The following is a 104,750-nucleotide window of genomic DNA, read 5'->3' on the forward strand; positions in this document are numbered from 1 at the left end:
AGAGAGAGAGAGACAGAGAGGCAGAGAGAGAGAGAGAGAGGCAGAGAGAGAGAGGCAGAGCGAGAAAGGGAGGAAGAGAGAGAGGAAAAGAGAGAGAGAGAGAGAGAGAGAGAGAGAGAGAGAGAGAGAGAGAGAGAGAGAGAGAGAGAGAGAGACAGAGAGAGAGAGAGAGAGATAGAGAGAGAGAGACAGAGAGAGAGAGAGAGACAGAGAGAGAGGCAGAGAGAGAGAGAGAGAGAGAGAGAGAGAGGCAGAGAGAGAGAGGCAGAGAGAGAGGGAGAGAGAGAGGCAGAGAGAGGCAGAGAGAGGCAGAGAGAGAGAGAGAGAGAGACAGAGAGAGAGAGAGAGAGGCAGAGAGAGAGAGGCAGAGAGAGAGAGAGAGGCAGAGAGAGAGAGAGAGGCAGAGAGAGAGAGAGGCAGAGAGAGAGAGAGGCAGAGAGAGAGAGAGGCAGAGAGAGAGAGAGGCAGAGAGAGAGAGGCAGAGAGAGAGAGAGGCAGAGAGAGAGAGAGGCAGAGAGAGAGGCAGAGAGAGAGGCAGAGAGAGAGAGGCAGAGAGAGAGAGAGGCAGAGAGAGAGGCAGAGGCAGATGAATATATATATATATATATATATATATATATATATATATATATATATATAAATATATATATATATATAATGAACTATGCAAGCTTCATTGCCTATTCTTACGAGATGTATGAAGTTAGAAGTTCCTCAAATAATTTAAGGGTTTCATATTGAAGTACAAAATAATTCCTTACATTGTCCGATGCTTCAATTACGGTAAATAGTATCTTTTCTACACAAAATCGAGGCTCATACAAGAGTGATATGACAGAGAGTACAGTAATGTTGATAGGTAAAGTTGACCTCATCCTTCCGGAGAGACATTGATAACACATATTGATGAGGGTGATAACACGAGAATGTTCTGGATCGAATAACTTGCTCCAAGTGTTAGACTCGTGTCTAATTCTTTTGAAGTCAGTGTTGATGGAAACTGCAGCTGTCGGCCTGTCAGTGGGATTTGGTGGTTTACTGTATATTGTCGATTCATCTGTAAAGAGAATAGGATGGTTTTCCAGACGATCAGAGCGGTCATTAATGTAAATGAGGAGCAGCACTGGGCCCACCACCTTGCTTGGAGGCACTTATCAATGAATGGGAATACCATTCAGAGGTACGTGTTGACAGTGTTAATGAAGTTCCATCCAACTGCTGCTCAACGCCAGCAAATGAGAAGGTATTGCTTATCCACAGCAAGAATGTTATTGGAGAAAACTCTTCATCGAGCACTAACTTTACATCTTGCAGGCCAAGGCAATATCTGGACCAACGACTGTCAGAAGAGCCAAATCCATAGTTGGGCTGCTCACTAATTTATTGCATCAAATATAAAGGCAATGAAATGACTAAAGCTCACTAAATAGTTTTAAATGACTCAGATAAAATAAATTATTCTGGAAAAAAAATGAAACTTGCATTACTTTTGTTTGTTTTAACATATTTTAAATGTCATTGATTACTACAAAGCATGATATTTTGGATAACATTCTTCAATCGACAGATCGCAAAAGTAGCATTTCATTTTTATAATGATATTCTACTTCATCTATCATCATGAAGAAATGCCAGAATATAATTTGACACATTGGATTATGTGTGGTGCCTTCACAATTTGGATGGTCATGCTGCTTCTTCTTCTTTAACATGCAACACAAGGCTGCTGGGTAGTATCATTGATTGAGGGTGTGGCTGTGCTGCTGATGCAGTGCCCTCCAGAGGTCATGGCAGGAATTTACAATTTGTTCATGGTGTCAGCAACAGGTCACCGACTCTTCATGAAGGACACTGTTGGATCTTTAATGTACACTTACGAATGCTGGCAGAAGGGATGCTTTAACATCCATCCGAGGGATAGCACACACATTGATGAACCACGCTCCCTGTGAAATACTGAGAGGACAGTTTATAGCTGGGTTGGGATTCGAACCCAAGCTAGACAGCTAAGAGGAAAGTGTGCGTACATCCAGACCATCCTGCCAGCCCAGTATCCTGTAAATATCCCTCACCGTGAGGTTGTACCCTGGGCTAACAGGCAATAAAGGCCACGGGACAATGATTATTTTTCTTCCTTTGTTTTTAAGTGCATCAACAAACAAGGACACATTGGGAACTCAAACTAACCCCATACATGCACCTTAACCCTATTTTAAACAATGTATCTCATGCGAACCATGGTATTCCAAAATAAACCATTTCAGAACCAGTCTACAGAGGTTCAAATGTTTTTTTCACTCATTGATCTTTTGCACCCAAACAGTTGTATTTTGTGACAAAAGTTTTGCAACTGTGGTGTAACAACACTTTTTCTCCACCTGGCCCTTCAAATCAAGTAGTTTGCTTGATGTGTCTACAGATACATATATATATATATATATATATATATATATATATATATATATATATATATATATATATATATATATATGTAACACCTTGGTTCATGCCTTTTTGTAACATCTTTATCTTGTTTCAGACCTTCAACCCTTGAAAGAGTCAAGGTAGTGCAAATAATTTTGATATTTTTTCAGATATTCCATGAATTGCCATTTTTCTAAGCCCTGGCCCCCGAGATTAGTAATGTCGGAATGAGATTCCTCTTTTTCATTAGTATGCAGCACAAGGCTGCAGGGTAGCATCATTGCCTGAGAGCATGGCTGTGCTGCTGATGAGACCCCTCTGCTGATTCAGGCAGGAATTTGGAATTTGTCCATGGTGCCGGTGATGGCTCGCCTACTTTTCAGAAAGGACACCATGGGATATTTAACATCCACCAATGAATGCCAGTAGATGTGATGCTCAGTTTAACGCCCTCCAAGGGATGGCACACACATTGAAGAAATATAATGGCACTCGGTGGACTGAATACCTCTGCCAGGATGAACAGTTTACGTTTTGTATTCCACTGAAAGGCTGGATCTGCATCCGGACCTCAACCAAACTCTAATCAGCTTGTGCTTGTCACTGAACCAACTCATCCACCAAGTTTTGTCCGAATCCATCTGTAACTTTTTGAGATATTGTGCTATATATCGTTTTTGGCTTATCTCTCAATGGTGAAGAATCACTTTAAAAATTATAGTATCTGGATCAGCATCTGGAACTTCACCAAAATCTAATCAATTCATCATTGTCAAACACCCAACCTGTCAAGCATGTTTTGTCTGAATCCATCTCAAACTTTTTGAGATATCCTGTTCACAAACAAACAAACAAGAAAGATGTCGTGTACCACACGAAACTTGCAAAATCAATCAAACAAATTTGAAGTTAAAACGAATTGGTAGTTGAATGCAATGACCAAATAGGCAAATCCTCTTCAAATTTCAAGTCAATTGGCTGAAAATTGAGGATTTTAGGGATTTGGCCGAGTTTGACCTTTAGACTTCAAGAACAAAAAATGGATGGATGGATTTCAGTGACATGATTTGCAAATCTTCTTCAAATTTCAAGTCCATTGGAAAAAAAATTGAGTATTTTATAAATAGACCAAAGATGTTTATTTTTGGCCTATGGTGACCTTTTGACCTCAAAATCAATGGGCTTTTTGACTATGCCAAACTCTACCAAATGTGGTGAAGTTTTCGGTTTAAAATTGTGACCTGTAGGCGATTGACATACAGACAAACAAACAAGAACGACGTCATGCAGAATCTAAAACAAATTTGACCTTTAAAAATAATTGGTTGTTGAATTCAGTGATCAAATGTGCAAATCTTCAAATTGCTTCTAAAGTCAATCAGATGAAAACTGATGATTTTAGAAATTAGACACACTTGCTGACCTTTTGACCTCAAAATCAATAGGCTTCTTGCTTATAATAACAATTTGGTGAAGGTTCGTTAAGACCGGTTTGAAATTTTTACCTGTAGATGATTAATATACAAACAAACAAACAAAATAATTCAGTGATCAAATGTGTGAATCTTCAAATTCCTTCTAAAGTCAATCAGATGAAAATTGATGATTTTAGAAATTAGACACACTTGTTGACCTTTTGACCTCAAAATCAATAGGCTTCTTGCTTATTATAACAATCTGGTGAAGGTTCGTTAAGACCGGTTTGAAATTGTTACCTGGAGATGATTAATATACAAACAAACAAACAAAAGAATTCAGTGATCAAATGTGCAAATCTTTAAATTCCTTCTAAAGTCAATCAGATGAAAATTGATGATTTTAGAAATTAGACACACTTGTTGACCTTTTGACCTCAAAATTAATAGGCTTCTTGCTTATTATAACAATTCGGTGAAGGTTCGTTAAGACCGGTTTAAAATTGTTACCTGTAGACGATTAATATACAAACAAACAAGAAAGACAAACGGGCAGAATCACAGAGCAGACGAACCAATCTCCGAATCTTCGATTTCGCAAGTAACAAACAGACAGAGGGGTGAAAACAACCTCCATCCACCTTTGATGGCGGAAGTAACATTACATGTATGAAATACATGTTTTAATAGTACAGTGGCAGAAATAATCAGCGATCGTTTTTAATCTGATTGCCGCGGTCGATTTGTTAACACAAGTGGGCGCGTTCCGTTACCAAGCGGCTTGCTTACCGCTTGACAAGCACCTCCGCTTGCAAAGCGGTTGATACGGAACAGCTGGCTTGTCAAGCGGTAGCAAGTTGTTCTGATATCACAAGGATACACTTGAGCAACTCAGGTCACATCGCCCATCCTTGGATTGCCCAAATGAATGAGAACGAATATAGAGATAACTAGCGGGGGAGCACTCGCTCGAGTGCAAAACCTCCGCCGCCAATACTGCTCGGTCACTCAAGTGAACCTGATGTCCTATTCATTCAATTTGACGTCAACAGTGCTCACAGAGTTATAGTTTGCAACTTTCCCTTTTACTTTTAACTTTTACAAACTCAATTCATTCGTCATAACTAGATTCCTTGAGACAGAAATTGATTTTACGTGGGTATATCCACCTGAAGTTCCAAAATCAGCCGCAATTATAATTTTGGCATGTTTTTGTTGGAAAGCACTTATAACATGTAGAAATGCAAAAAAAAAAATCGAAATTTTGTTGAAAAAAAAAAGTTGCAAATTTTTTTTGTTTTCTCTAACAATTTTTTTTTTGGGGGGGGGGGGTGGGGGGTTGGAAATCACTTAAAACATGTAGAAATGCAAAAAAAAAAATTCAAATATTTTTTTCAAAAGGGCCGCCATAGCGGCCATATTGGATTTTGGACCAAGTCCAAAATCTAATGGCATGATCCTTGGACCATACCTAATCCCCCCACCAAGTTTCGTCGAAATCCGTTGAGGAGGTTTTCCGTAATACTGTTCACAAACAAACAAATAAACAAACAAACCAACAAACAAACAGAAAGGGGTGAAAACAGTAACCTCCGATCTTTGATGGCGGAGGTTAACAACTCTGAAGACGACAATGGTTCTCGAGCGGTATTTGACGATGTAGATTGTTTCAGAAGTCAAGGATGAGACAATGTGATATTGTTTGACCAGGTTATAAAAATGATCAACATGATGTGGTTCGAGTGACAGGTTATTAGCTGCAAAATGTCGAAAACCCGGTTTCGTTCAACAACTTAAAAAATTATACCTTTGCATAACCTTTAAAGGTCACAAAACAATGTTGTGGATATTAAAATAAGGAAACAGGATATGTGCTATAACTTATTAGAGTTAGTTCGTCGAAGAATGTTGAAAACCCGGTTCGATTCCCACAACTTTGAAAATTTGACCTTTGTGAACTTTAAAGGTCAAGGGTCAAGGATTATGACCTTTGGTGCAAAACTTCCTCTGGAAATTCCAGGAACAATATAACATCATGTAGGCTATATGGCATTTCGCACTCCTCGGATTATTCATACTTGAAATCAGCGTAAAAATAAAACTTGAAGGGGGCGCCACGGGCAAGGTGTTCGAGATACAGCAAAATGATTTCAAGACTTAAGGTGGGGAATGATCTCAAGATTATGCATAAAAAATATTGTCATCCTAGCTCTCAAAGTTTGGGCGGTCATATGGTTTTTATGTCAAAATTCGCAATTTTCTAAGTTCGTGACATTGTGACCTTGCCTTTGGGACGAAAATGAAAAATCGAGCTCCGTGGGGCTATGTAGGTGCCATTGGGCTAACCAAATACCAAAACCCCTGTCAGATTCGACAAACCCCCTCGGAGAAGATCGATTTTTTTATGTCAAAAGTCACAATTTCTAAGTTCGTTCGTGACCTTGTGACCTTGACCTTGGGACGAAAATGAAAAATCGAGCTCCGTGGGGCTATGCAGGTGCCATTGGGCTAACCAAATCCCGAAACCCGTTGCCAGATTCGACAAACCCCCTTGGAGAAGATGCAAATTGAAATTGGCTACCCCCTAAAAACACAATTCACAATTTTCGAAGTTCGTGACCTTGTGATCTTGACCTTGGGACGAAAATGAAAAATCGAGCTCCGTGGGGCTATGCAGGTGCCATTGGGCTAACCAACTACCGAAACCCCTGTCAGATTCGACAAATCCCCTCGGAGAAGATGCAAATTGAAACGGCTACCCCCTAAAAACACATGTTTTGGGCGTGGCTCCGCCCATAATGGGCACACCATGCCCATTCTCAGGAAAACACAACTAGATCATGATATAAACCTCCCACCAAAATTTTATCAGGATCCGATCAAAACCCATGGAGCTATGCTCGGGACAGACAGACAGACAAGCCGGTAGGCGGACATGGGTATTCGACTACCCAATAGACCTGGCGCGATGGGCCCGTTTGATGGGGAATGCCCTGAGGATTAATCACAAGAAAATTCATGATTCCAACTTCAAGGGTTAATGCTGCAGATTGTTTTTTCGTTAAAATACCCCCACATTTAGAGGTTTTTCGGCCGTTGCTAGGCAACGGAGGGGTCCATAGCAACTGTTCTTTCTCACACATAACTAGGACATACCATGAACCTACCATACCAGTTTCATGTACATCTGACTCATAGTCTCTGAGATATAACGAACTTCGTTTTTTTAATTGTTTTCGACCAGGGTTCATTCAAAGTCCATCTTCTCTGACAGTTTTCATAGGATCCGGCTGGAAATATTTGACAATATGGCTGAATGTACTGCCCACAGTCGCTCGTGGCCTGATTTTTGATTTTCGAAAAAATAATTTTTTATGATTTTTCAAAAATTTAAAAGTCCCGTTGCTTGGCAACGGTGGTGTCCATAGCAACGGTTCTCATTTGCACACAACTCGGTTATGGTATGAACCTACCAACCAAGTTTCATCGAAATCGCCATTGTATTAACTGAAATCGCCATTTTAAATACTGATAATAAGGGAAGAACAAATTTCAAAAAAAATTTTTTGAAATTTTTTTTTTTCGACTGGATCGACTCCCCAACAAACATATCGACGGAAATACTGATTGATAATAAGGGTCGATCAAAAAATATATATATTTTTTTCGACTGGATCGACTCCCCAACAAACATATCGACGGAAATACTGATTGATAATGTGGTGAATTGAGGGACATGACGCGGGATCACATGTTGTGCGTCTCGCGTATAAGGGGAGGTCTCCGCGGCACGGGGTGATTGTCCCCGGGGCATTGCCATTTACATCGGCTGTTCACTTGATGCTCGTTGACTGAAGGTGCTCATTGACTGGTGAGAATGGAGATTATATCGAACTCCGTGCTTACGCGGATTTAGTCTGCAATGATTAATCGCACATGTATACGTTACTGCTTATGTACTCCTAGCTGAACCTGTATTCCCCGGTGTGCCCACTGAAGCGGCTCCAATCAAATGGAATAAAGCCTAAACTCTGAAGGTTCTTCTCTCGCTCTCATTTCAATTTATTCCATTTTGGTTTTCTCGGCTCTCTCAACCAACGATGGACAAGATCTACAAACCAGAGAGGTTCGACGCAGACCCAAACGCGACTGACGCAGAAATGAAATGGTCGCATTGGTTCTGTTCCTTCTCACACTATCTGACCATCATCGAGGAGGGAGCCGACAAATTTGCCGCTCTCGTGAATCATGTCTCGCCCAGCGTGTACAGGCTCTTCTCGGAGTGCGACACTTACGAAGCAGCGATCGACGTGCTGCAAGCGCTCTACGTGAAGCCCAAGAACGAGGTATACATACGACATCTTCTCAACACACGCAAGCAAGCAGCCGGGGAGACAATCGATCAGTTCCTGCAAGCTCTGAATCAGCTGGGAAAAGACTGCAGCTTCCGGGCCGTAAGCGCCGAGGAACACCGAAAGGAAGCCACACGGGAGGCATTCATCCAAGGACTCAGATCAGCCCACATACGGCAACGCTTACTAGAGAAAGCGCAACCCACTCTTGACAAGGTAGTCGATCAGGCACGAGCGATGGATACGGCTCAGCAGCAATCTGAGTCATTTGGGACACCGATGCTGCTAATGAACGCTGCTACGATGGGAACCCAAGGAACCCCACTGGCACAGACACAGCCAGACATAGGGGATGGAGAAACACCCGAGGAGCCGGATACCCAGGCCACGTCAAACTCCTCAGCAACTGCTCCGGTTGGTAAATGCTTCTTTTGTGGGTACAAAAGGCACCCTCGTCAAAAATGTCCCGCCAGAGATGCCACATGCATGAATTGCGACAAGAAAGGGCATTATGCCAGGGTATGTAAATCTACTCTAAGGAGAAATAAACCCACTTCTGCGGCTCTCTACTCGCAAAATAAATTAACTGCAGCCTCCCCGGGGAATCTATCCAAGGCTATCATCAACGTACGAATTAACGGGCATATGGCTGAGGCACTGATTGATACCGGTAGCTCTGAAAGTTTCGTCAACAGCTCGCTAGTGAAGGGCAGGAAATGGATAATCCACCTGACTGACAATACGGTATGCATGGCCGCCACCTCACTACAATCCCGCGTACGAGGGTACTGCAATGTTGAATTGGACGTAAAAGGGTACACGCATCGGGATGTAAGGGTACTGGTGCATCGGGATGTAAGGGTACTGGTGCTTCGTGATTTGTGCGCAGACGTAATTCTGGGTCATAATGTCCTCAAGCAGCACACGAGCGTCGAAATACCCTTTGGAGGAAGCAAGCCTCGTCTAATTTTAAATGCGTTGACCACCGCGGAGGTGACGTCCCCCCAGCTGTTCGCTAACTTGTCGCCGGTCTGCAAACCGATAGCGATTAAATCGCGGCGATATACCACTGCTGACATGAATTTCATCACTTCAGAAACCAAGCGATTACTGGAAGAAGGAATTATAGAACCGAGCGATTCGCCATGGTGCGCACAGGTGTTAGTAACCAGCAGTCAGAACCATAAGAAACGAATGGTTGTCGATTATTCCCAAACGGTCAATCGCTTTACCCAACTCGATGCCTACCCCCTGCCGCGCATAGACGAGATGGTCGAACGCGTGGCCAATTATAAGGTATTCAGCACCATCGATTGCGAAGCGCCTATCATCAAATTCCCATCCGAGAGGAAGACAAACCTTACACCGCATTCCAGGCAGGGAGGCGCCTCTACCAATTCAGGAGAATACCTTTCGGTGTCACGAATGGGGTAGCTTGCTTCCAACGGGTTATGGACGACATCATCTCAGATGAAAACCTCAAAGACACTTTTGTTTACGTGGATAATGTCACAGTGTGCGGTAGGGATCAGGGGGAACATGATAGGAATCTAGACAGATTCTTGAGCATAGCTAGAAAATATAATCTGACTCTCAACTACGAGAAATGCGTATTCTCGGCAAGGTCAATTGACCTTCTCGGCTACACGATAGCCGACGGCACAATTAAGCCTGATCCTGAACGATTGCGCCCACTTTGTGAGCTACCCCCACCTCAGGACCTGCAGGCAATGCGCCGGGTGATCGGCATGTTCGCTTACTATGCAAGATGGATTTCGCAATACTCCGAGAAAATACATCCCCTAGTGCATTGCAAAAACTTTCCACCAGATGCCGCTGTTGTAAGAGCTTTCCACAACCTCAAGGATGATATCAGTAAGTCCGTGGTTTTATCGATCGACAGCTCGGTGCCCTTCGTGGTGGAAACCGACGCTTCAGATCACGCCATAGCTGCTACACTTAATCAGTCTGGGCGGCCGGTCGCGTTCTTCTCGAGAACTCTCTCTAGAAGCGAGCAGAGACACTCAGCGATAGAGAAGGAAGCGTACGCCATCGTCGAAGCGCTGCGGAAATGGAGACATTATTTACTGGGAAACCACTTCACGCTCGTTACGGACCAACGATCCGTGGCATTCATGTTTGATGGGAAAAATAACGGGAAAATTAAGAATGAAAAAATTATGAGATGGCGGATAGACCTAGCTTGCTACAGTTACGACATTGTTTACCGGCCCGGGAAGGAAAACCCTGCTGCAGATACCTTCTCTCGGGTCTACAGTTCGGCAACAATCAGTCAGGCTTTGCAAGACCTACACGTGTCTCTCTGCCACCCAGGGGTAACCAGAATGGCACATTTCGTGCGCAGACAAAATCTTCCCTATTCTGTTGAAGATATTAAACAAATGAATGCTTCATGCCCTGTTTGTGCTGAACTAAAACCCAGATTCTTTGGCGCGGCATCTGGCAGACTGATCAAGGCCACTTCCCCCTTCGAGAGACTAAACATCGACTTCAAAGGGCCCCTGCCGACCGAGACAGACAACAGATACTTATTCACCGTTGTTGATGAATATTCAAGGTTCCTTTTCGCGTTTCCGTGCTCGGATATGACCTCGGGCACTGTCGTAGATGTCTCTCTGACCTCTTCGCTATGTTTGGGAAACCTTCGTACATACATTCAGACAGAGGGCCGTGTTTCATGTCGGCCGGGCTAAAACAATTCCTACTAGAGCTCGGCATAGCAACTAGTCGAACGACGGGTTACAACCCACAGGGAAACGGGCAGGTGGAAAGGTATAATGGAGTTATTTGGAAAGCCGTAACTCTGGCGCTGAAATCGAGAGGACTGGGCCCCGAGCGGTGGGAGGTTACTCTTCTCGACGCTCTGAATTCCATACGCTCTTTGCTCTGCACGTCCACCAATGCAACTCCTCACGAACGAATGTTTACTCACCAGCGACGTTATGTTGACGGTCAAACGGTGCCCAACTGGCTAACCCATCCCGGTACAGTGTTCATGAAATGCCCGGTCCGACAAAGCAAGTATGAACCCCTGGTGGAGGGGGTCGAACTCATTGACACTAATCCAGAGTATGCTCATGTCAGGCTCCCGGATGGCAGGGAGACCACTGTGTCGGTTCGCCATCTGGCTCCCTCAGGTACTCCTCCCGGAGGTACACCACCTTCTGGCACTCCTCCTTCTGACATTCCCCCCCCAGGAACTCCACCGGGCGACGGGGCTGCCGCGTTCCACCCGAGAGCGATCGAGGAGTCATCCCCGGCACAAGTCGAGGCTCACCAAGAGGATCGGGAGTCTCCCTCAAGTGAAACTGCCATTTACTCCCGGAGAGGTCGACGAATAAGGCCCCCTCGACGACTCAATCTGTAAAGGGGATTATCGGCATTCTCGCTGCTCATGCTCCTATATGCCCATTATATCATATATCGATGCTCATTTCCATGCTCCTACAACTCAAAATAATCACTGCTTGGCATGTATGCTTCTGTAGACCTATTAGTCCGCGTTGCTTGAAATGTATACTCCTATAGAGCTAAAGCAATCATGGTGTGTAAGATGGGCCCCTAGTTACATTTTAAAGGTGGGGAGAATGTGGTGAATTGAGGTGAATTGAGGGACATGACGCGGGATCACATGTTGTGCGTCTCGCGTATAAGGGGAGGTCTCCGCGGCACGGGTGGTTGTCCCCGGGGCATTGCCATTTACATCGGCTGTTCACTTGGTGCTCGTTGACTGAAGGTGCTCATTGACTGGTGAGAATGGAGATTATATCGAACTCCGTGCTTACGAGGATTTAGTCTGCAATGATTAATTGCACATGTATACGTTACTGCTTATGTACTCCTAGCTGAACCAGTATTCCCCGGTGTGCCCACTGAAGCGGCTCCAATCAAATGGAATAAAGCCTAAACTCTGAAGGTTCTTCTCTCGCTCTCATTTCAGATAATAAGGGTCGATCAAAAAATATATATTTTTTTCGACTGGATCGACTACCCAACAAACAGACAGACACACACACACCAATAACGAATATCGTGGTCACTTATTTTTTCGTGAAAATATATTTTCGTGAACCAATATGAGTCCCCTCACAAGGAATCTCAACGCACGAAGAAGAAGAAGAAGCTTGATTAATGGTTGACAACCTATGTTTTTTTTGTCCGTGTTCTATATTTTTAAATGTTGAGCATCAAGCAACGAAGCAGCATGTTCCGTTTTAAACTCTTCGGTGTGACTCGTCCAGGGTTCGTCCAGCCAACCTCCCAGACTCGGAATGGACGCTCTCACCAGAACACCACCGAGTCTGGTATTACACCATGGCAGTCGGATTGCAATTTCCCTTTTTTGTTGTTGAGATGCGTTAATCGTTGAAACAAAGTGAAGGTTTGAAAATAATTTTTACGGTAATGAGTGGCCTAAAACGATCCAAGTAGATCTGCGTTGAGCCGTTTATGCTGACATCACATAGTTGAAGACAGTTGAAAAATATGAAGAAGAAGAAGCTGTATACAGTATTGGATGATGATGAAGAAGAGGAGGAAGCGCTCCACAAGCTGATTGGAAATGGAACACACCCCGGAATTTGCTGATTTGAGATGTACGGAAGATATTGTAGTTTAACGAGATTTCACGTCAACACTACATGTATATATATATATATTTTTTTGAAGAAAACGTCGTCGCGTTCCCTATTATACACGTCCTCGTCCTGGCGAACGTGTGACGTCACTTGCGTGTGGAGCATTGGCGCCATGTTGTGATAACTTACAAACGCGCTTTAAATGTAGTAGAATTTGTGGAGCGTTGCTGCTGCACACTGCGATGGAGGGACATGGGAGCAAAAGGAAATTTAAAATTCCGAACGTGGACGAACTGGTGCTTAGTCCCTCACAGGTACTCGGCGTTTATATTGAGAAACGAAGCAGTTTACAACGTTTTTATGTGATGCATTGCGTCAAGATTTCGATTCCATCCCCAGAAACACTCCTTTGATTTGGCCGAGCTCATGCTTATGTACAAAGTACGTACAAATGATGGAAATTTCCATCGTCCATTCCTTCCAACCTTTCTCCTTTCTGACCAATATTTATCATGGGCCATATACTAATGATGCAGCTCTGGCGGTTGTTGTTGTTGTTGTAGTTGTAGTTGTAGTAGTAGTAGTAGTAGTAGTAGAAGCCTGGTGGTGGCTTGGGATCCTAGGGTACTGAGTTCAAGCCCTGTTAGCCGCTGAATTAAAATACACCAGGAGGTTGACTCAGCCTGTCATCCTTCCAAGGTCGGCAAAATGAGCACCAGTGCACTGGTAAGGGGGACACTGCATCAGCGGCACAACCACGTCCCAACCAATGATGCAACCAGCGGCCACAGGCTGCACCCGAGAGAGAGATGATTATATTTTTAAACTCTCCACCTTCACTTCAGCATCCCCGCACTCCGTTTGCTCGATATAGCATTATCCCTTTTTCTCGACAAGTGGTTTAAGTTTTCTTGATTATCTTACTTTCTACCTTCCTGCCTATTCTCAGTTTACCCTCTGGTGTGTACGTAATAAATAGACGGCCCGTTGTGTCCCAAACACTTCCCGTCTCGCAATCTTTGCCAACCGGTGTATCACATCCCTTTCTCAAAGTCACTTCTCTCTGACTGACCATCCTTGATTGCGTATGTAATTTACCCTCTGGTTTTGCTTTTCCCTTGCGCATTCTGTTAGGGGGTGCGTGTGCGGCATGTACATACATCATGGAACACTCACTTTGGTTGGGTGAGGTGTGGCATGTACAGTTCCGAAAGACAGTCTACACCCCCTTTCAAATTTATCACCTTTTGTTGCCTTATAGCTGGGAATTAAATTGCATTAAATCAGACTTTTTTTTTCCACCTTTATTTACACATCATAACCCACAACTTCCAAGTGAAAAACAAATTCCACAAATTTCAGAGAATTAATAAAAAAATACAAAACAAGAACATCTTGGTTGGATAAGTGTTCACGCCCCCTAAGTTAATACTTGGTGGCAGCATCTTTGACAGGAATTACAGCTGTGAGTCTGTTTCGATAGGTCTCTACCAACTTTACATGCCTTGATTGGACAATATTTGCCCATTCTTATACACAAAACTGTTCAAGTTCAGTCAAGTTGTGTATTTGGGTTCAGTTTGCTCCAAGGGATATTCAAGGCCGTTGAAATTTTTTTATACCCATCCCCCGATCTGTGCTTTCCACAACTTTATTCTGGGGGTCTTTTGAAAGCTCCTTGGTGCTCATGGTTGACTCAGCAGTGAAATGCACTACCCAGTAGAGGAAACCCACAGGAACAGCTGATTTTATTCTGAAACAAGAAGGGCACTTGGTAGAGCGCATACCTCCGCCCCGCAATGCCTGATCCATGAGAACATATCATGCTGGATATCGTTTTTGAGCCCTATCTCTCAATGGTGAAGAATCACTTTTAAATTTCTAGTAGTCGGATCTGGATCCAGATCTTCACCAAAATCGACTCAATTTGTCATGGTCACACACCCAAAGTGTCCACCAAGTTTCACTCGTCCACAACTTTTTGAGATATTGTGCTATATATCCTTTTATGCTATATATCCTATATATCCTATCTCTGAATGGTGAAGAATCACTTTAAAAATTCTAGTAGTCGGATCCGGATCCGGATCTTCACGTCAATAACTAATCAGTTCGTCATTGTCACGCACCGAACCTGCCCACAAAATTTCATCCAGATCCATCCACAACTTTTTGAGATATCCTGTACACAGATAAACAGACAGAAAGGTGTGAAAACATTACCTCCTTCACCTTCGGTGGCCGAGGTAATAACCAGAGTCACTACAATTTAACACAGATGGAGGTCCATTAACTTGGTGTGAGATTTTCAATGTGATTGGTGACTCTCGAGTAAATTTACAATTGCTATTATAAGGGGGGAAGACACTTATCCAATCAAGATATTCTAGTTTTGTATTTTTAATTAATTTTCTGAAATTTGTAGAATTTGTTTTTCATTTGGAAGTTGTGGATTATGATGTGTAAATAAAGGTGGGAAAAGTCTGATTTAATACAATTTAATTCCAGGCTCCAGCACAAGAAAATGTGAAAATTTTGAATGAGGGTTTAGACTTTCTCGAGGCACTGTACATCATGGAACCCTCACTTTGGGAGTGATTGTGCGGCTGGTACATACATCATTGAACACTCACTTGAAAGAAATGGCATCAACTCAACGTCCATTCATATAGATGTGAAAGGTATCTTGATGTGCAGGGTGGTCACAATGTCTTGTCACCCATTGTAAAAATTGTGACATTGCCTTTAATCAAACTAGCTGACAACACTGAAAGGTTCTACAAGTTATTCCAAATACATGTCCAAGACTCTTTTACTTTATTACACATTTTTTACAGCATATGACACAAGCCTTATGTCCAGTGGATTTGTTTGTGCTCTGTCATTGTTATTACAGAGAATAATTTTGCGTCACGTTCTGTGGGACATTTTCCAGGCCATTTGTGGGCTGATACTATTAAAAGGAAGTCTCCCTGCTTGTTTCAGCTCATAAGTGGTTTTGTAGCGCTGCTGTGCAACAATCTCTTTTTTGAAGCCCCAAAGGGAATTATCGCATGTCCGACAGGTCTGGGCTTCGAGGGGGCCAGTCAAGTGGCAATCTAGACACTGACAACAATTAATTGTTCAGTGCTGTAATTGCTTGTATCAACCATGGTTATATTCACTCAATCTGAAAAAAGGTAAAAAGGAAACAAATTACCATTCTGCACATACAGGCAATGTCACAATTTTTACAAGAGGTGATAACGCATTGTGGCTACCCTGTAGAGCCAACACCTTGAGGCCATGACCATAATGCCCATAATTGAACAATTTGTGCTGTGTGGTTTTGTTTTTTTTTTGTATTATTTTTAATGTCATTGTACTTTGGTTGATGAATTGAGTAGAAATTGATTACGAATGATTGCTCTGTTTTGAGTATCAAAAGAAGTGCTATTTTAAAAAAATATATTCTTCCCCAATTTGCAGCCAAAACGATTGTTTAAACCTACAAGACGCAGAAGTGAATCTGGTGAGCATCAAACAGAGTCGGTGACTGGAAAGGCCTATGCTGATTACATAGTCCAGCAATGCTCCAGAACAGAGGGACCGGCCGTAGCACCCCCACTCCCGAACGCGAGAGTCGGCGGCGGAGGTTCTCTTGATGACTGTGCTGTCACCAAGCCTGAGATAAAGGATGTACCGATGGATGGTTCTACATGTCGGGGGACTGACCTCTTAAGTGAGCTTCCTGGAACCAGTGAGGTACCCGCAACTCGTGGCTTGGGTCAGAATGCCTCAGATGGTCCAAGTGGTGTCATTCCAAGGGCTGTAGGCAAGACAAACAGCTTGCTGGTGAATCCAAGGCAGGTGAGTGACTTGCTTTGCAAATGTAATCTTGGGTCTTGAAAGTTGATGTGGGATAACGTGCGACCCTTGTTTCATAAAATAAATTAATCGGAAACATAATGAGTCCTTATCGATTGTCAATCATTCTGAAAAGCTTTTGAAATGTTTTTGATCCATCGCTCATTAATTATTACTAGCTGAAACCCCATCACGGATGGATGCTTCAGAGTTGAAGGTTGACTATTGGCACGATGTGCGATGCACTCTTACAGGTACGGTTTCTTTCAGTCCAGGTCACAGTACCGAGAAAAGCATGACGCGACCGCTAGGAGGAGCACAAAATTGGTCTTTCAGGATTAATATATAGATTATTGTTTTTGGGTGCGTTTTCTTTATGCCATGGGAGCCTATATTGATCAATACATTATCATCTGATGCTAACAATAAATTTGATGAGCAACTAGAAATACCCACTCCTTACAGGAGCGACCAGAGGAGTGGTGAGAACGGAGATAGCACTGGCAGTTGGTCATGCTGATGGCGGTGAATTTATATTGTTATTGTTATTCTTCTTTCATTGCCACAATTATTCCCATGTTCTTGTCGGGTTGGCTGTGTGAAGCTGCCCAGGCTCACGTTCAACGAAGGCTAGAGCAGGAATTTGAAATTTGTTCCTAGCTTGCCTACTCTTCTCAAAGGAGTTTGTGGGACCTTTAACGTTCACTAACTTATGCTGGCAGATGGTACTCTAGTCTAGCATCCATCCGCAGGCTGGCACACATTGATGAATCACCCTACCTGTGAAACATGGGGATGACAGTTTATAGGTGATTCGAGATTCAAACCCAGGCTGGACAGCTTAGAGGCGAATGTGTTACAAATGGGGTTATGCATCGAGTAAAGATCACAATTGGGTCACGAGGGTGTCGGGGGCAATACTGCACGACACATTTGAAGCCATGGTTGGTAAAAATGACTTATGAGGCCCCTAGATACAAGTTTTAAACAATCCATGTACAGTTCACAAAATCTTACAGCGAGAAACATCGAATAGGCAATTGGATATGTTATTCATGCAGAAAAACTCATTTGAGCACCTTACCTAGAGGCCGAGCAGGTTTAGACTGCTCGGATCTGTTAGTCTGTGGGGAATGTGATGAGTATAGAATGCCTTGAGGACGTCGGGGTTGTGTTCCATTACCAATCAGCTTGTAGAGCGCTTGCCAAGTGGCTTAAGCACTCAAGCAAGGAATCCATTGAAACGGTCAATGAGGAATGGCTAAATTGGCAAGCGATAGCAAGCTTCTTGGTCATGGAACACAATCCCTGGTTTGCTCCAAATTTCTGTCAGTTGTGACTGTTTGAAAAACTAAGAGTAGCGACTGTTCAAAAAGGTAATCATACGTTGGAAAGGATTGTTTGTAGTAATAATAATTTTTACTTCCAGTTGGTACTGTGCCCCACTAAATGCCACACTGAGCTATTTATCCACCTTAACAAAGGTTCTGTCCAAGATGGAAATCCCCCTTGAGTAGGAGAGCAAGTTGAGTGGCTGCAACCCTCTGTCATGTGACTCTTAGTCCCTCTGGAAAGTTTGGTTGCGATTGGACAAGTAACAACTAAATGTATCATGGTCAGACAGACAGATAGACATGCAGATACCAAATTGCGTATTTTAGTATGATGATGACGTGTAATATGGCCACCTCTATTTGCGTACCTATCCCTGGTTCGGCAGCGTGGAAATCCTGTTCTGAAGCACTTCCGTAATGTTCCATGGGAGTTTTCTGACATTGTTCCAGACTACGTGATGGGCCAGACTTCCTGCACACTGTTTCTCAGGTATGGCTGTCTTTGCATGGTAATTGGCGTTGTCCTGTTTACAGTGTCCATTGGTGTGCAGGTATTCCAAAGAGGCCTGATTGTATATATAGTGACCCTCGCATACAACGGTGTGTTCGTGTAATGTCCTGGATAGGTGAGCTATGGGTTTGGTTTGGTTTGGTTGTGGGGAATGGGAGGGCTGGGCGAGAAATAGAAATTAAATGTCTTGGTGGCCATATGACGGTCATTCAAGGATAATATATGTGCATCTTTATTGTAGAGCATGCAGAAGTAATATTGTTGTGGGGCCGGGTGTCGGCGGCGAGCACGACTGCTAGGTGGAACAGTAGAGTCGGCTCCACCGAACACCCGGAATCTAGATCGTGCTTCTCGGAGAACTCCGAAAGGCACGGGTCCCTTACAGGACCGTGAATTGCCAATAATTCGGCCGCGTGGAATAGGGTTAATTGCCAACTTCAATATACCTAAGTATCCACACGGCAAAGCGACCTGGGAATTCACACCTTCGGCAGGCCTCGAGCAGAACGAGCCGTTATCGTGCTCGAACCGTGCATAACCCAAGCGGATGGTTACCAAGACCCGTCGGACCAAATGCATAATTTGCCGCTTCCCAATTTCCCAACACGCACCGTGCTAAGCCAATGAAAGAAGCACAGAAACGAGCTGATGCATTCAACAAGGGATTTATTTATATTGAGGGGAAGGGAACACAGAAGAGCAGAGTTATCCGACTATAAGAAATGCAGTCAATGTACAAGCAAAAGCACTAAACAATTCTACTTGACAAGACAGGCCCGCACACATACACGCACACCCAAAAGAAATGGACCTCAATGGTCTTTATTCGGCCCTTCGGCTCGAGAGGGAAGGCGAGCTGAGGGTCAAGGTCTGGTTGGTACCTCTCCGCCTCGTGCGGTCTTCACCGACCCGTTCTTGTGGATCTCGGATTCCGTGGAAGGAAACGGGATCCTCAACTCGCTCGCTCCCACACAACCCGTCTCGGTGGGACTCGAACCCACGCCTCCAGAATCCAAGGAGCGACTTGGCCAGCCGCGAACGCCAATCGGCGACCCGAGAACCATGAACACGAACACCAACCAGGACGAACGCCAACTCCAACCAGCACGATCATCAACCAGGAGCCACGAACTCAACCAGCAGGAACCAACCAACTTCTTCTTCTCATGAGCAGCTCGCGACCTTTCTTATCCCTCCCCCTCGCGGGGGTGGAGCATCTACTCTGAGGTAACTCGCCTCCTGATTGGACGGTTGCATCGCGCGATTTGCTGGCCGTCCTTCATTGGACAGACCCATGGTAGGCGGGGCAACTCCCACCCTTCTGGGCGGAGTCCTGATCAGAGGCGTTTGTACCTCCGTCCACCTCCTCACCTCAGGCCACGTGCGTAATGGCGATGGTGTTGAGTTGGAAACGGGGCGGGTGAGACGCCCGCTCCTTGCCGATTGGCCAAGGAGGGATGCCATGCCTATGTTAGACTCCGCCCACGCGTGCGCTTGCTGGCGAGTGCACGAAGAATGCCGCGAGCAGAGTGTTGTTTTGTGAAAGTGAAGAAGTAAAAAAAATCCTATCTATAAAATAACCCACAGCGCGCATACACTTAATTCCCATTAGACACAGGGATGGATTCTAACTAGAAACACATGCTTACCGATATAACTGATCTATAGGGACTCTGGCTGTTGTGTGCAGTAAGCTTCCAAATTCGTAACAATATTATTATTTAGTTAAATGCTGAAAATATTTCCTTTGAGCAAGTTATGAAGGAAGTGACATGAAAGCTGCTCAAAACATTCTGATCATAATAAAACTATGTTAGTGGCCAACATGGTCACATGTGCTGTGGAACAGAGGTGTATCAATACATTCCTTGTGAAGAATATCTTACCTGCTCAAATTTACAAGACCGTCTGTCCAATTTGGTGATTCATATCTTTCACATTTAGTTTTGAATGGTGGAGTTGGTTCAAAAATGGTTGTGAATTAATGAGCGATCTTGAGAATTTCCATTCTCAGCCACAATCACTCAAATCAAGCAAAACATGCATGTTAAACAGTTTTTTTTAAATTGAGAAAACTTGGATTTCAAAATGATGTACGAAATGCTAACGAGGCCTTTTGCGCATGCTCTGTGTGTCTCTTGGTGGTTTACTAACGAGATATGAATGCCACTTTACGAACGAGGAACTGTATGATTGCTGCAAAAGAATGTATGATGCTAACGAGGCTTTTTTGCGCAAGCTCTCTGTGTGCGATTTTAGTGACTGCGTTCTGCTCATCGGGTACTTTTAACTCTCCATTGCTGGCATAAGTGAGTGAGTCTTTTTTGCAATCTGTGTCTTTTTTTGCATAGTTTTCAGCATTGAAACGAAAGGGTGGCAATTTCATAATGGTTAACCTTGTGTTTCTGGATGCAAATTAGACTCACAGAAATGTATGGAATATGAGCAGTCCGTTGTTACGGATCCAGGGTTGGAGGCTTGCCACGAGGGGAAGCACTTGGGTCCCTCCTGAACGCCTAGTCCTGAGGCCACCGAGCACAGATAACTCTGCACACCGGCAGGTTGCTAAGCAACCATAAACGTCGATTGGCACGGCGAATCCGGACAGGATTACACTACTTCCTTACCTGTGGACATTTGGCTAATTGGGGTCACGTGCCCTCAGCGCACATTCGGATTACTGCCGAGCATTACAGTGAGTGTGCACTGGCTAATGAAGCAAATTATTGGGGTAGAACGTCCCATCTAAGCTTACTTGTGCACTACATCGGACCAAGAAAGGAAAACACAACCGAGACAGATTGGTAATAAAAAGAAACAATTATTTATTACAAACACACAAGCAAGCAATTATTTAAAAGCAAGTAGTTATAAGGAAGAAAGAAAAAGACACATAAGAGCAGATTTAACCACAACACGTATTTTTATTCAATCTTAATGACACAAAAGACTGCCTTTATTCACTCAGGGGCAAACAATAAAACAAGGACGTGAAAATATTATAAAAATAATGAATGGAGAAAAGGAAAGCAGTCTTTCCTTCTCTCCCTCACCTCACACAAATATACAGGAGAATGCGGTGGAAAATCGACGGGAAAGATGGGCAGTGGCGATGTGACGCAACGGAGACATGCAGTCGCATCCGTGAGGTGCCCAGACCGAGGAGGTGAGTCCTCTCCGGCATCCCAGATATGTGAGCTAGATGTGCGGCGACTCCTCTGCCTCAGATTCTTCCTCCTCAGCCCCCATCGATGATGTACCGCCGTTCACCCTCCTTGTCCTTTGTGGCTGACAGGATCGAGAGGGCAGGTTCTTTTTCCACAGAAGCTTGAGGGTAAATATATATGAGGGTAAATATGTCGATATATATATATATATATATATATATATATATATATATATATATATATATATATATATATATATATATATATATATATACTTAAATAGAAGAATGTAGGTAATTTCATCACAGGAAATTTGGTCACGGGAAACTTGGTCACGGTAAAACGGTCACAAGGTAATTTGGTCACGGTAAAACGGTCACAATGTAATTTGGTCACGGTAAAACGGTCACAATGTAATTTGGTCACGGTAAAACGGTCACGAGGTAATTCGGTCACAGTATTATAATTATTATTAATTATTCACTGCATTTAAGGACAGTAAGGCCCAAGAGCAGTAATAAACAAGGCCCAAGAGCAGTAATATAAACAAGGCCCAAGAGCAGTAATAAACATTTTCATTTCATGGCCGGCGAATCTTGTTGGCATAATAACGTATTGACCAAGTTTACTGACTACTATAATGGAATCGGAATTTAAAAGTTGAGAGAGACAGAATCGATTCCATTATAGTAGTCAGTAAACTTGGTTAATACGTCATTATGCCAACAAGATTCGCCGGCCATGAAATGAAAATGTTTATTACTGCTCTTGGGCCTTACTTGCCATAAATGCAGTGAATAATAAATAATAATAATAATACCGTGTCCGAATTACCTTAACCAAATTACCTGGTGACCGAATTACTGTGACCAAATTACCTCGTGACCGAATTACTGTGACCAAATTAACTTGTGACCGTTTTCCCGTGACCAAATTTCCTGTGACCAAATTACCAAGCCCTATATATATATATATATATATATATATATATATATATATATATATATATATATATATATATATATATATATATATATATATATATATATATATATATATATATATATATACATGTTGTTGCGAATTCGCACCCGCCGGCGTACGATCGGCCACGTAACTCGAATCGTGAATTCGCGCCCGCCGGCGTACGATCGGCCACGTAACTCGAATCGCGACCGCGTCATCCACCGGACGGACAATTCAGTCGTGACCCTCCTGGGACTACCGGCAGAAACCAGTCACGGGTGGGGGTTTAACCCCACCACCACCCAGTCCGCAGTCTACCCGCGCAAAATAGGGTGAATCGCTGAATGTCGATATCCCTAAGTACCCGCGCGGGTAATCTGCCGAGTGATGGGACCAACGCCACAGGCCGACTCCGGACACGAACCACTTAAGCGGTTCGTTCCGTATTACAGGGATAGCCAAGCGGAATTATCGTCGGCCTTGACGGTTCCGATTAATTACCGGGTGTTTTAAAATCCACTATTAATCCCTTACGTGATGCAAGATGGAGGTTCAACAAAGGAAAGGACGCAGCAAAACGGGGAAACAGTTCAACAAGCAAGCACTTTATGACACACACACACAAGAACGTATATACAGCCATACAGTCAAAGGAAGCAGGGAAAGAGTTAAAACCAAATATAAGTATTACAACACTAAAACAGTCTACTTTTCAAGACTGGCGCCACCCACAGACATTTACACAAACCCCCAAAAGAAAAGGAAGTCGTGACTTCCCTGAGCGCGTTGATTCCTTGGCGACTGTAACTCCGAGTCCCTCCGGCGTGGTCCGTGAGCTTGTGCCGCGCGTCGCTTGTGTGGTCCGCTCGACAGCTCGGACGAACGAACAGAACCTCCGACCAGGAACGATCACCGCAACTCTCCACAATTCCCCTTCAGGGAACAGGAAAAGGAACGACGTTCTCGTCAACCTTCACGTACACGCCTTTTTGTCAATCGCTTGCACGAACCAAGAGCCTTCAGCCTCCAACTGGGACAAGGGAACAACCAACCAACCACGACTCTTCACGCCCACCCTTTTGTAGGGGCCGGCTCCGCCCTTCGCTCCGCCCCACGCCCCACCCCGTTCTTGGCTCCTCCTTCCTTCGAGACGCTTCCAGAAAGCTCTCGAAGGGGGCCATGCCCCCACTCCGACCGCCTCACGCCGTGCATCCACCAATCGGGAGTGAGCTGCCGCACCCCTCCCCTTCACACCAAGTGTGGTGGGGGGGGATTCAGGCGGAAGCATCAGGTGGGGAAATTAGGCGGGAAAACCCCACAAGCGTTGTTGGTTTTTGTTCTTGCACGCGCCCGCACGGTGCTCGTTGAATGGCGAGTGGCGAAGATGTGGTAGCGTAGTTGTGGAAGGTGGCATCGCGTAGTGAATGGCGTGATCGTGAGATGTTGGTTGTGGCGATGTTCGTTGTTGCTCTTGCACCAAATTAACAATAGCCAAAAAAAACGGCTAACTGAAGCGTCGCAGCCCGAATGGATCACATATATTCCCTCTATACAACTGGTTTGGGCTAACTACACATGAACTTACCGATATATCTCACCTGAGGACTCTTTATGGTGTAATGCGAATTTCCACAACCGTAACATTATATATAACACTATATAAAAAATTAAGAGACAACTGCAAAATTATCAGTTTTTCTGGTTTTACTATCTATATTTTACTATTTATCGGGTATGTGTTTGAGTAAAATGAACATTTTTGTTTTATTCTATAAACTACTGACAACATTTCTCCCAAATTCCGAATAAAAATATTGTCATTTAGAGCATTTATTTGCAGAAAATGACAACTGGTCAAAATAACAACAAAGATTCAGTGTTTTCAGACCTCAAACTAGAAGGGGAGCACTCGGGAGAGTGCAAAACCTCCGCTGCCAATACTGCTGGGTCACTCAAGTGAACCTTATATCTTATTCATTAAATATGATGTCAATAGTGCGAACAGAGTTATAGTTCTTTTCTCCAACATCTTTTTTTTTGGGGGGGGGGGGGTTGGAAATCACTTAAAACATGTAGAAATGCAAAAAAAAAAATTTCTCAATTTTTTGGGGGTGGTTGGAAATCACTTAAAACATGTAGAAATGTAAAAAAAAAAAGCCTTTTCTTTTTCTCAAACCATTTTTTTTGTGGGGAGGGGGACCAAGTCCAAAATTTAATAGCATGATCCTTGGACCATACCTCACCCCCCCCGCCAAGTTTCGTCGAAATCCGTCGAGGAGTTTTTTCCGTAATACTGTTCACAAACAAACAAACAAACAGAAAGGGGTGAAAACAGTAACCTCCATCCATCTTCGAAGATGGCAGAGGTTAATAATACAAACAAAACAAGTTCATATTCATTTTTAAACAGCAAAATACTAATATTTTAACTTCGGAAGAGTTTAGAAATCAATATTTTGTGGAATAACCCTGATTTTCAATCACAGCTTTCATGAGTCTTGGCATGCTCTCCACCAGTCTTTCACATTGCTGTTGGGTGACTTTATGCCACTCCTGGCGCAAAAATTCAAGCAGCTCAGCTTTGTTTGATGGCTTGTGACCATCCATCTTCCTCTTGATCACATTCCAGAGGTTTTCAATGGGGTTCAGGTCTGGAGATTGGGCTGGGCATGACAGGGTCTTCGTCTGATGGTCCTCCATCCACACCTTGATTGACCTGGCTGTGTGGCATGGAGCATTGTCCTGCTGGAAAAACCAATCCTCAGAGTTGGGGAACATTGTCAGAGCAGAAGGAAGCAAGTGTTCTTCCAGGACAACCTTGTACGTGGCTTGATTCATGAGTCCTTCACAAAGACAAATCTGCTCGATTCCAGCCTTGCTGAGGCACCCCCAGATCATCACCGATCCTCCCCCAAATTTCACAGTGGGTGCGAGACACTGTGGCTTGTAGGCCTCTCCAGGTCTCCGTCTAACCATTAGACGACCAAGTGTTTGGCAAAGCTGAAAATTGGACTCATCAGAGAAGATGACCTTACTCCAGTCCTCTACGGTCCAATCCTTATGGTCTTTTGCAAACCTCGTCCTGGCTCTTCTTTGCTTCTCATTGATGATGGGCTTTTTTCTGGCTTTGCATGACTTCAGCCCTGCCCCTCTTAGCCTGTTTCGAACCGTCCTCGCAGTGTACTTCACCCCAGCTGCCGTTTGCCATTCTTTTTGTCGGTCACTTGATGTCATCCTACGGTTGTTGAGTGACATTCGAATGAGTTGGCGGTCATCCCGGTCAGTGAAAAGTCATTTTCGCCCTCTGCCAGTCTGTAGCTTTGTTGTCCCCAATGTCTGCTGCTTGACCTTGTTCTTGTGAACCGCCGTCTTTGAAATTTTAAGGATGGAAGCAACGTGACGCTCACTGTATCCCTCTGCCAGGAAAGCCAGAATTGAACCCTTCTTTTCCTCACTCAAAACTTTTCTTTTCAACTCTTTTGGCATGATTATTAGTTATTTTTTTGATTCCAATTACTTTTGAGGTACTACTCGCACTGTTTTTGCCATCCAGCTGGTCCTATTGCAAGAGGATAGTGATGACCACAGCAGTGGTTTTGAAACTTTTCCTTGTTAAATAAGATTTGGTTCAGGTGATCACCGAATCAGTACCTCACTAAGTAGAATGAGGTGTGCCTGTGTTGGAATTCAACAGATACTGGAATGGAATGGCTGCCATACATGTAGAGATGCAGATTTTTATTTTTTTTTGGAGTGGTCTCTTATTTTTTCCAGAGCTGTATATATATATATATATATACATATATATAAATACATATGTATATATATATATATATATATATATATATATATATATATATATATATATATATATATATATATATATATATATATATATATATATATATATATATATATATATATATATATATATATATATATATATATATATATATATATATATATATATATATATATATATACATATGTTTATATATATATACATATGTTTATATATATATACATATGTTTATATATATATATATATATATATATATATATATGTATATATACATATGTTTATATATATATATATATATACATATGTTTATATATATATATATATATATATATATATATATATATATATATATATATATATATATATATATATATATATATATATATACATATGTTTATATATATATATATATATATATTTATATATATATATATATATATATATATATATATATATATATATATATATATATACATATGTTTATATATATATATATATATATATATATATATATATATATATATATATATATATACATATGTTTATATATATATATACATATGTTTATATATATATATACATATGTTTATATATATATACATATGTTTATATATATATATATATATATATATATATATATATATATATATGTATATATACATATGTTTATATATATATATATATATACATATGTTTATATATATATATATATATATATATATATATATATATATATATATATATATATATATATATATATATATATATATATATATATATATATATATACATATGTTTATATATATATATATATATATATATATATATATATATATATATATATATATATATATATATATATACATATATATATATATATATATATATATATATATATATATATATATATATATATATATACATATGTTTATATATATATATATATATATATATATATATATATATATATATATATATATACATATGTATATATATATATATATATATATATATATATATATATATATATATATACATATGTATACATATGTTTATATATATATATATATATATATATATATATATATATATATATATATATATATATATACATATGTTTATATATATATATATATATATATTGTTACGGTTGTGGAAATTCGCATTACACCATAAAGAGTCCTCAGGTGAGATATATCGGTAAGTTCATGTGTAGTTAGCCCAAACCCGTTGTATAGAGGGAATATGTGTGATTCATCCAGGCTGCGACGCTTTGAGTTCGCCATTTTTCTTTCTCTATTGTTATTTTTGACCATTAAGCCGCCAACAACGCAAACAGCCACTACCTTTACCTTCACAACTCCATCCCGCGAACATCGCTTCACCGCCATTCCCAAACGACGCCCGCCAACCACCAAATCACCACAGCAAACCCCCCACCACCTTCGCCTATCTCCTTCTACAACCATCGACCACGCCACCAGTCAACACCAAAAGTCGTGCTGTCCAGGGCCCGTTCGGCGATTGATGCCGAACGCGTCGAGCCGCGAGTACGAATGCGTTCCTCTCACAGAGAAATTCGGATCAGGAAGGCTTCACGCCCCCTTTTTCTCCGTCCTATGGGTGAGCGTCGGGTGGTATGGCCCACCTCCAAGCGCGATGAATGTGGATTCTTTACGAGAGGAATTCGGCTCAAAAAAGGCTCACGCCCCTTTTTGCCACACCAATGGCTGAACAGAGGGTGGCGTGGCCCCGCCTCCACTCGCGTTTTGATCCTGAAATTTGCATATAGGCTCCTCCTGCGGCCGATAAAGACGCGAGCACAAGGCGACTCGCGGAGTTGAGTTGCAGGCGGCTGGTCGGGGCGAGTGAAGAGTTCGAGTTTGAGTCAAGTGAATACGGCGGTCGGCATCAAGATTGCGGTGTGGGGGTCGCTCGACTCGTCGCGGGGTCCATGCTAGCCAGTCATTCCCCTCTCCCTGAGCATCAGCAATTCCCCCCCCCCATCCGCGCTGAGATAGTGCCGGGGGGCCCCGTTCTTCCCCCATCCTAAACGTGGTGCCAACCAAACTGCTTGCGCGTAGCATGCCGGAGAGAGCTCGCCGACCACGCCAGGGGCACGGAGTCGGGGCGCAGCGACGCGGACATTGCAGCTTGCTCGCCATCACGTCACAACCTTCTCGGTCTCGACCTGGCCGCTCCTCCAGGTGCTACGCACATTTGGTCCACGGACCTGTCTGCCTCCTTGCCTGTGAGGGTGGCTTTCTTTCCTTTGATTTTTGGAATGAGAGATGTGGCGCCGAGTACCGACAAGTAGAACTGTATAAGTGTTGTAAATAATTGCCCTTTTATTTGGTCGTATTGCATTTGCTTTTGTCTTGACTGTTATTTGTTGCATTTTGTCTTGACTGTAATATACGTGCCTTCCGTGTTTCCATAATAAATGTGCATTGCTTGTTTAACTGTTTCCCGCTTTGCTTCGTCTCCTTCCTACTATTGAATCTCCATCTTGCATCACGTCAGGGATTGATAGTGGGTTTAAAACGCCCGGTAAATAATTGGAACCGTCAAGCTCGACGATAACTCCGCTCGGTTATCCCTGTAGTACGGAACGAGCCGCTTAAGCGGTTCGTGTCCGGAGTCGACCTGTGGTGTGGTACAACTCCTTGGTACGCTACTCGCGCGAGTACTTAGGTAAATCGACCATTCGGTGATCGGACCCTATTTCGCGCAGGTAGAATGCGAACTGAGTTGTGGCGAGGTTAAACCCCCACCCGTGACTGGCTCCGGGCGGTAGTTCCCGGAGGGTCACGACTGAATTGTCCGTTCCGGTGGGTGAGGCGGCCGCTTTTGGCTACACACGGTCGTTCGCACGCCGGAGTGGCGAGAACCACAATATATATGTATATGTATATATATATATATATATATATATATATATATATATATATATATATATATATACATACATACATACATACATACATACATACATACATATATATTGTTGTGGTTCTCGCCACTCCGGCGTGTGGGCGACTGCTTTTAGCTAATTGCGGCCGCGCGCCACTGACCGTGGCAATCCTAGTCGCAGCTTTCGGATATACCTCGAAATCCAGCTACGGGTGTGTTTTAACCACACCATAAATCAGCCAACTCTTCTGTCCACGCGCGACATGGTTGATCGCCGAATTGTCGATTTACCTAATTATTCGTGCAGACAAATGCTGGGGATTTATACCTCGATGGGACCTGTCCGGACACGAGCCGCTTTAAGCAGCTCGCGCCGTTTGCGATTGCCGAGCGGTTTATTATCGTCAAACCCCGTCGGACTCGATTATCTTATTGGCGATTAAAAACCAGCTATTATTCCGAATGCAATTACGGCAGCTCAATGGAGGAAGGGACGCAACGAGCAGGTGAATATTCAAACAATGACATTTATTCAATGCAGGCACGTATGTAATGAATTGGGGGGGATGGGTACAAGACACGAGCGAAAACACCTACAGCCGTTGTCTATTTATTATGTGCATGCACTTAACAACAATTCTACTTATCAGACAAGGCGCTACAGACTTCCATGAAAAACCCTAGAAAGAAAAGACCCGGGCTCGTAAGCCTTTAATATTCGTTCGGAGTCGGGGTGACCGGAAGGCTCTGAGAGATCGAGCAGGCTACCTGCCACCCTCTTGGTGACTCGCTAGGCGACCCTCGATGTCTCTTCCCGAACTCGTCTCGACTCCATCAACGCCTTCAAGCGGTTCCTCCAACGGCGAACCGGCTGGCGACTCCTCTCCGGCTCCGACTCGACCAACTCCAACCAACTGCTCCCGCTCTCCACAACGATTCCACCGATGTCCTCCCCAATTCTCTCACAACTGCCGACAACAACTCACTTGGCGTCGACACGTGCCTTTTTATCGCTCTGGGCGTTTACCCCGCCCTTCCCGGCACGCGGGGGGTGGGGAGGGGTGAAATTCCAGGAGAGTCCGGCTTGGCTCTGTTGTTGTTGCCCAACCGTCATTTCTGTTTATCCGTTCTGAGGGATATTGGGTGGGAGTTGCTGAGTTGCTGTTGTGGTGGTGGAGGTGGCGCTGTGGTGGGGATGGCGTGGTTGTTGAGGTGTCGTTGTTTGTTTGAAAGAGATGTTGGCGGTTGTGGAGAAGGTGGTGAGGTTCTGTTAGTAGGGTGAGTATACTGATTCTGGCTCACTTTTCCCCATGTAAGTGAATGGGGGATTTTCAGCGATTCATATTTTTTTTCCCTAAAAAGTAAACCCCTTTTTATCCCAAGGTATATTTATTTTTCTCCCCTTTTAACCTTGAGGCACTCTTTTCAAATAACCAATGCAATAAGATAAAGATTTGTTCAAGTAGTCAAGTAGAAGGGTGAATATACTGTGATTTAGTTAAAGGTGATTCTAAAGAAATATCTGAAACATGTAAGCCAAGGGGCACTCTTTTTCAAATAACCAATGCATATTGTTTCGCTCACTCATTGAACCTATAAACATTTGTTCATTCTCAAATTCCTTCAATAGTTTAATTTTCTTTGCACAATAATCCACATCTAAAATATTTAAAAATAAAACATTTGAATCTTTATATTTTTCAAGATACCCCTTTTGTGTCATTATGAAATGATATACTTCTCTTAATGATCTCCTCTGACCACCTCCTGAGTTGCATATAATTTTGAGATTGTAGTAAATTATTTTTCCATTGTTCAATTGATAACCATAAAATTTTTCAGTCCATTCAAGGATATTTATTATTTTCTTTACATCCTCTAACCTACTAGTTTGTAAATTGATTCGCTTATTTGTTTTATTTACCTTTGTTTTAGTTATTTTTTCAATAAGACTTATTTGATATTTTTCACATTCATTATGTTTTCCATTTATATACCAAGACTGAGATTTTCTCCACTCTTTAGTTTGATTAATACTTGGTTCCACCATTTATATATTGTGAAAAAGATGGTGGTAGCCCTTAAAAACCCTAACCCATATTGTATTCTATATACTTTATGATTAAATATTCACTCTATCATACAATATCCATATGGAACACAATCTATTCCATTATCAAAAATAAATCTCTTTTCATCAAAGGCTCCTAATGCCTTTTTATTTACTTCTTCACTATATATCTTATGTTTATAACTTCTTATTGTATTCATTTTCCTATATTCTTCTTTCTTATTCATCAAACAATTGTAATGATTTCTAAAAGTTATTGATTTCTTTATTACATATATCTTTATTCCCTTTAACCTTTTATCAATCTGATCACCATACTTATAAGCATATGCCTTTGCTCTCAATCCAATAAACTCACTCATTACTTTTCCACCCAACACATCCTTAAACTTACCAATAACCTTTTCATTCTTTTTTGAAAATAACTCGCTCTTCTTACTAAAATTATTTGTATCATATACTCCAATATTTTTCTTCATATCGTTATAGACATCATCAGTTTTTATATGTAGGATAAAACTATCAGTGTCCATATACAACAATGAAACATTTTCACCATACTCTTTCTTTAAACCATTATACAAATAATCATACATCAATATCTTTGATAAATCAAGAACTGCTGTTCCAATATAAATTGGTTTATCCATTACAATACTTTCCTTTTCCATATGAATAGCAGAAAAGTTCTCTGAAAAAACCTCTTCTCTCTCTCAAAACTTGGTTTATTTATCAATCTAGAAGCTTCTTTCCAAGATGTTGCGAATATAATGTTTTGTCTGTTTCTAACATTTTCCATAGTCTTTCCAAATACAGCATTATTCATTAATTTTTCAAAGTCCCCTTCAAATTTTACTTTTGTATTTGTTCTCATATCTGTATTGAATTTAATATACTTTTTCATCCAAGGACTTTGTTTAAATGTTAAAACTCTATGAATTTTAGCTACTCTCAATCCTTCTCTCAAAAACTGTTTCAAGCTTCTCTGTTGCAAAACATATCCCTCTTTATCAAAGAATGTTGTTAATAACTTTTTTTGTTGATTTGCCTTTAATATTAAAACTTTTATGATATTCACTTAACCATTCTTTCTTTGGGGTTTCTTTCTCACATGCAAAAGGAAGGTCTTTATGCTTATTATGAAGATCACTCGGGTACCAAAAATCGACTTCAAAATAATAACCTTCTTCTTCCTCATTCAATTCCGCTTGAGAAGAAATAACAATATTCATCAAAGCCTTTTCATAATTCTTTTCTTCCACCCACTCTAATTTACCATAAGGCAGAGATTGAGACATTGCCCATCCATACAAATTATTAGCATGAAAATACATCAAATAATTACTATCTTTTTCACTATCATAATTTGGAAGATATTTATTATTTGCTTTAGCATATCTTTTTGAACATACTTGTGATATTCCACCTCTCTTAGACTTCTCAATCATCAAAAGCATATCTACATCACTGATTAAATCTATATCTTGTTTTGTAATTTTCAACATTGCACTCCAAGCTAAACCAGGAGCTGTGAAATAGTGGGCAGGATCTAATCCATAACAATTTTTATTATGACAGAGTGATCAAAAAGCTTCAAACACATCAGCTAACAATAAAACATCTGTTTTTAGATACAAATCATGATATTCTCCAAGGTTCTTTGTCTTAATTATTTTCCAAATTTCTTGTGCATGTTTATATTCCTTATCACTTAGCTCTTCTTCATAAAGGTTATTATAGAAACTTTCTTTTGAAGGAGGTTGTGTTTCTTTAAATCTCATAAATGAATCCATATAATCATGAGGATAAATTCCCTTACTTGTAAGAATTTTCTCTTTACTTTGAATTTCATTCCTTGTTTGAATTTCCTCTGTGGTTAGAATTCCCTCTTTAAGCAGAATTTCATCTATAATCAGAATTTCCTCTTTAGTTAGAATTTCATTCATTGTTCAAATTTTCTTTATAATTAGAATTTCATCTTCAGTTTGAATTTCTTCATTAATTTCCTCATTAATTAGAATTTCCTCTTTACTTTGAATTATCTCTTTAATCTGAATTTTCTTTTTAGTTAGAATTTCCTCTTTTGGAAAGAATGAATTATGATTTGCAAAAGAGCCTGTGGAGCTTAGATTTGATGCGAGGTTGGCCAGTGTTGTTCCCATAAACTTGTAAGAATCTAGAAACCTAATACGAGTTTAAAGTTTTGTGAATATCATTTTTGGAGATGAAATATACTTTTGACTTGTGTTTGTTATGGCAGAAATATTCCCTGGTGTTTTTGAAAGTTCATTTATAAATAGATGTGTATCATAGTTGGCGCTGTTCTGAAGAAAGACTGGAATAAAAGAAGGTAATTTATAATTAAGATTACAACAGGAATGAGCGGGACCTCTATATTTACCAGTAAGATGACAATGATCCCTAACTTTAGACTCCTCAATTTCCTCCTCCCAAATATGACAGATATTGTTCTTTCTAAATTCTAATTTTTCTTCTTCGGTAAATTCCATCGGTTCATTTGTTTCTTTCATTAATTTAGTTAGTCTTTTACAATCCTTTTCTAATCGTTTTACCAACTCTTGTGCGGCTTTTTTCCACTATAATGTTCAAGTTTATTATATTAATTAAGACATCGCTTACAAGGATATATTTTGTTTGCTGTTCTGAATACCTGAGAAGAGATTAATCTTGATAAATCATTGATGTATGTATAATGTGAATTCTTTCCAACACTAAAATATAAAAGATCAATTTGTGTTTCTTCATTTTTATTGGTGTTTGAAATTTTTAATACCTGAACTTTATCTCTCTAGTTAATCCATATACATTAATAGAAAGATTATTCTTTTTCTCAAATTTAGGAATATCTGTTAGTGGCATTGGGAATTTAAAATCTTTAATGTCCAAGGTATTCTCATATTTCATATATTGTTTTACTCTTTCTGAATTACATTTTGGTGGATGAAAGTGAGCAAGAACAGACCAGAGAAAACATTTATTATCATTGTTCTTAATATTAACAACTGCCTTCTTTAGTTTTATTTCTTTTGGTAATTCAATATAAGAAGAAGCTTTAAGAGGGTCTGATTTTAGAATGTGTATATCTAAAAAGATGATTTTTAAAATATTAAATCGACTTCCTACCACTGTATTATCAACATCCTCCTCTTGTCTTGATAGTTCTTCATAAACCCCACTATTCAGAAAATCTTGAAATGATGTTATAAAATGAAGATCTGTTCTCACATAAGGAGTTTGTTCTTCATCTTGTCTTTTCATATTCATTTTCACTCCCATATAAAACTTTAAAGTTTTCATTTATTTTAATGTCTTTTTAATAACTTTTTCAACATCGGGTTTCACTATTTCAATTGATTCAGCTATTGATGATGGACCAGGTTCTCCAAATTGAAAAATCCTTATTTTAATATGATTCTTAAAAGCTCCATCAGTGTTTTCAATATAATAGTCTCTCTTTACTTTAAACTCATTCTTCTTGTGTTTTTGTGATTGAAGGTGATTCTTATAACTCCTCTTCAAAACATCCTTTGAGCAGATATCACAATGTTTTCTTTCCAACTCAAGAGGAGATATTTGTTTGAAAAGATTGAATGTGTGTTTGTTGGTTTGCAGGTGTTTTTTTATAATATTTATATCCGTGATTACAAACATCGCAGTACGTTGTATTCACCATATTTATATAATATAACTTTGCTTGAACTAAAATTTTCTTGATGAAAATTTTGTTTAATTTATAGGCGAATCTGTGCTTAAAACCATTTTATCCTCCAACTTTTTCACTTAATAAATACAATGTTTCAAGACACAAAAGACAAGTTTCAATCAATCTCTTCATTTGTTAAAGATACTGAGAAATATGTCAAGGATGTAAAATTGAACAAAGATAAATATAACAACTATTGGATAAAAACAATTATGGCGAATAATATGAGTTCTTCAATTTCCTTCAGTGGAAGGGCTTTTAGTATACCTGGAAGAACATCAATTAAGGTATCTCTAACAAAAGTTTCTCCTCTCCTTCTGGCAATATATTCAAAACTAGAAAAAGCAATGAAACAAGAAAAAGTATCAAAAAATAAAAACCTTATGGATGAAGCTTTAGAAAGAAAAAGATAAGACCATCTGTAATATGCAAGGAGAAATTTGTATTTTTTTCAACAACCCTAAAGATATAAATCCTGATGAAATAAAGGATGTTAATATATCATGTGAAATGACATTTCGTTCAATTGCAGTTAAGGATCATTTTAAAATTACCTTTAATATAAAAAATGTAGCAGTTGAATCTGTTAATGAAAAAAAGTATCTAGATATCGATGGTAATGTTTTTTTCTACTAATTAAATATGAGTCAATATTCAACTGAAGATTTTGAAGATTATGAGAGTGATTATGATACCGAGAGTTTGCATTCAAACGATAGTTATGATACCGAGAGTTTGTGTTCAAACGATAGTTATGAAAGTATTTTTATAGATGATTCTGAAAGTATCGAAGATGATATCGAAGATGAATTTCAGTTTAAGTAAAGTTTTACTTTATAAATATGATAGATTTCCCTGATTCTCCATATGACTAATTTGAGAATTGTCCTGCGTGTGAAAGACGGGGTTTAAACACAGAGTCAAAAGCCGAAAACAATGTATATTTTGTGATTATCTTCTAATTTATGATAATAAAAAATTTAAACAGGAAAATAATTCTTTAAGATTTACACCAAAAATGAATTAATTTACAAGATTTATTTGAGAAATGAATGTAAAGTATGAGGGGGATAACACACCTTTCCTTACAAGGGAAGAAACAACGCATTCGAGAAATGTTTAAAGGATTGTTGTTATATATTATTCATGGATGTGATTTTCAGGGAAATATCAACACAAGATATTGCATAAATAAAATAATGGATTATCTTGAAATTAAACCTGAACTGAGGATAAAATATAGAGTTTCTAAAAAAGCCAACAATAAATTAAATAACCTGTTTTCCAAATATATAAATGAATGATTTTTTACCCATTTGGGAAAATAAGATAAAATTTAACAATCATAAAAATCTTCCAAATTCATAAAGATGTCTCATAGTTGGTTCAAGCGGATGTGGAAAATCCTGCTTACTTTTAAAGATGCTCCTGACTCCCAACTTTTTAGATTATGATAATTTAATAATTTTCACAAAGTCGAGTTTTCAACCAGAGTATCAATTACTCTCACAAGGTTTTAATGCTTGTCTTCAAAAAGAAGATATAATTTGTTTATTTAAACTTCAAAAAAACCTAAATGATTACAACATTGAAGATATAATTCAACTATTTTGTGATACACAGAGATGAAAAAGAAATCAAAACCGATAACTTGTATTCTTCGTGATAATACCGATGATATTCCGTCTCCCCAAGATTTGGATAAATCTAAAAAGAACCTCATTATCTTTGAGGATTGTGTTAATGAGAAAACCAAACGGTTAATGGACAGCGACTACACAAGAGGGAGACATTCTTCTTGTAATTGTATTTATCTTAGTCAATCATACTTTCAACTTCCTCGTCGTTCCATCAGAAACAATGCTAATACTTTTATTTTATTCAAGTTAAATTCAATAGATATAAACAATTTTTGGAGAGACAATTGTTCTATATTATGTAGTAAAAAGGAATTTGGGGATTGCATGAAACACACGACTGAAAAATATAAATATATTGTTGTGAAACAAGATGAGATATTCAATGATATTTTTCAATAAATAAATGGATGCGAAAGAAAGAGTAAGAAGATTTAGGGAGCATCAAGAGTTGGTTTCAAAAGTTGTAAAACAAACGGAAGACATAAAGAAGAAACGCAGACAAAAACTTACGGGTGAAGAAGCATTTGAAAGAAAACAAGAGAAATTTTTTTAACCACTTTTAAAAACTTCCCAAGAAAAAATTATAGATGTTTCCACAGTTCCCACAATAAAATATACTCCGAGAAAGCTCCAAATGTTAAAAGATTTCAGTCAAATGACTGAGGAAGAATTAGCGCATATAGGAGAATTAGAATATGATGATGAAGGATTATTTCAACAACTGGAAGAGATGAATCGACCCCCTGATTATATTGTGAATGCTCTTCAAAACAATGACTATTCAGCGGATTCAAAAACCAAAGCAGGGTTCATTCCAACAGAACAATCAGCAATATTTCATCTTGTTCAAGAAAAGGTATTTTTTTTTTTTTTTTTTTTGTATACCTTGGTCGAGGCTCGTATGAGAGCTAACACACAACTCACAGCAAGGAGGCATGAGACAAGAGGGGCGGGAGTGGAAGGGACAAAACATTGGGGAACAGACACAGGTGAACTGTGGAAGGGAGAGGGATGGGGATGGGACGGGGAACATGGCGAGGGGAAGATGGACATTAAAGTGACTTTCAGGAAGGAAAATTCAAGAATTTGGAAAGAATACAACATCAAATTTACAACTTGTAAAATATTGTAAGAAATTAAAAATTCATAATGTGGTTATTTGTATGAGAGATGAATTAACAAACGTGCCTAAACATACAAAGAATATTATTATGAACTTAGAAGATAATAATGGGAACGGTTCTCATCGGGTTTGTATTTTTAATAATCAAGACAAATGTTATTTTGATAGTTTTGGTCTTCCACCACCTGTTGAACTCATAAAATTCTTACAGAATGGTGTTTATCAAACATTTCAAGTCCAATAATTAAATTACAAGTGTTGTGGTCAATTATGTCTATATGTGTTATTTCAACTCAACAAAAATAAATTTTTGTATGACATTATTTTTAATCTAATATAAATGACTTATGTTGGTAAAGATGGTTCTATCTTTGGTGTGTCCCAAGAACTGGATATTGATTTATCAAATTATTACACAAAGGCACAGGCTGAACGACATAAATATAATATAACCAAAAATATTAATATGAAAAATGCTTATAAATTAAAAAATTATCCAACCCCGACTGACGCGAATGACTTGGTGAGATTAAGTGATTTATCACAATATATATCCTTAAATAAAATGGCCGTGTATTCCAAAGATACAGAAGTGTTGATTTTATCTCCAGGTCATACAGAATTCACAGTTCGAATTGAAATAAATTTTTATAAAGAAGGGCGTATCGTTTGATTGAGAATAGAACAATGGGGGTATGATATGAATGATTTAGGGTATAATTGGTCATTTAAAATTGACCTAAAAGACCTGGAGCAATTAAATCAGTCTCGTAAGGAAGAATATTATCCACTTGGTATGGAGAATGAGTTTTGTGGAGCCATGATTAGTAAACAACAAATAAAAGAATTTAAGAAGGGTAAATATAATAATGGTTTTGCCCTTGTTTATATCATGAAAACAAAAAACAGGATTATATATAATAAGTAGGGAAATACAAAATGATTTTACTATGGGAAGATGGGGAGGTGTTTCGTGTCATAATATTATTCTAACATATATTTCTAATACATAAATGACAGCAAGAAGGCTTCAAGAAAATTATCATTTCTGTGTCCAAGTATACCTTCAAGAAAAGGGTATTCGGTATTTTAATAAATATGTTCTACAACATAAGAATGAGGTATTTTCAATAAAAGATTGGCATTATGCTGATGTTGATAAACCGACAACTTTAGATTTAATTAGAATGTTAAATAATGAAAAAATTATGAAGTTAAGAAAACGTAAGGCTCTTTTAGAAATGCAAAATAAATTTTATTGGTTTCCTGTTGTAAAAAAAATTAATTTGGATACAGGAATAACAAGAAACCCTGATGAATATATGTATGATATTGTATGGGGTGTAAGTGATTCAAGGATAGTAAGGGATGAGGAAGGAGTTGAAGAGAGAGAAGAGGAGGAAAAGGAGAGGGAGGAAAGAGAAGAAAGAGAAGGAGGAGAGAGAGAGAGAAGAGAGAGAAGGAGGAAAGAGAGGAGAGGGAGGAAAGAGCGAGAATAAATAAATATCAAAATATGGAAACCAGTGAGATTAAAAGAAGATTGGTGGTACTACAGAAAATGACTCAACCCACCGAGGAGGAAAACAAAGAATTGACAACTCCATTAGCAGTATTTTCGACAAGACCGTTGACATCGTTTTCATGGAGAGGATATTGATGTTAATTAAATTTTTTTTTTTTTTTTTTTTTTTTTTTTTTTTTCTTAAATAAATGGAGGAGAGAGTGAAGGCATTTCTAATGATTCTTTATGTTTTAAAAATGAAGATTCAAATGTGCATGTTGGAAACTAAAAAGGTTTTTGCACACTGTCGGAATTTTTCTCATAAATAATTGAGTTATTGTCTCAAATGTAAAAAGAAAACAAATACTAAAAATATCTTATATTTTAAAAGTAAAAATAACAGGGTTATACAAAAAGGTATATGTTCGGTGTCTTCTTCTTTCAGCTGCTCCCGTTCGAGGTCGCCACAGCGGATCATCTGTATGATCCGCATAGTGATTTGGCACATGTTTTACGCCCGATGCCCTTCCTGACGCAACCCTGGTCGCCTCTTACGACACAGGGATATGGTACACCTATTTTAACCGGGGTATACACTGGCCCAGTACACTGGTACTCATTTCGCCAAGCTGTTAGGGTTAGGGTTGGTTAGGCCAACCTTGTTAGGGTTAGGATGACAGGCTGAGTCAACCCCCTGGTGTATTAATTCAGTGGCCCAACAGGGCTTGAACTCAGGACCTTTTGGATCCCAAGCCGCTGCCCTAACCACTGCGCCAACACCAGGCTAGATGTTCACCAGGCCAACACCAGGCTGCGCCAACATGTTCGGTGTGTGGTTCAAAAAAAAATCAATTTATCTCCAAACACAAACTCGGAGGAGATATACAAAAGTTTTTTTTATCAGGAACTAAATTTACAACTACTGGAATACGGGGGAATTACATCTACCAGGGTATTCTTTCTGTGTTCCAGGCACAAACTTGGATAAAAGATTAGATGAGGCAGACAATCCTTAACCATGGAGCAAACCCATCAATAGGGTTGATGAAGTGTGCATGAGACACGATATTGATTATGGGAATACCACAACATTGGAAGAAAAACATGAAGCCGATAGAGAAATGTTGTATAATTTGTCCCTGATACAAAATCCAACCTTGAGAGAAAAAGTTGATAGGTTCATCGTGAAGAAGATGATCAGTGCTAAATTGAAACTTGGACTTGGAAATTCAAAAAACTTATGGGCTCTAATGATGTCATTAAGACTGAAGAGCAATTAGCTGATGAATTACATAAACCAATATTCACAAAGTTTCAGAGAAGGAAAGTTTATTCCAAGGACGTTGATTATATCTGGTCCGCTGATTTGATTGAACTCAATAATGATAAGGGGTACAAGTATGCTTTAACCGTTATTGATTTGAGGAGGAGATATGCATGGGTTGTCCCATTAAAAAACAAAACAGGTAATACTCTTATGTTAGCCTTTCAACAGATATTTAATAAAACTAAAAGTTTATATAAATATAAATAAGAAAATATTTAATAAAACATAAAAGAGAAAACCTAAAAAATTGTGGACTGATGAGGGTAGAGAGTTTTACAACAAGACATTTATGAATTTTCTAAAAAATAACAGTATTACATTATACAGTACCTTTAATGAAGGAAAAGCCATTGTTGTTGAACGTTTTAATCTTACCTAAAAAAAGAGAGACTATGTAAAAAAATTCACACAACTCGGTTCTCAACAATGGTCATCTTTTATTCAGGATATTGTGGATAAGTATAATGACACGATTCACACGTCAACGAATACGAAACCATCAGAAACATTTGCAAAATTAAAATATGAAAAAGAGATTAATGTCAAAAAGCCTCAGTTCAAAGTTGGTGATATCGTAAGAATATATAAATGGAAATCTCATTTTTAAAAAAGGTTATACAAAGAGATGGACGAATGAGCTTTTTAAAATTGTTGATGTAATAGATACGGTTCCTTGGACTTGTAAGGTATATGATTTCGAAGTGGAAGAGATTTTAGGTTCATTTTATTCACAGGAATTACAAAAGAGAAAGGGAAATTGAAATTTTTTGACTCCGCTCCTTTTTGACTCCGCCGACACAAACCCTACCCACATAAACCCCACCCCACACAAGCTCCACACAAACCCCACCCAACACAAACCCCACGCAAGCTCCAGACAGAAGCTCCACCCACATAAACCCTGCCCACACAAACCCCACCCACATAAACCCCACCCCACACAAACCTCCACCCCACACAAACCTCCACACAAACCCCACACAAACCCCACACAAACCCCCCACAAGCTCCACACACACTCAAACCCCACACAAGCTGCACACACACACAAACCCCACACAAGCTGCACACACACAAACCCCACACAAGCTCCACACACACAAACCCCACACAAGCTCCACCCACATTCATCATATTCACATAATTAGTGATTAGTTAATTAGTTCCCCACACACAACATGTTTATTTAATTAAAAAATTCTCCACCCATCCACACAAGCTCCACCCATCCACCCATCCACCCATCTCTCCACCCATCCATTTATCCACACAAACCTCATCCACATAAACCCCTCCCACATAAACCCTGCCCACACAAGCCCCACCGACATAAACCCTGCTCACACAAACCCCACCGAAGCCCCCACCCACATAAACCCTGCCCACACAAACCCCACCGAAGCCCCCACCCACATAAACCCCTCCCACACAAGCCCCACCCACATAAATCCTGCCCACACAAACCCCACCGAAGTCCCCACCCACATAAACCCCTCCCACCAAAGCCCCGCCCACATAAGCCCCACCAAAGCCCCGCCCACATAAACCCCACCCACACAAGCCCCTCCCACACAAGCCCCACCCCCCTCATCCCCCCTGGTCGCCCCCCCCTTTGACCCACCACCTCCCTCATCCCACCCCACCCCCACACACATGGGGAGGGGAAGGGTAGGATGAGGGGGTGATGGGTCGTTGTGGGAGCGCACCTACCCCCCCCTCCCTCTCCTCTTCATGTCTTGATTCTTTTTTTGTAATTCAAAATTAAGTAATTGTAAACAAAACAAATATAATTAATCAAAATTGAAAATATTAAATCTTCATTTGTGAGAATGTATAATCTTTCCCAGCAATCTTCTTCAGATGTCTTGTGATTTCGAAACTCAGACACCATATTCTGTTTCGAAACAAAAAGTGGATAATAATTAGGTTTTATAAAGATAATTACATGGTAATATTAATAAGCCTGGTGTTGGTTCTAAGTTCAAGCCTCGTTGACCACTGAATTATCACACCAGGAGGCCGACTCAGCCTGTCCTTCCGAGGCCAATAACATGAATTCCAGTGTACTGGCATAACCACGTCCAAACTAATGATGCAACCAACATAAGGCTACTTTCCAAAGAGAGAGTGATATTAATAAAAGAAAAAATAAACAAATAACTAAATAATAATTCAGAAACATTTACCTCCAGAAAATCATGTGTTGTACCAGATTGCTTCAACAGCTTATGTTGTGTGATCGAGCTGAAAAAAAATAAAATAATGAGTCAAGGGTATAGATGGAGAGACAGACAGAGAGACAAACAGAGAGAGAGAGAGATACAATGAGACAGACAGGGAGAGATAGAGAGAGAGAGACAAACAGACAGACACACACACACACACACACACACACACACACACACACACACACACACACACACACACACACACACACACACACACACACACACGTCTCACCGTTGGTTTAATTCATTCGAGATTAGAGGCCGTGATAAGACTTCGTACCAGTCATTAAAAATGTTTTTCAATTATCTTCTAAGATCATTGACCTCTTCAATAAGAGCATTAATTTCATGCACCTCTTCATATGTAAACTCCTCTTCTTCCAAGGACCTGCCAGGAAAAAAAATATATATCAGGATTATCACGATTTAATTTATAATCAATTGCTTCATCGTTCAAAGAGGAACCCATACACAAGCTTACCAACTTTGTGGTGAGCTGTTTTCTTCGTCGGAAGAAAGATAGTCCATGTCTCAGTTTTTTTTACCATTGGTACAAGGTGGCAAAAAGATCAGAGGCCGTGATAAGACTTCCTCTTCAATAAGAGCATTAATTTCATGCACCTCGTCGTGATATGTAAAACTGCTCTTCTTCCAAGGACCTGCCAGGAAAAAAAATATCAGGATTATCATGATTTAATTTATAATCAATTTCGTCATCGTTCAAAGAGGAACCCATACACAAGCTTACCAACTTTGTGGTGAGCTGTTTTGTTCGTCGGAATAAAGATCGTTCATGTCTCAGTTGTAAAAATGAAAATCCCGTCTGGCAGAAACTTTGTCTGGCGAATCACTTATAAGGCAACAATGAGGAAATTGCCTAATCATCGGGTGTGGCCACAGGAAATGACGCTTCGGGCGAGACAGCTTGGAAAATAATTGGACGATACATTCTCAAATAGTATGAATAATTTTCAAAACATAATTAAAATGCCCTTAAATGATTTTGATTAAACTTATGTTAAAAAGCCTGTTAGTGTTCTGATTTAAAATATAAACACGAGGCCTTGTCTCTCACAGAATCATTCCTATTTTTTCACAGCATGACTGTCCAAAAACACTTCCTCATTTTCACAGCACGAACTGAAAACATTTGAAACAAAACTTGTTTATGGCGTGGTTTATGCAAAAAAATGATATGCAACTCAGGAGGTGGTCAGATGAGATCAATGAGAGAAGCTTATCATTTCATAATGACACAAAAGGGGTATCTTGAAAAATATAAAGATTCAAATGTTTTATTTTTTAAAATTTTAAATGGGGATTATTGTGCAAAGAAAATTAAACTATTGAAGGAATTTGAGAATGAACAAATCTTTATCGGTTCAATGAGTGAGCAAAACAATATCCATTGGTTATTTGAAAAAGAGTGCCCCATCGGCTTACATGTTTCAGATATTTCTTTAGAATCACCTTTAACTAAATCACAGTATATTCACCCTTCTACTTGACTACTTGAACAAATCTTTATCTTATTGCATTGGTTATTTGAAAAGAGTGCCCCAAGGTTAAAAGGGGAGACAAATAAATATACCTTGGGATAAAAAGGGGGTTTACTTTTTAGGGAAAAAAAAATGAATCACTGAAAATCCACCATTCACTTACATGGGGAAAAGTGAGCCAGAATCAGTATACTCACCCTACTTATGTTGTTCAAAATAAAGATAGAAAATAATAATACTACCTCAAGATTCACAGCCCGGCTCACGAATAATTTCCGTAAGACATCGGTGGGGAAATCTATTCTGGACACACTTATCGACATAACTGATCTTCGGGGAACCTGAATGGTGTTCTGTGAATTTCCACAACCATAACCATATACATATATATATATATATATATATATATATATATATATATATATACATATATATATATATATATATATACATATATATATATATATATATATATATATATATATATATATATATATATACATATATATATATATATATATATATATACATATATATATATATATATATATATATATATATATATATATATATATATATATATACATATATATATATATATATATATATATACATATATATATATATATATATATATATATATATATATATATATATATATATATATATATATATATATATATATATATATATATATATATATATACATATATATATATATATATATATATATATATATATATATATATATATATATATATATATATATATATATATATATATATATATATATATATATATATATATATATATATATATATATATATATATATATATATATATATATATATATATATATATATATATAGCCTGGTGTGTTGGCGCAGTGGTTAGGGCAGTGGCTTGGGATCCAAAAGGTCCTGAGTTCAAACCCCGTTGGGCCACTGAATTAATACACCAGGGGGTTGACTCAGCCTGTCATCCTTCCGAGGTCGGCGAAATGAGTACCAGTGTACTGGGCCGGTGTATACCCCGGTTAAAATAGGTGTACCATATCCCTGTGTTGTAAGAGGCGACCAGGGTTGCGTCAGGAAGGGCATCCGGCGTAAAACATGTGCCAAATCACCATGCGGATCATACGGCTGATCCGCTGTGGCGACCCCTAACGGGAGCAGCCGAAAGAAGAAGAAGAAGAAGATATATATATATATATATATATATATATATATATATATATATATATATATATATATATATATATATATATATATATATATATATATATGTACACACACACACACACACACACACACATATATACAATTGGTTCATGTCCGTCTGTCTGTGTTATCATTTTATGATCATCAGTTTACGATTGAGGAACAACTTATTCAAATTGAATGTTGTATTTTGAACATGAATGGGAATATTAATAGTAAGAGACGTTTTGCCGTTTTACTGTACTTTGGCTCTGAATTTGGCCTGACCGCACATGCACAGAGAGGAGGAGATAATCTTTTTTTTTATGTCTCTGGCAGTCATACAATTGAAAATCATTCCAAACAGGAAACCTGCTGTTTTTAAGGACATAATAAAGGACACGAACAATAGGCACGAAGAACTAATATAACGTGATCGATCGGGTGATGTAATAGTCACTTGGTAAAATCGTGGTAAATTCTGGAATTTATTTATTCATATGACTTTTACAATCTTTATTTTATTTCAATTCTATTTTACACTTGAACCCTGTAGAACACACATTGCCTTCCTGTCACTTCCAAGAACCATGCTATATTTCAATACATAGCATGAAAGGGCATGACATGTGAGAGGGTACTGCATCTGGGGTGATGAAGAGGCCGCAGTGTGGCTCTGTGCAATGCTGATTGACGCTGCATTCTATGCTGATCAATAATGCCTCCATCTCCTAAACTGTGACTCAACATCTTATTACAATGTATCAAGGTGATTTACAAGACCACTTCACTCATGCTAAATTTCAGGATTTATTTTTAACGATATTTAAAACTATTACTTTCTTAAAATAGAAATATATACTTGAATACTGTGCAGGGTATCGTGTTCCATGAACCCTTGTTGTACATCATGTGATGCTCACTTGATTATGTCAAAGGCATTCCCCTGCATCACTTTTGTTTCAGTACATACAGTTGAAGGAAATTTAAGCCTTTCTGCTCCCCCTCCCCTGCTCCCCCTCCCCCTTTTTCTTTTTTTGATGCTACGTTTTAATACTCTAGAAAGAAATACAGCTTTTAGCAAAAATGCATTACTTCAACGTTCCTCCAATTTGGGCAGAAAATGAGATGAAGATTGCATTTTGTCAGGCCACAAATATAAACGTCACCTCTGAAGAAAAGATATGACGCCAGAGATTTCTTGCCTGCAGTTTTTATTGTTTATCTCATTATTTCACATAAGTATTGAACCTGTTTTGATGGTGCAGAGGTCGAGCAGAAAAATAGGTTTTATAAATGGCCATATAGCCTCGAGGAATCTTACAAAACTCCCACACCTGTTATCTTGGCTGCTGTAACAAGGTAGAAAGAGTTTATTCTGAAACCTCCAATGCCTACACAAAGCTTTAATCTCGAGTGATGATGTGAGTGACTTGACAAGGATGTTTCAAGGGTTTATTATGATCAGTTTCGGTTTGTGTACACATTTGGATATTCATGCCTTTCAGGTTGCCTTTCCTTTGCAGAAGGATGTTTGTTTCCCTAGTTTAAAAAAAAAAAATCTCTCAGTGATGTCCTTTATGCAGAGCTCGATTGATCTCCACTCGTTTTCTTTGTGGAATGAGTGAGCTTTATTGGCTCCCACAGTGATGCATTGAATGTTTTGTTTTTCAGTGATCTAAGGCTTGGAGAGTAAGATTGTACATGTTTAACATTTAAGGCAAAGACCCTGTTGTTGTTGTTTAGCCCTGGACATTTCTCCCGAACAGGCCTACGGCATGGAGACAGCCAAGCGATCTCCCAGGAGCGACCCAGAGATCCCCCACATCCAGGATGGTGTATCTTCGCCATCAATAAGTCAGGGACAAAATAGGAGAGAGAGAGAGAGAGAGAGAGAGAGAGAGAGAGAGAGAGAGAGAGAGAGAGAGAGAGAGAGAGAGAGACAGAGAGAGAGAGAGAGAGAGAGAGAGAGAGAGAGAGAGAGATAGAGATAGAGATAGAGATAGAGATAGAGATAGAGATAGAGATAGAGATAGAGATAGAGATAGAGATAGAGATAGAGATAGAGATAGAGATAGAGATAGAGATAGATATAGATATAGATATAGATATAGATATAGATATAGATATATAGACACAGACACGGTCTCTGTCTGAGTCACAGACATATACGGAGACAGAGTTACAGACACAGACACAGAGAGACACAGACACAGAGGGCTGGTCCATAGAGACCGATAGGCATTCTGACCATGATCACACTGCCCTGATGAATCCAGGCAGCAGTGAAGGATGGGGAAGATTTGACCCCCCGACTTGCGCTGGGGGGTAAAACCACTGCGAAGAGGCATCCCTGATAGTTGTAGGCAAAGATGTTTGGAGACATCGGTGTACTTTTACATAAATTATATGGACATTTGTAGATTGGACATGTGTAGATTTTGGACGAATGTATTGTTACGGCTGTGGAAATTTGCAATACACCATAAAGGGTCCTTAGATCAGTTATGACGATAAGTAATTGTGTAGTTACCCCACACCCGTTGTTTAGAGGGAATATGTGTGATTCATTCGGGCTGCGACGCTTTAGTTAGCCGTTTTTCTTTTGCTGTCGTTATTTTGGTGCAACCACAACGCCAACCATCGCCACCAACCTCTCCACAACCAACATCTCAACAACCACGCCATTCACACCACGACGCCACCTTCAAAACATTCCACACCACCATCTTCGCCACTACGCCCGCTTACGAACACCATCCTCCGCGGACCACGGTAAGACGGTTTCCTCACCACGGAAACCGTCAGAAAAGGATTGGCAGAACAAAAGCACTTGTGAAGCCTGTGGGGTTTTTTTCCCGCCATTTTCCCCGCGCTTGGTGTGAAGGGGAGGGGTGGGGCAGCTCGCTCCCGATTGGTGGATGTGCGGTGTGACGCGATCAGGGAGGAGGAACGCCCCCTGTCGAGACCTTTCTCGAAATGCCTCGAAGAGGGGTGGAGCGAAGAACGGGGCAGAGCGACAGGGCAGAGCCCCGCGGTACAAAAGGGGGCGGACGAGGAGAGGTTTTTTTTTTTTTTTTTTTTTTTTTTTTTTTGTATACCTTGGTCAAGGCTCGTATGAGAGCTAACACACAACTCACAGCAAGGAGGCATGAGACAAGAGGGGCGGGAGTGGAAGGGACAAAACAGTGGGGAACAGACACATTAGGTGAACTGTGGAAGGGAGAGGGATGGGGATGGGACGGGGAACATGGCGAAGAGAAGATGGACATTTCAGGGACTTTCAGGAAGGAAAGTAGGAGAAATGAAGGAAGTGGGCTTGGGTGGATTATCGGCGGTAGAAAAGATCGAGGATTTGGATGGGGGAAGATAAGAGGTGGTGGTGAACAGCTGTTTTGAAAGCCTGGAGGGAAGAATGGGAAAGAATAGAGTGAGGAAGTTTATTCCAAAGGCGGGAAAAAAGAGGAATGAAAGAGTGAAGATGAGCAGTGATTCGTGATTTTGGTAGTTTTACCAGAAGGGGGTTGTTGGCGGACCTTGAGCGCCCTGTGGAAATGTGGTGGGGACAAATAGCAGAGAGAGCAGGGGGGGCAAGGCTGGAGAGGAGTCGGTAGAAGACAGAAAGACCACCGACCAACCTGCGGTGATTGAGTGAGAGGCCCAAAGACTCAGCTTCATTGCGGGAGATGCCGATGATCTTAAATGCCCTGGTTTCGACAGCGTGGAGCCGAGAAAGGTGGGAGGCAGGAGCACCAGCCCAGAGGGGAGAGCAGTACTCCATCAGGCTACGGACAAAAGCTTTGTAAGTGGTCAGGAGCTCAAGAGGGCCGAGGAAGGACTTTGCACGACGGAGGATTCCCAGTCGGCGACTGGCTTTGGCGGCGAGGTTGGAAATGTGACTTTCCCAGGAAAGGTCATGGCAGATAGTGAGACCTAGAAGCTTGAAAGAAAAGACTTCTTCCAGAGGATTGTTGAGAAAGTGGATGGGGGGGTTTTGTAAACGGTCCTTTCGAAGAGACATAGTGAGAATGTGAGATTTGTCTGGATTGAAAGACATGTTCCACGTGTTGGACCATTTTGTGATTTTATCCAGATCTGCAGTGAGTGAAGAAGCTGCTGCTTGCCGGTCTGAGGGATGACAGATGGTACGGCAGAGGGTGGAGTCGTCGGCAAAGAGAAATAGAGGATTTTCCAGAGAGTCCGAGAGATCATTGATGAAAACCAGAAAAAGAACAGGGCCCAGAACGCTACCTTGAGGAACTCCAGCCTGCACAGGAAGAGGGGATGAAAGAACTCCATTTAGGGCCACACGTTGACTGCGACAGGAGAGGAAGTCTGCGAGCCATGAGTGGAGATGGCCTTGAATACCATGGGAGTTCAGCGCCCTTGATCCCTTTGTACATGACAGTGTGGTGAGAGAGGAAGCTCCTGCTCGAGAGTTCCTGGTCGGAGGGTCAGTCGGAGTCGGTGCGGTCCCGAGACACCGCTGGTGGAACGGAGCGCGCTTGATCCCTTTGTACATGACGGTGTGGTGAGAGAGAGAGGAAGCTCCTGCTCGAGAGTTCCTGGTCGGAGGGTCAGTCGGAGTCGGTGCGGGCCCGAGACCCCGCTGGTGGGACGGAGCGTCTACCATTCCCCTCTCTCGGCCCCAAGTATCGACGGTTTCTTCCCCTCCACCCCGTCCGCACTGAGATAGCGCCGGAAAACCCCGTTCGTTCCCCAAAGCCCCGTCCGTGGCGTCGAGCAGCCAACACGTGCCGGCGCGAAGCACGAGCTCACCGACCACGCCGGAGGACCTGAAAGCTGAGGGCACGGGAGAAGGACTCGGTGCACAAAAAGGTGAAGTGAAGTGAAGTGAAGTGCACAAAAAGGTGAAGTGAAGTGAAGTGAAGTGCACAAAAAGGGAAGTCACTCGGTGAAGTGCACAAAAAGGGAAGTCGCCACTTTTGTTTCTTTGGGGTTTGTGTGAATGTGTGTGTGTGGCGCCAGTCCGTCAAGTTTAGACCTGCATAAGTGCCAGTGTAATTATTATATTCGGTTGTAGCTCTGCGTTTCGTTTTTGCTTTTGTCCTTGCCTCTGTATACGTGCATGATTAATTGTTGCTGACTGGAAATACGTGCTTCCGTGTGTCGCGCATTAAATGTGCTTGTCCAATGGTTCCCCCGTTTCGCTTCGTCCTTTCCTTTGTTGAATCTCCATCTTGCATCACGTAAAGGATTGATAGTGGGTTTAAAACACCCGGTAACGAATTTGAACCATCAAGGTCGACGATAACTCTGCTCGGTTATCCCTGTAGCACGGAACGAGCCGCTTAAGCGGTTGGTGTCCGGAGTCGACCTGTGGCGTGGTACAACCCCTCAGTAGGTTACCCGTGCGAGTACTTAGGTATATCGACTTTCGGCGATTCACCCTATTTCGCGCGGGTAGAATGCGGACTGGGTTGTGGTGAGGTTAAACCCCCACTCGTGACTATCTTCTTGGCGATAGTTCCAAGAGGGTCACGACAGAATTGTTCGTTCCGGTGGGCGACGCGGTCGCCATTCGAGTCAAGCGGCCGACCGCATGCCGGACGGGCCAGAATTCGCAACAGTATGATATATGGAACTTGAGTTACCTGTATCATGAGCCATGGAAATTGAAATGTTTGTAGGCCAATCTACTCAGAATGGAATCATCAATGCTATTTATAATCTCCACCACCGAAGGTGGATTGAGGTTGTTTTCACCTTTGCCTGTCTGGTTGTCTGTCTGTCTGTCTGTCTGTAAGCAGGATATCTCAAAAAGTTATGGAGGGATTCGGCCAAAATTTGGTGAACAGGTTGATGTGTGACAGAGATGAATTGATTCGATTTCGGTGAAGATCTGGATCTGGATCCGATAATTTTTTTAAGTGATTTTTCACCATTGAGTAATTTGGCCAAAATGATAATTAGTATGATATTTCAAAAAGTTGTGGAGGGATTACGACAAAATTAGGTGTATGAGTTGGGTAGTTGACAAGAACAAGCCGATTAGATTTTTGTTAAGGTCTGGATTCAGATGTGGCCTCTCATTGGGATACAAAACGTTAACTGTTCAGCCTGGCAGAGATATGCGCTCTAACGAGTGCCATCTCGCTGATCGTTATGTTATGTTTCGTACTATTGATAGATAGTCCCACTGCTAATTGTTGTTCGCACTTGTTATGCCTGTGTGTTGATGTGCTTTGCTTCCCTCATTACAGCCTTCGTTACCACCACCTAAATCCCGATTACATACACGAACGTCTGCACAAGCTAGGCCCAGCCTACGACCTGCGTGTGCTGCTTGTTCAGGTCGATGTTGTAAGTGATTAACTTTATCATGTAACGTTCGCTCAAAGCATGCTTTTATGAATTAGATGTCGCTAAATTGCTTCCACTTTGAGTTTCTTGCAGCTTGCTTCATCGTTGGTGATCATGCACCCCATCCCCTGTTATTCAGAAAGATCCTCACCGCACATTAAAGGAGCTGGCCAAGATGTGTGTCCTGGCTGACTGCACACTAATCCTCGCTTGGAGGTGATCTTCTATGTAGAATTGTAAGGTTTCTGTCGAACAAGCTACGGAAGCTCACCCTTTCCCATCCCCCCCCCCCATCTCCGATTGGGATCTAACATCGCAGTGTCGCCACAGGCTGTGATGTTTGTGTCATTCCCATTCTCTCTCGTGATGGATTATTTGTTGTTTTTTTTGTCGGATAAATACAATGACATTGTTAGATCTGTGTACTGTACTGTTACACAACTGACAGGACCAAAGTGAGATGACTGAACCCGCAGCCAGCCTGATGTGCCCACGACTGTCCAATTGGAACATTGTTATCATGACTACCAGTGTTAGCTTTAAGAACTCCCATAAAGAAGATTGAATGAAGTTTTAATGCATGTGAAACAAAACGATGAACGTTCATTAAAATACCTTCCCTGCTTGGTTTTATTGACCTAAAGTCCTAAATGATCTTACACCTTTATGAAAAAAGGGAATTAAATATTTAAACAAAATGTCTGGCAATTTTCTCATACCACAGGGTGTGTTGCAACGTTCAGTTATAAGTGTTTGATGGAGGCCATGCTTCCTGCAGGGATTTGTTTAATCATTAAGGATGATTAAAAAGTGAAAATAGCTCCTGCTGGAACGCAAATAAAGAAGCGAACAAATGAAGACGAATGTAATTTGTTGAAGTGTGCAGAGGTTTTTTTTTTTTAACCTCATCTTTTGTCGATTTGTCAGGGGCAGGCTGTGCACAAGTCCGAGTCATTGTAAATTGGATAATTGGTCCCAATACATTGGAATACTCGTCACCATGAAGGAGTCAGCGTCTGTCCGTGTAGACACGCCAAAGTGAAAGATGGGTTTCATCAATCAATGGTGCGGTTGACATTTTGATCGCTCGGCTTTTGTCAGGCCAAAAGAGCAGACTTTATTTATTTTTGCAACATGCACTTGAAACCATCAACCGCACCTCGTCCCCCACGGCGGCAACGTGCTTTTATCGGCTCTTGGTTCCTCAAATCGGCGAAAAGGTTGCGTTTTCTCATGCAGAGGTTATATATGTGGCCGAAATTGGTGAGAATATGTACGTTACGAATCGGCCATTCATCTTTTGTACAAAGCTCGAGTGATTGGACCACTTCCCAGGTGGCACGTTCGGCTGACGTGGTGGTATTTGAAGTACAAAGTTTTGTCGTGGCACTTTATTGAATGACCGTTGAGTTGGATAGCGACATGTTACGCAAGACATAACCGAAGTTGGCTTGTGCTTGTGGCCACACAATGACCTACTGTTTTTGAGTAATAAGGGATCTTAAACGGCTACTGGGTAGCCTTGATGCCTCCCTGTGAAGGATTATGGGCCCTAAAACGTGCAGCACTCTGGCCTGGCATTGCTTCAGAATGGACATTTTACAAATGTTTAATTTTTAGGCCTCTGCTGACAAAGTCGCCATGATAGGTTCTCTATACCTGATAACTTAAGAATGGCTGAAGGGATCTAAGTCAAACTTGGTACAAGTATGTATAATGATGTAATAATGTGGGCAGAGGCGTATCAGTCAACATTGCAATGTCGGAGAGTGCTGTTATTGTTTCATTTTAATTTGATGCTGGTGTTTGACCAGGACCTCACTGGTGAGATATCTACCAACTGAATTCTCCTTCTGCTTCATTTCTCCTCATAGCCTCTTTTTTTATCCCGGCTATCCTGCCTGCTCTGTGGCAAACCTCCCATACCACTCCTACAAATTAAAATGTTACTTGCACTGAAAAGTAAAACATAATAATAAAATCCTCATGTGCTTTGTTACACATTCACTTGTAGGAAGGGCTATTGACAAACATGAAAACTGGTAGGCTTTAGGACAAGCTGTGCGTGCTACCTCTAGTTACCTGTCTGTTTTGTTTATATCCACCGGACACCTGTGCCTCTTACGCATTTTGAATCACACAACAAACTTCTGTTTATTTTGCTTTAGCCCGACTATCATCCTCCTCAAATCGTTTTTGCATTCGGCGGTTTGATTGACAATTCCTTCTGGTTAGTCCACCTTTAACTGAGTGATTGACCTTCGTCACAACCACTTTGTGGGTTCCTGGATTGTAAAACTAGAAATAGAAATACTCTGAGATATTGTAGTTCCCTTTTGTTTATTTATTTTCGACCGTGTTTGCCTTTGTTGTTCATCTTTCACTTTACTTGTGTGCTTTCCACAGCTAAAACAAATTTGTGATTTGCTATATTTGGCAAGCTTTTCCAGAACACTTCCCAATGGCGATGCAATACGGCAGGCAATCTCGTGTAATTACAGCACGCCATTGGAGGCAGAATTACATTCTTGGTCCTGAGTGCTTCTAAAAGTGCTTGTTACCTTACCCTCAAGAGATTCGTCGTTGTACCTTTTTTTTGTTTGTTTATATGTACTCTGAGGAAATGCAAGTTTAACATGCCGCAATACAACTCGCCTCGTTTGCTGGTGCGGAGTAAACTCATAATGTGTCGCTATCTGCCTTTGTCAGTTCCTGGAAAATTTTATTGCTCAAACTGAACACGGATTTTTGTTGCTAAATTCAAAATCTTCAACAAAATGTTCTCAAAACATTTGACATAAATTCCAAACATGAACACTTGTTAAATTCTATACCTTTCACAAATAACTTGTATTAAAATGCACTATTGGTACATTGCATGGGCTTCTTGTGCCGTCAGATGCTGTGTTGCTCCAGAATACTCTGTTAAAAAGATTGTTTGTTTTAAACCTTGTTTGTTTCAAATGTTTTTGTCTATTGTCTGCATAAATAAGTGTGTGTTAGTGTGTTAGTGTGTCTCCTCCATAGCTCCAAAACCATGAAACCGAGCAGCCCAAAACTTTGCCTGCATACTTAGGGAACTCCAAGGGAGTGCATGAATCAAAATTACATATTTGATTAAATTTAAAGACCCCCTTTGAAGATAACTAACAGAGTGCTCATCATGAAAAAACAAAAGCAGGCTTACCCTCTGTCAGCATGCTTTCCCTTGCAGGGGTCTAAAGCTGCCATTTTGTTTCAGCCTGCTCAAAGATCCCTTGCCTTGGAACCACAATGTACTTTCACAAACTATTTAAAGTATATAATCGAAATCTGTCTTCGGATTTGAGGATCGGAGCATGTGGACTAATTAAGTGTTGAGATCTGGAGTGAAATCTGAAAATTTAAAGAAATTAACTATTCTTACAACTAAATGTATTTACTTTAAGCAAACAAGGCTGTGATCCCTCCTTCTCCATATTTACACACAAAAAAAGTGAAATTGCCAAAGTATTGAACTTAAATTTTTCTCCTGTCTGGAGAATTATATTGAGCGATGAAAAGATTAAGGAATGTTCGGAAAGTGTAACTTCATTGAGTGCAATGAACATAATTAACCAGCGTCTCCCGCAGTTAGGAAAGCAATATTGTGTGGGGTATCGTGTTCTATGAACCCGAGTTGTATATAATGTGATGCTAACTTGATAATGTCAAAAGCATTACCCCGCATCACTTTTGGTTCAGTACATATTTTGGATTGGAATAGTTATTTCAAAAATAATTAATCAGCCGCAGCTGGATTCTCCGTGGGGAAATCTCTGGAGTTAGGAAGGCAAAATAAATTAAATTAAAGATCAAATTAAAAGAACGATTAACATAATGGGAGGATTTGAATGAGTAAAGCAACGGGGCAAGTGAATGACAAGTTCAAGAGAGAATTGGAATGAATAATATATTAATTCATTAACCTTTTGAAAAATTCCCACTTTTTGGGGAGAGGGAATGGGAAGGCGATGCGAGGGGAGGGGAGGGAATGGGAAGGTGACACGACACGAGGGGAGGTAATGGGAAGGCGATGCGAGTGGAGGGAATGGGATGGCGATGCGAGTGGAGGGAATGGGATGGCGACGCGAGTGGAGGTAATGGGAAGGTGACGCGAGTGGAGGGAATGGAACGGGAAGGCGACCTGATGCGAGGGGGAGGGAATGGGAAGGTGACGGGAGGAGAGGGAATGGGAAGGCGATGCGAGGGGAGGGAATGGGAAGGCGACGTGAGGGGAGGGAATGGGAAGGCGACGTGAGGGGAGGGAATGGGAAGGCGACGCCAGGGGAGGGAATGGGAAGGTGACGCCACGCGAGGGGTCGGAATGGGAAGGCGACGCGACTCGAGGGGAGGGAATGGGAAGGTGAGGGGAGGGAATGGGAAGGCGAGGAGAGGGAATGGGAAGGCTACGCGAGCGGAGGGAATGGGAAGGCGACTCGAGGGGAGGGAATGGGATGGCGACGCGAGGGGAGGGAATGGGATGGCGACGCGAGAGGAGGGAATGGGATGGCGACGTGAGGGGAGGAAATGAGAACGCGACGCGAGGGGAGGGAATGGGAAGGCGACGCGAGTGGAGGGAATGGGAAGGCAACACGAGGGGAAGGGAGGGAATGAGAAGGTGACACGAGGGAATGGGAGGGAATGGGAAGGCAACGCGAGGGGAGAGAATGGGAAGGTGACGCGAGGGGAGAGAATGGGAAGGTGACGCGAGGGGAGGGAATGGAAAGGCGACGCGAGGGGAGAGAATGGGAAGGCGATGCTTTGGGAGGGGAGGGAATGGGAAGGTGACGCGACACGAGGGGAGGGAATGGGAAGGTGACGCAACGCGAGGGGAGGGAATGGGAAGGTGACGTGACACGAGGGGAGGGAAAGGGAAGGCGACACGAGGGGAGGGAATGGGAAGGCGACACGAGGGGAGGGAATGGGAAGGCGACACGAGGGGAGGGAATGGGAAGGCGACACGAGGGGAGGGAATGGGAAGGCGACACGAGGGGAGGGAATGGGAAGGTGACACGAGGGGAGGGAATGGGAAGGCAGGGTGCCAGGGCATTACCGGAATGATAAAACACGTCCAAGCAGCAGTGTTTTCCTTCTAACCGCTGTGTTCTATATAAAACCAGGTGGTGACATTTAAAAATCAATGCTAATGCTATTTGCTAAAGGCCTGCATGCATGCAATCCCCCCCACACATTCCTCCCCACAGTCCTCCCCCCTCCCCCCACACACACACATTCCTCCCCACACATTCCTCCCCACAGTCACCCCCACATTCCTCCCTACAGCCCCCCACTTTCCTCCCTACAGAACCCCCCCACACATTCCTCCCCACAGTCCCCCCCCCCAACACATTCCTCCCCACAGTCCCCCCACACACACACATTCTCCCCACAGTCCTCCCCACACATCCCTCCCCACAGTTCCCCCCCCCCACACATTCCTTCCCACAGTCCCTCCCTCCACACATTCGTCCAACCTCCTCAGGGTCTATACTAAATGTGCATGCTCACTGGCGATTTACTCAACCTTTCACTCGCACACATGCACGGATTTCCCCCACGTCTGCACTGCATGGTGGCACGTCCTGCGTGGTTTTGAGTCTTCGGCGCTGCAGAAGTACATGGTTCACGACATGGTCACATAACCTTTTCAACAGCGCCACGCACCACGGACCCAAGTTCAAGTTCAGATCACACGCCCACGAAACCCGCGCACCGCACTCACGTAACCAGGAACAGGCACGCACACACCCTACGGAGAGTCAGTTGTTCCCATTTCTACCACGTCCATGCATTGGCATATCGAGGAAAAGTGCCGATCAGGGCGTGTTGTCAAATTTCCACCCCCCTCGTAACTCACATGCTGAATTATGCACAAAGCTCAATTAAATAACTTTATTACAAATCAAATTAGGTACAATACATTTGCAAGTAAACAGTTCACTTTTGTTTTCTGCCTTTATAAATGGTCATTGGCTTACTAAATGTGTAGTTGGTGTGACTGTGTGGTTCACCTCTTCCTAGCCTTCAGTGAGGCAAACTCGTGTATCACAGCTTTGAGGTCAATTGACTCGGCTAGTTCACGCTCAATGGAGAGGATGGCTAGATTATTGAGCCTTGAGTGGCTTATTGTAGATCTGAGGTAGGTCTTTATCAGTTTCAGTTTGGAGAAGCTCCTCTCACATGCTGCAACACACACACATGGTGAGAAACGTCCTCAGTCTGATAAGAATGTTTGGGAAAGATTCCTCGAATCCCCACTTCACAACATATTGAAGGAGTTCATAAGCTTCCAGTCCACCGTTTCCATCCAGTGGCTTCCTCATACATTTTGATGTGTCCACGAAGACGATGAATTGCCATCTGAAGATCACTGGCAATGATATTGTAATATGTCTCTTCCCACCAGGGACCCTTCCCTCGAGGCGATATTGCCTGGGGGGAAGGGTACTTTTACAAGTACGACTTCTCAAGATTTTTCTACGATGGCGATCAGCAGCAAGACCCTGAGGTCATGTGGCTTCTCCTCTCCGTGAAGCGCCATGTCACATTAGCCCGCCACCCCTCGGCCTTCAAAAGGGGAATTCTGCTATTTTTGCTTGCTGAATAAATAGATAATCGTGTTTTATCCGACTGGATTTCAAAGAAAATAAAGAAAATTAATTTTCAACCTTTAAAAATCGTGCAAATTAATTATTTTTTGTTCGTATCCTTTTCTCACTTATTCAAAAATGAGACGCGAACACTAATGAGGTGTGAACGACGAACTAAAATGAGCACGAATGCCTCGGCTACTTAGTTTCCCGCCATGCCACGTGCTCCTTTTTGCCCGCCTCTCTCTCTCCGGGATATCGTTGGCCGCAACCATTGGTCAGCAAACGGAGGGCAGGGCCATTTGCACAGTTCAACTCGTCCCTTCGCTTGCGCTTTCATGCGCTGCGGCAAAATGGTACGAATGTTGATAATGCTAGATGCAAAATAACAAATTTGCTGCCCCCCAAAAGTGCCACTCGGGGCAACCGCCCCTTTCGCCTCCCCCCCTTACCCCCCCCGCTACGCCAGTGCGTCCATGTGAGCCTTCTACATACCTCTTCACTTCCAGAAACTATCGACTAGTCATATATTGTAGTAACTATTAGTATATTTACATTAATATTTTGTAATGAAAGCATGCACAAAACGATGTTAAGCAAAAAAAAAGTAAAAAAGCCTCTTCACTTGCAGCAACAAAAATTTTTTTATCTTTGCTTGCAGACTATTAATATATTGGCGGAACTATAATAGTACCTTTTATATTAATATTTTCTAATGTTAGCAAATCGCCCAAAACGGAAATGGCAAACTGCATATGGAATCGCCGAAAAAAGTACCCTTGTAGACTGTGTCGTCATGCATGACAAAAGCAGGTGATGAAACACGGCGTTTCACTCAATGAATTTATACTTTGTGCACATTCCATAATTTTTTTCTTCACTCAAAATAATTGTCCGAACAGTAGAAAAAGTTAAGTTTAATGCTTTGCTTAAATAAATACACTAAGTTATAAAAATCACTTAATTGTAAAGAAATTTCGGATTTCACTTCAGGTTTCAACACTTATTTTGTTCACCAGATCCGATTCTCAAATCCGACATAATATTTCGATCACATACTTTTATTAGTCCGTGAGAGTAGATCGTGTTTCCAAATCGAGGCATGGTTGAATTGGTCGAAAAAAATCGCGGCCGAAGACTCCAGCTTATTTTGTGTTTATATTTATATTTTGTGTTTTGTGTTTATTTCAGCTCCAGCTTATATGGTGTGTTGTCATCTTGGTAAGGCTTATTTTTGGTTTTTTTGGTGATGAGCACCGCCTCAATTTTTTTCAAAAGGTGTGTTTTAATTAACGCAAACACCCAATTTTCACTCTTGTACTTCCTTGGAATTTTCTTATTATGCATGCAAAGTTTCAGGCTGTTAGGCTTTATAGTTTTGGAGTTATGGAAGACACGCACACGCACACACTGACACACAAACTGACACACAAACTGACACACACACACACACACACACACACACACACACACACACACACACACACACACACACACACACACACACACACACACACACACACACACACACACACACACACATTGCCTTTCATTAGTATATATAATGGTTAATCTAGTTACACACAGCCCAGGTACATGTCTTTCCTCCTGCCCGCCCCCCTCCTCACTTCCTAGTCCCCGTCCCCCTTCCACCCATCTGTGAAACTGTCCAAAAGGTCGACTTGATTGTTATAAAATTGCCAAAGGCTTTTGGCATCAAAGATCCGGCGAACTTAACTTACCCTCAAAATGGCAGTTCCACTCCATGGCACAGAACCCCTCACCACTCACCGATTCTTCAGTTTCCTCTTGGAGGCTGACTGTAATTCTTTCACAAACTTGTTAGGCACTTGACCAGGGCTAAGCTAGAAACAGCACTATCAACAGTCTTTATTTGTTCACGAGACGACCTGTTGGGTTCCCGTTGTGACAGCGGTTGATGAAAAAAAAAAATCATTTCAAGAAAAAAAAAAGATAGCTCCAGTGAACTATACCGCTGAGGTTGTTTGCATTGATCAAATTCTCCTGAAGAGTACATGACTGAATCGGGAATTGATTTTTTCATAATTTTTTTCGTTGCCCGATTTGAACGAAACTTGAAACTGCACACCGCAGGAGAATGGTGAGTAAGGTGGCCCTAATTTTTTTGCGCTATTGTGTACCGTTTTGGCTGTATTTCGGGAACATACATACATATATACATACATACATACATACATACATACATACATACATACATAAATACATACAAGATGAAAGTTTTAGTACTATATAGATAACCATAATATTTCTGTGTTCATTATATTCCTGTGAATTGCAAGTTCCCTAACTGGTCTGCAACCAATTTCTTGTGTGCCACTTAGCTCTCAGGAGGCGGCAAACTACCTGGAAACCTACAAGGCTTATGAAAACAAGCCCGCTGACTTGTTGAAGGAGAAGACTGATGATGACTATTTATCACGAGTAAGAGTCCATGTTTGAATACAAGGACACAAAAGATTACATTTTCTGCATCGTCCTCATCGTATTGTAACTTTTATTTTATTTTTAACTGCTTTTTCTTGTTTTTGTACATACGGGATAGCAGCCTCTTCATAACTGCTTACCTTCCGTATCCCTTGCTCACAAGCCTTCAGATTATTCTCTAATTACCATGCATATGCTTGTGCCCAAGCAGGTGGGAAGTCATTGAATTATCCACCAATTTGGAATGAAACATTTGGACTTGTTTTTTTCCTCCTTTCGCAATCCCCTCTGAGATGTCTGCATTTTACAGTCAATAATGGCGCACTATCACGCTCTTATCCGCCCTTTTTTTGTATATCTTGTCGAGGCTCATATGAGAGCTAACACACAACACACATCAAAGGGGGCATGAGACAGGAGGGGCGGGAGTGGGAAGGACAAAACAGTGGGGAACAGGGACATTCGGCGATCTGTGGAAGGGAGAGGGATGGGACGGGGAACATGGGGAATAGAAGATGGACATTACAGGGACTTTCAGGAAGAAAAGCAGGGAATTTGAAGGAGGTGGGCTTGGGTGGATAATCGGGGGTAGAAATGATCGAGGATTTGGATGGGGGATGATAAGAGGTGGTGGTGAACAGCTGTTTTGAAGGCCTAGAGGGAAGAATGGGAATGAATAGAGTGAGGGAGTTTATTCCAAAGGCGGGAAAAAAGAGGAATGAAAGAGTGAAGGTGAGCAGTGATTCGTGATTTTGGTTGTTTACCAGAAAGGGGTTGTTGGCGGACCTTGAGCGCCCTGCGGAAATGTGGTGGGGACAAATCGCAGAGAGAGCGGGGGGGGGGGGGGCGAGGCTGGAGAGGAGACTGTAGAAGACAGAAAGACCACCGAACAACCTGCGGTGATTGAGTGAGAGGCCCAAAGACTCAGCCTCATTGCGAGAGATGCCAATGATCCGAAATGCCTTGGTTTCTACAGCGTGAAGCCGAGAAAGGTGGGAGGCAGGAGCACCAGCCCTGAGGGGAGAGCAGTACTCCATCAGGCTGCGGACAAAAGCTTTGTAAGTGGTCAGGAGCTCAGGTGGGCCGAGGAAGGACTTTGCACGACGGAGGATTCCCAGTCGGCGACTGGCTTTGGAGGCGAGGTTTGAAATGTGGCTTTCCCAGGAAAGGTCATGGCAGATAGTGAGACCCAGAAGCTTGAAAGAAAGGACTTCTTCCAGAGGATTGTTGAGAAAGTGGATGGGGGGTGGGGGTTCGAAACGGTCCTTTCGGAGAGATATCGTGAGAGTGTGAGATTTGTCCGGATTGAAAGACATGTTCCACGTGTTGGACCAGTTTGTGATTTTATCCAGATCTGCAGTGAGCAAAGAAGCTGCTGCTTGCTGGTCTGAGGGATGACATATGGTACGGCAGAGGGTGGAGTCATCAGCAAAGAGATATAGAGGATTTTCCAGAGAGTCGGAGAGATCATTGATGAAAACCAGAAAAAGAACAGGCCCCAGAACGCTGCCTTGAGGAACTCCAGCCTGGACAGGAAGGGGGGGGGGTTGATGAAAGAACTCCATTTAGGGCCACACGTTGACTGCGACACGAGAGGAAGTCTGCGAGCCATGAGTGGAGATGGCCTTGGATACCATAGGAAGAGAGTTTGGTGAGCAGGGCCTTCAGTAGCTTCCAGGAATTATAAACAACTGCCAGTGTGACATTTCATTCCCAAGCGCCTTGTTTATAGAGTTTCATCCGGCGGTTGAAATAGCCGTTGGGCTTTTCGTTGAGTGGACTGAACATGTCGGTTCAAGTTGAAGTTGCTGCAAAGGAATCTGTAATGGGATGGAATGTCCAATGAGTGTTTTCCTTTTTCCCATCCCCCACCCCCAAATCCCAGTGCAGGACTTGAAAATGGCCATTACTATTTCTTTTATTGCAGGGAGCCAATTGCTTTGAAGCCAAATTTCCCACACCAGTAAACGGTACTCTTGTAAGCTTTTAAATTTATCAAATTTATTGTTTATCCCATCTGCTGATGCAGATCGACACTGACTTTCACACAGACAAGTAGTCAGTTGTATTTTATTCTTTTGTCTTTCTGCTCTGCTTCAGTCAAATGTTGTTGGGTTATTATTCCCCTCCTGGTTCCACCAGAGGCAACTATTTGTTTGTTCTCAGTCTGTCTGTCCATCCCACCGCTGGTTTTTCCATCATTTTTCCCATATCCTTTAATGTATTCAACTGAAACTTGATGCACGGCTTTATTATGATCCATTACAGAAGAAGCTTGAGTTTCAAGGCGTTTTGCCAATTTTTCACAGAGTTATGCCCTTTTTAGACTTAGAAAATATCACACATTATACATGGATCAGTGTTCAGCTACCCTGACGACACTCCACTGATTTACACCCATTGGCTGGACAGCTGGCCTGACTCCATCCAAATAAAATCATGCACCACCAATTGCATGAAGCAGCACGATCGGGCCTCAGGCCTTAGGCCTGGGTGTTAGTCTATGACCCAGTGTAATTGGAATGATCCCAGGTATATAACCATAATGTATTATACATGCACATAAGCCATACACGTGTTTTTACTTCAGGTACGTACATTGGGTTGTTTTTCTTCTTTTTGGCACCGAACACGCCATTATACACCACCCAAATAGACGGATGTGTTTACTGGTGCGTAAAGTCTGGCTAAAACTGAAATTATGCAGAAAAACTTCATTTATTTTGCTTTTATGTGAATAATGTTACGGTGCCAGGGTCGGCCGCCAACCAACCGCTCTGACGGAGCCGCAAGTCGAGTCGGCCCGGCCGATCGCCCGGAATATAGATCGCCGCCCAGATAAGTCCGAGTCGACGGGTCCTTGTACAAGAACCGAAATACGCCAATGGGCAGATTACGTGGGGTAGGGTCGATTGCCAATCTTCAATGTACCTAAATACCTACGTGATCCAACTACCGGGGTATTCCACCCTCAACGGAACTTGTACGGAACAAACCGCCGAGGCGAGCCTGTCCCGTGCGCGATTCCGAGCGGCTTAATCGCCGAGAACCATCGGTCCAAATGTCCCCCTTTTACGGCAAACCAACGGCTTTCTAACTCCCAACACACGAAATGCTCAGTCAATGAAGGAATCGACGCGACGAGCCGAAAACATTTAACAATTGGGGTATTTATTAATAATAATGGGGAACTAGGGAAGCACGTAAGAGCAGAACTATACCGACTTTACGAAAGGCAATGCAAAGATTTACAGCACACAAAGCACTTAACAATTTCCTACTTATTAGACGGGCCCACGGACACACGTACGCACACACAATCACCCAAGTAATGGTGACTGAGGCCTTTAATAACGGGCTCCAGCTCAGAGGACAGGTGAGCTGAAACCCACAACCTATCTCAAACCTCTCCACCTCGTGTGGTCTTCAAATTGTTCGGACCCGGGCTCCAGCGAGAGCGAGCAGGATCCAATCGCCGTGAGCCGCGATCCTTCCCGAGCTTCAGCGAATCCTCCCGCGCTTCTCAACACGTGCTGGTGAGATGAGGCGCCGATCCTTTCCGTCAATGCGCCGCTTCCCCGAGGAACCACCTCCAAGAAGAGGTCGATGAGTCTCACCAAGCTGGGAACCAAACGGAGAACAAAGAGCTCCACGAACCAAGAAGAAGAAGAAGCCACCATTCGCAGCTCGAGCCGAGCAACTGGCTCAACTTTCTTCCAAACAAAACAGCTCTCCAAAAAGCCTACCGAGCCAAGCAGGACCCGAAGCTCGGCTGAACAACTCCTCTGCAGAAGCAAAAAGCTTCCGAAGGCCTCAACCCTAACCCAAGCCAAACAGGACCCGAAGGTCTGCTGAACGATGCCGAACCCGAACACGAACAAAAGAAAGGATCTCCTCTTTATCCTTCTCCCCCCCTCCCCCACGTCCGGCGTGACTCATGCCCTCGTGATCCATCCCCCGCTCAACCACGGGTGGGAGGGAGTTGTTGACGTCATGAATCACGGGATGGAAGGGCTCTTCTTCCTCTTCGCAGAAGAGGGGGGAGGGACGTCTCCATTGTGTTGGGATCGCTCTTTAACTATTAAATTAAATCACGCAGCGCATCTAATCGATTTCTGAACATTTAAACAATAGAACATGAGCTATCTAGGGAACAAGCACTTATCGACATAGCTGACTAAGGCCTAAGTCACATTTGCTCTATGGCGAGGATACGGCGGCCGTACGCCCTCTGAATTGACAGAAACGTGCGGCGGCCGCAGAGTTTCTGCAGTAGCCTCAGGTTGGCCCTACGCCGTTTGGCTATATTTTACAGGCCGTAGGGTCGCCGTGGATTTATAACACGGAATTATAACTTTTTTCATTTCGACGTTCGCCGTAGCAATTCGACAAGCCGAAACAAAAGAACTGGTAAAAAAAAATAACCCACTCGTTACCGTCCATCTGGCCGCACGTTCGCCTTAGGGCCCCCCTGCGGTCCCCCTGCGGGCACCTTGCGTCTGCCTTGAAAATTCTATGGCCGCCGCAGGAACGCCCTAAGGTCACCGTGCGACATCAAATCAAGACCGTACGGTACCCCCACGTTTTCGGTCTCCACAATTTATAAATATGCCGTGCGGCTACCCGAAAAATAAAAACATGTGACTGCTACTTTGTGTGACCGTGGAAATCCTGCGGCTGCCGTATAATTGCTAGTGGCCATAGATTTTGGAGACCCCACGGCCGCCGTGGCAAATGTGACTTAGGCCTAAAGGAACCTGTATGTTGTGTGCAATCAAATTCCAAATTCGTAACAATAACATGATTAACGGGTGTCAGTCGATGGATGTCCTACAGTTATGCACACTTGCCTCTCTGTCTTGCCAGAGTTCCATTCCCTATCCAGTTATGAACTGTCCACCCCAGTCATATGCATGTTTTTGCTTCATGTATGGAGATCGGGTTAATTATTATATCACATTGGTAGCGATATGTATTGCAAAGCAATTCTCGCTCTTGTTCTTTAGTTTGGTATTGATCTCCCATTTGGTTATGGATGGTGTCGACGCCATTTGCATCGGCAGACATCGGCGTGAGCATTGGCGAATGTTCTGTTTGCAATCTGTTGATTCATGACCTCGGGTTTGACCTGAATATTTTCCCCCTGGCAGATAAGGTCTGTGCACACCTAACAGTGTTCCATGATTTTTCGCTTCCAAGTTAAATGCACCGTGCTTACGAAATTTGGTTTCCCAAAGTACATATTCCGAAGGTTGTCCTGTGGAGATGGGGATGGGCCAGGCATATGCCTGAGAGATGGCCAGAGAGAAAGTGGACCCAGTGACACGCTGCTCCAGCGCATGCTCCCATACCTGGCCTGACCTGTCCTGTGGTTTTTTTTAATACCTTTTTTGCGGGTTGTCAGCCACCATGTTGAAATTTCAAATCAAATCTTTACAAAGATGTGGGTGACTTGTACACCTTATAGGACTCTTTTGGAGCATATTCACCTGTGTCTATAATTACTGTTGATAATTTTTAATGGATCTCCACACAAGTACACCTTTACCCAATGTGCATGAAGCACAAAAGAGTGGTTAAGCATTTGGTTCACTCTGTCCACTGACGTCAGTCAATGTTCAAGGAACTACTTAATTTACATTGAAATATATATTTTTAATACTGTAGATTGTAGAACACAAATCGGAACAGGAGCCTGCAATTTAGCTGTACCTTGGCTCTGAATTTGGCAAATTGTATTGAATCTTGTCCCAAATGCTCTTGCACACAGATAATTGTTCTCGTCTGTCTGGCAGTCAAACTAAATTGAAAGCCATTCCAAACAGGAAACTTACTGTTTTTAGGGATGTCATAAAGGACAAAAATGGGCACAAATAACCAATTTAACATGTTAGATAAGGTGGTGTGAAAGACAGTGCATCAACGGCAGTAAACATCCAAAACGTTTTTTTTTCTACATTCTTTAAAATATTTATTTTATTTCAATTTAATTATATTGTTACGATTATGGGGGTAGATTGAGAAATTTCATAGGAAAGAGGATTGTATAGAGTTGCTTGCTCCGTGGACGTGTAGGAGACATGTCGATGTAAATCAAGTAGGGAAACTGTGAGCTTAAGTGTTACTTGTCACCACACGGGGGTGGTGCTGTGCTAATTAGGTAGGGTCTAAGACGAATTTGTCCCAGTCTAATTAGGTAGGGTCTAAGACGAATTTGTCCCAGTATGTGATTACCCCCTGTGACCTTTTCCTACGTTTTTGCAGTTACAAAACAGCAATAACAGGAATCACGTCCTGAAAACGACAACAAGTGAGCCAAACGTGCCGAGCAGGCAGAAGCCCTACCTTCCCGGTTTCATGCCAACAAGCCACGCCTGGAGGTGGATGATTGATGGGTGTGATGTCAGAATTGAGGATTAAGAGGAAGATGGTTTTGTTGGATTGAGTTTTGGGTGTTCGGGACGCAGTCGAGAGTGTGACGTGAGTGAGGAGATGGTTGGAAGAGAAGGGCTTTACGTTGCTTCTCCTCGACAGGACGAAGAAGGCTGCACGATTCTCACGTTCGTGCTGGAGCAAGACGCTAGCCATTGACTGTTTTTTTTGTTGTTTTGTTTTTTTGTATACCTTGTCGAGACTCGTATGAGAGCTAAAAGCCATGAAGTATGTTCAGCTGAGCCGTGAAGTGTGTACATTTCTGAGGAGGGAAGAAGAGCATGCCTCGTGGCCTGATCATGGGGTCTCGAAATTGTCTTGTCGTGTGGGCGATCATTGTGAACAGATTGGGTGCAAGAGAGGAACGGTCGGCATATTCGCTTGTGAGAAGAAGCTACACTGCGGTTCTTGAGCCCTGATGTCGAGTACCCTCTCAGAATTGCCTCCTTTGCATTTCATGCCACGAGAGAGTGGCTCGGCGCCATTTTGCGTATGGTTTCCCATGCGCTGATGACGTTGTTTGATCGTCAAGTCCTAAAAGATCACTTCTGGACCTGAAGCTATGTGCCAGGAGAAAGCGAGGATTTTTCTTTTATTTATTCTTTTCCCCTTGTCCGTTTTTGTGTTTGAGTGTGAGAAGGAGGACATTGGGACCATACTCTGTGCAGAGCGTTGGTGCTGCTTAAGCAGTCTCCTTGGCTATTGAGCACAATCCTGGACGGGTCGCCACTCCGACACAGTATACCAGCATGCTGGCACTCGTTTTGCCGACCTCGGAAGGATGACAGGCCGAGTTAACCCCACCTGGTATTAATTCAACAGCTGAGCAGGATTTGAACTCGGGACCCTCGGATCCAAAGCCCTCCACCCTAACAATTAAGCCAACACCAGGCATAGTCTGAGTGTGGAAGCACCTCAAATAGGAAATTAGATTTAGTTTTCCTCACGTTCCGTTGTTATTATTACACCTTGAATTGTTAGCATTATAAATATTTGATTTTCATTAAAAAACCTATATTATTTAAGTTGCTTGTATCTGTTGTGCGTTCGAGTATAAAACCCTTGTGCTACCGTCCTGGTGAATGCCTCTGGTAAATCTTAACTGTTAACCATCCCACACGCGCTATTATCTCCGAGGATCACGTGTTCGCCTCTGAGGAAAACTGCTTGGTGATCTAGCCTTGTCGGGGGAATTAACCCCGGGCCATGACAATAAAATTGAAGACTGCAGAACACAAATCATCATGTTGGCACTTCCAAAGTAATACTAAGACAAAATATTACGCCTTTTACGTCATCTTGAGCAATCAAATTTGCCACCCACACTCTGTGTTGAATGTCGAGATTTAGACTAAATGACGACTTGTAGGAAATATACATTGTGCTCAGAAACGCAATAAAGCCAGCATTTAAAAGACCCTTCCTAAATTCACTTTCTCAAGACTGCACGGGTAGGGTGTTCTACGAACTCTGTAGTTGGTAATTGTCTAGTTGTTTTTATTGCTTGCAAAATGGAAGATTTCTCAAGTATATTGGTCAGTCGATTTTGTTATTGTCTGTCTTTGTTACTTGCAAAATCGAAGATTTTTTAAGTATATTGGTTCGTCGATTTTGTTATTCTGTCTGTCTGTCTGTTTGTTTGTTTGTTGCCTACAGGTCACAATTTTAAACCGATCTTCACGAAACTTCACCACATGGTAAAGTTTGTCATAAGAAAGAAGACTATTGCTATTGAGGTTAAAAGGTCAACATAGGCCAAAGGCCAACAACTTCGGTGAGATTTCTAAAATCCTTAAATTTCATCCGATTGAGTTAAAATGTGAAGAGGATATATTGTTGTGGTGCCGGGTTCGGTGGCAAGTACGACCGCTAGATGGAGCTGTTGGGCCATCTCCCAACATCGGAATTGAAGGTCCAAGCACTGGAATTGAAGGTCGTCACTCCGGATAACTCCGAAGTCGACCGTGGATGCCAATATTTCGACCGCGCGGTTAGGGTCTTTTTGTCCGATTCCAATTTACCTAATTAGCCGCGCGGTCAAGCTACCGGGGAAGCAATACCCTCTACTGGCTTTGTCCGAACCAAGTCGCTGTTACCGACTCAGATCCGGCGTAACCGAGCGGGAATTACCAAAGCCGTGCCGGTCCAAATAACAATTTATGGCACAATCGGCCTCCCTAATTCTCAAGCCCGAACCATACTGGGTCAATGAAAGCAAACACAGACAACGAACTGGAACGTTTAAGTTATTTATTTACAATAGGCAATAGGGAGGGAAGCACAGAGCAGACTTAACGACGAATATAAATGTAGGCAAATGTACAATGGCAATCACTAAGCAGTTCTACTTACAAGACTGGCCACAGACGGACACACACACCCAAAAAGAAATGGAGCCAGCTGGCCTTTATTGGACCCTCCATCCACGGAGGATAGGCAAGCTGGGGGTCAGAGTGTGGTTGGGTGTCTGGCCGCCTCGTGTGGTTTTACCGACTCACACTTGTGGAGCTCGGAGTCCTGGACGGGAATGGGGATCCCCAGCTCGAGCACTCCAATACAACTCACCACGGTGGGACTCGAACCCATGCACCAGAATCCAATGAGCGCAGCCAGGATCCTACGAATGACCCAACCAGCCACGAACAATGACCGCCGACCAGGAGAGCCCAGCAGATCAGAAGCGAGGAACGACCTTCAAGGGACCAAGGAACAACGCCCAACAAAAAGATCCGTCTGAAAGACTCACGATCCTTTTTATCCCCGCCCCCCCTTGCGGGGTGGAGAGATCCGCTCTCCTGTAACTCGCCTCCGGATTGGATGGGGCGTTTTCGGGTGTCGTGGTGGCGAGCCGCGATTGGAGGAGGGGGGAGCGTGTCGACGTCTCGGTGCTCCTCTCCCGAGAGAGGGTCTTTTGTTGTCTTCCCCAGTGTTGAGAGGGGAGACATTCTTCTATGATGGGGCGGAGTCAGAGCTGAGTCGATCTCACCGCCGATTGTATGGGAGGAATATTCCATCTTGCTGGGGCAGAGTCGGCTCTGAGGCGAGGGGGGGAGGGCTCCGCCCACGTCCGTAGTCAGATACACGTGTGTTATGGCGCTGTGGTGTGAAGTGAAAGCTGGGCGGGTGAAGTGCTTGTTCGCCCGCAGAGTGGGAGGTGGAGTGAAGTGAGGGTTCCGCTGGCGTCGGTACATTTAAAGATGTAAAACCTGACTATAAAAGAAAAGCGCACACATGAAATTAACCCATTAGACATAGGGGAGAGATTCTAACTATCCACATATACTTTACGAAATAACAAAACTTTGGGTCAACTGTAGGTGTGAATGCGAATGGTTTTCAGATTCGTAACAATATATATTTCAGGTCAATGAATTCAACTAGCCAATTATTTTGTAGGTCCACACAGGCCAAAAGCTCAACATATGAGCAAATTTTTAAATTGTCAATTTTCATCCGATTCATTTGAAATTTGAAGAGGAGTTGCATATTTGGTCATTTATTTCAACCACCAATTATTTTTGAGTTCAAATTTGTTTTATGGATTTTGCAAGTATCGTGCTCTGCATGATACCTTCTTCTTGTTAATTGCCGGAATCCTTCAGATTTCGACAATTATGTTGGTCGGTTGTGTGTGTCATTCTGTATGTCTGTCTGTCTGTCTGTCTGTCAGTTTGTTTGTGTGTTTGTTTACCCTATAGCAGCCACACCATTTCAGCGATCATGATCATGGGTACAGACGTCGGCCATGGTCCAACTTAGACAATTGTCGGTTTTGTGAATCTTGGTCAAAGGTCAAGGTCACCGAAAAACCGAAATTCTTATGTTCACAATAACGTCTGCTAAAATGGTCGTATCGACTTCAAACCAAATCTAAAATGTGCATCTTCCAATACTGCATCCAACCATATGTCTTATTGGGGTGTCACACCCAACACCCTTCTTAGCGGTCGGGAGTTGAATGTCAGGGGGGTCGGGTCAAAAATTTAAAATTGCGATAAAAACGTCATTTCGATCCCGATTGACTTCCAATTTGGCATGTGGTATCTTGGTACGAGTGTCCTATTATGTGCCAAAAATGATTAAATTTGGTTCAGCCACTTCCGGTTACCATGGCAACAAATTTCCCTAATGATAAACAAATGCCAATTTTCAGATTTAAAAAAAGTTTGACAGTGTCCACAATTTTGCAGATTTGTTCACCAATATTTGCATCCATGTAGGCAATGGCACTGGCTACTAATGTGTTAAGTTTGTTTGACCTTCAATCAAGGTCAATGTCAAGGTCGACTATAAACCGTAAATCTTTTTTTTGTCATAATGTACTCTAAATTGGTCGTATCGACTTCAAACTAGGCTAAAAATGTTCACAATTCATATCTCTAATTTTGATTTTACACATTTGCATGCTAAAAATTGCAAAGTTTAGAAGTTCGCCCCAGGTCAAAGTTGATGGGGGTCACGTAAAAGTTGATTTTCACTTAAAAACGGCCATAACTCAAAAAACAGTGACAGATAGCGACTACATTATCATTATCAACATATAGGAACTTGCATATGACCTTTTATTTGACACCAACTTTGTTGATTTTGCGTGACCTTGTTTGTTAATTGCCGGAATCCTTCGAATTTCGGCAATTATGTTGGTCGGTTGTGTGTGTCATTCTGTGTATCTGTTTGTCTGTCTGTTTGTTTGTGTGTTTGTTTACCCTGTTGCAGCCACACCATTTCAGCGATCATGACCAATCTGGGTACAGACGTCGGCCATGGTCCAACTTAGACACTAGTCGTTTTTGGTGAATCTAGGTCAAAGATCAAGGTCAAGGTCACCGAAAAACCGAAATTCTTATTTCCGCAATAACGTCCGCTGAAATGGTCGAATCAACTTCAAACCAAATCCAAAATGTGCATCTTCCAATACTGCATCCAACCATATGTCTCATTGGGGTGTCACACCAACACCCTTCTTAGCGGTCGGGTCAAAAAATTCAAATTACGATAAAAACGCCATTTCAAGTCCGATTGACTTCCAAGTTATGATCATGACCAAACTAAGTGCTATAACTCATTAAACAGTAGCACTATCGACTATCGACTGAGAACCAAATTGATTTCCAGGTTTTTGTTTTTTCAGAGATCATGGAGATATAACAAAGTTATTCCGGCAATTCCTTGCTCAACGAGCAATTTCATTTGTTTGTTTGTCAATTGCCCACAGGTCACAATTCTAAACCGATCGTCATGAAACTTTACCAAGCTGGAGAGGTCGTCTTAACTGAGACACATTGATTCTGAGGTCAAAGGTCATCTTGAAGTCGAATTTCTAAAATCGTCATTTTTCATCCGATTGACTTGAAATTTGAACAAAATTTGCATAGTCCATCACTGAATTGGGAAACCAACTATTTTTGAGGTCAAAAGGTCAAAGGTCAACTCAAGGTCAAACTTTTAAAATCAATTTCAATCTGAAAAATAATCGATTTTCATCCGATTGACCTGAGCTTTGATTAAGATTGTCAATTTTAATCTTAATGAAATGGGCAATTTGAGGTATCCATGGCAACCTTTGGAGAGGGGGGTGGATTTTGCAAGTGTTGTGCTTTGCACGACGTCTCTTTCTTGTTTGAATTTTGTGATGTTTATTTTAAAATCGAAGGATCATTGCTTGAGCACTTGTTTTTAGATGCAGGATGAAGACATTAAACTTGTGTAATTTATTTATTGATTTTTTTTATATGAATTTGTAAAGACATCAGTCGATAATGGATAAACACTTTTGGTGTGTGGGAATTTAACTGAGTTCTTAGTATCGTGAGCCCGGGCTTCAGTTGGGAAAAGTAACAACCGAACTAGTTGTTATTGTGAGTTTGTTTGAAACCCGAATGCATTTAGAAAAAAATAATCCTTTTTATGTACCGTTTCTTTAAGTTTAGGGTCTATTCCATTGTGTCCATATTACATATTATTTGCTTGTTTACAGGTCACAGACTGCCTGACCACGGTGAAATCGATTAATCGTACCGATGTTCTCACTCTGGTGAACACATTTGGGGTGAGACAGCACGGTTGCAAAGCTTCCTCTTAATTTTATGCTTGGTGTTTGTTATCCCACCTGTACGAGAGATTTGAACTTTTATACAGACAAATGATTAGACGATACTTCGGTCTCTCATTAAACCACTGCATCCATTTTTTTCCACCCCCTCAGTCTCTCGCAGACATAATCAAAGCCTCCAAAGAAGACCTTTCCTTGTGTCCAGGCCTTGGTCCACAAAAGGTGAACAATATAAAAATCTGTCTACCATGTTAATGCCACATTTGTTTAAGGCATTCTCAAAACACTTTGCTGCTATCATAAGGATATTTTGATCCAAAATGTGGAACAGATAGGTTAGCTTTGAGGTTGCATACTTGCCTTTCAGCTTTCTTGTCTGGCTTCGATTCCTGATCCCATTTTAAACTCACCATGGTACTTCATAGGCAGGGCATTGTATAAATGAGCATGCTGTCATTTGGAGTGATTGTTAAACAGGCTGTCCTGCCTGTAAGGATATTCTGTTGACCGTTAAAGAAGCAGTGGTTTATTTCAAAAGAAGTAGCTCGGATAGCTAAGTGCTGGTATTCTCCCGAAGGTCAAAATTCCGACCCCCATTGTGTAGGTTCACTGTGACAGCGGCACAGCAATGCATCGGTCATGATGCCACCAGCGGGTCGAAGTGTGTGTGTGTGTGTATGTGTGTGTGTGTGTTTTCTTTTGATTTTATATCAAGCTTGTGTTAAGGTAAGGATATTTGGTGTTGTGGATAGCACAATGTTAATGTGGTACTCTGACCCACATTTTATCTAATTTTCCTTTATTTCCTGATGAAATTTTCATCTGTAGCACAAACTTTGCCTGTTGTAAGCACTGCCACCTTGTGCCTGCATTTAGCATCATTTCTTGCAAAATCATTTTCGTAATTTATGAAATCATTTTGTTTCATCCAAATCGGTTCCACCAGAGTGGCTGCCCGTCAGGTTATGAAAATGTCAAACTTGGAATCTGAGCATCCACTGCGCAGATCCAAATAGCTGCAAATAAAGTTCATTGCGATGACTACTATGATGTAAATATCCTGAGAAGTTGCCCATGGAGGTGTGCCTGCCGTAATTAACCGCTGAGCATTAAAATAAATCTTAAGTGGTGTTTCGGGACAAACCTGGGCAGTGCATGTAAACGATGAGTTTAATTTCTCAATTTCATTTGCTGTTGGGGTCGAGCCTGTGGTTCATTTTGATGTTTTAATCCTCTTGCCAACCTGTTTTGATGATTTCATTTTGTTTTATTAATTGGTGAAGCCCACGAGGCAGCGTGCCACAAAGTTCCCACTAACAATGAATCCTTTCGACCTTGAGCTTGGAGTTACCAAATGCCGGCGGGCTATCGAGCACAAATGCGTTGCACCGAACTTGGAAAAGTCGTCCCTACGGTGTTCGGAAATCCGAGTTGGATGGAGTTCGTCCTGCCTCGACTTCGTTGACTCCAAACACACTAAAACGAGCAGGATTCTTTCCACTCCTCAGTTTCTCATCTGCAAATGCTACTTGACTCTCTCGGCAATGTGGGGCACATTCCGGGGATGTTCAGAAATGCATTCTGTCACTTTGGAGATAAGGCACAGGGTGGTAATTGGCCCGGACAGCCTCCAAACTTTCCCGAGGGCGATTCAGGGTTGCCAATGAAAGCGAAAGAGGATGTTTCTCGAAGCATCAGATTCCACTGGCTTTGTTGAAGACGTCGTGGTGTAGACTGTAGATGTTTTCACAGTGAGGTTGTACTATGTTTACTTTGTGCTGAATATCAATTGGTATGTTTGTCCTTCACAGCACTTTCATATACTGGATATGGCTTCCATTCTGAGTTTTATTTGATGTGTATTTTACATGACTCTCAATCTTTTCAGTCACCTCATTCCCCTGCCCTTCGTTCCATTAGTCAAAATGTCCTTCTCCTCATTGTCCTGGTAATGTGTACCTGTAAACCCCTTTTTCACTTTCTCTTCTTTCTTTCCGTGTTTTGTTCCTCCCTGTGCCTTGACGAGTGTATGTAATATAACCCTAAATTGTGGCTCCAAATTGTGAGGGAATTGCATCGTTTTTTTTTTGTTGTTAATTTTTTTCCTGACCAGGAATTTCAGAACCAAAGGCATGGATTATATCCCAGTGGCATCTCCTACTGTTGGTATAAATGTGTGACAATGGCTGGAAAATATTTATAACTGCATAAACATCCATGCTGAGTTTTGTTGGCATAGAATGTGGGACTCTTTCTTGATGGTTGTAGAAAAAAATATTTTACCTCCCTCCCCCCACCAACATATTTTAAGTTGACCTGCTTACCCTTTCAGGTTTAGAAATTTTCTTCTTTTTTTTGAAGGAGTGGGGCGAGGGAGGGTACCCTGTAGACATTTAATATATAAAGCTCTTTCTAACCAACCAATCACTCACTCACTGATTCTAAATGTCTAGTATCGTGGAGATGGGGTAGAAAGCTGAAAAATTGCATACTGATGCAACTTGAAGCGAAATAACACAGGGAAATGCCTGTAAACAAAAATATCCTTAAATAAAAGTCGGTGGTGTCGCCTCTGTCTGCTCACTGTGGATCACGTGACCCAAGACAATGGGGCTTCCATTAGAACTTGTTGCAAGGCAGTGTTTACACTCACTTTTCCCCCTCTTATTTTGGAACTTTTGCTATATTTACATTCAAAATTACAATAGCTGTAAATTTTTTCATAGAGATAATTTTAATGACTAATTCTTGATTTACTTGAGTTGTATTTTTTGCATAATGGAAACACAATTCACTTCATCTAATATATAAAGCTCTCTTACAATTCACATCATCACATTAATTACCCCATCCCTTACAAGTGGTCAATTCCTCCCACCCCACTGCAAGTCTCGAACCCACCGCAGGTAAGCAACCCCCTACCCACCTCAAGTCCTCAATCCCCCTCCCCCCATCCACCGCAAGCCCTCAACAGCCCACCTCAAATCCTCAACTCCCCCCCTGCTAAATCCTCAACCTCCTTCTCCCAACTCTCTGCCCCCTCTCTACCAACCTCATCCCACCCCAGCTCTGCCCCCCCCACCTCTTTCTTGCCGTTCTTAACAACGCTCCTCTTCCCGGCCGTGAGGACCAATGGTGGAAGTACCTGATGACGAAACAACCTTTAATTCACAATCTTGTGAGATTCCATCACCTCGCAATATGTGACAGTGATTATATAAGGTAAAGTTAAATGATTAAAAAAACAAAAAAGATCCAAGGTCATTCGTAATGAAAAAGATAATACACAGTGCCTTCAGAAAGTATTCACACCCCTTGACTATTTCACATTTTGTTGTGTTACAGCCTGAATTTAAAATGGATTGATTTAATTTTTTTGTTTCTGATCCACATAAAATACCTCATAATAACATAGTGAAAACATGTTTGAGAATTTTTTACAAATTAATTAAAAATAAAATACAGAAATATCTAATTTTCATGCAGTGCTTATTGAAAGTCCACACCCCCTTTCAAAATTTCACCTTTTGTTGCCTTATAGCCTGGAATTAAAGTGCATTAAATTAGACTTTTTCCACCTACATTTACACATCGTAACCCACAACTTCCAACTGAAAAACAAATTCTACAAATTTCAGAAATTTAATTAAAAATACAAAACTAGAATATCTTGGTTGGATAAGTATTCACCCCCCTTATAAAAGCAATTATAAATGAGCTCAGGGGTAATCAATGACCTTCAAAATAACACACCAAGTTAATTGGCCTCCACCTGTGTTAAGTTCTGATTCAGCTTAGATTTGTGAAGTGCTGCAGAGACATCCACGTACCATTTTTAAATGCAGCACGTACTATTTTTAAATGTCATTCTGGCAGGTTCTCCCGTCTCAGCCAAGGAACTCTGTAGCTTTTTCAGAGTGGTCATTTGGTTTTTGGTCACCTCCTTGACCAAGGTCCTTCTTTTGCCCAGTTACTCAGTTTTGTTGGATGGCCAGCTCTAGGAAGACTCTGGGTAGTTCAATATTCTCTCTTTTTCTTAGTGATGTAGCTTACTGTGCTCCTGGGAATTTTCAACACTCGAGAAATTGTTTTACACTCTGCCCCAATCTATGCCTCCTGACAATTCTATCTTGGATTTCTCAGAACAGTTCCTTGGACTTCATGGTAGAGTTTCTGCTCTGTCATGCACTGTCAACTGAGGGACCTTATACAGAAAGGTGTGTTTCTTTTGAAACTACAAGGGCACTTGGTAGAGCGCATACCTCCGCCACGTAATTCCTGATCCACTGGAACATATCGGGTCCATTACATTTTTGAAATATCATGCTATACAGTACTATATCGTTTTTGGCCCTCTGTCTCAATGGTGAAGAATCACTTTAAAAAAATAAATAATTCTCATATCCAGATCCGGAGTCAGATCTTCACCAAAATCGAATAGATTCGTCCTTGCCACACACCCTACCAGTCCACCAACTTTCGTCTGAATCCATCCACAACTTTTTGAGATATCCTGTACACAAACAGACAAACAGACAGAAATGGGTGAAAACATCACCTCCTTCACCTTTGGTGGTGGAGGTAATACTATCCAATCAATTGAATTGGTCACAGGTGGACTCCAATCAAGTTGGGGAGACGTCTCAAGAATGATCAAAGGAAATTGGATGCACCTGAGCTCAATTTTGAGTGTCATAACAGAGGGGTTGAACACTTATTGACTCGAGACATTTCTGCTTTTAATTTTTAATTAATTTGTAAAATAAATTCTAAAAAAAGGAATTCGACTTTGACATCGTCAGTCAGGTCAGGTTCGATCTGTGACCTGCTACAGGTACCATGTAAACCTGTACTAACCTGTTCCATGGTCGGGTTGTCGGCGACTAAACCGTCTCCCCCACCAGGTTTTCTGGTGAGGAGGGTGTTTGGATATGGACACCCAGCAGGATTAAAAACAAAACCTGTCAAAGGGCGGAGGAGCTCCTTGTGAGCCAACGGCCATCCATATCTAGTGCCCAACTGTGTCTGCGGACGTCCTCCTGCAGTTGGGTTACTTCTTATTAGGAGGTTGGTGGCAGGATTTGCACTCCAGCCACCGTAAAACGCTTCATTCCGCAAAACGCAAAAACGCCAAAAAATCTGAAAACCCACTCCGTGGGAGTACCTCCTGTGCAGCTTCCCTTCGCAGGGCAGCTCACCGGATGATGGGATTGGGGCAAAGCCTTCGGGACCCCCAATCTTTGATAGGAGGGAAACCACGGGGTAACATCCCTGGGTCAGATTGCGGGAGAGTGTGTCGGAGTGGTGCTGAGGTGTCGTCCACCAGACGGCGGTCTCCTTGGGTTAACCTGAGGCGGTCCCTTCGGGTGGGTGCCTGGAATGTCCTATCCCTAAGAGAGGATGATCACCTGTCTCTGTTATCATCTGAGCTCAAGCGTTTGGACATCGGGATTGCAGCTCTCTCTGAGGTTCGGAGACCGGATTGCGGCGAGATAATGGTGGGTGGTTACACCTACTATTGGTCTGGTCGCTCTGATGGTTACCATACCCAAGGAGTTGCTGTAGCTGTGTCCAATAAGCTGACCCCAATGATAATTGAGGTAACACCGGTCAACGAGCGTATTATGAGATTAAGGATTCGTCACTCCTTAGGTGTCATTTCCCTGGTCTCTATTTATGCTCCGACTGAGGCGAGTGATCTTACCGTGAAGGATGCATTCTACGCCACACTCGAGTCTGTGGTTGATCAGTGCCCCAGACGAGATACACTTCTAGTCTTGGGGGATTTCAATGCATCGACTGGAACTGATAGGGATGGTTATGAGGTGTGTGTTGGTCCCCATGGGTCAGGAACTATGAACCAGAATAGCACTAAGTTCCTTGACTTTGCAAGAAGTCATGGACTTAGGGTGGCTGGTTCATGGTTTCAGCGCCCGCAAGCTCATCGCTGGACTTGGTATTCCAACGCTGGCGGTGTGGCAAAGGAGATTGACCATGTCCTCATTGACGGTCGTTGGAGGATGATCCAGAACTGCAGGGTCTACCGGAGTGCTCAGTTCCTCAATACTGACCACAGGCTTGTTGTAGCAACTCTAAAGCTGCACCTTAAATCCTGGAGAATGGTACCATCCCAGCCTAGGCTGGATGTTGCCAAGCTCAGGGATGAGAGAGTAGCTGAGGAGTTTGCGAACAGGCTGAGTGGACACTTGGGGGTCTGGGTGCTTTGGGGGTCCTGAAGAGTTGTGGAGCACCTTCAAGACCACCGTCCTTGATGTTGCCGGTGGATGCCTTGGAGTTCACCGCAGGGCAAAGAAGAATTTTGTCTCTCAAGGGACACTGGATACCATTGACCAGAGTCGCAGGGCCAGGCTGAATGGCAGAGCTGAGCTGTTCAGGGAGCTGAGGCGTAAAACTGTACGTGCACTGAGGGTGGACAAGGAGGCCTATGTGCGAGGAATCTGTGAGGGGGTAGAGCATCACCTGTGGACAGGTGATTCTCGTCCCGCTTACAGGGGAATTCGCGCATTACGTTCATCCAAGCCCATCCCTCGGAGCACTGCAGTTCGAGCAGAGAGTGGTAGGCTCTTGACAGAGGAGTCTGAAGTGAAGGCCCGCTGGGCCGGTTACTTTGAGCGGTTGTACCAGGCTGATCCCCCAGCTGTCGAGTTGGACGTCAAGGGTGTTACAATCCCTGTTGCTGACCCTCGAATCAACTGTGGTCCACCATCGCTTGTGGAAACACGGGTTGCGGTGAACCAGTTGAAACGGGGCAAAGCTCCAGGGATCTGTGGCATCCATGCTGAACTTCTCAAGGCTGGTGGAAATGCTGCACTCGCGTCGTTGCATGCAGTTTTGTGCTCTGCCTGGAACACAGGCATCATCCCAACTGACTGGAAGAGGGGCCTTGTTGTCCCTCTCTGGAAAGGGAAGGGTGATCGGCAAGACTGCAACAACTACCGAGGGGTGACGCTGCTCTCAGTGCCGGGCAAGGTCTTTGCTCGGATAATTCTTGATAGGGTTCGCCACCATCTGCTTGAGCACCAGCGTCCAGAGCAGTCAGGCTTTACACCAAAGAGGTCAACGATTGACCGTATCCTTGCTCTTCGTGTCCTCACTGAACGCAGACGAGAGTTTCGGCAGGGGCTGCTTGCAGCCTATGTTGATCTCTGTAAAGCGTTCGATTCAGTGAATCGGGATGTCCTCTGGAGGATTCTTGGTCTTCGTGGGGTGCCACCGAAACTGATCGATCTGATGTCTGAACTCTACTCTGGTACTGAGAGTGCTGTGAAGTGTGGTGGTACCGCCTCTGACTTATTTCCAGTTGTTACTGGAGTTCGTCAGGGATGTGTACTTGCCCCCACACTTTTCAACACTTGTATGGACTGGATTTTTGGGAGGATGTCGGAGAGATCAAGTTGCGGTGCATCGTTTGGCAATGTCAAGATCTCGGACCTTGATTTTGCAGATGATGCAGTCATCTTTGCGGAGACTTTAGACATCCTCTTGGGGGCCCTCGAGGTGCTGAATGAGGAGTCGGAGCCGTTGGGATTACGGATTTCTTGGGTCAAAACAAAGATCCAGGCTTTCGGTGACATCTTGGATGCTGCTGTCCTGTCTGTGTCTGTTTGTGGTGAGGATGTTGAGGTCGTGGATAGATTCACTTACCTTGGCAGTGATATTCATGTCTCCGCAGGTTGTGAGCCGGAGGTCAATAGACGTCTGGGTCGGGCCTGGGGAGTCATGGATTCACTGGATCATGGGGTGTGGCGCTGCCGGTACCTGTGCGGGAGGACGAAAGTCCGAGTCTTCAGGTCCTTGGTACTTCCAGTCTTGCTCTATGGGTGCGAGACTTGGACTTTGACCAAGGATCTGAGACGGAGACTTAATTCCTTTGGTACCAGGTCTCTTCGGAGAATCCTTGGCTATCGCTGGTCGGATTTTGTGTCCAACGAGCGGTTGCTGAGAGAGACTCGGATGAGATTTGTTACCTGCATAGTCCGTGAGCGTCAGCTGCGGCTGTATGGACATGTGGCTCGTTTTCCTGACGCTGATCCTGCTCACCAGATTCTCTCAGCGAGGGAGTCTCATGAGTGGAGGAGGCCAGTGGGCCGACCACGTGCCTCATGGTTGCAGCAGGTTGACCATCATCTCAAGGAGATGGGGATGGGCCTGGCATCTGCCTGGGGGATGGCCAGACGGAGGCCCCTGGAGTACCGGCGGAAAGTGGACGCAGCGACGCGCTGTTCTGGCACATGCTCCCATACCTGACCTGACCTGACTTTGACATTATGGGAAATTATGTGTTGATCAGTGACAGAAATGAATTGAATTTAATCTATTTTAAATTCAGGCTGTAACACAAAATGTGAAGAAGTCAAGGGATGTGAATATTTTCTGAAGACGGTGTACAACCGGAACTCCTCTGACAAAGATCTTTATAATAAAATGGGTGTCCCTGGTCAAGTAGTTTCAGAGGAGAAAAAAAAAATCAGAGAAAAATAAGCATATTATTATGTAAGTTGAGTTCATTTACAAGGAACTTAAACACAAGAGGGGGCCATTTGGCCCATCAAACCTGTGTAACAGTTGCCAACCAATGGTTGTTTTTTTGTTTATATGTGCCACATCCTTTTTGAATGCTGAACGTCAAGCAAGGATGCAGCACGTACCCTTTTTTAAATCTTTGGTATGATTCGGCTGGTGTTTGAACCACTGACCTCCCAGACTCAGAGCGGACGCTGTAACCAATACACCACAGAGTCTGTTCCGTTGGTGGGCTTTTAACTTGTATTAGATAGTGTTAAATGGCTGTCTGTCAAAAAGTGGTGTAATTTCTTCCACTTCTTCATGGAATACTTGAGGAATATCTTTCACACCTCCCCCACCCCTACCCCCCACCCCATACTCTCCTCTCCCCAGCCTCGAGTAAAATAAATAAATAAATACTTGCACCAGACGAAAGGAAATCTAGCATCTGGCCATGTATATCGACTTTATCATGTTTGTGTTGCAGGCCCATCGACTCAACAACGTCTTCCTGGAGAAATTTGAAAGATCTCGTATCCCATCATTGGACGGGCGATAATGCCCCGATGGTGTCCCTGAGGACTTCAACCTAAAGTGTACTCGTGAATGTCAATTTGTGGGTCTTTGCCTTGGTGTACAAGTACCTTCCTCACACCTCTAAGCTGCACTCTAATCTTCCTTGTGGATTATACCCAGAACGTTGGTATTTTGTGTTATTCACTGTTCGATTACATACAATCGCACGAGATGATCAATAAGTGTTTGCCCCAAAAACAACAGTTGCCGACAATGATGAGTGATGTATTCGTTTTTTAATTACCTATAATCTTCTCTGTGCAGTTCACTTTGTATGTTCTAATTGGGTTTAACATCAATATCGAATGACTATCTAAGATAGAAACTTATAAAGTGTAGATGGAGAAGGTGATTGACCATTTCAAATATTGAATGGTGGTTTGTAGCCATGGCAACACGGGACTTGTAAACCTTATCTTCTCCCTGCTGAAACAGCTTGCCATGTTTTGACTTTGCTTGCCTCTTCCTCTGATTACATTATGCAATTAGGCCTGTGTAATACTGGTCTGTGATGTTGCTTCCATGTTCTGAATAATTAACTTTCTTCCAATCCCAGAAATGAGTTGGCAGTATAGCCTGGAGGGTATGCACACTTGCCTTCGAGTTGTCTCGCCTAGGTTTGAATATCTACCTCGCTATAAACTGTCAAACTGTCACCAATAACACAGCACGGCATGATAGACCAAATGGCTTCGGCTTGTTTTAAAGTTTGTTGTTCAATCAATCAAGCAATCAATTTCGGTTGTATTCAATTAAAACAAAGCCATGACAAAAGTCCAAAGACTTTAAAGTGAAGTTTACAATGTGAAAAAATAAATAATTACAAAGATATGCTATTAACGATATAAAATGCACTTGATTGAAATCATTACGTGTAAATCAATATGATTCAAAGGAGTACTGTCTCATATAATTGCTAACACAGAAGCATAATTGAAACAACAACAAAGAACAATGGCAAGTCAAACAAAGAAATGTTGACAGTACAGTCAAATAGTATGCACCAATACAAATAAAATCAGAGAGAGATAGACGGATAGATAGATCGATAATTACGTAAAAACATACTTGTCTCTCCAAAAAGAGTAATAATGCTCACACAAAGTATTCGGGATGAATCAAGGTTTACCACCAAGTCTTCTGAACAGGCAAGGAGTACTCCAATAATTTGGAAATCCAAATAGACAGGGAGCTAGTGAGTGAACATTATAACAATGAACAGATGAGAGCATGGCTAATATATAATTTACTATTGATTTAACATCTGTACAAGGTTTGGGACAGTTTGATTGTTCATATCTTTTGTTTCAGGTTTTCAGAATATGTAGATGATGTGAGTTTCTAAGATCAAGACCGGTGATGTGTTGGCGATTAAATGGGTGTTTTGATGACTAATGGACACGATGAGAGACTTTCCAAAATGAGTTAGAATTGTGATTCTTCTTTCTGTTCGTGAGGGGAGGTTATAGGCACAGAGAAGATCAACATAATGAGATGTCTCAGGAAATGTGATAAATCGGAGGGCTCTTCGCTATACCCACTGAATGCTTTGTGACTGCTTCACGGTCAGGGTAGAGCTCCATGCAGGAACAGCGAACTCCAACAGAGGTCAAATGTACGTGTCGTATATCAGAATCAGTTCTTCGGTGGGGACGCCATTGCTCTTCAGCGAGCACAGGATGGATAGATGACGTGAGGCTCGCGATAACATTCATTGAGCTGGCGAGTCCCATTTTAGGTGCTATTGATGAGTAACTCCAAGGAGCCAAAGCTGAGTAGAGATACTATCTCAAGTGCTATGTCATTAATACAAATTACATGAGGAGGGGGATCAGTATGCAGAAAGATAACTTGCAGAACATTACATTTCTGAGGCTTTGGCTGCATAAAATTGTCGTGACTCTCAGCAGAAAGAACATCCAAGAGTGTCTGCAGAGCACCTTCTTGTGATGTCAGGACAATCTCCTTGTGCATAAGGTCATCCATATATTTACACCTGTTGTCACAACAAAGCACAGTCATTGACCATTATCAAATAGATCTGGGGTGATGATTTGCCACCGTTGTCGCACAGAGTCTGCGAGCGATCAAAAATAACTACCTATTATATGGTCGGTTGAATCAAAGGCCTTTTTAAAGTCGATGGTACAGACAATGGCATAGTGGCCCGGCTTGTCAAGACCTTTTTTTTTAATACAATGTCAAGGCTCGTATAAGAGCTAACACACAGAACGTACAACAAGGGGAGCAGGAGACGAGGGGTGGGAGAGGGAAGGAAAAAACAATGGGGAACAGAGACATGAGATCTGTGGAAGGGAGAAGGATGGAGCAGGGTACCCAGGGTAAACAAGATGGACACTACAGGGACTTTCATGTCCTTGTACGACAGGGACATTCAGGAAGCAAAGCAGGGAATTTGAAGGAGGTGGGTTTGGGCCAGATTAGCGGGGGTAGTAAAGATCATGGTTTTGGATGAAGGAAGATAAGAGATGGTGGTGAACAACTGTTTTGAAGACCTGGAGGGAAGAGTGGGATTGAAGAGAGTGTGGGAGTTTGTTCCAAAGGTGGGGAAAAAGAGGAATGAAAGAGTGAAGGTGAGCAGTGATTTTTGATTTTGGTAGTTTTACCAGAAGGGGGCTGCTGGTAGACCTTGAGCCCCCTGCGGAAATCTTGGGGGGGGGGCATATCGCACACAGAGCAGGGGAGGCTAGGGCAGAGGGGAGACAGTAGAAGACAGAAAGACCACCAACCTGCCTGTGGTGAGAGGTGTGAGGGATCCAAAGACTCAGAGCCTCATCGCGGAAGAAACTAATGATCCTAAATGCCTTGGTTTCCACAGCGTGAAGCCGAGAAAGGTGAGAGGCAGGAGCACAAGCCCAGAGGGAAGAGTGGTACTCCATCAGGCTGTGGACAAAAGCTTTGTGTATGGTCAGGAGCTCAGGTTTGCCAAGGAAGGCCTTTGCACGATGGAGGATGCCCAGTCGGCGACTGGTTTTGGAGGCCAATTTGGAAATGTGGCTTTCCAAGGAAAGATCATGGCAGATAGAAAGGACTTCTTCAGGAGGATTGTTAAGAAAGTAGATTGGGGGAGGGGGTTCCAGATGGTCCTTTCGGAGAGACATAGAGTCTGCGTCGGAGTGGCGACCCGTCCAGGATTGTGCTCAATAGCCAAGGAGACTGCTTCAGCAGCCCCAATGCTCTGTGCAGAGTATGGCCCTGATGGATGGATGGATGGATGGATGGATGGTGAGAGTATGAGATTTGTCAGGATTGAAAGACATGTTCCATGTGTTGGACCAGCTTGTGATTTTATTCAGATATGCAGAGTGAAGATGCTGCTGCTTGCTGATCTGAGGAATGACAGATGGTATGGCAGAGGGTGGAGTCATCAGCAAAGAGAAAAATCAGATTTTCCAGAGAGTCAGAGAGATTACTGATGAAAACCAGAAAAAGATCAGGGCCCAGAACACTGCCTTAAGGAGCACCAGCCTGGACAGGAAGAGGGGATGAGAGAACTCCATTCAGGGCCACACGTTGGCTGCGACAGGAGAGGAAGTCTATGAGCCATGAGTGAAGATGTCCTTGGAAACCAAAGGAAGAGTTTGGTGAGCAGGGCACGGTGCCAGACTGTATCGAAAGTATGTGATATGTCTAGAGAGATGGCTCTGATTTCATTTCCAGCATTGAGGACCTCCATCCATTGTTGGGAGAGCAGAAGCAGCATATCCAGGGTAGAGTGACCTAGTTTGAATCCAAACTGATGATTGGAAATCAAGCCATTGGAGAAGAGGAGGGATTTAATGTCTGACATGATGATGGATTCCATCACCTTGCTGATGATTTGGAGAAAGCTGATTGGTCTGTAGTTGCAGGGATCTGATTTTGCACCGTTTTTTAATGCAGGAGAGTAATGTTTGCTGATTTCCAAGCAGATGGCAGATTACTTTGAGCAAATGATAGGGTGAATAGAACAGAGGGTGAGCAAGAGCAGCAGAGCTGAATTTTAGGACACGTGGGCGGATGCCGTCTGGACTGGTTGCAGAGTCTGAGTCGAGGTTTGACAGCAAGCTCTCCACATTGTCAGGAGAAAAGGACACAGAGTCCAGGAACAGCTGGGTGCGACTGGGTAAGGTAGTTGCAGAAAGAGATGGGGTTGGGACACAAGATTTGGAAGCAAACACAGAGTTTGGTTATTCAGCCTTTTCACGTGCAGTCAGCTGTGCGGCCATTTGAGGTAAGGGAGGGGATGGAAGGAGAGCATCCACCAGAAACTGACTTCACAAGACACCACCAGGATTTAGAGGAGGGAGACAGGTTTGAGAGTTCAGACTTGAGATTAGAAAGATATTGTTTTCTGGCTTTACTGAGGATAGCACGCACTTGTTCTGAGCTTTGTGGAAGGAACTGAGATTGCCTTCAGTTGGATTAGCCTTCCATGAGGTGAAGGCATGTTGTTTCAGGACAACTGCCTCACTTCACGCTTCAGTGTACCATAGGGGGGGGGGAGGAAGGGTAGAACAACTGAAGACGAGATGGGATAAATAAATCTGTGCATGAGAGAGAGAGAGCAAGTTTCTCTTGAAGAATTCCCAGGACGAGTTAATGTTGGAGGATGCAGAGATGGGAGACCATTCTGGAAATTTGATGGCTGTTTGAAGTCGTTTCCAGTCGGCCTGAGTGAAATGCCAGTCTCAATGGCGCTGAGATTACATCCAGAAGATTGATCTCTGTAAATAACATCCAGAACATTGACTAAATAGTGGTTGATGGAGCTGCCTTTCATATTGCCAAACTGATGCCGGTCTATCAAGTGCTTGATGTCAGCCAACACCCATTCCACCACAAAGCCTTCAATCAAGCGAGCTTTGACGGGCGTAATGGAGATCAGGCAAAGTTGGTTGAAATCAGTACCAGGTGCAGATTTCGGTACTGGGCACACTGATGCAGTTTTCCGGCAATTCAGAAAATGACCGAAAGAAAGACTGGACGGGGGGGGGGGGGAGGGGGAGGTTGAAATCTTGAAGGCAAACTCTTTCAGGAGCCATAAGGGAACGTTGTTTAGATGACCGGCATTGGATATGTTCAACCTGCAAAGGCGATGCTAAATTGTTCGGTGGTCAATAGTGGCGGGGGGGGGTGACACCTGGCAAGCATGGTCGAAGGGTGGACAGGTCAATGGACAGCAATTCATTTAATTGCAGATTTGAGCAAAATAGCAATTCAATTTGTGTGCAATTTCAATTGGCAATTTTTGTGAGTCCGGTAGGGGGGGGGTGGTTGGTTGGTGGGTGGGGGTGGGGGGAGCATGGTCGTTTGCTCAGTCTAGTCAAATGTCTTATCTGCTGATGCCACCTTCCTGATTCGGTCTATTTCAGATGCTTGATTTTGTGAGCATAATATTCCTTTTTCGCTTTTTTTTTCTACATACCTCATTTCTCAGTTTTCTGAAGGTGCATACGTCATCTCTTTGAAAACTAGCGTAACGGCTGGCAATAAATCTGCGAAGGTGATTGCTCATCCATAATTTGTCATTCAATCGGCGCTTGATCATTCGACCCGAAGTGGTGCCTGTACTGTTCAGTAATCAGCTGTTGGAACCACTCGGCTTGGGCTTCAGTGTCTATCATATTCTTTATAACATACCAGTCCATTTTGGTTATCCACTGTCCAAAAGAGTGAACAGCAGACTCATGGAAAGGTTGATGTGAGACTCTATTCATTCTTAGACTGTTCTGCTCGCAAATGGGCTTGAGTGCGCCAATGCAATGGTCCCCATTTTCTCTAGGAGCACATATCAAAGGTTTGTGGTACTGATTCACAATGTCTGTTCGTAATCTATCCAAAATTGCAGTACCACTGTTAGGTTTAGTGACAATTTGCGATAAAAGCATGTGTTGTTGCATGGATGCATGTCAGTCATTGAAGTCTCCTTCCATCAAGAACGCGACATTGTCAGATTGTGCACGTATAATGTCGACCATATCAATGAGATGATCACCAAATTCAATCTGAAATTCTATCTAATGTGGGGATTGTGGTGGTAAGTAGGTTACACACATAAAAATGTCATTTGATAGTCGTAGGTGATGCAAAGATGTTGGCTTCATCCACATAATTTTGAGGTTAGGAGGGATGCGATCGTTGAAGACCTCCTATACATTCAAATTGTTGCATACATTAAGCCCAACCCCTCCTCCAATGTGATCACTGTGATCACGATGGAATAGCTGAAATCCAGGAAGTTGGCAGGCTGAGGCTGGTCTCTCAGGCAAAATCCATGTTTCCGTCACAGTTATAAGATGAGAGTTTGCATGTTGTGACTGTAAATTTGCCTTGAGATCATCAATCTTGTTTTTCAACAATCGTGCATTGAGATGGACGAGTAATGGGGCACATGGCTGACGATCCTTGGTTTACGTTAATAAGTGTCTGCTTCCCATCACGTTCAAGAAAAGTTTTAAAATGTCGAAGACTAGGTTGGACAACTTTAATCTTTTTACACGTGATGACCAGCGTGGCATCCTCAAGTTATTGTAATGCCCAGCGACACAATGTTTACAAGCATATCATTGGGTAGACGAACTGCAGAGTTACGTAATTGACGTAATGCATTGTGCGTTCATGGGTGCTGGTCCCAAGAGTATTACACATGACAATAACAGCAACTTTGCATAACAAAAATAGACAAATGGCAGAAACCGATACCTTGGCTTTTTGTGGGCAAATCAAGCCCCTTATCACTAACTTACTAGAACAATCAAATGATGAAATAGCAAGAGGAATTGTTTGAAATTGTTCAAAGAAGTAACCCTGGTGTTTCGCATGCAGGGTGAGCCCTCAATGCTTCCTTCGCAACACCATAAAGCCCGAGGAGCCTTTTTTATTTTTTAGTTATTGATTTATTTGTTTAAGGCTCAGAGAGAGAGAGAGAGAGAGAGAGAGAGAGAGAGAGAGAGAGAGAGAGAGAGAGCACGAAACGGATAACAAATGGGACAAATGCAGCAGTTTATACTTGGAAATGGAAACCCAAAGCTATTAGAGAATCCATAAAATAAAAATACAAAGACGAAGACAAAGACCGAGAGGCAATGGTTGCTGAAAACAAACTCAAAATACAAATAATGATAGCAAGGAAGATAAAAAATAAACTATGACGAAGTTAACAAAGGGAGAAAACAAACCAGTTGTTTGAAAACAACCCAAAGAGATTCTATCATGAACTGAGGAAACAAAAGCAAGATGTAACAAGTTCCCCAGAAAGACTTGAAAACTTTTGGAAAGGAATCTATGAAGACCCAAAATATCAAAAAAAGGAAGTGGACTGGATCCAAAAAATGGAAAAGAAAAAGTTCAAGAAACATTCAACAAACTTATCGAAGAGGAGGAGGAGGAGGAAATAGATGAGTGGCTCACAGAAGGTAACACCTTCTTCATCCCAAAATCAGAGGAAACCCAACTACCTCACAAGTATAGACCAATAACCTGTTGACCAACTACATAAAACTTCTGACTGGAATCATCACAAATTATCTACCACCACTTAATGCAAGAAGGAGGCCTGGAGGCAGAACAGAAGGCATGTAAAAGAGGATGCTCTGGGAAATAGACCACCTGCTACTAAACAAGGCCATACTCAAAAACTGTAAAAACAGAAGAACCAAACTATCCACAGCTTGCATAGTCTACAGAAAAGCTTTTGATATTGTTCCACATTCATGTATAATACAATGTATGTAACTGTACAAGATCTACCCCAAAATAATCAAAATGATTGAGAAAGCAATGGAAATATGGAACACCACATTGATACTGCAACACTCAGAAGGAAAGATCAAAATGCCAGGAGTGAAGATATGTTGTGGGATCTTCCAGGGTGATGGCCTTTCACCCCTCCTGCTTTCCTAGGCTCTGGACCTATTGAGCAACCTCTTTAATGAGCAAGGACATAGATACACCCTAACATCCAATAAGAGAACTTTCAAAGAGCCAGGAAAGGTAACACATCTACTGTACATGGATGATCTAAAACTCTTTGCACGAAACGACAAAAAATTGGAAGAACAACTGAAATTCGTGAAACAGTACTCTGACAATATTCAACTGGAATTTAGCCTAGATAAGTGTGCCAAATGCACATTCATATAAGGTAGACCACAAAAACGGACAACATAAAAATCGACTTAAATACTGTACAACGATACAGGATCTAGACCAGTGTTTCTCAATCGTTTTTTGTCCCACGCCCCACTTTGATTTTCAAAAAAATCGTACGCCCCACCATGATTGGAGACACTACAGTATATACTACATATGTATTCAAAAGGCTTTATTAAAACTTTATTGCAAATTTTATTCAATTGCTACTCACTTCAATGGGAGCCCTGCCCTTGATGCTGGCTGCAGATTTGTTTGATTCGAGGAACCAATTTTGTCAGTTTCAGCCTTAAATCACCACGTTTCGTGATTTCCAGTCGATTTCTCTTTGCTTGCAGTAAATCGGTAACAACACTAAATCCACATTCGACTAAATAAGATGATAGAAAATTTATCAATACTTCCCTTGCCAAAGTAGTCGAGTTTGGGTATTTTCTCTCTCCTCAGACAGCCACATCATGGTTCCTTTGATCTTGAAAAGAGTTTTCACAGACTCATCTTGTTGCAACTCACATAATTCCTCTTGGTATTGCTCTGGTACTTCAGATAAATCCACCAGAAATGGCTGAGTCAACCAAGAAGGGAACTCGTAGCAAAGCTATGAAAGCGATCATACATCGATTCATTAATTCTGAATCCTCATGCCCCACCAAAATATTGCCACGCCCCACCTTGAGAAACACTGATCAAGACAATGAAGTATCATACAAATACCTCATAGTAGAAGAGGGCCACAAATATGTCACAAACAATTGCCAAAGAATACTTGCGTAGAACGAGGCTGATTCTGAAAGCATACCTCACCCCAAGAAACAAAATCAAAGCCATCAACCAACGAGCAATACATGTATTCCAACACAGCTGTAGAATAAACTGGCGACAAACGGAAATCAACAAATGAGATATTAAAACAAGGAAACTTTACACCATCCACAAAATGTTCTACAAAAATCAGTGCATCCCGAGAATGTACCTGCCGAGATGAGAATGAGGTCGTGACCAGATGTAACTCAACCAAGTGTACAGAATGACATCTGTTGGACTGGTTGAATATGTGAAAAGTTAGATTACAGAATCAAATTTGTAAGCAGAACACGAAGACAGCAAGCCAGAGAAGGTATCCCTAACCCACCTTGCAAAAAATTTCCAAAGACAGGTACAAATGGAAGATGTCATGCATGAAACTCAAACAGCAATGACTACAGACAGCCGCAATAATAGCAAACAAAAAGGAAAGAAAAATATAAAGGGAAATCTCAACAGATATACACCGACAACTGGGAGAACGACAAAATAGCAGGAAGATATAAAAGGAGTTGGACAGATTGGGCATAGACAAAGAAGTCTCATTGGAATGGCTGCAAAGAGGTCAGCTCAACTGGGATGGAGAACGAATCATTATTAATCCACAAGACTAGGGACACTAAACGAATGGCTTGAAGAAAATGGCAGGACTAAGTCAATTAGACAGGTGTAGGTTTTGCAAGGTAGAAACAGAAAGCACAAGCCACCTTCTCTTGGGATTTAAAAAACTCATGTCAGAACAACTGCACACACAAAGGCACAACAGGCTTTGCAGAGTAATCCACTGGCACATCGGCAAAAACTTCAATATCCCAGTCCCAGAAGACTCATGGAAATATGAACCAAAAGTGATCATTGAGAACATTGAAGTACTGCTCATGTACGACCTGATGATCCCATAGAGCGTGAACATAGAAAACAAAGCATTGACACCGGATATAGTGCTGAGGTATTAAAAAAAAGAAGAAGAAAAAAATGACATTGCTAATTGAGGTATCAGTTCCCACCGATTTTGGCCTGAACATCAAATAAATCAAGAAAATGACCAAATATCAAGACCTCAAAAATTAAGTGAAAAGTTCCTGGAATCTGAAGAGCGCCAAAATTGTGCCAGTGATCATTGGAACAATGGGGGTCGTAAAGAAGAACCTTACAGAGATCTTAAAAAACATCCCTGGAAATGTTAATACAAACAAACTGCAGTTGGAAGATGGTCCGGTGCTCAGTACCGATCCTGAAAAGAGCCCTCGGAACAAAACTTTGATAACAACAAAACCTCACGTCTTGGTCTATGAATCGTAAACCTTCCCTGCCCCCCCCCGCCCCCCATACCTAAATGGAGGTGGATACGTCGAAACCTGGAAGGACTCTTCCACCTTCTGAAACCCGCATGTGGAGATAAACACACACACACACACACACACACACACACACACACACACACACACACACACACACACACACACACACGAACCCAGAAGTGAACAATCTGGCCAAGATGAGAAGCTCATTGGTACCAATGAAAGCACAAAATCTCACCAAATTTGCAACAAGTAAACAAACATGAGTTCCTCCATTGATCGCGAAACAAAAGTTCAGACGATGCATTGGCAACACCCACAACCACCACCCCCCCTTTCCAAAAAAATGATCGACAGCTTTGGGGCATACAAAAATTACGATTCCTCTTACTAATACCACTACTACTACTACTACGACAAATATTGTACTTTGTAGTATTTCCCCACAAGGATCTTTATTTTTACTTGTCTGATTGCTATCATTATTTTTATAAATACTTCATGGAAGTACTTTTTGAAAATACATTTGCAAATACTTTAAAAACAAAACAAAAGAAATTGTGTTTTTCGTCTCCCTCCCTCATCTGTCTTGGTAGTGCTTTCTCTTTAAAATGCTCTCCCTTGTCTACGGAGTTTTAACCATGGATTTTCAGAGATGAGGAAGCGGAGGGACATTAAACAGGAAACTTGTGTCTGCCTGAGCTTTCCTTCGCCCTGAGCGCAAGAAGTCTCGAAAGCCTTTCCAACGAAAGTAGTAGTAGTACTACTACTACTACTACTACTACTACGACCCACAATTATTCACAACTTCTTATGGGCTTGACCCAAGAACGTTTTTGGTCAAAGTCTTTTATGAACTGGCTAGCCAGGCCTGATGTTCAAATAAAGGTATTGGCAGGAATTTATAATTTGATTAGGATGCCAGCGATAAGTCGCCTGTTCCTTAAATCTGCAGGAACATTACGGCACTCCCCAAACTTAGTGGCTTTGTTAGTCTCGCCTAACTGTGTTGTGTGTGTGTGTGTGTGTGTGTGTGTGTGTGTGTGTGTGTGTGTGTGTGTGTGTGTGTGTGTGTGTGTGTGTGTGTGTGTGTGTGTGTGTGTGTGTGTGTGTGTAATGAAACAATTTTTTTTTTAATCTTTAAACTTTGAGGACCTTATCCCCACCCCTGAGCAACCTCATTAATTTGCCATTTTCCTTGAGTTATCAATGTCAAATGACTTAAATTTCCATATTTAAAGTAAACGTACAACTTGTTTGTCTTGACTCATGGGTTCTGTCTTTCCTTCGAAGATGCTTTATAACGCCTGTCAGCTCTCTCATTTGCTTTTCAAATTTTGCATGAAAATGTTTTCAAACCCTGAGACTTAAAACTTGGAGTTCAATTCTATCAGTGTACTTTAACCAAGAACTCCCCTTGTAGATTTTGGTCTGTTGTGCTTTGGTTGTATTGACTGAGAGCTAGCTAGTTCACAAGATTGTCATCAGCTTACGATTTCTATCGATACTTCCATTTTGATATTCTTGTAATCGACATGGATACATTAATACCTGTCTTTTTATATCCATGCTAAGTTTTGTGGTGGAATTCTGAGAATGCATAATTTGAAAGCATTCAATTTGACTGTTATTTTGGAGAACAAACAACACAGGTGGAGAGAAAATTCTTCCAAGAAATAATCAGTGAGATTGAGATATCGGTGATATCAGAGATATCAGAGATATCAGTATGAGATATCAGATTGAAATAATCAGTGAGATAGGGGACTCTCCCGGCAGGTACAGGACTGCAGGAAGGCCTCAGCAACCTTTTCAGCCTTTTATCGTTGAACTTGTGGCAGAGCCCCTTGGTGAGGATCCTTGCATTGTCAGAGCATAATGGTTGTTTTGATTTTGTACATATCTAATGCAAATTTGTTTGTGGTGTTGAGTGAAGGTTAAGGCAAACCTTTTGGGGGAAATGAACTAGGATTGGTTACTCTGTGAAGATGGATGACTTAGATTTTTTTTAGATCCTCGTGGAGGATCTCTAAGTCTGACTCACGTTGTTGTTCTTCATCTTCTTCTTGTGGACTTTTTTGTTTCACAGCCTACAGTTTTCATCGAAACTTCCTGAAACTTGGCATGTATATGTAAAAATACCCTGTGCAGACAGTAACCATCTCCGATTTTGAAAATTCCTCCTAGAAAAAAAAGTTATGACGTCAAAATTTCTCCGCTAATGGAAATCACCTAAAAAAATATTTCCGAAACGAGTCAAGCTTTTTGAATTCTGTTTGCGGGAATCGAACAGGGCATTAGCAGAGATGAATTACCGCACATAAGATACATCACTATGACGTCATATAAATTTTTATGACGTCATTCCTATTTTTTGACATTTTTTGTTTCACAACCCAGAGTTTTCATCGGATCTTCATGAAAGTTGTCATGTATATGCAGAAAGCCCACGCGCAGGCAGTAACGATCTCCGATTTTGGAAATTCTTCCTCGAAAAAAAGTTGACGTCATAATATCGCCGCTTATGGAAATCGCCTGTACCATTATCTCGGAAACTAGGCAAGCTGTTTGAATTTTGTTTGCGGGAATCAAGCCGGGCATTAGCACAGATAATTTATCGCAAACCTGATGCATCACAATGACGTCATGTTCGTTTTTATGACGCCATCATTAAGAGGACGAGGATCTTAGCTCATTTGAGCTTGTTTAATCCTATTTTCTGTGCAACACCGAGGCTCATGCAAGTATAAAAAGGCAATGAACTGACAATGGGGGTGGTGGGATGCAATTTGGACTTCACAATACAAGGTGGTGAACGAACAGGAAAGAGGAGAGAAACAATGGGGAGGAAATGCATTAATCTGCAAACACAAAGGTTGGGATAGGTCACGTTGATGGTGGTTGAAAATATCGCAGTTAGGGATGGGAGGGTGGGGGAGGGGTGGGGGAGTCGGGGTAGCATGAGATCATTGTTCACCATTTTCCTCAAGTTTTGGGAGTAAGTGTGTGGTTGGTTTGCATCATCTCCGGAAGGCAGTTCCACCAACATGCCAAAACGAGGAAAAAAGAGTTCAGGTGTGCAGTAAGCCTGGATTTTTGGAGTTTAACCAGGATGGGGTTACTGGAAGAATGCATGCCTCATGGAAGAGCAGGGGAGCGTCTGAGGATTGAGAGAGCATAGGGAACTAGACTGGAGAGGTGTGGAAAAAACAGGGGCCACCGACATGTCTGCAATGTGTCAACAACAAGCCTTATGCTTTGGCCTCATTTTTGGGAGATTCCAATAATGTTGAGAACTTTGGATTTCACAAAAAATAGGAAAGACAGATGTGATGCTGGGAGACCAGCCTATAAGGGAGAGCATTACTCCATTGAGCTATTGACAGATGACTTGCCAGCTGTGAGCACTGAATTTTGTTTTTTTCAAGAAGGTATTTCAAACGACTGAGGATGCCCTATTTGTGGCCGGCTTTGGAGGTGAGCTTTGCAATATATTTGGCCCAGTCGAGGTCGTTACTAATGGTGAGGTCTCGTAATTCAAGAGATTGAACCTTTTCCACTGCCTGAGCAAATAAATAGCTTTAATAATAATAATTTAAAAAAGCAAATAAAAGGTTAACAAAATATTAAGCTGATGTTGAGATTGTACACATATAGAGTTAAAGACAATTTGGTTCTCTTTATGGATCATTGAAATAATTTCTCCTAGAAGTTATAAAAAAAACAAGACCGCATCCTGAAGCTCACCTGGATCAAGAGCAACAACCACTCAAGCCCCCTGCAGACCCTCTTAGACCCTGATTTGTTTTGTTAATGCCGTGAACAAATATTAGTACATCACGGGTGATGAAGGTTGTGGTCAAGTTTCATTGAAATTGTGTGTAGTTTTGGAGAAGAGAGCAAATATCGATTTTTGGGGTCAAACTCCCCCGCACCCACAGACCACCGAAATGAGTGCAGATGTTGATGCAGTCAATACACCTTCTACAAGCTTCATCTTGGCTACAAGCTTCATCAAAATCGTGTGTTTGGTTCAAGCGATAATGACTGCCTACAGACTGACTGACTCGCTCACTCACTTAAGTATACTGCTCGATCGCATAAGCACATTGGACTAAAGTCCAGATGAGCCAACAATGGTGGTGTTAATAAATTTGTTTGCATTTAGGTGTTTAAATCTAAAAACCGTTGTAGTGTTTTGACTATAACATTACTCGTTACTTCACAGCAGAGATTCATGAACGGTGGACTGAACTCAAAGGGTGTTGTTGGGGGAATTTTTCCTGTTGTTTATTTGTGTCGTCCCTTGGTACATCTGTAAAAGTTCCTTCCTTTCTTTATTCCTTCCTTTCATCTCCCCTTTTCCTGCTCAAGCTTTTTTGCAAAAGAGAGAAAAGTTTTCCTTGCTCTCATATTTTTAGCGTTTGGCCGAAACTTTTTGACTCGATGATTGACAGAATGCAAGAACATGAAGTCACCCCTGGGGAGCAGCCGTGCGATCTTTTTGTCCCCACTGAACTGTCTGATATCATACTGTTGTTCCTGTAGGACGTCTACGAGTGTAGGCATCAAATAGTTTCTGATGAAATGCGGAGGGATTTAGATGGCACCCCAACTCCCCTTCAGATATGTTAATTTTTTTATTTTTTTTAGTTTGCAATTCTTACCAATTGTACACGACATCTCACAGCCAATCGGGGACCCACGGCTCCACAGATATTACATGGAAATTCAACAAGGTGTGTGTGTGTGTGTGTGTGTGTGTGTGTGTGTGTGTCACTTCGAACTCTCAATTTCTGAATCTTGGAGTTCAGTTTCGTTTTCATTTCAGAAGAGAACTTTTGTCAGATTGGCCTGTTAGTATTCCTATTGATCTGAACCCTTGACTCGTGATGCAGGAAAATTCAGATTCAAATCTCCTCCACCAGATGTTTGTCCCTTGTCCACTCACATCATTTTAGTTGATGTAAAGCACGCTGATGTCTACTAATGTCTTTCTGAATGTGATATATGTACGAGCTCTTCCATGAGCCTTTGATCACTGAAAATAAATAATAATGACATAAACGGTGTCACTATGTTGTAAATGATACCAAGGAGGGATATAATATTACCTGCAATACAATGCAATGATGTGGAACAAAGACGAGCATACTTTGCCTTCACGGTGTTACCTGGAAAACAGAGAGTGTTATTAATTGACCATGACATACCAATACTCAAGTGATTAGAAGTTTGTGTTTGATCAATGTACATGGCTCTACCGTGCAGCAATGCTGCTGATGTTTAAAGCAAATGCAGTAAATGGGAATCGAGTTTTTGTTAATTATTTAATTGGTGTACTCGCCTTTTATTTCAATAATTTACTCCAAGGTTTGTCGATCGTTCACAGTTAGCGCACTTGCCTTTAAATTGTCTAGTCTAGACTGTGTTTGATACCCGACTCGACTGTAAACTGTTGGGTTGGTGTTGTGCACACAGACCTTACACGGTGGAACGCGCTGCCCCTCGGATGGACGGTAAGTCGGGTGTCCCATCTGTTTGCGTTTGCTGGTTGATGTTTAAGGACCCACCCTCATGTGTTTCACAAAGAGTTTGCCATTGTGATCTGGTGCTCTGAACAATTCCAAATCCCTGCCCTGACTGTCGCTTGCAAAAGTAATGGCAAACCTCCCAGTGTATCCCGTACCATGAGTTTTGGCAGCATCCATGCTCCTTAATGGGCATGCGACTCGATCTCCAACCTGGCCATGGTTGATAGTTTTGGACAATGTCTTTATGACACTTGTATCCTTTTTTTTTTTTTTTTAAAACGGAGTGCAAGTCTCAATTTTTGCCAGTGTTGATGGGAAGTTTTGAAAAGAAAATTGAAAATTCCGACAAAGGCCATTGTAGGGTCAGATATAATTTTAAATACTCATTAAATAATGTCCTGAAGACCTTCAAAGTAGTCATGTTTTTCTCATATGAACCACAATTTGTCTAAAAAGTACATTTCATATCCAGTGTAATGCATGGGCATTCGTTTTTTAAATTTAAACCACATGACCATTTTCATTGACTCAACCTTTAAATGTTTGGTTCAGTTTGATGTGATGTGGGCATGATAGGCCCAAGGCCCTTTTGTTCGCATTTTAAATTTTCGTTTATGTATTCTTTGCACGTCACAGATGTGGAGTAGTGCTGTCATTGACATGATGATATGGAGCTGCAGTAGGTGGCGCTCTAAGCTAATAATTGTATTTTATAAGTCATGTACATTCGATGATTCGATGAATAGACAGTCTCCAAACAAACACCACATGAAGGGTAAACAAGAATATGGCAACAATGAATAACTCGTACCTTTACCTTAAGCAGAATAATTTTTAGTTCATTTTAAACGAGAGAGTTCATAGAACACCTTACCCCATGCAGTCTTGAGGAAAATGACATGGGAAGCGTCTTTTAAAATTTTGCTTTGCGTTTCCGAGAACGATCTGTGTTTACTACGAGCCCCAATTTTGTCCGAATCTCGATATTCCCAAATGCTGAGAGAGCGAGCAGAAAACCTGGTCAAGATGGCATAAACAGAGTGCAATAGTTTATCCAAGTACTGCGAAATGGAAGGTTTTTGAAAGTGCCAAAAAGTCGATTTGCATACCGCAGTGTTCAAGTATATAAATCAATTGAAACTAGAACGGGCACTCAGAGAGCGCATACCTTCGCCGCCACTACTTTTTTTCTTCTTGGTATGAGTGTGGGGAACTGGTTTCATATGAATGGTCTTATGACACAAACCACATATCTATAATGTCATGACCCCCCCCCCGACTTTCGGGGGCTACGGACTAAACAACAATCAACTCACGTTGTTTTGGCGAGTCTTCACTCGCAAGCTCGGTGAATACAACGTTTCAACAAGAGAAGGTAATCTCGTTTGATGCTGGTTTCATGCAAATCGAATAAGAATTGACCGAGTTATGCTGAAAACCGCATATTTTTCAAGGGCATGACCCCCCCCCCGACATTTTACCCCAACCGGTGACATGTGTTATGACGTCATTGTGTCACAAGATTGGGCATTAAATTCTGAACATTTTGGTGCTGGGTTCATGTAAAGCGGACAAGAATTGACCACGTTATGACAAAAATCGCATATTTTTCAAGGTCGTGACCCCCCTGACCTTTGACCCCTAATCGGTAACAAGAGTATGGGTGTCATTGTGTCATATTGCATATCACAAAATGAGGCGTTGAAATCTGAACATTTTGGCGTTAGTTGCATGCAAATTCAATAAAAATTGACCGTGTTATCGTAAAAAGACGATTTTGACCTTTTCGTGACCTTGACCTTTGACCCGAACGATCCCAAAATCTAATCGAATGCTTCCTGGCTAATAACCAATCATCCCACCAAATTTCATGCAATTCGGTTTAATACTTTTTGAGTTATACGAATCACAAAATTACAAATAAATAAATAAATAAACTAGAACAGGCACTCAGAGAGCGCATACCTTCGCCGCCACTACTTTTTTTGTTCTTGGTATGAGTGTGGGGAACTGGTTTCATATGAATGGTCTTACGACACAAACCACATATCTATAATGTCATGACCCCTCCCGACTTTCGGGGGCTACGGACTAAACAACAATCAACTCACGTCGTTTTGGCGAGTCTTCACTCGCAAGCTCGGTGAATACAACGTTTCAACAAGAGAAGGTAATCTCGTTTGATGCTGGTTTCATGCAAATCGAATAAGAATTGACTGAGTTATGCCGAAAACTGCATATTTTTCAAGGGCGTGACCCCCCCCCCCCCCGACATTTTACCCCAACCGGTGACATGTGTTATGACGTCATTGTGTCACAAGATTGGGCATTAAATTCTGAACATTTTGGTGCTGGGTTCATGTAAAGCGGACTTGACCGCGTTATGACAAAAAGAATTGACCGCGTTATGACAAAAGCCGCATATTTTTCAAGGTCGTGACCCCCCTGACCTTTGACCCCTAACCGGTAACAAGAGTATGGGCGTCATTGTGTAATATTGCATATCACAAGATGAGGCGTTGAATTCTGAACATTTTGGCATTAGTTGCATGCAAATTGAATAAAAATTGACCGTGTTATCGTAAAAAGACGATTTTGACCTTTTCGTGACCTTGACCTTGACCTTTGACCCGAACGATCCCAAAATCTAATCGAATGCTTCCTGGCTAATAACCAATCATCCCACCAAATTTCATGCAATTCGCTTTAATACATTTTGAGTTATACGAATCACAAGATTACAAATAAATAAATAAACAAATAAATACATGCCGACCAAAACATAACCTTTCGCAGAATGCGAAGGTAATAAAATAAAGGTTTTAAAGGTTGTACAAACAAAAAAACTATTTTTTTGGAAGTTTACCGCTGTTGATGCACCGTCTTTTTCCACCACCTTATTCAATACATTCGAATTAGTTCTTCATACTTGTGTCCTTTATAACATCCCTAAACAGCGTAAGTTTCCTGTTTGGAATACGCCTGGTGTTGGCTTAATGGCGACGCTGGCAGGCTTTGGATCCTAGGGTCCTGAGTTAAAAAACCGCTCAGCTGTTGAATTAATACCAGGTGGGGTTGACTCTGCCTGTCATCCTTCTGAGGTCGGCAAAATGAGTGCCAGCATGCTGGTATACTGTGTCGGAGTGGTGACCCCGTCCAGGATTGTGTCCAATAGCCAAGGAGACTGCTTATATTAAGCAGCACCGATGCTCTGTAAAAAGTATGGTCCCAATCTCCTCCTGTTTGGAATGATTTTAAATTTTGTTTCAATGCTCGACAGGCAGAGTAAAAAAATTACCTTGCTAAATTATGTGCACTTGCATGATCATTCCGAGATTGCATACAATTTGCCAAGTTCACAGCCAAAGCACGGTTAAATGGCAGGTTTATGTTCCAATTCGTCTTCTTCAGTGTTCAAATATATAAAATTAAACTGAAATTAAGTAGTTCCTCTTGCATAGAAAGTTTGATGGACAAACAAAGTGATCCAATTGCTTCACCCCGCTTTTTGCTTCACGCACGAGGTACTACTCGCATCACGCATTTGTGATGCTTTTGATGCTGAAATGTAACATCGACTTGATCTTCATATGCTCTGTACATCTGTCTGTCTGTTATTTTACAATTCACTGAGCTTACACCACCCTCTCACAACTACCTCTGCCCCTCCTCCTACCCCTGCTGCTTTCTTTATGTTGAATTGTCATTGCAAAAATAATCTTTAATGTCATTAATTGCCGGAATCCTTCGGATTTCGGCGATTATGTTGGTCGGTTGTGTGTGCCATTATGTGTCTGTCTGTGTGTCTGTTTGTTTGTGTGTTTGTTTTCCCTGTAGCAGCCACACCGTTTCAGCGATCATGACCAAACTGGGTACAGACGTCCTCCATGGTCCAACTTAGACAATTGTCGTTTTTGGTGAATCGAGGTCAAAGGTCAAGGTCACCGAAAAACCGAAATTCTTATTTTCGCAATAACGTTCGCTAAAATGGTCGTATCGACTTCAAACCAAATCCAAAATGTGCATCTTCCAATACTGCATCCAACCATATGTCTCATTGGGGAGTCACACCAACACCCTTGTTTAGCGGTCGGGGGTCGAATGTCAGGGGGGTCGGGTCAAAACTTTCAAATTGTGATAAAAACGCCATTTCAAGTCCGATTGACTTCCACGTTATGATCTTGACCAAACTAAGTGCTACAACTCATTAAACAGGAGCACTATCGACTTATAAGAACCAAATTGATTTCCAGGTTGTTGTTTTTTCAGAGATCATGGAGATATGACAAAGTTATTCCAGCAATTCCTTGCTCAACGAGCAATTTCATCTTTTTCTTTAATCCCTCACTGAGACCATTGAAATGCGGTTCATCACAATGTGAGTCGAGTGGAGGAACAGCACTTGCAGAAATCTATCAGGCCTGGGAACAGCATCGAGACACTAGTCACGTGTTGCGAACAAACAATGTGGTACTCTACAGCAAATTGCAGAAACGTTTATCGATGAAAAATGTGATCAGTTTTATCAAGGAGAAGAACAAAAATGCAGAAGGTATGTATCATCATCAGCAGGACTGGTTTGTGCATCATGATAGCATTTTTTCACACAAATTACCTGGATATGATCTTCGTTGAGCATTTTGGAAGGAAATGTCCCAGCTGATCCACAGCTATATACTTTCCGTTCTGGACTAACTGCACTTTGTATTTGTGGAAGAATTACAGCAATGTGGTACAGTATCTTATTTTCATACAATGCCGAAGACTCACTGAGGACTCTGTACATAGGGAACAAGCAGATTACCTACACTACGGGCAATCTTCTTCCAAGCATACATCACATTTTTCACGTTAGGTGCATGAAGTTAGGTGCATGAAGCAAAAACATACCTACTGCTTATAATTCAAAACACCTCACTGCACTGGAAAACGTGGAACAGGAATACTGTACTGTAAATGGGGGAGACTTGTCATATCCTCCCCCACCTGGAGGTGGTGCTACACGATACACATTTACATAGAGAATTTGCGTCCCACCCCTCACCTCCCCAAGACCACCGGCAAAGATAAAAAGACCGCTATACATTAATTGTGGTTATGGTGATCCTCTGTCGCAAGTCTGGATGTAATCAGCCCAGAACTGAAGGAGGAGTAGCATGACAACCAAACACACAAACTCTGGTCCATGAATTATCGTGAGGATGTATTGGGAGGGACATTCGTGTACATTTGGAGAATTTTCAGGAAAATAGGAAACAATTGATTTGTTTCTGGGATTTGAACCTACCTAGGATCTCAGCATCATGAGATTCGTAGGCAGATGGGAACAACCAAGTACAATGTAACGTAGATTTGTGCCATGTTTTGAAGCTGCCATTCAAGAAAAAGGTGTTTGTCTCCCATTTTTTGGTCAAGCACTGAAGGCTGTATACCTGCCTATAAAAACATTTTGCATTCAAGTGAAAGTGATAGTAATTAAAAAAAACAAAACTATTATCATGCTACTTTCATTGACTCTGAAGCCTGGTGTTGGCTTAGTTGTAAGGGTGGCTGGCTTTGGATCCTCGGGTCCTGAGTTTGAGACCCGTTTCCACTGAATTAACACCAGGGGGTTGACTGAGCCTATCATTCTTCCGAGGTCGGCGAAATGAGTACCAGTGTACTGGTCCTGGTTAGAATAGGTGTACCATATCCCTGTGTGTCATAAGAGGCAACCAGGGTTGGTGTCAGGAAGGGAATCCGGCCATAAAACATTGCCTCAAGAAGGGAACCATGATTGCATGGAGTCTGCAAAAAGCTAACCCCTGCTCAGCAGGGAAAATGGCTGTAAAAAGGCTGTTTTATCATTGACTCTGAAAGGTAAGATTGTTGTCATTCGTACATGAGGCACTCAGATGTGGGTTAGCAGCAGTTCTCGAAGGTGTGCAGTAGTGCTCCCTGTAGGTTGGAGGAGAAATTTGGAATTTGCCCAGGGTCTGGCGTTAGCTTGCCTTCTCTTCACGAGGACACCGTGGGATCTTTGATGTCCACCATATAATGCCGGCAGATGGGACGCCTAATTTCACGTCTATCCGAAGGACTGTGCACATATTGATACCTCGTGCTGCCTGCAAAACACCAGGATGACAGTTTACGGCTGGTTTGGGATTCTAATTCAGGCTAGACAGTAAAAAGGTGAGTGTGCTATCCTGCCAGCCCAAGGTTGAATGAAAGGAAGGAATGCTTTTTTTGGTGTCAATAGCCAAGCCAATATTACACTAAGATACGCCTGTGTTATATGACCCAGCCACTGGAAACATTCACAAACAAACTAACATAAAATGTCATATA

At 42.0% G+C, this 104,750-nt stretch overlaps 1 protein-coding gene across 2 annotated transcripts; it reads left to right on the forward strand.

The window, feature by feature from the left end:
• The first annotated feature begins 12,887 nt into the window (after positions 1 to 12,887).
• Positions 12,888 to 83,126, forward strand: ERCC1 (ERCC excision repair 1, endonuclease non-catalytic subunit). Of its 2 annotated transcripts, none has more exons than XM_085856257.1 (9): positions 12,888 to 13,103; positions 16,258 to 16,638; positions 18,356 to 18,459; positions 51,865 to 51,964; positions 52,104 to 52,180; positions 60,939 to 61,038; positions 73,451 to 73,522; positions 73,679 to 73,747; positions 82,539 to 83,126. In XM_085856257.1, exons 1-9 carry the CDS (start codon positions 13,032 to 13,034, stop codon positions 82,608 to 82,610), a joined length of 1,047 nt encoding a protein of 348 aa, XP_085712383.1. In that variant the 5' UTR covers positions 12,888 to 13,031; the 3' UTR covers positions 82,611 to 83,126. The 2 variants fall into 2 exon arrangements, with proteins under 2 accessions (XP_085712383.1, XP_085712384.1); XM_085856258.1 differs by lacking the exon at positions 12,888 to 13,103 and adding an exon at positions 13,398 to 13,515.
• The last annotated feature ends 21,624 nt before the right edge of the window (positions 83,127 to 104,750 follow it).

Source organism: Eptatretus burgeri, chromosome 15 (genome assembly GCF_056783735.1).
Source record: "Eptatretus burgeri isolate ZD-2024b chromosome 15, Ebu_testis_v1, whole genome shotgun sequence".
Lineage (NCBI taxonomy): Eukaryota > Metazoa > Chordata > Myxini > Myxiniformes > Myxinidae > Eptatretus > Eptatretus burgeri.

Bases quoted from the DNA above. Each gene is read 5' to 3' on its own strand.
- ERCC1 (XM_085856257.1), top strand. From the start codon at position 13,032: ATGGAGGGACATGGGAGCAAAAGGAAATTTAAAATTCCGAACGTGGAC. The intron at 18,460-51,864 runs GTATGGCTGTCT...CCCTCATTACAG, and splicing joins TCCTGCACACTGTTTCTCAG to CCTTCGTTACCACCACCTAA. The intron at 73,523-73,678 runs GTGAGACAGCAC...CCACCCCCTCAG, and splicing joins CTCTGGTGAACACATTTGGG to TCTCTCGCAGACATAATCAA.